The 144,179-nt window shown below is 28.5% G+C and overlaps 2 protein-coding genes across 2 annotated transcripts; one reads left to right on the top strand and one right to left on the bottom strand.

The window, feature by feature from the left end:
* Nucleotides 1–67,656: 67,656 nt before the first annotated feature.
* On the bottom strand, nt 67,657–109,446 carry LOC127282304 (putative uncharacterized protein DDB_G0282133). Its single transcript, XM_051306471.1, has 22 exons — nt 108,879–109,446; nt 108,415–108,610; nt 104,054–104,352; nt 101,781–102,018; nt 95,756–95,815; nt 93,990–94,187; nt 91,119–91,434; nt 90,077–90,182; nt 86,491–86,561; nt 84,788–84,862; nt 82,953–83,051; nt 82,370–82,462; nt 80,960–81,013; nt 80,566–80,613; nt 79,177–79,269; nt 77,039–77,086; nt 76,556–76,663; nt 75,705–75,758; nt 73,270–73,317; nt 73,055–73,108; nt 70,812–70,901; nt 67,657–69,182 (listed from the first exon to the last, which is right to left on the bottom strand). The coding sequence occupies exons 2-22, from the start codon at nt 108,481–108,483 to the stop codon at nt 67,657–67,659; spliced, it is 3,747 nt and encodes a 1,248-aa protein (XP_051162428.1). The 5' UTR covers nt 108,484–108,610; nt 108,879–109,446.
* A 4,885-nt stretch (nt 109,447–114,331) lies between these two features.
* On the top strand, nt 114,332–140,211 carry LOC127282303 (uncharacterized; the record flags this gene model as incomplete). Its single annotated transcript, XM_051306470.1, has 6 exons — nt 114,332–114,404; nt 116,493–116,888; nt 118,008–118,319; nt 137,420–137,564; nt 138,717–138,899; nt 140,030–140,211. Coding segments are annotated over exons 1-6 (1,291 nt in total), but the record flags the coding sequence as incomplete, so codon positions are not given.
* Nucleotides 140,212–144,179: the final 3,968 nt, after the last annotated feature.

Genomic DNA, 144,179 nt, shown 5'->3' with positions numbered 1-144,179 from the left:
GTTTTAGTCAAATTTGTAAAATTTAACATTTTTTAATTTGATGATTGTAAAAAATAACAGTTACCAATTTGACATTTGTTAGAAAAAACAATTTTTCTTTTTTCCTGCTATAGAATAAAAATAATCACTTTTGTACAATTTAACATATTGACAAAATAATTTGTGTGAAAATGATACCTTCTCTATTTTTTTGGAGAATCTAAAATTTTTTTAAAAATTTTTCCGCCATATTGGATCCGTGAATTTAAAATTTAAAATTATGATTTCGGATTCGTAATTGGCGACACCTAAAGACCTAGGATATTTCATCACACAAAAATCCAATATTTATTCGACGAATCTAATATTTTTATAAAAATTTGTCCGCCATATTGGATCCGTTAATTTAAATTTTGAAATTTTGACTTCGTATTTGTATTCTGCGACCCCAAAAACCCTAGGATACTTACTTACACAGAAATCCAATTTTTTTTGAAGAATTTAATATTTTTTAAAAATTTGTTCGCCATATTGGATTTCTGTATTTGAATTTTGACTTCGGAATCGTAATCAGCGACCCCAAAAAACCTAGGATACCTCATAACTCAAAAATACAATATTTTTTCGAAAAATCTAATGTGTTGGTAAAAATTCGTCCGCCATTTTGTATTTGTTAATTTTGACAACAAATTTTTAAATAGCAACTAAATAAGTTGTGATATACTAAGTTTTTTTTATATTTTGCAATGTTTTTAACTTATTTTTCTATTGACAAAAATTTAATATTCAGAATTCCAAATTTTTTATAACCATCTTTGGTTTCTATGCTGCATTTTTTATTTTTTTTATGTCTTAAAGTTTATTCGGTAAATATTTTTTAAATGGTAATTAATTTGTTAATGTATACGGTAATGTTTTAGTTTGGATGTGTATACTCGGCTGTATGCGCAGAAGTGTTATATATACTGGTAGGTGAATATTTCAATTGTTTACGTTGTCATGATAAATGTTTTGTGTTCTTACACATTATTTTGACAGCAGTGTCTTTCATCAAGTGAAAATAATTAATTAATAAAAATAATAATAAAATAAAATTATATCAGAAACTAATTTAATAAATTTTGTTGAGAAGAAAAAAAAATAATCATAGATTTTGGCTTTTCAAATTGCAATTTTATTAACGTAGAAGCGAGAAGGTAAATTAAATTAAATATTTTAAATTAATTAAAATTAATTAAATATTTTCTAAATAAATTTTATTAATTTCATTTATGCTATAAATTAAATTTTTTTTTATTTTTATAATTATTGAATAAATATTTTTAATTTCTTTTTTATATTTTATACACCCAGAGAAAAGATTTCTTTGAATCAAAGAAATGGTTTTTTTTAAATCACTTTTTGAATCAAAGATAAAATTTTTTTGAGTTCAAAAAAGTTTTCTTTACTTTTACGAAAAAAAAATTTCTTTGAAATAAATTAGAAGCCAAGAGCATTTAAAGTATTTCAATTATATTTAATTATATAATATTTTTTACTTTTGAATAAAAATATGAAACATAAAATTTTAAAACAAAAAAATAATTTTATTAAATTAAAATAATTTTTTTTAATTAAAAAAAATAATTTTTAGAACAAAGAAATATTTCTGTATAATTAAAGCTGTTTTACCTTAATTTAAATAATTTATTTATTAAAAATAAAATATAACTTCGATTCAAAGAAATTTCCACATTAAAACAAAAATACTTCCTCCATGAGGAAGCAATTTATTTCTTTGACTTAAAAAGTTTTTTAAATGGAAAGAAATAATTCTGTGATTTGAATAAAAAAGATTTCTTAATTTCAAAGAAATATTTTTTTAATTTAAATAAAAGATTTATTAAATCCAAAGAAAGATTTCTTTATGCCAACAAAAAATAGGCAAAGAAATAATTTCTTTAAATCAAAGAAACTTTTTTTTGACCCCATAACAATGCACATATTTCTTTGATTCAAAGAAATGTTCTTTGAAACAAAGAAACTCTTCTCTGGGTGTACCTACGTATTTTTTAATAAATGAAATATAATGTAAAACTTTATTTAAAAATATACTATAATAATAATTATAAATATAATAATAAATTTTAAAATTATATATTAAATATTTTATAATTGTATTATTTATTATTATTATTATTTATTATTATTAATAATATTAGGGGAATTTGAACTTATATTTGTCGGAAATAGCTTCAAACCCAACAATCTTTTGATTGTCTTTGAATTTTGAGGTTATGTTTGAACTAAGACCTTGAGTCCTGGAGACCTTGGATCTTGAATTTTGAGGTTTATTCACTTTAATCTATTTTTTAACATATTTTCTTGATTTTTGAGGTTATGTTCGTTTTAACGGATATGTTTTTGACATGGCCAGTACAATCCTGGTCAAAATTTCTGAAGCAGCGTTGGTGGCGGCAGCGAAACTTTTTTAAGGGGGTATTTAAGGTTATGTTTTTTTATAAACAATTTTTGTTTAATTATAATATTATTTTTATAAATAACTAGCGATGTATTCCTCGCTCGCTAACGCACGCTCGGTTAAAATTGTACTTATTGTTGTTTTCTTATTGTAGTTTATGTATATTATATATATAATTTATGTTTTAAATTAATATATAATAAATATTGTATAAAATTTATCTTAATTTTGATCAGTTTCATTGAAGGATGAAATGACAATTGTTAAATATTAGATTTTTTTTATTATAATTATGACAACAATATTAATTATATTATATTATAATATATTTTTTTTATCTTAAATTATATTATATTATATTATATTGATGTAAATTGTCCCACAAACACATGTAGATTTTGCAAATTTTTGAGAAAAATATTCGTAATAAATCGAAATACTTTTTAAAATATCGGTTTTTATTTTTATTATCTATAGTAAACCGTTATAAAGAGATTCTTGTTTGATTTTACATATATTACTAGTTCTCCGGAATAATGATGTATTTGAATTCAATAATAATATTGTTAAACGAATGACAGGTGAACCTAGAGAATATTTAAGTATAGATTCATCTGAAGAAGATGAAAAGTGTGACACAATAACTAACTTAATACCAATTGAAGTATTAAATAGTTTAACTCCAAATGGACTTCCTCCTCACAAATTAATATTAAAGATTGGTGCAATTGTGATACTTTTAAGGAATATTAATTTAGAAAGAGGTCTTTGTAATGGAACAAGACTAAAAGTTATTAAAATGGGAAGTTTTTCTATTCATGCACAAGTAATAACGGGAAATTATAAAAATGAGATTGTAATTTTGCCACGAATTACATTGTCACCGTCTAACGAAGAAATACCATTTCAAATGTCAAGAAAGCAATTTCCAATAAGGCTTGGATTTGCTTTAACAATCAACAAATCTCAAGGCCAATCTTTTCAAAAAGTAGGCATATACCTTCCTTCACATGTTTTTAGTCCGTGACAATTATATGTTGCTTTATCAAGAGTAACTTCAAAATATAATCTTAAAGTATTATTATATAAAAATTCAAGTATTACACATAGCGAAAAAGGAATAAAAAAAAAGATAGGCAATGAAATAGAAATTTATGTATGAAACATTGTTTACCAAGAAATATTACAATAATATTTAACACATGTTTTAAAAAAATTCGACTACGAAGAAATCTACTAACTCTACTTTATATATAAATTAATTCATTGAATTGGAAATGGCTGCGCTGAACTGTAACGGCAGCGCCATAAAAAAATATTATAATTATTATTATACTGATCATATCGCATAGAAAGGATTCAAAAACCATTTAAAAGAAAAAAATATATCAAATATGCTCCTTCATTAACAAAAATATATAAAATATAATCAAGTAATAACAAAAACAGTAAACTGGCTGCGCTGAGTAGTAACGGCTGCGTAACATCAAGAAAATAATATAATAAATTATAATAATTTATTAATAACATCACTCATATAAAACTAAATTATAAAAAATTAATTTAAAAATTAATAAGAAATAAAACAACTTACGAAAATTGCAGAATGGATGCGATGAATAAGTTAAAACATATTATAACTTTACATTATTGTAAATGAAAATTAAGTATTAAAAATAAAAAAATCAATATTTTTCTAAGTCTCTAATTTTTTTGGACTTATAAAAAAAAAATAGTTTGTAAGATTTTCTAACAGCATATATGAGAGATTATTTTTCAATCGCCCCAGCCCAAAAAGTCAATGTTCTGGGATTGGCTTCATGCTTTGGTAAATTGTTCTCCTATATGATAGTAATAAATCCCTAAAATATAAACTCATTAAAAAAATATTTGTAGAAAGTAGAGGGGGTTGAAGTTTTGACGTTAAGGGCAGGTCACAGTCGTATGGCAATAGGCAACCAGGTCTTACATTAAAAAAAATTTTCAAAATATAAGTGGAAAAGTGATTGGAACAGTAGGAAAGATTAAAAAAGTAAATAGGATGATATTTTTGATAAGGAAAATAACAAAAAAAATTTTTTTTTAATATTTCTATTTAGACTAAATCAACAGGTAACAGGACACATCAGGTTTTAGTCTATATTTTCGCTGAGCGCTGACAGATGGCGCCATGCGTACATAATTTGTGAAAGTAAAGAGTGAATACTTTCTCTTTCCATGCACACATGCAGACCCGCGCGGGGACTTGTGCTTTGGAAAGTGGGGATGTCAGTTTTTGAACTGTTGCCTGTAATTTTTACATTTATAAAATTACAGAACAAAATGTATCAATTTTGAAGATGAGAAATATTTTCTCATATAATAATATAATATGATTCAAATATAATTAAATAAATTATTTCATTTTAATTTACTTAATTTGTTAAATATTTTAATTATTTGTATTTACTTTTAGTGAAATTGACATAACCTCAACTGTCAACATTATTTTACAATAAATTTTTTATATTACAATTGATAATGGAAAATAAAAATAATTTTAATAAATTAGTTTGAAAACAAATTTTTATGAATAATAAATTATATATATATATATATATATATATTTGTACATTTTTTAATCTTAACTATTAGCAAACTTGCGCACGACTTTTATAATTCATACGCATGGAATTGTACGAATTGAATAAGTTTGTGCGACAAGAATTACAGCCATTTATTTATATTTTGCGACTTACAATAGAGTTATCAATTCGACGCGTACTCATGCAATTATATGCGTTGAATTTAATTCTCTATTCGCGAAATGACATTTTTTTAGCAAACTTGCACACGACTAACAAACTTACAATTCATACGCATGCAATTGTATGAATTTAATAAGTTTGCGCGACAAGAATTACAGCCATTTATTTATATTTTGCGACTTACAATAGAGTTATCAATTCGACGCGTACTCATGCAATTATATGCGTTGAATTTAATTCTCTATTCGCGAAATGACATTTTTTAGCAAACTTGCACACGACTAACAAACTTACAATTCATACGCATGCAATTGTATGAATTTAATAAGTTTGCGCGACAAGAATTACAGCCATTTATTTATATTTTGCGACTTACAATAGAGTTATCAATTCGACGCGTACTCATGCAATTATATGCGTTGAATTTAATTCTCTATTCGCGAAATGACATTTTTTAGCAAACTTGCACACGACTAACAAACTTACAATTCATACGCATGCAATTGTATGAATTTAATAAGTTTGCGCGACAAGAATTACAGCCATTTATTTATATTTTGCGACTTACAATAGAGTTATCAATTCGACGCGTACTCATGCAATTATATGCGTTGAATTTAATTCTCTATTCGCGAAATGACATTTTTTAGCAAACTTGCACACGACTAACAAACTTACAATTCATACGCATGCAATTGTATGAATTTAATAAGTTTGCGCGACAAGAATTACAGCCATTTATTTATATTTTGCGACTTACAATAGAGTTATCAATTCGACGCATACTCATGCAATTATATGCGTTCAATTTAATTCTCTATTCGCGAAATGACATTTTTTAGCAAACTTGCACACGACTAACAAACTTACAATTCATACGCATGCAATTGTATGAATTTAATAAGTTTGCGCGACAAGAATGAAATTTAATGATAGTATTTTATTGATGTGAATTTCTTACCTCAATTTGTTGTACGATGTTGTGATTCATTGCAAGATTTCATCAAACACAAAATTCAACCGAACCGGGAAAAATGTGGGACTCGTCACTTCTTGTTATATATGTGTGATACGCACTGTCAAATGAAAACTTTATTATATTGCAAGAAAATTTCTTGTAAGCTGGAATGATCTTTTGGAACCATAATGCATTAACATTTGGAGGTTATGTTCAAGAAAACAACAACAAAGTAGGGTAGAGTCGTGAACATAAATAGGAATTGAAGGAAATCATTTTACTTTTGTATTATAACAGTGGCTGACAAAATTTAGGCTTTAGAACCAAGAACCAGGTCTCTAAATATAAATCTGCTGCTTAATTTTGAAAAAACTTGATGATATTTAATTTACTGTTTTAATATATAACATAAAAAATTTCTACTTTATTTGTCACTGTCACACACCAAAAAACTTTATTTTACATGTTTACTTTAAAAAGAAAATGAAAAATAATTATTTCAAGTCTTTAAATAAAATGAAAGTGTATTGAAATTCTCTCTCTAACTTTGATTGCTACTTCCGCAAACAGCCGAAGTATGTGCAAGTGCCTATACCAAAAGGGAGTGCAGGATCGTTTCAAAAAAGTCACTTTTTAAACAAAGAAAATCAGTGACATTTTAACATTATTCTCAAGTTTTTAAAAGTTCCAAAAAAATTATCAAGCTACGAAAGTTTGCGATATTTCTCTATTTGATTATTTTTAAGGGGTTACACCACCCTGACAGCATAAAAATTCGAAGGTTTTAAATGTTTTTTTTTAACGAAACCTTTCAAGATATAATTTTTTTCTATTTACTAATATTTAGTGCATATATTAAAGTTTATAAATTATAAAAATTGTTTTAAAATATTGACAAATAAGGGAGATATACGCATCGACGTGAAACTATCTTTTTTCGATGGTGTACATGATAGACTCTTCATTTTTGATCGAAAACAAGTAAACCAAGGTTTTTTTTACAGAATTATAAATTATTAACAGCATGACGTAGCCGTTTTAAGAAAAAATTTTTTTTGTGTAAATGGGAGCACTTTAAACTTTTTTTTGAAAAAATTTTTTTTTTCGAAAATATTTAAAGTGCTCCCATTTACACAAAAAAATGTTTTTCTTAAAACGGCTACGTCATGCTGTTAATAATTTATAATTCTTTAAAAAAAACCTTGGTTTACTTGTTTTCGATCAAAAATGAAGTGTCTATCATGTACACCATCGAAAAAAAGACAGTTTCACGTCGATGCGTATATCTCCCTTATTTGTCAATATTTTAAAACAATTTTTATAATTTATAAACTTTAATATATGCACTAAATATTAGTAAATAGAAAAAAATTATATCTTGAAAAGTTTCGTTAAAAAAAAAACATTTAAAACCTTCGAATTTTTATGCTGTCGGGGTGGTGTAACCCCTTAAACACTATAATATTTTAGTAATATGTTTATTAATTCGTTATGTCATTAATTGTTTGTTAAATACATACAATATATATATATATTGTCAGGCATTTTTAATAAAAGAGAAATTCAAAAAGTATAGTTTTACGAAAAGAAGAACAAACATTTGACGACACTTGTAACTAACATGTTACATACCTATTGTAGATTTGACATAATATTATAATAATAATCCAAGCCTTCTCACAAGATTACTAATATTGTCTTTTTTTCAATAAAAAGATGTTATTTTTCGTTTCATCTAATATTTTCTTATTTTATTTTGTAAAATAATTTTAACTATTTTAAAATAAAAATTGTACATTTTTAATAAAATTATACTATTGTCAAAACATGTTTTTTTATTCACGAAATATCTTAATATATAAGATTATTATTATTATTATTATTAGTATTAAATTAAATATTAAAAAAATATTAAATATATATATATATATATTTATAAATAAGGATTATTCTTAATTTATACCTAAACTTTACTTGTACTGTACATAATCGATACTATTCTTTTAGTAGGATAATTAAATAATTTAGTTTGTTATAACGAATTTATTAGAATTTAAGTATCATGGAGAATTTTCAAATTCGTTGTAAAAGATTAAAAGAAATTTGATTAAAATTTTTAACGTGCGAATTTAAAAAAAAATAATTAGTGCTGTAGTCTATTCACGTGCAAGAATTTTGGAGAATTAAAGATTGCTTCTGAACTTTACGAAATGAAAAGAATTAATGAGAATTTGTTCCAACTCGCGTTGTAGAATTAAAAAAATTATATCTCTTTAACCTGGTTTACAGAATTAATACGAATAGAACGTTCAATATTTCAATAAGCGTCAGACGAATTCAAGTTTTCAAAACAGGACCAGTTCGTATTTGTCGCAAAGCAGGATTAACTAAGGCCTTTCTCTTATTCAATACAATTGTTTTGAATTTTTCTCGTTTGCTGGGATATTAACTAATTTTTATTTTAAACTTTTCAAAGAAAATAATTTTATAAAAAGAATTAAATGGAAAAAGAGAAGGAAGATTTAAAAAATATTTTTTATTATTATATTATAATTTTTAACATATATAAGTTTTTCTTATAAAAATCCTTTGGGTTTTTCTTTGTTTCGTAGAAAATGAGTAAATCCTGAAAACAATAAAATTGAATTATTTTTGTTATATAATTATTATTTACAAAAAAATTTCAACTAAAATTCTTAGAAAATTTTACCAGTTTTATAAGTTTTATTTAACTTAGATAATTTATTAGTTTAAACAATTTAAAAATTAAAAATATTGTTTTTAACACATTATTTTAAATACGCAGAAAATTTATTTACTTTAAAAAAAATAATAATATGAAATTTTCGGAAATTCAATTATCCTGAAAATGTTTAATTCTATTTCAATGCCAAGAATTTCCAAATTCCAACAAATCATGTTAATATAATTATGGAACAACGTTGTCTTTGCGATAAAATGGGTTACAAATTAGTTGTTCAAAAAACTTATTTTGTTATTGGAAATTGTATAAAAAATCATTTAAAAAGTCATATTTATAAATTTAAATCCATAAAGTACCTACTGTTATAATTATACAGATTTGAAAATAATAGTTTACTTAAATTTTTTGAATTTCAACTCTCACTACTTTTATAACTCGTAAACCATTTCATAAACAAATTAGAAAAAAATTATGAAGTTCTTTTTTGTAGAGTTTAAAAAGATAAAAAAAATATGAGACAAATCAAAAATGTCAAAGTCTATATTTTACCTTAATTTTTGTTTCTCTGGCCCCCTCTTCCGTCACGTCTCCAATTATTATTTCTGCCATCGTTCTTTCCCGTAAAAATGCCATGCTTTTCCAATGCCTTATTTACGGCTTTGTGGACGTCTTGATGTATAATCTATAAGTAATCATATACTTAATTATTACTTTTTTATGTTTATTATTATTAACAGTAAATATTTTCATAAATATTAAAGTTAAGATTGAGGATAGTGAAATTAAAAATTTTGTTTGTAAAAATCATATTTTCAAAACTTACTTTTACGTCAACAGCTTCTTTCTTTGAAGACGACTTTGAGTAGGGTTTATCTGCTTTTTCTCCAGTAGTTGACTTTTTCCTTGCATTTGAAGTTCCTGCTTGCAAATTGGAATTTACTGGTGAAGTTTCGACTCTGAAGTTGGAACTTGCAGTGACAGATGCAGTTCCAACTTGAGAGTTTGAATTTTCCAAATTTAAGTTGGAATTCTTCACATAATTTTGTTGCATTTGCAAAAGCATTTGTGATTGTTGCAAGGCAACCATGGATGTTAGTGGGTCCGAAGGAGGAACATTTCCTACATGCGGAAAGAAACCAGATATTCCTTGCTGAACAGGAAAATATGGATTAATATTTCCTAATCCGTACCCATAAGGAGGGTACCCCATATTCATCGGCTGAGATAGAAGAGGCCCCGAGGACGGCGGTAGTAAAGGCTGCATGGCTAGCTGCAGTTGTGGTTGCACAGCTGACGGCGGCAGTGGAGGCTGCATGGACGGCGGTAGTAAAGGCTGTGTGTCTAGCTGCAGTTGTGGTTGTTCAGCTGCCGACGGCAGTGGAGGCTGCGTATCTGCCGCCGGTAGTGGAGGCTGCGTATCTGCCGCAGGTAGTGGAGGCTGCATATCTTTCGCCGGTAGTGGAGGCTGCGTGGCTAGCTGCAGTTGTGCTTGCGCAGCTGACAGCGGTAATGGAGGCTGCGTATCTGCCGCAGGTAGTGGTGGCTGCGTGGCTAGCTGCAGTTGTAATTGCGCAGCTGATGGCGGTAGTGGAGGGTGCGTATCTGCCGGCGGCAGTGGTGGCTGTGTGACTACCGATGGCAGTGGTGGCTGCATAGTTAACGGCGGCAGTGGAGGCTGTGTATCTAATAGCGGATGTGGTTGCTGTATGTTTAACGGCGGCAGTTGTGGCTGCATAGTTAACGGCGACAGTTGTGGCGTTGGCACGCCTCCTTTTTTAGAAGCTGGAGAATTTCTTGTGATCATTCCTAAAATAAAAATATATAATTTTATTTTTATACGTGTGAATTGTCCCTTGAATTAATTTATTACAATTTAAATTTAGCCACATTTTCATTTCTTGGAGATCCAAGTTGCGAAATGTAAACGATTTGCAAAATGAAAACAATTTATGCAACTTTTTTTTAAAATAAATTTTTAATTTTTATATTTTTATAGTTTTATTATATGAGAAGGTATTACTATAAGATGAGGTTAATTTGCTCATGCAGATAAATTCGCGCACAAAGAAATAAGAATTTGAAAATTGTAGTTACCAAATGTTGGTGCCTTCGTGTATTTATTTTTCTTTCCTTTTGCCATTTTCAACTGAAAAATAAGTAAATGCTTCATTAGAAATAAATACAGAATTATCATTTTAATTATATAAATAAACATAAGTAAAATCATTAATTATACATTAAAAGCAATTACTTCTTTTATCCTTACCTCATTCCTTATAGCACGAGGCGTCCATATATACTGTTAATTTTCGCTGTCTCAAAATTGGGAACAACATACGTAAAGCACATCACACAGAGAAACCTCCGAAATGTAACACCTGAACTACACTCAAATCGCGTTAGGGCCAACGCACAATAAAATCGCGAATAGTGTTCTAAAATTCTCGGTAAAATAAAAATCGGAGAAGGTATGAAAGAAGATTGGGTAAATTTCCGGTAACAAGAGAATTTACGAGAATATTCATTTAAATGATTCCAAATTGGTTTTTTTAATTTAAAAATGTTTTTTTTATAATATAAAGGTTAACTCACAGAACGTTTATTATATGAAATTTTATAAATTATTACTCATTATGTAATTACAATAATGATATAATAGCCTGCAATTTTCTCTGTTTTCATTGACAAGATTATTTATCACCTTATATTTTTTCTTGCAATCTACATAATAATTCTATAAGTAGAATATTTTATAATCGTTTTTAAAAATCGTAGTGATTTAAAATAGTAACAGTATTAGTGTTTTAAAATATTAAATTAAAAAACAGAAATAAATGTAAAATGAGAAAAACCTTTTTAAAAGTTTGAATCTGAGTTTAGGTCTCTATCTTTGAATAAACCCTCATCATCTGCTGCTTGTAAAGGCCAATGCAGAATAGAAACGTAACCGGAATCATAAAGGCAACCGGAAGAATACGTTAGAGAAGGACAAACAATCTATCTATCCTTCTCTAACTCATTCAATTCAACTCATTCTACAATAGATGCAAAAGCCAACTGCAAGTCCAACTCCAAGTGCCAATCTCATGAGTGCGAAAGAGATAGGTAGTTTATCTACCTCTCTTGCACTTATGAGATTTGGACTTGTACTTGCACTTGCTTTTGGCACCTATTGTAAAACCTCCTTTATGTTCTTTGCATTGCTTTTACAATAACTATGGTCACTTCCTTAAGAAAACCAGTCATTTAAAATTTTTTTATAATTTCTCATAAATTCTCAGAAAAAAACGAGCCGATAATTTACCGCAATCTTCTTTCTCTTCTTGACGTGAGTTACTACTTATTTCTATATATAACTTGATGGGCGACGTTTACGAATGTTTTTATGTTCCCATTGCAAACGTACCATTACGACGACTTTCGATACTGAGTAAATTTAATCGAAAGTCGTGGTAATGGTACTCTGCAATAGGAACATAAAAACATTCGTAAACGTCGAGGTAAACATAGACATATAACGTCACCAATGCTAAACTACATGGGAACCAACGCGACGTGTACGCAACGCTTGTTCATAGGGTCCCATTGGAGACGCACCATAAGCCATTTGATGGTGCGTCTCCAATGGGACCCTAAGAACAAGCATTTTGTATACATCGCGTTGATTCCCATTAAGTTTAGCATTGGTGACGTCATACGTCTACGTTTACGAATGCTTTTCGGTTCCTATTGGAGACGCACCATGATTCTTAGCACTACCAGAGCCGTCTGAATGCAGTCGTTTACTCAGTACAAAGTTGTAAACAAAACAAGTTTTTATAAAATAACAGAACAAGCACACCTGTTTTGGCGAAAAACATGAAAACATGTAACCTGTTTTACGTGCACTTCTTAATTGTAATGTTTCAGCCAATGAAATTTAATGTTTAATGTTGAAATTAAATGTTAAATGGTAATTTTAATTTAATGTTTTAATCAATTAAACGAAAACTATATTTTTATAAACAGGTTGAGAACCTTTTCGTGCTAACTGAGCGCTCATAGCGAGAGTCTGGAAAACGCCAATAGTGTTATTAAGCAGGGTTGGGAACGTGAAGTACCTAAGGTAATCTACACTTTTGGCCGTATATGCTTACTCTTTTCCGTCCTTTTCTAACACACGTGTTGTCATGGCAACACGTGCGTTAGAAAAGGACAAAGAAGTGTATGCAGAGTGGAGAACCGACTTTAAGTACACGTTCGCGTTCACGTCCGACACGGTTATTGTAGAACAGCCTTAAGGCCACTTTCAGAATGGAGACGCAAACGTAGACGTAAACGCATCCCCATTTGATTAGCATTGGTATGTGTTTGGGTTGCGTCTCCATTCTGGAAGCAGCCTAATCGAATAGAGATACTTCGCGTCTGTGTTGCGTTTGCCTTTCGTCGAGCCCATTGGAAACGCCCTCAGGCTAGTTCCAGAATGGGGCCAAACGCAACGCTAACGCGACGCAGACCCATTTGCTTAGCATTGTGATGCGTCGCGTCTGCGTTGCGTTTGGCTCCATTCTGGAACCAGCCTAAGAACGAGCGTTGCGTACATGTCGCGTTAGTTCGTGTTTAGTTTAAGCAGCGTCTACAATAAACGCATCAGACGTGGACGCGAACGTGTACCTTATGAGAGAGAGGGGTATAGATGTATATCTCCGTACCCATCTCTCTCATTAGGTACACGTTCGCGTCCACGTCCGACGCGCTTATTGTAGAAGCTGCTTTATCATTGGTAACGTCTTGCGTCAGCGTTTACGAATGCCCTGGGGTCCCATAAGAGGCGCTCCTTTCCAACATTCATAAACGTGAACGTATAACGTCACCAATACTAAACTAAACGGTAATCAACGCGACGTGTACGCGACGCTTGTTCAGAGGGTTTTTCGCAATGGTCTCGACGCAAAACAAACATAGCGTTGAGGCGACGCATTCCAATGCTAATTAAATGGGGATGCGTTGCGTCAATGCTGCGTTTGCCTTGCGTCGAGTACATTGTGGAACTAACCAGCATATGAGACGCACCATCAATGTTAATCGAATGCGAATGCGTCGTGTCTACGCTGCATTAAGCCCCATTCTGGAACGAGCTACACGTAGACTGTAGGCTCCATCCAGAATCGGGCCAACGCAGCGCAGACGCAACATATTCCTATTCAATTAGCACTGCAGCGTGCGTACGTTTGCTTATCGTCAAGTCCATTATGAAGGCCTCTTCCACAATGGGCTTGACGAAAGGCAAACGCAATGCAGACGCGACTGATCACAATGCTAAGATTAGTTCCAGAATGGTGACGCAAACGCATTCCCATTCGATTAAAGCTTTTCAAAAATGGAGACACAGACGCATTTTGGAAGCGGCCTTTTTAAAAGGGGAGAGCGTCGCGTCTACGCTGCGTTAGTCTTTCTTCGAGTATTAAAATCTTTTTCTTGACTTTAAAGTTGGTTCTACAATAAGCGCGTCGGACGTGGAAGCGAACGCATACCTAATAAGAAAGAGGGGTACGGAGAAATACATGTATACCACTCTCTCTCATTAGGTACACGTTCACGTCCACGTCCGACGCGCTTATTGTAGAACCAACTAAATGCTGAGTGTACATTGGCTGCATAAACGTTTACGTGAAGACGTCATAATGTTATTCAAAATGGGTGACGTCACACGTGTACCTGAACGTGCTGACGTCACAATGTTATTCAAATGGGTGACATCACACGTTCATGTACACGTTTGCGCAGCCAATATAGACTGAGCATATGCTGAATCTGGGTACGTTAATACGCGACGTGAACATGTACGTACTGACGTCGCCCATATGAATTACATTGTGACGTCAGCACGTACACGTTCGCGTACTAACCTGCCCAATGTGGCCTCGGCTTTATGTATATGATGATGAGCGCTTATTGTAGACGCTGCTTTACATTGGGATGTGTCGCGTCTAAATTAGGCGTTTTCCCGATTCTCGCTATGAGCGCTCAGTTAGCACTGAAAGTTTCTTAACCTATTTTAAAAAATACAGTTTTAGTTTAATTGATTAAAACATTAAATTAAAATTAGCATTAAACATTTAATTTCAACATTTTAACATCACAACATTAAACATTAAATTTCATTGGCTAAAACATTGCAATTAAGAAGTGAACGCTTAATGTTTTAGCCAGTGAAATTTAATATTTAATGTTGAGATGTTAAAATGTTGACATTAAATGTTTAACGTTAATTTAAATTTAATGTTTCAATGAATTGAACTAAAACTATATTTTTTTAAACAGGTTGAGAACCTTTTCGTGCTAACTGAGCGCTCATAGCGAGAATCTGGAAAACGCCTATTGTGTTTGCCTTGCGTTAAGTCCATTCTAAAGAGGGTCTAAGACCGCTTCCAGAATGGGGTAGACGCAAATGCATCCCAATGGTAATCGAATGTGAATGCGTCGGTCACCGTCTTGATTTTGCATTTAACCAGGTTAAGTAACTTACGTACTAATGTTTTTGGGGAATTTTGCATGACTGTGTCGCGGACGCAAAACTGTGATTAGGCCTTAAGTCGGATGCGGGAAATGATAATTCCCGCAACCATTAAATAAAAACGCGTTGAAAAAACGATTGCGATTGTTTGACACAGTTTGCGGCAACCACTTTTTCAACTCGAATAAAGTCGGTTGCGAAAACATACATATTCCGTATTCGAATTACGCACCCGATTGAGTTGTGCTTAGGCCTTTAGCTGAGTGGGTCATTTGTATATTGGCGCATTAGACTCGTCAGCGAAGGCGCTCGTACTTCCCCACTTTGGCTAACATTCTGTCATTACAGACATCAAATTTATCTTCTGGGAAGTCCGTATTTACTGTTTTGCTAATAAATATTTTTATAATTAAAAAAGTAACAAATTTTTTTGCAATTTTACACTTTGGGATTTATAGTGGCGGTATAGACTATTGTGGGTTGTATTAAATATTCGACAATATACTGAATCTACACTTTTATTGTACAATACTATATATTGATTTCTACTGTATTGAGGTACTTTTTAAATTTTGATTTGCTTACATATTACATGTTTGACGCTTTTCGACACATAATCAGTCAGTAGATTTCGTCATTTATAGTTTGACCAATTTATAACTAATGAAGGCTTGTGATTGGCTGTAAATTTGCATCAAAGTCTTCTAGCCTATCGAAAAGTTTTACGTAAAGGTTAACGCCATATGAGTCATAGGAAAGTGTGTGTTTCGCATAAGTCTGTCTCTCTCCCACACAGTGATTGTGACTGACATGTTAGTTTCCTTACTCTATAATTAATGTCATTGATAATACAATTTATAAAAATACATACAGATTAATAACATGTTGTTTTATATTCTATGGTTCATACTATATATATTCATACTATAAAATAAAATATTTAAAATATAAAAAGAAGATAATATAAAAGTTATTATTATACCAGAGGATTATAATCGAAATATTATAAAAAGTAAATATTATCAAACGAATATATTTACATTAAAAAATGGGCACTTCCAAGCCTCGTCCTCCTATACGCAAAGGTGGTCTAAGACCACATTCAAGAAAAAGAAAATTTGTTGAAAAGTAAGTTTTTGAATATTTAAAATATGTAATGTTAAGTAATCTAGATTCATAACATTTAATAACAACATATTTATAAAAAGTGTAAGATTTAAGAAAATGTTTGGAAATTGTTAATTTTCGCATAATTTACATTGTCTACCCTCCAAGCCTTTTTTTTACATGTTTTTCTTATCTATTATTATTATTATTATTATTATTATTATTATTATTATTATTATTATTATTTAAAATTCCAAACTTCATATATTAATAAAAAATGTATAAAATAAAAATTTAATTTTTCAAAAAAACTGGAAATCCATTTTGTTTCGACTTGTAGTATTTTTACTGCATTTAATTTGTCAAAATAAACCCAAATTCAAAATATAATCGTTCGAAATAAAGAAATGTAAAACTTCTTCAAAACATTTCATTTTTCAAAAATCATGCTTGCTATATTTTTTATGTAATCTTTATATGAAAATACAACAATCTTTAGATTTTAGATATGCAGATTACATAAAGAAATAACATATTTCGGAAGTTACTGTAATTGAGCTTGATCTGAAAAACGAAAATTCTTGAACAAAACGAAATTTTTCTGGAATTTTAACAATTTTTTACCTTGTGTATTATTACGATAAAATTGAAATAAAATATTTACGATTCAGAACGAAATCGAGTTTCATTCCTTTTTTTATCGAAAAATAAAATTTTTTAAATAATCGACTTTTTCCGTTAATTTTCAAAATTTATTTATGTTTTTTAAAAATATTAATTGTTTTAGATTTTACATTTTTAGACTAATAATTGTAAAACTTATTGATTGCAATCGTTTTTATAAAAAATTTCATTTTTTGAAAAAAATATTAATAAAACTCAATTTTTTCCGGTTTTTAATATTTTTACTGTATTTAAATAAAAAAATACACCTAAATACTAAAAATTATCGTTTGAGATCAAAAATTGTAAAATTTCTTTCAAAATTTGCATTATCCGAAACAAATTCAATCAAAGTAACTTCCTATCATGTTGGATATATTTATATGTAATCTTTATATGAAAATATAACAATTTTTAGTACACAATTTATAGTATTTTCATACACAGATTAGATAAAGAAAATTAAATAATTCGGAAGTTAGTGTAATTGAGCTTGATCTGAGAAATGAAAATATTTGAATGTTACGAACTTTTCCCAAAATTTTAACAATTTTTTACCATTCAATGATGAAATTCATTTTCATGTGTATTTTTAGGATTAAAATAAAATGAAAATATTACGACTCGGAACTAAAACGAGTTACATCGATTTTTTATCGAAAAATGAAAGTATTCAAAAAATTGATTTAATTTCCAAAAACGTTTTTAGAACGTTTCATGGCTGCAAAAAAATGTTCTAGAACATTATTTGAATATCTATGATCTTAAAATGTTTTAGAACATTATTTGGTGAACTTTAAACGTTCTAAAACCGGTATTGTTTTTTGCCCACTGGAAATCTTTAGTATTTTCACATAAAGAGTACATAAAAAATACTAACACAATAGGTAGTTATTGTAATTGAACCTTAGATCACCCCCAATAAGGTTAGAGGCCGTATTTATTTTTAAAATTTTTTATTTAACTGAAATAACAACTGTTTTGATTTACCCCTTGTTTATATTTGCCCCAACTGACCCTACTTATGTTCTTGAATTTTCATCATTCGAAGACTTTGATTTGTTGGATTTTTTATATTATTTCTAAATTTTTTTATATTAAGTATGTTTATTTCTTTTATATTTACGAATTTGGATAATTTTACTTTCATTAATCGCTTTTTCTTTTCCCTTAATTACTTAACTTTCTTTGTTTTTTCTTCTTTTCAAACTTTGATCACTAAAATCTGACCTTTGAAATGTACCTCCGAAACTTTTAGACATATAAGGATAAAAATCAAAAAATCGTCAATATGAGCCTAACTTTTTTAATTAAAATAAAATCTTTGAAATGTTGAAAAACAAATTTTTTTCGTGACTTCCGTTCTAAAATATGTCAAAAATCATAAAACGCAAGATCAAGGAACACTTCTCTGCTCAATAAAAATTTTTCTAGTTATCACATATTTAAATAATTTTCATATAAAAAAACTATACAAAACAAAAAAAAGTTCTTTTTATTTTTAATAACTACTGACTTCACTCTTTAAAAAAAATGTCTGATGCGACACGATGACGAAAATAATAAACATGAATTTTTAGTTTTGATATTACTCAAAAACTTCAATTTAGTTTCTATTAAACAATTTTACACAAATAATATACATATGCTAGAAAATGTTTTTATGCATTACTTACATTTTAAAAATGTTCTTCTTTAAAATAAACTTGGGGACACGATGACAAAAAGATGTACGTTTTTTTAATATTATTAAAATATTATTTTATTGATTTCTTAATTGATTTTGACACTTCTCTATGCACATATATTGTCAAATTGATATCGTACTTCATTTATTTCATAGTTTAAAAACATTGAATTATGATCGCAGATGAAAAACCGGTAAATATGTATATGTGCGGGGCACGATGATATTTGACAAAATCAAATATGGGGACACGTGAAAAATTCTTTATATTTCGCATTTAGTGTTATAAAAATACGTACCAATTTCTTACATTATATTTTATACATTGGAGAACACGTACACGAAGAGCAATTTGAAATTAGATAATAAAAAATTGAATTAAAAATTTTTTTAAATCATAAAATGTAAATAGGGACAGGGGACACGATGACATTTTTAAGCATTTTTACGATTTTATACCTATTGTAGCAAGAAAAAATATCGGAGAAGTGCGAGTTACACTCGCACTGAAATCGAGGGTTCCGTACTCGAAGCGAACTTATTTAGTATAAAAACAAATGTTTAAAAAATATGTGTTGTATGTTAAATAATATATGTGATACAAAAAGGAACAATTTTTAAAAAAAAAATTAAGAAAATTGTTCCTCCTTTGGTATAAAAACAAAAAAAATTTTAAATATGAGTTGTATTTCAAATAATATAAGTGATACGAAGAGGAACAATTTTCTTAAATTAAATAATAAATAATAATATAATAATAATAATATAATTTTAAATAAGTTCGCTACGAGTACGGAACCCTCGATTTCAGTGCGAGTGTAACTCGCACTTGTCCGATTTTATTTTTATTTTTTAATAAGTACAAGAATTGAAATTGAAAAATGAGGGTAACAGAAAATAGAAGGTAAATTTTTTATTGGTTACTTTTAATTTTTAAATATTCTATTTAATTATTAAAAATATACTTTAACGTAGATAAAATTTTAGATAAAATTTTAGATAAAATTTTTTTCGTTATTCGGAAAAAATTCATGATTTTTTCTAAAATTATCAGTTTTTTCTTGACAGCCCCAGAAAAATCAACTCTAATCATCCTCGCTATATTTTCTTGTAATCGACACGTAAAAATACGTCAAAACAAATAAATTTGAATCACTTTAGATAAAATTTTTTCGTTTTTTGCGGAAAAATACATTTTTTTCTTAAAATTTATCATTTTTTTCACAAATTTGATAAAAATTGATCATCAACTCCAATCGCGCTTACATTTTTTCCCTGTATTTTTCACGCAAAAATACAGTTTTACAGCAAATATGAACAGTTTGGGTTGAATATTATGTGCGCTAGGGAGAAAAAATCAATTTTTTTCGAAATTTTTTATTTTTCCTTGACAACGCTATGTAAATTAATCTGAATCAAGTTCGCTATATTTTTCCTGTAATTTTCACGTTAAAATACGTAAGTTTGCTAAATTTGAGCTCTTTATGTCAAAATATGTAAATGCTAGAGGGGGGGGGGGGTACATAGTCATTTTTCGTAAAAATTCATGGTTTTTCCTTGACAACGCTGTGATAATCAATTCTTATCAGGTTCGCTATATTTTTCCTGTAATTTACACGCGAAAATACATATGTGTACCAAATTTCAGCCCTCCAGATAAATTCGTGTGACCGCTAGGGGGGGGGGAACGATTTCATAAAAACCGATATTAATAGGGTTCCGAACCGAGTACGGAACCCTGGTTCGGAACCCTAAAAATTAAAATTATATAATGGAGTAGCGTAGAAAAAACATACTCTGCAAGATGTTAGTATTTAAAATCATTAATTTTTAAAAATCAAAGTATCATTTATTCAGGACAAGATGTCAACAATTTTTTGATTTTAACCTATAAGCACATTAATTTTTTAATTTCTTGGACGTTATTTGTTTTACTTCTTCCAAATGGTTCTGAAAGTTTAGTTCTTCAGGTTCAAAATCCTGGTCGGACAATCTTCGTATCCTATGAAAGGATAAAGTTATGTAACTTTCAATAGAGCAATGCAAGTGACTTTTTTACAATAGGGGAGGCCGGAGCTGAAAGTGCCGGGGGTAAGTTGTGCCGATAGGAATATCTAAAAAACAAAAATTTTTTATTTAAAAGTGGAAGTGAGAGAAGTATTGTTTTACTTATGCGCATCTTTGGCAACTATTTTGATTTTGTTTGCTTCACGGAATAATTAGCTGTTAGTAATTTGGTGCTTTGGCGTCACTTACGTGCAAGTTTTCATGTTTACACTTTTTGGTCTATTTTTTGCATTTTTAAAGATATCGATTCGTATTTTTTTTAAATGATCCAAATTTATCGAGGGATTCAATGGTGTCTTGATCTTAACATTTTATTTATCTACTTTTTTAATATATGATAAAAAGTGAGCGTCGACGCAACGAGGTCAATTGTGCCTTTCGCTTGGGGCTGGTTGTGCCGCTGTCAATCGCTACAGAACGATAATCTACTATTGCCTCGTTTGTTCGAATAGTTATTCCAACCCGAAATCAAGAGAAAAGTGGATTCAATGCATCGTTTACAAAAACTGGGCACATTTAAAATGTGTTAAGGGTAAAAAAAGGGTCATTTATATGTGTGTCAATTTTAATTTCAATAAATCGCATTCCAAATAAGTATTCATATCTTACAAATTATTTATTAATCAAAAAGTAGAGTTTTTACAATTAATTAACTATACAAATAATTATTTCAAAAAATATTTTAAAAGACTGACTAATTATGTAATTCTAAAATTTAAGTCAGAAATGTTTATTTATTTACAAAAATCTATAAATGTTACGATTGTTGGAATCAGAAAATGTTTATATATACTTACTAAAATCTATAGAAATCTTAAGATTATTCCTAAAAACCTTTAAAAGTTTATAACAAATGATTAATAAATAATAGTTAATCATATATTGGCAATAATTATTTTATTTCTTACGCGTAAAATCATTTGCTTCAACTGAAACAACTAAAAAATCTAAGCGTTACGAATACCAGAAAACAAATGAATATTACATTGGATTTTGTATCCCACAGGTATGTGGCTTTTTTACTCTCCGGGACATTTTTACAAAAAGCAATAATAAATCTTAAAATTAAATCACTTTAAAAAAATCTACATTATACACGTGTTAAGAATATTTTTCTCTTTATGTACAAACGTTTACTTTAATTTTCATTCACTTGAACTAGTCGTAAAATGTTCGGAAAGTTAACCAAAATTTTGTATTTAAAAGATCACAAAACTAAATTTTACAATAAAAAATATAATATTATAAATACGATGGCCAAACTGGAATAAAAAGTTGCGTATTACCTAATTGAATTCACATTCTAAATGGCTGATAAAACTGTTCAATTTACTCTAAACCCTAAATGGTTTTTTCCCCTGGCTTTTTCACCCCACTCTACTCTATATAATATTGAAAAAATGAATTTTACAACGTTTTGTCAAAGTTTGTAATGAAATTTTGATGATTTTACTTTTTATGTATGTGTCTTATACTTTTTCTCTTACTTTTCCATATCAAATAAAATTCGCTGGCATTTCCAGGTTTCAAGGAAGCGTAGAAACCCTGTATAGAATTTATATCTATTTAATTTTGCATTTTTTAGAAATTTAGTTATATTTAATAGTAGTATTAAAAACTATTATTGTTAGTGAATTAATATCAGTAAAAAAATCTTTTTTTGTGAAGAATAAAATAAATCTTTAAAAAATAAGGTTGTCAGTGACTTTACTCGCTTTTGCAGTATTTTGTTCATCTTAACTGAATATGTGCAAAGTAAGATATTATTTAAAATAATTATAGATTAAAAATGTTACACATATCTACTAAACTATGTTGCTTTCGCATAATTTTAACTTACATTATTTGAAGAGTAGAATGACAAAAGGGGTCAAGCGCCAATTCACTGTTTTTACAGGAAGTAAAAAAAACATTTTTAAAAATTTTGCAGGTCATTTAAAAAAAACTGAGAAAACCGTTTCGATATATTAGTATGTTTTAAAAAATAAACAACAATTTGTTGAAATAAACCTACATATTAACGATAAAATTAAAAAAAACTGTGGTGCCTTGAGGTTATATCAACTGCGCACATTTTCTTTAAGCATTAATTATAAAAAAACTATACAGTTTAAAGAAAAACTGGAAAATTAGTTTCTTTCTATGGAATCGACGAAATGAATAGAAAAAAAAATTCCTTTAAAAAATTGTTTGTTTTCAAGAAAATTACGAATTAATTGCTTGCTTTGGAATTGAGCAATACTTTCATCTTTAAATTCAATTGTTCACTTAGTATAACCATAAAAATATTTAAAAATTAATAAGAAAATGATTTTAAAATTGTTTAAAATTGCAAATATATTATTATTATTATTAATTTTATTAATTAAAATATTATTAAAATAAAATTAAAATAAAATATTAAAATAAAACCTAAAAAATTAATATTTTTGATCAAAGTTGAACAGATGGATAAAAATGTGAAGAATGAAATTCATAAAAACACATTACTTTTAAAAAACATTTCACCTTCATATCGTTTCTTTTTAACAATATCTTTTTTATTAATAGATTTTTTTCCGCATCTGCGAGGCATTTTCAATTTGTAAAAAGCAATGTTTTTTAAATTTGTTAAGTTATGCATAATATTATTGACTCACCACTTTCTTTTGTTTTTCAATCAGGTTGCAATAAAGTAAATTTGAGGCTATTTTATTAATTTAATTTTTATTAAAAACCGATTTAAATACGCAATAAAAAAGGAAATCCTTCTACAGAAATGTGTAAATGAATTTTCTTGATTTTTTTATGCAAAAACCTCATTTTCGATAAATTGGCGCTTGACCCCTTTTGTCATTCTACCCTTCATTTGTAAAAAATTGTTTCGTTTCATGCGAGTAGTGAGAAAAATAAAACTTAAAAAACAATTTTTTAACAAAAATTGTAAGGACCTTTGTCCTCACTTTTGTCAGATCACATAAGAAAGAAAACGAAAATGTGCTAATGCAAAGAGGTGCCCGGCTGAAAAAACTTGAACAAGAAAATGTACGAGTTCTTGTACATGTTCATTAATGAACTTGTACATTTTCTTGCACATGTTCAAGTAATGTTCTTGAACAAGTTCAGCATCAGGAATTGAGACATGTTCTTGTACCAGAACTTGTACAAGATCCTGGACAAGAAAATATATTTGTACAAAAAAATGTACATGTTCTTGTAAATATTTTTTGTGCAGGTTTCATGTACAAGAACATGTACATTTTCTTGTACAAGTATATTTTCTTGTCCAGGATCTTGTACAAGTTCTGGTACAAGAACATGTCTCAATTCCGGATGCTGAACTTGTTCAAGAACATTACCTGAACATGTACAAGAAAATGTACAAGTTCATTGATGAACATGTACAAGAACTTGTACAAGTTTTTTCAGCCGGGTGTTGCATTTTGCGCGGAATATGATATATATATATAAAGTATGTAACTACTGGACAACCTTTGAAGGTTATATATATGAAAATGCGCGTAAACATGAAAGAAAGAAAATTTTTTTATAAATTTAAATAAACATACATGTTCTTATATATTCTTTTACGCATTATCTTGGATTTATAGACAAGTAGAAATAGAAGAATTAGTTAAAAAGTAGTCAAATTTATCCGGTTATTTTTCTAATTTCGGGATTCATATGTTTTATTAATCCTGAAAAACACTTAAAAATTTTGTTATATAAATTTTCAGAAATGAAGAACTTTTTTTACTATACAAATTGCTTCTCACTATTCACTTGAAATTTAATAATTTTTTATCTTATTTAACCACAAATTCTTAGTGTTAGTCTTTATTCATTATTAATGCTTAACCCTACAGGCGTAAAGCGAAGGAAAGAAAGGAAGAAAAAGAAATATTGGCAAAACAATATTCTTCTGACATACAAAACAAAGCATTGGTTAGTGACCACAAAATGATTATTACTTCTATTAAAACTGAACAATGCTTGGATTCTAATAGCGATGCATTAATATTTGACTTTCCCGAGTACATTTTTGCTGATGCAGACGCACAGATTCCAGAGGAACATATGGAAATTGATGCGGAATGCAAAGAGGAAAATAAAATTAAATCATCCGCATGTTCAGAAATGGACTATTCTGACGTTGACATCATTGAAGAGACAATTGAATATGTTGTAATAGATTCCGAAAATGCTTCTTCCGTCGATGCTGACGATTCAAATAGTAAATTTTTTGAAGAAGTCATTGAGTTACCTTCAAAAAATGGAATTAATGAAATCGTCATAGTAGGTGATGAGAACTCCGAATGCAAATCAAATATTATGATTGCACATTCGGAAGAAGTGATTAAAGAAGATCTTGATTTATCTCAAAGCCATAACGAAGAACCACAGACCAAGAAGCTTCAGAATCAAGTTCCTAATGAAAAAAAGTGGGATATAATGAATGGATGCCGCATTGTTCACTATGAGCATGTCATCCAAGATTTGCTTAGCAAAGCTACCGATGTCAGTTTACATAAACCATCATGCACCTATAATAAATGGCAATTGTCAAAAATAAGACAAAGAGGTTTTATAGTAGACGTTTTTTTGCAGTGCGTAACCTGCAAAGTAACCATAAAGCACATGTCTCAACCAGAAGATACGAATCAGATGAACATTAATGAGGCTATTGTCCTTGGATGCCTAACTGCTGGTTCTGGCTTTTCAAATATGCAAGAATTATTGGCACCTGCAGGCATTCCAACCATGTCATCAACAACGTACATGTCAATTCAACGTAAAATTGTTATGTCAATAATTGAAACAAGTGAAGAGGCTTTACGTGAAAATATTGAAAATGAAAAACGCCTGTGCAAAGAATTGGGCAACGTAATATATTACGTAACTGTAGACGGAACAACGACTGAAGTAATTTTTACTACAGTCATTTGTGACGGTGCATGGATGCAAAGAACGTATGCTAAAGGTGCTTTTGATTCACTTGCAGGAAGTGTGGTGGTAATAGGAAAGTATACAAAGAAACCTTTATGTGTCAAAGTGAAATGCAAAACTTGTGCAAAATGTAATTCAAGAAAAGAATACATCGATGATCATGTTTGCTATAAAAACTTTCCTTTAAATAAAAGCTCATCGTTAATGGAGACGGAGGGCATTGTTGAAGCTTTCCACGAATCCTGGGAAAAACACAAATTGGTTTATAAGTATCTCATTGGTGATGGAGATAGCAGCGTTTATAATGGTGTCCTCACAGATAATCCGTATGACCAATTTGGAATTGTGGTAGAAAAGTTTGAGGATATTAATCATAAGTGTAAGAACCATTATTACGCGATCAAGTCTTTAGAAAAAAAACAAGGACTTACTAAAATTGAGAAAAAATGGTACAATTTTGTCAGTACTTTTGGCTTGAAAATACATTTTGTGATTATGGAGGTCATAGATAGAATTAGAAGTCAAGGCGAAAATTTGTGTCTAGACGAGGATTTAGAATTACTGAGAGACGAGATTCTAAATGTACCATCTCACGTGTTTGGTGATCATAAAAATTGTGCAAAACTTGGTGGATGGCCGTGTGCTGCTATTGAAGACAAAGATGAAATTAATTATGTACCGTATTTAGAAAAATATGGAGTTATGAGTGAACTTCTGGACTTCCATAGAAATCTCACTTTAAATGCAAAAAGCTTGTACCTGAAAACTAGTACAAATTTAGCAGAAAACTTTAATTCTCTCATTTGTAAATACATTGCAGGAAAAAGGATTCTGTGCTGCTTTTCTGGTTCATTTACTGCACGAGTTCATGCTGCAGCATTAAAATGTCTTACTAAACGTGTTCAATCAAACGTGATTCAGCATATGGAGAAGACAGTACCTGCAACGGTCACCAAAGTTGAAAATGAGAGAATAGCAAAAGTAGAAAGAAATAAATCATACAATTCCAAAAAACGAAGATTTACGAGGCACAACATAGCTACTGACAAGAACTATGGCTTAAAAGCAAAGAAACCTGATATGAAGGATTCTGAGTTAAGTATTCATAAGAAAGTAGTACTAAACATGTTGAAAGAAAATCAAGAGAACAGACTGAAAATTGTTGAAAATACTGTTGATCAATATAAATGTAACAATTGGCTTATTACTCGTCTGAAAATGATTACAAGCAGTATATATGGAGAGATTTGTCGAATGCTAGACAGAACTAGCCGCAGTCGTGTTGTTTGTGACATGCTGTATAACAGTGGAAAGAAGCCTAATGCTAATATGAATTATGGTCTTCAACACGAAGATGAAGCTAGAATGACGTTACAGAAATTAGTCGGTTTTGAAGTGAAACGTACGGGTCTTTGGATTGATCCTGTTCACGAGTTTTTAGGAGCATCTCCAGATGGATTGATTGACGCAAATTTGGAGGATTTGAAAATGAGTTCAACACTAGGACTTGCTAAAATGAAAAGGCCTCCTTTAATATATAGAGTTGAAAAAGGCTGTTGTGTTGAAATCAAATGTCCAGTACGAGGAAAAGGCTTGTTGATTGATGACTTGCTGACTCAGTGCAAAGACTTAAAAAAAATTTATGATCCACAGCACCCGAATTTGCTAAATAAAAATCATCATTACTACTATCAAATACAGGGCCAAATGCATCATACCGAAAGAGGAGGCGCTATCCTTATGCTTTGGACGGATAAAGACATTAAAATTACTCCAATTTTTAGAGATGATTATTTCTGGAAAACGAAAATAGAACCGAAATTAATTAGCTTCTATAATGAATGCTTGCTTCCTGAAATTGTAGACAGTCGAGTTAAACGAAGTAGGAAGATTAGAGAACCTAAATGCTTTCTTGACTATCACAAAATATCATCAGAAGAGGAAACAGTTGAAAAGGAAATAGAAATAGATCCTGAGACCAATATTCCAACTAAAACTGTCGCTAAAAAAAGAGAAGCGGCAAAAAGAAAAATAATAAAAGAAATGGAGATTGACTGTAATATTGAAAATAATGTTGAGACGAAAAAAATAAAGACAATTGCCAAAAGAAAGACGTTTGTTCCTGAGGACGATGAAATTATCATTATCCCCAACAATGATACTGATCCACAAACGCAGCAAATAGGTCTTAACATGTTATTAGCAAACCCTTCCGGAAACATTGAAAACATCAAGAAAAATGTTTTAAACGTTAGAGTTAAGTTAGACGATCAAGATCTGGATACTTTTCTGTCTTTGTTAGGAGAAGAGTTCCAAAATTTTGAATTTTTAAGTGTCTTGAACATGTCTATTCTAAATTCAGTAAGAGAATGTCAAAATGATGAAGACGTTCAAATAATTGGTGGTAACTGTATTGATCACTGGAGAACATGTCATTACAGTAAAAGAAAAAATAAATTATTCATTTACGATAGTTTATCTGGTATAAAATTGTCAAAAGAAGAGCTAACGTATTTCTCAAAACGTTATCCAAATATTAAGCAAAGTGATATTACTCAAATTTTGACATGCATGCAGCCAGATGGTACTAGTTGTGGTGTCTACGCTGCAGCTGCGGCAGTTAGCGTATTATTAGGCCTAGACTTGACAAAAGAAAATTTTTCAGAAAATGCTTAAGTTATGAGAGAGCACTATACTAAAATTTTGAATTCAAGGCAAGTACAACGGTTTCCACAAAAAAATTAACTTCCCTTTCCTATATAATTTAACCAAATTTAGGAAACGTAAATATACGTATATAACAATCATTCGCATATTTGCAAATAAAAATAACGAATGTCAGTATTGAAACGTATTTGCATGGATGTTCAATACATACTACCATGACAATTGCTGAAAATGAACATTGCTAAAAGTTCTTTTTCATTTTTAACTTTTATAAAGTTAAAGAAATTCATACTTGCATGTGTATGAGTAAGATCCACAAATTTGTGAATCGCAATTATCAATAAAATTACATTCAATTCTCTTTTTATTTTAAGTAAATCGCCACATTTATACTTGCACATGTATAACAATCATTCTCATATTTGCAAATGAAAATAATGAATGATAGTATTGAAACGCATTTGCATGGATTTTCAATACTTACTACCATGATAATTGCAGAAAATGAACATTGCTAAAAGTTCTTTTTCATTTTTAACTTTTGTAAAGTTAAAGAAATTCATACTTGCATGTGTATGAGAATTATCCACAAATTTTGTGAATCGCAATAATCAATAAGTGTACATTTAAATATATTTTAATTTTAAGAAAATCGCAACATTTATACTTGCACGTGTATAACAATGATTTGCATATTTGCAAATGAAAATAACGAATGACAGTATTGAAACGTATTTGCATGATTGTTCAATACCTACTACCATGATAATTGCAGAAAATGAACATTGCTAAAAGTTCTTTTACATTTTTAACTTTTATAAAGTTAAAGAAATTCATACTTGCATGTGTATGAGTAAGATCCACAAATTTGTGCATCGCAATTATCAATATAATTACGATCCACCTTTTTTGTATATATATTTCATTTCATAATATATTTTGTTGCATTATCAAAACAGATTAATATTTTAAAATGAAAAAGATGTAAAGTACATGGTGCAAAGTACCTTTTCATTTGAGTAAGGATTCATTGTATTTGATATGTGAACCAAGTTTAAATGAGTGGTACATTGCATTCAAAATCATCATGAAGACCTACCAGGAGAGCATTGTTCAATACCGAATACGGATTTCATCCAACTTACAGAAATAATATGCCAAAGTATATGAATTACACTTTTTCCAATGGTTTTGCGACGGATGTCATTTGCATTGTGCAAAATTTAAGTTATAAAACGTAAGTAATCTGTTTATACAACTAATTAAAGAATTTTTCATATTAAATGACACTCGAAAGAAAAATATTTTTAAAAAATTGTAGCATGATAAACAGATTTTAATCTTCCTATAACATTTTTGATGTAAAGTAAGACTAACCATTCTAAATTTTTTTTTATGAATTAAAAAGATATATTTTAAACCGTAACATTTTCTTAACAATTATATAAATTTGAAAATTTTCTATTGTAGATGGGCCTATTTAAAAGAGAAACACAAAACAGGAATGTACAATCGATGTAATAGTCACTGCAATCACAGAAGTTGATAAAGGCCGTCAAATTTGTATGTCAACAAAATTATTTATTATACAGAAAAGTACAATCAGATGAAAATTAATAAAAAGAGTTCCACCTCAACACTGAAAAAAGTTATTTTACGAAAGAGCAAGAAATATTGTTGACAGACTATTTTATAAAATTAAGCAATACTTTTAATGGTTTGTCGCCCATACAGTTTTGACAAGCTGCATCGATTTGTCTGCAAAATTAAAAATTAAGAACAATTTTAATAAAGCAAAAAAAAGTTGTTGGGAAAGATTAGGTAAACGGATTTTTAAATGAGAGAAGTACAACTCCTCTGCTGACAAGATGGTAGATATAAACGAAATTGCCATCATTACCATCCAAGTAATTTTTATATAAAATGAATATTTAATAATAAATTTAATTCTTATAAAAAATAATAGGGGAGAGAATTTCAAGATGGATATATGGTATAAAATTTTCGTAGAAGTTTTCATCACCTCGTGCTATTTTAACTGATGTAGTTTGTTAAGATGAAGCATTTTATACAAATAAGAAGCAAAAAAATTACTTTTTCTTCCTGTAACACATCCCACGTGAATTTTTAGTTGCAAAAATGTTAGTAACAGTTTCTATTTCAGTCAGTAAAATTATATAACTTTTTTATTTCGAATAGCTTCATATTGTAATAACCTCATTTATTTATCGTTCAATAATATTCTAAAATAATTCGGTAGATATGGTGTTTATAAATAATTTTTATTGGTTTCCAAAAAATGGTATTATTGGTCCTAAGATGGACAGTCAAGTAGCCCCAAGATGGACATCACACCACAATTTTTTTATTGAATTTATTTTCAATTCTACAGCTTTTTAATAATGCTCTGAGCCTTATATTTAAGATTTTTTATTTTCCTACCTCAATATTGTGTAGTTATCAATAGATAACTGATATCTGTCAACATAGTTACACTAACAGTTCTTATCGTTACTTGTCATTTCTTATATAGACGTTAAAATTAATTTTTTAAAAATATTATTTAATTCTTAACAATTAAACATTGTTTGAACTTTCAAAAAAAAAATTTTTTTTCAAACAATTTAAAAAAATTCTTTAAAAAATGTTTGTTTGCAATTTAAAATTTTTTATTCACTAACGATACCTTATTTGTTGTACTTTCATACGGTATCACCATTTTTAAATATCCTAAAATATTTGGGTTTTAGAGCACAAAATCAAAACTATTCCCATCATAGGGTCCTCTCCCCTATATTATTATAGTAATAATTCATAATTGAATATCTATTAAATTTATTTATTTACACTACATTATATTTATATTAAATTTACAGTAAATAATCGACATATTGTACTTGTATAGCAACCGGAAAATATTCTTGCTCACGGAGAGAAAAATCACGGATTTATACTATGGAAAACCTTACTTAATAATATGATGAATTTATTCATTTACCGCGTGAGAATATGCATGAGAATAAACCACGATATTTATTCGATTTTCCTATAAACATCATGCTTTAAGGAGAGGCACCACCTTTATTTTAAGTCCTTTAAATTTTAATGATGGGTGGAAGTTATATTTTTTTCTTGCATCTTTTAGGACCCAAATGATAAAATAAAAAAATATAATTTCCTACGAGCATTAAAATTTAAAGGACTCAAAATAAAGTTGGTGCCACCCTTTAAACTATGATTGCTTGTTTATCTCGGTTAATTCCCATGGAGAATTTCACGTGGAAAACATGAATTCATTCTTCATTCCTATGAAAAGTTCAGTTTCTTCTTGGGAAGGCAGTAAAACTACTGTCCTACGAATTCTACAAAAAAATTACATACACTTGGTACATCGCCTATCAACACGTTTCACAGGTTACAACTATTGGACGTAACATTTTTTGATCCATTCCCTATTAAAAATCCCTTTACAAGATCTTGTATGAGAAAATGTACATGTTTATCAGTTGAACTTGTACCAGTTCTGTTGAAGAAAATGTACAATTTCGGAACCAGAAATTGGAACAAGTTCATATATCAGATCTTGAACAAGAAAGTATATTTAATATTTGCATAAAAGAAAATGTACATGCTCACGATGTAAATTTTCTTGAAACAGATTTGATACATCTTTTTGTACATGTTCATTTATGTCTTTGTTTAGTAAAAAATTTAAAAATTTGAAGGGTGCGCAATAGTTTTCTTAGGATATTACAGCTGCGAAATAATTTTTGGAATGCATAAGTGAAAAGTTTTATGATTATAAGTTATTAAAATCTCAAATTTTTTTCAAATGTAATTGTACAAGAAAATTTTTATTTGTAAGTACTTGTACATAAACCTGTATAAGAATATGTACAAGTACATTTTTTGTACAAGATCTGATAAAGGGATTTTCAATAGAGTTAAAACGAGCATATTGCAGGGAGTGTGACCTCTATCTAAAATCGAACAAATTCACTGAGATGGCTCCTTTTGGCATAGCAGGTACTTATAAAATAATCTTTTCATAACGCGGTGCAAAAAAGAGTCACTTTTTTAGCACGCCGTGCTAAAAAGTGCGTTTTTTTGCACCTTGTCATGAAAAGTATCGTTCGTAACTTGTGTTAATAATTGCAGATTTTTGAAAACGTGTTTTTCAAAAATCTGCAAATATTCACACTCGTTACGAAATATACTATTTTAAAACTGAAAAACAACTTATTATTGCATTACGATAGGTGTCTATTAATTTATTGTTCGATTTTTCAGGGATTTTCAACTCAGCGTATACAAAAATTTGTAACATGGAAAAAGCGGTAAATGGATTTCCAGCTACAGGCATTTTGCCTTTGAACCCAAATATATTTCAAGATAAAGGTTTTTTGGAGGAGTCAGTCATACAAAAGTCAGTCACGCCAGGAATTTCAAATCGTTGACTAGGTGACAATTTACTCGTTTTAGAAACTGATTTGAACGTTGTTGATGACATTGTGAATGCTGATAATGCCTCTCAAAATATCATCCCAGAACTCCAAGCAGAGTCTCTGAGTATAATAATGAAAATGACATAAATTTAATTAATAAAAATGAAGAGAGTGACCTATCCTTGGAAATATTAAACATGATTCTCATAGCAAAGATTTCAATAATTTCAAGCGACAATCAAAGAGGTTTGCAAAAACAACATTCACGCATAGAAGAAAATCGAAATAAAGGAAGAAATTCGTGAAAAATAAAAAATAAAAAAAGAAGATAAAGCGTTTAAAGCGCAATAAAATAGACATTAACCTTCGGAGCACATGTGAGGTTTGTGAGACCCCAACTAAACACATTTTTCGGATATTTGTTCAAGAACCATTTTTTGGGATATTTTTTTGACACTTAAATAATTTTAATGAGACTCTCAAAGTATGGGGACTTTTTCAAAAATTATTTTAGAGTATTAGAAAATATTATTCAAGTTAAAGGGATGAATACTTTAGAAAAGATAGAACTTTAAATACTGCTTGGAGTCTCACAGACCCCAGTTGTGCTTCTTGTTTGAAAAAATTGGTTTGTTCTCCGAGGGTTAAAAATAAAAAGTTAGCTGAAAATTTGAAAAAGAAGAAAGAAGCTTTGAAAGAGAAATTGAATATGAATTTTGTAGAATTGAATATTACTTTGCTTGAATATTAATTTTTAAAAAATTAAAATAGTCGAAAATCAATTTACCAGAAATAATTTGTCGGGAACTTAAAATTAAACAAATCAGAAATTATCAATTTTGTTTGGTCAATTTTGAAGTACACGACGAATTTTTTCTGAGAAATTGATTTTCGACTATTTTAATTTTTTGGAAATTAATATTCCAGAAAAAAATATTCTGCATAATTAAGTTTTTTTATTTTTCAGTTAAATAGTATATTGTAGAAAATTTTAAAACAAAAATAATTTTTAAATTAACCTTCTATGTTCAATTACTTATTTACACCATAAATTTTCACATCGGTGGCACTATAATAATTATTTTCTTATAATTATAATTCACTTCTGTCAAGTTTACTCGATTCGACATTTTCTTAATACTTTAAGTTGACGGGAGTTGAATTTTAAAAATACAAATTAAATGTATTTTTAATTAGTTTTTTTATATCAAATTATTATTATAGCATTGTAGAAGTACTGTATTAATTTTTTAACAAATATATTTGTTTTTATGTTTTTAAAAACAAATCATCGGTATCTGGTTCCATATTTCATCTGAGCTCAATTTTTTGAGGTACTGACTCGAAAATTGATGCTGTCAGTGTTTTAGCTTATTACCATTTATCGGTGCTTCCAACGAAAAAAAAATACAAAATGAAATTGGTTAAGTTTTTGTTTATTAAACGTCAGTGATGCAAAACTTTTATAGGTTAATTATTTTCAGTATAACTGTAAAAAAAAATTTTAAATCATTATTATAAACTATAAATTTACAGTTAAATAAGTATAAAAGATTTTGATCTGAAAAAATAAATATTTATTCAATTTTGTAAGAGATATGTAAAATCGGACAAAATTTTGAGTTCATTTTATATAAAACAAAAATATTTTGTGTTTAAAACCTAAAATATGTCTCATATTTTTTTAAAATAACTACTACATATTCCCATGTGGGATCCTATGTGAGATCTGATATAAAATTCTATATGGACACTCATGAGATTTTTCTCATGAGTTTCCATATAGGATTCTCGTAAGATCTCATGGAGTATCTTATATGAGAAACCATAAGTGATCTTATACGGGATCTCATACAGGAATTTACAATAAGGTGGTAAATGTTAACTCATTAATTGTCAGCTTATATGTTATATATCAATAATTGGAACTGGATCTGGAGAAATTGGTGCACGACCATCGACAAATGGTGATTTTGCTCAATTGACATTTAAAATCAATTTTTTTTATCACAACATTTATAAACAAAGTTTAATACATTATGTATTTTAAAATAATATTTTAAATTTCGAATTATCAATAAAAAGATTATAGAAAAATTGTCATCGTATTATTTATAAAAATTCAAAACTTATTTAAATATCAGAAATAATAAATTTAAAAATCAATTTAACATTTTATATAATTTGTAAATTATATTCAACGTATAGTTATGAATTAAAAAACATTCTTCTATTAATATTTAATTTTTTAAACGTTGTAACTATATTTTAATTTCTCAGCAAGCAGATAGTTGAAATGTTCAACTAATAATTTTCACATTTTTCAAGCATAATAAATATATTCATATAAAAATTCAAATTAATTTTTTTTTAAATAAACATGAATTTATATTTTAAATAAAATTCAAAAAGTTTTATTTAAAAATTCAAGATTAGGTTAGAAACATGTGTTTACATTTGAACATTTGTACATGGCCTAAAGGCCAACGCACAACAGATTCCCGAACGTGGTTTATGAGATAGAAAAGAAATCAAATATATCTCTGTCCTTTTCTAACACATGTACCGACTTTCGCGAAACTATTGTGCATTAGCCCATTAATAATAATAATTTAAATGCTTTAAATTTAATAACCTGTTAAAATTTAATTATATTAAAATTTTTATTGTTTTTAATAGTTCATTTGAAGAATAATAATTAATTTGCAAATTTTGTGTTTATAACTGAACTCTATATATCTGGAATGATGTCTGACATTGATGATCGCGAACCGAGAGAGAGGTCTGATTCTTGTATCCCTCTCCTTCTCTTGCTAAACTGCGCAGGCGTAGTACAATACGTTCCAAAAGTTTACTGTTAACTGTGTTATGTCATGTTCACGTATACATACTGTTAAATATTTTCTAATGTACCTGTACCGACAAAGAGGGGAATACAAAAATCAGCCCTCTCTCTCAGTTCGCGACTTTCAATGGCAGACAGCATTCCAGATATATATAGTTCAGTGGTGTTTATTCATTACGACTATAGTGAATCGATCTTTGCTATCGATATATGTACATATATATCGTTTGCGTTGCCATGGCAATGCTCATCAGCTGTCACGTTCAGCAAAGTGGACTACTATTGATGTATTTTGCTAAAATAAAGTTATTTTTTATTTCTCTGTCCTTAATGAGACCATAAGCTTTATTTTTTATAAATATTTACTTTTCCAAATGGAAAAAGCATTCTTTTATGTAATTTCTGTAAAAAAGTGGTTACAGTTTCTGGACACTGTCATAGTAACGCTCAGCTGTCTCATTAGGCTCAGTCAGTATCTATGTGTAATTTACCGACACTAAATTTACTGAAATAATTTTAATTAGAATAGACTTATTATATGAATTTTTGTCTGATGTAATAAATTTTACAAAAAGATATAATATTATTTTTTTAGTTTTTACAGAAAGAATATTTGGAAAATTAGAATAATGAATTTTTATTATTTATGTTCCGTCATTATTAAAACATAGGCAACGCCATCTCTACGCACTATCGCAAAACATCCAGTCACGTAAAACACATAGCAAAACTGTCATATTTAGTCACTTTCTGCTACAAAACATTGATAATGTGATAGTATAAAAATAAAGTTTTTGTTGTGTTTTATGTGTCTAATGAGATCGTAAGCTTTATTTTGTAATTATATTTCGATTCCCAAATGGAAACACCATTCTTTATTTTTGTTTCCAAGAAAATATGGTTACAGGTAGGATGCATTGAGTGAGCAGTTACAGAAAAACTGCTCATATTTAATTTTTCAATACTAAATTTTTTTAATAATTATAACCTAAAAAAGTTTGGTCTTGTGTTTTTTTGATAAATAATAAAATCCCCAAAAAGAAAATAGCATTTTACTCATTAAATTTTACGCAATCATGGTTACAGGTTTTACAATAATTTAGTTCTGATTGCGATGTCTCTGCCGAATATTGACCTGCCCTTAAGGGTAACATTGTCATATTTAAATCCGTATAACTATGACAAAAGTTTATGGATTTTAATTTATCTATAATGAATTTTAATGCATTTTTCACGTACTTTTCAAAAATGTATACGAAATTTAAAAAAAAAAATTTTTACCCCTTTTTTTTCAAAATCAACCCTTATTTTTCGATTTTCACCCCTTCGGGTATTTTTTATTTTTTTTTTATTTTCATTGGAAAGCTGAGGTTTTTTCCCATGAGCTATGTAAATATGAAAATAGGACAACAATAATTTTGTGAGAAACAGAATATTAAAGTAGGCGGTGTCGATAAGGAGTATACCTGGAGACCATATTTGAGGATTTAGGTAGGCACCGCCTAATTTAATATTATGTTTCTCGCAAAATTATTGTTGTCCCACTTTCGTATTTACATAGCTCATGGGAAAAAACCTCAGCTTTCCAATGAAACTAAAAAAAATTTTAAAAAAATTCCCGAAGGGGTGAAAATCGAAAAATAAGGGTTGATTTTGAAAAAAAAGGGGTCAAAAAATTTTTTTTTAAATTTTGTATACATTTTTGAAAAGTGCGTGAAAAATGCATTGAAATTCATTATAGATAAAATAAAATCCATTAACTTTTGTCATAGTTATACAGATTTGAAAATGACAATGTTATCCTTAACGGCACCCTTATCGGCACCGCCTACTTTAATATTCTGTTTCTCACAAAATTATTGTTGTCCCATTTTCATATTTACATAGCTCATCGAAAAAAACCTCAGCTTTCCACTGAAAATAAAAAAAAAAAATACCCGAAGGGGTGAAAATCGAAAAATAAGGGTTGATTTTGGAAAAAAGGGGTCAAAAAATTTTTTTTTTTAAATTTCATATACATTTTTGAAAAGTACGTGAAAAATGCATTAAAATTCATTATAGATAAATTAAAATCCATTAACTTTTGTCATAGTTATACGGATTTGAAAATGACAATGTTACCCTTAACGTCAAAACTTCAACCCCCTCTACTTTCTACAAATATTTTTTTAATGAGTTTATATTTTAGGGATTTATTACTATCATATAGGAGAACAATTTACCAAAGTATGAAGCCAATCCCAGAACATTGACTTTTTGGGCTGGGGCGATTGAAAAAGAATCTCTCATATGCAAAGTATTTTGATTTATTTGAAAATAATTGAAAATAGATTTTTCAAGGACGGTGTCGAGGTCACGGGGTCGGTGTCGTTTTTCGAAATTTGTTAACTTAATATAATAGAAGATGTTTCGTTTTAAATTAAGAAATGTTAAAATTATTAAGTTAAAAACATTTGATTTTAATGACACTTAAAATTAGACACAATATTATAGGTTACTAACTAAAAATTGAAAAAACAACAATAAATAATAAAAAATAATAATAAAAAATTGAAAAAATCAAAAAATTCTTAAAAAATTGCAAAATGACCCTTTTTTGGGTTAAAATTGAAAAAAATGTTACATAAAAATAGTTTGTAAGATTTTCTAACAGCATATATGCAAAGTATTTTGATTTATTTGAAAATAATTGAAAATAGATTTTTCAAGGACGGTGTCGAGGTCACGGGGTCGGTGTCGTTTTTCGAAATTTGTTAACATAATATAATAGAAGACGTTTCGTTTTAAATTAAGAAATTTTAAAATTATTAAGTTAAAAACATTTGATTTTAATGACACTTAAAATTAGACACAATATTATAGGTTACTAACTAAAAATTGAAAAAACAACAATAAATAATAAAAAATAATAATAAAAAATTGTAAAAATCAAAAAATTCTTCAAAAATTGCAAAATAACTCTTTTTCGGGTTAAAATTGAAAAATAACCCTTTTTCGGGTTAAATTGAAAAAAGATGTTACATAAAAATAGTTTGTAAGATTTTCTAACAGCATATATGCAAAGTATTTTGATTTATTTGAAAATAATTGAAATAAGATTTTTCAAGGACGGTGTCGAGGTCACGGGGTCGGTGTCGTTTTTCGAAATTTGTTAACATAATATAATAGAAGACGTTTCGTTTTAAATTAAGAAATGTTAAAATTATTAAGTTAAAAACATTTGAAATTAATGACACTTAAAATTAGACACAATATTATAGGTTACTAACTAAAAATTGAAAAAACAACAATAAATAATAAAAAATATAATAAAAAATTGTAAAAATCAAAAAATTCTTCAAAAATTGCAAAATAACTCTTTTTCGGGTTAAAATTGAAAAATAACCCTTTTTCGGGTTAAATTGAAAAAAGATGTAACATAAAAATAGTTTGTAAGATTTTCTAACAGCATATATGCAAAGTATTTTGATTTATTTGAAAATAATTGAAAATAGATTTTTCAAGGACGGTGTCGAGGTCACGGGGTCGGTGTCGTTTTTCGAAATTTGTTAACATAATATAATAGAAGACGTTTCGTTTTAAATTAAGAAATGTTAAAATTATTAAGTTAAAAACATTTGATTTTAATGACACTTAAAATTAGACACAATATTAAAGGTTACTAACTAAAAATTGAAAAAACAACAATAAATAATAAAAAATAATAATAAAAAATTGAAAAAATCAAAAAATTCTTAAAAAATTGCAAAATGACCCTTTTTTGGGTTAAAATTGAAAAAAATGTTACATAAAAATAGTTTGTAAGATTTTCTAACAGCATATATGCAAAGTATTTTGATTTATTTGAAAATAATTGAAAATAGATTTTTCAAGGACGGTGTCGAGGTCACGGGGTCGGTGTCGTTTTTCGAAATTTGTTAACATAATATAATAGAAGACGTTTCGTTTTAAATTAAGAAATGTTAAAATTATTAAGTTAAAAACATTTGATTTTAATGACACTTAAAATTAGACACAATATTATAGGTTACTAACTAAAAATTGAAAAAACAACAATAAATAATAAAAAATAATAATAAAAAATTGAAAAAATTAAAAAATTCTTAAAAAATTGCAAAATGACCCTTTTTTGGGTTAAAATTGAAAAAAATGTTACATAAAAATAGTTTGTAAGATTTTCTAACAGCATATATGCAAAGTATTTTGATTTATTTGAAAATAATTGAAAATAGATTTTTCAAGGACGGTGTCGAGGTCACGGGGTCGGTATCGTTTTTCGAAATTTGTTAACATAATATAATAGAAGACGTTTCGTTTTAAATTAAGAAATGTTAAAATTATTAAGTTAAAAACATTTGATTTTAATGACACTTTAAATTAGACACAATATTAAAGGTTACTAACTAAAAATTGAAAAAACAACAATAAATAATAAAAAATAATAATAAAAAATTGAAAAAATCAAAAAATTCTTAAAAAATTGCAAAATGACCCTTTTTTGGGTTAAAATGGAAAAAAATGTTACATAAAAATAGTTTGTAAGATTTTCTAACAGCATATATGCAAAGTATTTTGATTTATTTGAAAATAATTGAAAATAGATTTTTCAAGGACGGTGTCGAGGTCACGGGGTCGGTGTCGTTTTTCGAAATTTGTTAACATAATATAATAGAAGACGTTTCGTTTTAAATTAAGAAATGTTAAAATTATTAAGTTAAAAACATTTGATTTTAATGACACTTAAAATTAGACACAATATTATAGGTTACTAACTAAAAATTGAAAAAACAACAATAAATAATAAAAAATAATAATAAAAAATTGAAAAAATCAAAAAATTCTTAAAAAATTGCAAAATGACCCTTTTTTGGGTTAAAATTGAAAAAAATGTTACATAAAAATAGTTTGTAAGATTTTCTAACAGCATATATGCAAAGTATTTTGATTTATTAGAAAATAATTGAAAATAGATTTTTCAAGGACGGTGTCGAGGTCACGGGGTCGGTGTCGTTTTTCGAAATTTGTTAACTTAATATAATAGAAGATGTTTCGTTTTAAATTAAGAAATGTTAAAATTATTAAGTTAAAAACATTTGATTTTAATGACACTTAAAATTAGACACAATATTATAGGTTACTAACTAAAAATTGAAAAAACAACAATAAATAATAAAAAATAATAATAAAAAATTGAAAAAATCAAAAAATTCTTAAAAAATTGCAAAATGACCCTTTTTTGGGTTAAAATTGAAAAAAATGTTACATAAAAATAGTTTGTAAGATTTTCTAACAGCATATATGCAAAGTATTTTGATTTATTTGAAAATAATGGAAAATAGATTTTTCAAGGACGGTGTCGAGGTCACGGGGTCGGTGTCGTTTTTCGAAATTTGTTAACTTAATATAATAGAAGATGTTTCGTTTTAAATTAAGAAATGTTAAAATTATTAAGTTAAAAACATTTGATTTTAATGACACTTAAAATTAGACACAATATTATAGGTTACTAACTAAAAATTGAAAAAACAACAATAAATAATAAAAAATAATAATAAAAAATTGAAAAAATCAAAAAATTCTTAAAAAATTGCAAAATGACCCTTTTTTGGGTTAAAATTGAAAAAAATGTTACATAAAAATAGTTTGTAAGATTTTCTAACAGCATATATGCAAAGTATTTTGATTTATTTGAAAATAATTGAAAATAAATTTTTCAAGGACGGTGTCGAGGTCACGGGGTCGGTGTCGTTTTTCGAAATTTGTTAACTTAATATAATAGAAGATGTTTCGTTTTAAATTAAGAAATGTTAAAATTATTAAGTTAAAAACATTTGATTTTAATGACACTTAAAATTAGACACAATATTATAGGTTACTAACTAAAAATTGAAAAAACAACAATTAATAATAAAAAATAATAATAAAAAATTGAAAAAATCAAAAAATTCTTAAAAAATTGCAAAATGACCCTTTTTTGGGTTAAAATTGAAAAAAATGTTACATAAAAATAGTTTGTAAGATTTTCTAACAGCATATATGCAAAGTATTTTGATTTATTTGAAAATAATGGAAAATAGATTTTTCAAGGACGGTGTCGAGGTCACGGGGTCGGTGTCGTTTTTCGAAATTTGTTAACTTAATATAATAGAAGATGTTTCGTTTTAAATTAAGAAATGTTAAAATTATTAAGTTAAAAACATTTGATTTTAATGACACTTAAAATTAGACACAATATTATAGGTTACTAACTAAAAATTGAAAAAACAACAATAAATAATAAAAAATAATAATAAAAAATTGAAAAAATCAAAAAATTCTTAAAAAATTGCAAAATGACCCTTTTTTGGGTTAAAATTGAAAAAAATGTTACATAAAAATAGTTTGTAAGATTTTCTAACAGCATATATGCAAAGTATTTTGATTTATTTGAAAATAATTGAAAATAGATTTTTCAAGGACGGTGTCGAGGTCACGGGGTCGGTGTCGTTTTTCGAAATTTGTTAACTTAATATAATAGAAGATGTTTCGTTTTAAATTAAGAAATGTTAAAATTATTAAGTTAAAAACATTTGATTTTAATGACACTTAAAATTAGACACAATATTATAGGTTACTAACTAAAAATTGAAAAAACAACAATAAATAATAAAAAATAATAATAAAAAATTAAAAAAATCAAAAAATTCTTAAAAAATTGCAAAACGACCCTTTTTTGGGTTAAAATTGAAAAAAATGTTACATAAAAATAGTTTGTAAGATTTTCTAACAGCATATATGCAAAGTATTTTGATTTATTTGAAAATAATTGAAAATAGATTTTTCAAGGACGGTGTCGAGGTCACGGGGTCGGTGTCGTTTTTCGAAATTTGTTTACTTAATATAATAGAAGATGTTTCGTTTTAAATTAAGAAATGTTAAAATTATTAAGTTAAGAACATTTGATTTTAATGACACTTAAAATTAGACACAATATTATAGGTTACTAACTAAAAATTGAAAAAACAACAATAAATAATAAAAAATAATAATAAAAAATTGTAAAAATCAAAAAATTCTTCAAAAATTGCAAAATAACTCTTTTTCGGGTTAAAATTGAAAAATAACCCTTTTTCGGGTTAAATTGAAAAAAGATGTTACATAAAAATAGTTTGTAAGATTTTCTAACAGCATATATGCAAAGTATTTTGATTTATTTGAAAATAATTGAAAATAGATTTTTCAAGGACGGTGTCGAGGTCACGGGGTCGGTGTCGTTTTTCGAAATTTGTTAACTTAATATAATAGAAGATGTTTCGTTTTAAATTAAGAAATGTTAAAATTATTAAGTTAAAAACATTTGATTTTAATGACACTTAAAATTAGACACAATATTATAGGTTACTAACTAAAAATTGAAAAAACAACAATAAATAATAAAAAATAATAATAAAAAATTGAAAAAATCAAAAAATTCTTAAAAAATTGCAAATTGACCCTTTTTTGGGTTAAAATTGAAAAAAATGTTACATAAAAATAGTTTGTAAGATTTTCTAACAGCATATATGCAAAGTATTTTGATTTATTTGAAAATAATTGAAAATAGATTTTTCAAGGACGGTGTCGAGGTCACGGGGTCGGTGTCGTTTTTCGAAATTTGTTAACTTAATATAATAGAAGATGTTTCGTTTTAAATTAAGAAATGTTAAAATTATTAAGTTAAAAACATTTGATTTTAATGACACTTAAAATTAGACACAATATTATAGGTTACTAACTAAAAATTGAAAAAACAACAATAAATAATAAAAAATAATAATAAAAAATTGTAAAAATCAAAAAATTCTTTAAAAATTGCAAAATAACTCTTTTTCGGGTTAAAATTGAAAAATAACCCTTTTTCGGGTTAAATTGAAAAAAGATGTTACATAAAAATAGTTTGTAAGATTTTCTAACAGCATATATGCAAAGTATTTTGATTTATTTGAAAATAATTGAAAATAGATTTTTCAAGGACGGTGTCGAGGTCACGGGGTCGGTGTCGTTTTTCGAAATTTGTTAACTTAATATAATAGAAAAAGAAGATGTTTCGTTTTAAATTAAGAAATGTTAAAATTATTAAGTTAAAAACATTTGATTTTAATGACACTTAAAATTAGACACAATATTATAGGTTACTAACTAAAAATTGAAAAAACAACAATAAATAATAAAAAATAATAATAAAAAATTGTAAAAATCAAAAAATTCTTCAAAAATTGCAAAATAACTCTTTTTCGGGTTAAAATTGAAAAATAACCCTTTTTCGGGTTAAATTGAAAAAAGATGTTACATAAAAATAGTTTGTAAGATTTTCTAACAGCATATGTGACAGTCCCCCAGAGAAGGGACCTTAGCTCACCAAAACGAATTTCACAGGGCAAGCGTTTGAAGAAGTAGCAGAAACGCGGAACTCGAAGAGTGGGCGGAACTTCTGAAAAGTTCCCCCACCACACTAACAAAACGTTGTGTTTCTGTATACGTGAGCTTCGTCTACTTCGTGTATCTTCGGGTCTCAGTCAGCACGAACCGAGCGAAGCTCACGTACGCGAGAGTATAGTTGTGTAAGTAAAGTAGTTGGGCTGTTTTCTTGAGTGCCACAATCCGCCTCGAAATGCGCTTGACATACCCATCTTCAAAATGTTATTGTGTCAAAAGCAATTATCCTAATCAGTTTTTGACTTTTGCATGTGAAAAAGCAATTCAAAATCTATCATTTACCATATAAAACTCAATATTGACCTCTGGTGAGCTAAGGTCCCTTCTCTCGGGGACTGTCACATATATGCAAAGTATTTTGATTTATTTGAAAATAATGGAAAATAGATTTTTCAAGGACGGTGTCGAGGTCACGGGGTCGGTGTCGTTTTTCGAAATTTGTTAACTTAATATAATAGAAGATGTTTCGTTTTAAATTAAGAAATGTTAAAATTATTAAGTTAAAAACATTTGATTTTAATGACACTTAAAATTAGACACAATATTATAGGTTACTAACTAAAAATTGAAAAAACAACAATAAATAATAAAAAATAATAATAAAAAATTGAAAAAATCAAAAAATTCTTAAAAAATTGCAAAATGACCCTTTTTTGGGTTAAAATTGAAAAAAATGTTACATAAAAATAGTTTGTAAGATTTTCTAACAGCATATATGCAAAGTATTTTGATTTATTTGAAAATAATTGAAAATAGATTTTTCAAGGACGGTGTCGAGGTCACGGGGTCGGTGTCGTTTTTCGAAATTTGTTAACTTAATATAATAGAAGATGTTTCGTTTTAAATTAAGAAATGTTAAAATTATTAAGTTAAAAACATTTGATTTTAATGACACTTAAAATTAGACACAATATTATAGGTTACTAACTAAAAATTGAAAAAACAACAATTAATAATAAAAAATAATAATAAAAAATTGAAAAAATCAAAAAATTCTTAAAAAATTGCAAAATGACCCTTTTTTGGGTTAAAATTGAAAAAAATGTTACATAAAAATAGTTTGTAAGATTTTCTAACAGCATATATGCAAAGTATTTTGATTTATTTGAAAATAATGGAAAATAGATTTTTCAAGGACGGTGTCGAGGTCACGGGGTCGGTGTCGTTTTTCGAAATTTGTTAACTTAATATAATAGAAGATGTTTCGTTTTAAATTAAGAAATGTTAAAATTATTAAGTTAAAAACATTTGATTTTAATGACACTTAAAATTAGACACAATATTATAGGTTACTAACTAAAAATTGAAAAAACAACAATAAATAATAAAAAATAATAATAAAAAATTGAAAAAATCAAAAAATTCTTAAAAAATTGCAAAATGACCCTTTTTTGGGTTAAAATTGAAAAAAATGTTACATAAAAATAGTTTGTAAGATTTTCTAACAGCATATATGCAAAGTATTTTGATTTATTTGAAAATAATTGAAAATAGATTTTTCAAGGACGGTGTCGAGGTCACGGGGTCGGTGTCGTTTGAATCAGTCTCATTTATACACAAAATTTTTTTTATATTGTGTGTTTTAAACAGATCTTGAAGAAAGTATTTTTTTCTCATTAAAGATATTTTTCATATGTCTTTAATACATATCATAAAAATATTTTTTGGTGTATATTACAGAAGTAAAAATTTTTGTCAGGTAAGTTGTTTTTTATTACATATTAAAATTTTGTACTGGTGTATTTTACAAACATAAAATTTTTAATTGTTGGAACATTTTGTACTGGTGTATTTTACAAACTTTAAACTATTTCAATTCTTGGAACATTTTGTACTGGTGTATTTCACAAACATAAAATTTTTAATTGTTGGAACATTTTGTACTGGTGTATTTTACAAACAAAAAGTTTTTAATTGTTGGAACATTTTGTACTGGTGTATTTTACAAACTTTAAACTATTTCAATTCTTGGAACATTTTGTACTGGTGTATTTCACAAACATAAAATTTTTAATTGTTGGAACATTTTGTACTGGTGTATTTTACAAACTTTAAAATATTTTAATTCTTGGAGCATTTAGTACTGGTGTATTTTACAAACAAAAAGTTTTTAATTGTTGGAACATTTTGTACTGGTGTATTTTACAAACTTTAAAATATTTTAATTTTTGGAGCATTTAGTACTGGTGTATTTTACAAACAAAAAGTTTTTAATTGTTGGAAAATTTTTTACTGGTGCACACATAAAAGTTTTAACTGTTTGAATATTTACTACTAGTGTATTTTACAAACATGAAAAATTTTCAATTGTTTAAAATTTTTGCACTTGTTCATTTGACAGACATGGGTCATTTTTTTATACAAATAGTCATATCTTTTTCAAAAATCATCGTAGAAAAATTTTCAAAAAAGCGTTTGAAAGGTGATGAAATAAGCTTTTAAATGCCGTATCTAGAATTAAATTTTGATCATTTCTTCATAACCAGGATCAATTTGAAATTTACAAAAAAAAATGAAAATTTTTTTTTTAATTTTCTTTTTTGTATCGTTAAAGTTAAAGATATAAGCTGTAGGGGGGGTCATAAGATTTTCGGACCCCCTCCCCCTTCTTACATTATATCTTATAAACCCCTCCTCCCCTAAGGAGCCTTACGTAATTAATGAATGGCCCCCTTAAGCATAAAAAATCTTTTTTAATTTTAAGTAAATTTCGGAGCTTAAAATATGTAGCGGCACGTGACTTTTCAATGACACTCAGACGAGCACTCAGATTATTTACTTCCAAATTGTTAATTAATAATTAATTAAAGGTTAATTAATAATCAGGTTATTCTTATTTTCTCCTTCTCTTTTTTAAAAATAAACAAATCATTCTTATCTAAACGTTAACACCATAAAAAATTCGGTTACTTAATTAAAAATCTCATTTTAGAGAAAAGGGTCAACTTTCTCGAATTCTCTGTATTTTTAAAATCGTTTATGAAAAAATTAAAAACCTATTCATTTGTCATCACAGACGTGTCTTTGAATTAAAAAAATTATGATCTGAATAACTATCCCAGAAATATTATAAATATTTGTACTTCAATCTTTGATTTCGTTTTTCTTTTTCACCAAAAGAGGCGTAAGATAACTTAAAACTTTTCAAATTTTGTTAGGAATATGATTATATATATGGGCCATTTTTATGGTAACGTCCACATATGTTTTGTTGAGTGTTAAATTTTTAAATTAAAACATGTAGGTTTGAAGAATCGTTGTGGATCGTTAAATGGTAGCGGTATCACACTCGATATGCTTTTCCAGTTTTTCAATCCATTTTAATACTTATATATTAGATATATGTGACGCTCTACGGTGAAAGGGACCTTAGCTGCTCTCGACTTCAGGTCCCTTTCACCGTGGGGCGTCACATATATTTCACGCATAAAATTTTTAATTATCATTGATATGCCTTGTATTAATTACTTTTTCAAATACTCCCACTGTATACAAAAGTATTGGAAATAAATGTGATTCATAACAATATAATCTTTTTAGGGTTCCGTACCCGAAGAGGGAACCCTATTAATGAGACTAGTGAAGCAAGGCATGTACCCCTCCCCCACTAGCGGCCACACGAATTTATGTAGAGGGCTGAAATTTGGTACACATATGTGACAGTCCCCGAGAGAAGGGACCTTAGCTCACCAGAGGTCAATATTGAGTTTTATATGGTAAATGATAGATTTTGAATTGCTTTTTCACATGCAAAAGTCAAAAACTGATTAGGATAATTGCTTTTGACACAATAACATTTTGAAGATGGGTATGTCAAGCGCATTTCGAGGCGGATTGTGGCACTCAAGAAATCAGCCCCACTACTTTACTTACACAACTATACTCTCGCGTACGTGAGCTTCGCTCGGTTCGTGCTGACTGAGACCCGAAGATACACGAAGTAGACGAAGCTCACGTATACAGAAACACAACGTTGTGTTAGTGTGGTGGGGGAACTTTTCAGAAGTTCCGCCCCACTCTTCGAGTTCCGCGTTTCTGCTTCTTCTTCAAACGCTTGCCCTGTGAAATTCGTTTTGGTGAGCTAAGGTCCCTTCTCTCGGGGACTGTCACATATGTATTTTGATGTGTAGATTACAGAAAAAATATAGCGAATTTCATAGGAATTGATTATTATAGCGTTGTCAAGGAAAAATCAAAAATTTTGAAAAAAAGCGTTTAATCCTCCTAGCACACACACTATTTGACCAAGACAGTTAATATTTGGTATACATGCGTATTTTTGCGTATAAATTACAGAAAAAATATATCGAGCACGATTGGATTTGATGATCATATTGTTTTTAAGGAGAACTCATATTTTTAGAAAAAATCATGGATTTTTCCAAAAAAAAAGAAAATTTTATCTCAAGGGATTCAAATTTATACATTTTTACGTATTTTTATGTGTAGATAGCAAAAAAATATAGCGAGAACGATTCGATAAAAATCATGAATTTTCTTCAAAAAACGAAGAAAATTTTATCTAAAGGGCTTTAAATTTATATATTTTTACGTGTAGCTTACAAGAAACATATAGTGAGCATGATTAGAGTAGATAATCTTAGCGTTTTCAAGGAAAAACTGATAATTTTCGATATATGTGACTATGTGTCTATCTATGTGTTTTCATGCTCACATTACAGGAAAAATTAAGCAAAATTTGAATTTTTCCAGCTGCCTTCACACTTTTACTCCCTTAAATTTTAGGTTTAAGGGTACAGAACCCTCGGTTTTAATGCGAGTGTAACTCGCACTTGTCCGATTTTTTTAATTGTTAATTCTTATTTTTTAATTTTGAGAAAAAAATATTTTTCATAAAGTAATAGAGCAACATGCAGATAAATGTAGAAATTTCTATTAAAAATTATGAAAAATTACATTAAATAATTATTACTAATTTTTATAGTAAATTTTTATAATTTTTTTTATAAAATATGTAATTTAGTTACTATAGTTAAATAATAATATTCAGAAGAAATTGTCAGTTTTTAACTTTTTTTTTTTGCTTAGGAACTGTTGGGAAATCTGCATACAGATACCTCAGTTCCGCGTACCGAGGTTATGTGAGATTGGTAAAAATACAGCTGGCGACCTTCTACCAGCCCCGACGCACTAAAACCCGTAACCCTTGATTTGGAGCCCTATATCCACCCTCGGAACCGTCGGAAGACTTTTGCCTTCGAGAGCGGCACTCCATCTCTGCCGGATGAAACTGGCTTCGTCCATTCCTGCGTTAATTTTTAAAAAACGGAATTGACAAAACAACACATTAAAAAAAATAAATAAATAAAATAAAAAATCACTAATTAAAAATGTAAAAAGACAAAAAGCAACCATAAAAATTGGTATAAATTAGTAAAATAAAATGATTAAAATTGTAAAAAAGACAAGTCAAAAGAGGTAAAAATACAAAAGAAACATAAAGTGTAAAAGGGACAAAACAAATAATAGTGTAAAAAGAAATAAATAAAAAATAATAAATAAATAATTATGTGCAATTCACTATTTTTTGCGGCCATCGAGATCTTTCACCTTCATTACAAATGTTATGAAGGTCTCGATGTGCCGCCAGTTTTCCTGGGAGCAGGTCATCAGCGATACCATGTTCTCCGGCGCCATCTGTCTATGAGCCTGCGTCTCGCGTTAACGCGTATACAGTCCTTGCTGAGCTTAATTACGTCGTCGGAGGACAGTCGTTCCTTAAACAGGGCGTCGACTTCCTCCCTTTCCCTTGCCAAAGATCTGCTGGCGGGACACTCGCAAGGAATTGCGCAGCACTCGTGGATACCATCCTATATGCAGAGATGATACGCGTGGTAATGCATCTCTGCGCGGACAGTATCTCCTGACAGATAGTCAGACTCCTGTTTGTTCGGAGTGAGGGAGCCCACGCTGGTGCTGCATAAAACAGCTTAGCGTGGGCAACACTCGCTACCAGTCTTCTTTTATTTTCGTTTGGCCCGCCAATGTTAGGCATCAGGCGGGTCAAGTTTGCCGCACATTCAATCGCCTTATTTGACGCCGTAGCTATGTGGTGATGGAAGTTTAACCTTCCATCCAACTCCACACCCAGATATGTTATATACTTCCTCCATTTGACCTCGAAATCGTCTATCACGATTCGCGGAGCATGGTAACCACGTCTGTCTGTGATGAGCAAAGCTTCGGTCTTTTCCAGGGACATTTGAAGGCCTCTGGCCTCCATCCAGCTTTTAGCTCGTCTCAGACATTCGTTCACCAAATCCACAAGATTTGCGTCGTCCGCAAAGCCGATGATTACCGAGCCTTCGGGTAGCCCCATTCGCAAGAATTCATCATAAGATACACTCCATACGAATGGTCCGAGCCTTGAGGGGCCCCACACTGCATCTCTTTTTTGAGAGTACAGGTGTCTCCCTCGTATATGACCCACCTATCGCTAAGATAATTGTCCATTATCCGCAACAGGTATTCCTTTCTTACGCATCGACTCGATGAGATCTTCTCATCTCGCGGAATTAAACTCATTCCGTATGTCGATTGCCACTAATGAGCAGAAGCTCTTCTTTTTCCCCGGTCCCAATTTGTTTTTTCCTTTATTGGCTAGGTCCACTACTTCCTGAATGGCATCAACTGTGGACAGGCCTTTACGGAAACTAAATTGGTAATCGGACAGACGATTTTCTACGGTCAAATGTGCTTGCATTCTCTGCAGAACTATGTCCTCTAGAAGTTTTCCCATCTTATCTAACAGGCATAAAGGCGTGAACGAAGAGACCTAATCCAGAGGTTTATCACATTTCCTTAGGAGGACTAGCCTCTGTCTTTTCCAGTCCTGGAAGAACTCTCCTCTCTCCAGGCAGAGATTAAAGCATTTCAGCAGAATCTGGGGTGAAGCTTCGATTACCATTTTAAGGGTCTCGTTACTTATCCCATCGATTCCAGGTGTCTTGCGTGTTTTTAATCTCTTACCTGCTTTTCGCAGTTCCGTAAGAGTGAAGAGTTCCTCCTCTCTGACCTGACAGGAACTCCAGTCCGTCATAAGCCACGGCTCTGCAGGAGGAAACAGAGCTTTTATTATCTGGCGGACCCAATCGGGATTGTCCAGGCCGGAGGTCTTTTGCCTCGTCACTAATTTCTTAGTAACGATTTTAAAAGCCAGACCCCATGGGTCCTTATCGACTTCTTCGATTAGGTCCTTCCAGCTACGGCTTTGCGACGCGCGGATCTCTTTCTTGAGGTTTCTTTTGGCCTCCTTATATGCGCTTTTAAGCGAAGGATCTCCCTTAGATCGGGTGTATGTCCTTTTAACATGTGTACATTCCTTCCACAAGGAGACCAATTCCTCTGACCACCAGTGCAAGGAGCGTTTCTTTGAAGAGGTACCTTTACGACACAGCATTGACGCGTCGCAAGCGGTGTAAATCATTTTGTTCACCGTTCGTACCTCTGCTTCCAGACTGTTCGGTCTCTTCACCCAGCACAAATCCTCAATGAGGCTTGCCTCTTGAAGAGACCGGACGAACTTCTCCTTGTTGAGTCTCCTAGTATTCCACGAGGGGTATTTTCGACTACGTACTTCCTGTCTGCTACCTCTTCGTGTGTCTCCCACTGAGACTGAGAACTCAATATACTGGTGGTCATTTGCGGTATATTCCTCAGAGACCCGCCAGTCGCTTATGCGGCAGAATAATCTTGTCGATGCGATCGTTAGATCGATAATCGATCCGATCGCATCTCTTCTAAACGTCCATGTCGTTCCCCGGTTTACAACAAGAAAGTTGTTCCTGGAGACCATTTCGCCGATCATTTTTCCTCTTTTATCGAGCCTTGTCTCACCCCACTCTGGCGACTTTGCATTAAAGTCGCCCGTGACGAGGACATCCAGCGTGGATTCTCTAAGGCTCGATTCGAGGTCATCAATCTCGGATTCGAAGTCTGCCAGCGGATCGTTTGGAGAGAAGTAAGATCTATACATACGCAAGCCTGCCACCTCCACCCACACGAACTCGCTGGACGACTCCAGGAATCTGTCAACCCGCAGATGTGGAGTGGGATTACGAATAGCAACAGTGCTATGAAGATTTCGCTACGTAGCGATTTAAAGCTACATTCACTTAAAAGAATTTTTTGTTACTAGGTAACTCAAAAAAATTGTATCAGTTTCACAGATTTAGGTTAGCACAATTGTTTCGCTGGTAAAATTCAAAGATAGAAATTATATTATGAGTACTTTTTAAAGCAGAAAGTATGAAATTAAAAATTATGGATTCAGGTTAAATTTATTCGAATTATCAAAATATTTAATCAAATAATTTTTTGTAAATTATTTTATTGTAAAGTAACAGTTGGCAAACATGAAGTTAGAGAATTGTTTCCAGCTTCGTGTCGTATTGGTTTGCTACGTAGATAAAATCTTTTAGGAAATTGACATGAATTCTATGTCAAAAGTCTTATCCAGTAGGGTTATGTTTATATTCTCTTTGGAATTACGATATTGTAGTTTAAGTTTTGAAGAAACTGTTAACGCTATTTCATTTTAGACATAATTTAGAACAAATTGCACTAAAAAATGTGTAAGTGTTTAACCCCAAATAGCAAAAAGCACTACATAGCGACTAGCACTATTTGTAATCCCACTACTGGGTTGCACACCTGCACAGCCGCTCTTCCTGTCTTATCCTGGTACTAAGGGGCAAGGTCGTTCTTTCTATGCTTCTCACTGCAGAACAAAACGTCCACCCCTTTTTCCATGACAGTTTGCCTCACAAGAGCTTGTGCCTCCCTGCAGGTGTGCAGGTTGACCTGCAGAAACTTTAAGGGTTTGCTCTCCTAAGCCTCTGCAATTCCCGTTCGTAAACCGGACATTAGGTTTTTCCACCGACATGGTCCGTTGCTGTCTTCCCCAAATCTGTGCATGTTAAAAACTTTGGATTCTTGACAGTGCAGGTCTTCACTAGGTGACCTTCCTTGCCGCATCTCCGACAGTTTTTGGTTCTGTCGTGGCCCTTGCAAGCTCGGGTAGCGTGACCGTAACCCAAGCATTTAAGGCACCTTGCTACTTTTAAGTGCTCCGTCAGTTTTTAACTTTAAATTTACCATAAAAATGAAGTTTAAATAGAATTAATTTTTATTAAAAATGTATTTTAAATAATAAAAAAAAAATTTATTACATTTTTATATTTGATTTCATAAATAATCAGCCTAAATATGTACCTGTTTTGCAATTTAGCAAAAAAGTATATACACGGATACTATTCAATGAAAGATCAATGAAATTGGGAATGTATACAAAATACTTAATACATAATGGACAGTTTTTAAATAAACAACTAATAATGATAATTTTTTATTAGCAATGTTTATGAATTGAACTGCTTATTTTGATACAAAATCTTCAATAAATGAAACATAGGTACCCGGCTGCCTCGTCCGGCCATAAAAGGTGTTTTTTTCCTCAGTCCCATAAAGATTAAAAAGTTTTCTTTTAACCCTTTCGTGCCTGAGCTGGGTCTCTCGCATCTAGACAATTTGCTTTTTCATCAACTTCTATTATTTAAGAAATTTTTTTTTCAAAATCGTTATCAAATTGGATAAGCTGAAGCGAAAACGTATACTTAAAAAAAGAAAGAGAATTTTTTTATGTAAAATTATTTCTAATACATTATTTTACAGCTCTCATGTACGTACTTGCCTGAGCTGGGTCCCTCTGATCCAGACAACTTATTTTTTAATGTACTTTAACATATTCGCTTGAAAATCGTTACTCGGAGGTTTTTGGGGTCATTGATTACAAATCTGATGTTACTTTTTCAAAAAGATATATTTTGGATATATTTTTTTAAATTTGACGGTTGTGCTAAAAACTCGTTATTCAGGGGTTTTCAAGGTCACTGATTACGAATTTGATAATAGTAAATTGTATTGATTTTTAATTTTCCTGTCCGCTATATTGGATCCGACATTTTAATTTTGAAAAACTTACATCAGATTTGAAATCAGCGACTCCGAAAATCCCCGATTAACGATTTTCAAGCAAATATAAAGCTTATAACTTTTAAACAAATTATCGGATAGACATAGTTCAAAAATATTTTTAGTCAGCACTGTTCACCCTTCTTCTTCATAGTGTTTCCGGGACTGATAGGAAAGGTTAGAAATGATTCAGGTGTGAAACGCAGAAAAAACGTCAAATGAAAATTTTCGTTCAAATTTTCAAACTCTAGATTTTTTTAATTTTATTGTTTTACAAAATATGCCTTTCGTTATTTTGTAGCCTTATTATCTGTCTTTAAGTTCTGTTAATAGATTTTTAATAAATGTTTAACACTTTTGTGTAGTTTTAATTTTTCTTTGACATACAAGAAAAAAGTTACCGAGGAGGATAGTAACATGTTGCTACTTTTCTCCTCGTAACGATGTAGTACACGTTTTAACTAATGATGGATGCAAATCGTATTTAATTTTAGGAATAAAACTTTTCTATTATGGTGTGTAAAGTAGTCACTGTTTTTACAGATTAATATAACCTAACAATCACAATTGTTTATTTTAAAATTAATAATTAATAAATTAGAATTTAATTAAATGTAAGTATTTATTAAATCTAAACAAAAATGAATGGATACAATGTTTAGTGTGCAAATTATGGGCACATGAAGCTTCTAGTGCCTGTGAAAGAAACTATGTTTGTCATAATTGTTAATTCGTTTTTTAAACTTTATTACTTTAAACCGAGTTGTTTAATGATTTAATGCTTTATTTTTCCAATTTGTTTAAAACAATTAAACAGAGATTTACTTAAGAAACATCTATGATCTAGGTAAGCATAAAATATCTTTAAAAGAATTAGCTAAATTCATAAAATGTTTTAAATATGTGCCAAATAAGTATAAAGTGTGCTTGAACTTTTATGTGTTCATAATATAAAAATTTCTAATTAATAACAGTCTGTAGTCTAAAGAATTTTACATAATTTAATACTGTTACTTTCCTGCTCGGGGCTGAGGAGGAAAGTAACAGATAAAGAGATTGCAAAAAAGTTATACTGTGAGCTGTCAATTTATTCTAATGTTTAATTCGAATGTCTTTAAAAGGTGAATGTCTAAGCTTATTTAATATATTGGACAAATTTATCCGACAAATATTTCTAACGCTAGCACAAAAAACTGACTTTTTTACTTTCCTTCTCGGTCTCCCATATTTAACTATAATTAAAGAATATAAAAAATAAAATGAACTTGCAAAGAATTCAAGAAAAAAATTCTATTTTTTAAAAGTGTCACACTGTTATAACCCCTTAATATGAGTATATGTGTTATATCGTTTTGAATACAAATTATGTTTTTACCTGAATGTACTGTACTTTACAATTTTATACATAAAAAGTTTTCGGTCTGAGGATTTGAACCTTTGATTTTTAATGCAGAAGTTTAGTTCCGTGTTACAGAATTTAAAACAATTGAAAACTTAAAAAGGAATAGATTAGAATTTTCTAACTCAGTACAAGCGAGAATACAAAAAAATGGATGAAAATATAATTCAAAATGATTAATCATCTTTTTCTACAGAAAAGTAAAAATTTAGAATTTTTTGAATCCAATCTGTGTGTGCACTTTATAAGCTACGAAATTACTTGAAGTTGCCAAAAAATGCAATATCTCTGAAAATATTCAAGTTTCTATTATTTTTTTTATTCAATATATATGTTGAAACTATCTAACCCTCGATCTTAACTAAGCTTATTAATTTCAACAGTTTTTAAAAAAATCGGAAGGCCAATTGCAAATCGCTTTTTTCTGACAGTCTCACCCATACTCGTAGAGTGATGTTTAAGTGAATAAAAAAGAAGAAAATCTGATTTACAAATACGATACGAATAAAATAAAATATATTTCTACCAATTAACTTATCGAAACTTAATGAGTACAATAATAATAATAATTATACAATAAAACTAATTCTTCAATAAAGGATTTTTATTTAAAAATATTATCAACCTCTTAATATTTAAAAGTAAAAGACTTACAAATAGTTCTATACATGTTTATACAAATTATAATTTGAAGAAACAAAGTTGTTGTTGCCAACAGTTTTGATATTTTTCTAAATCTAAATAAGTAGTGCTCCTTTTTTGGCTACAGTTAAAAATTCTTCTTTGAACATAAGCATTTGTTGTTGCCAGCATGTGAGTTATTATTATTGTAAGTAGTGCTGCTTTGGTGAAAAAATTAAAAACTCTTTTTAGATAATGCAAAATTGTTGTTGCTAACAAGTATGAAATTGTTTTTCTTGTAAGTAATACTGGTTTACTAGCAAAAGTACGAAAATCTTCCTAGAATAAAAAAATCTGTTTTTGTTAAGGTAGTATACTTCCAGCAGTCAGTCTCAAAAGTAAACTCTAATAGTATGGTATAGTCTACTACAGTTACTATAGCATGCTGCTTAAAATTTTTTTGCCTCACTGTACTGAATACATCGTTAGCCCTATATACAGACACGTACATACACAAGTATACTAAGCAGGTTACGAAGCGTGGCAACGTCGCAATTTTGTAATTTTGTGTATTGTATCTGGTGAACAAGAAACGATTGATATGAAGAAACATTTTTCTTATAAACAACTTCGAGAAAAGGGAAAGTTTGCAAAAGCAAATGTTATCAATCACCGATTAAAAAGTTTGGCTGCAATGAATCTCGCGGAAAGAAAGAAACATGAAGCCGAGGAAGAACATAACCTGGTGTGACCGTCATTTATATTGTTTTAACTTATAATATGAATTATCAATGTAAAGAAAAGATATATCAATTTGTTATATACTACAATAATATTAATTTTACTAAATAAACAACATTTGCAACATTATTGTCCCTTATTTTCCATTTTTTAAATTTTTCGCGCACTTTTCTATTTTTAAAGAGCTTGCATTGAGAGCTATATAAAGCGACGTTGCCACATATATGACTTGCCATTTCACTAACGTTAAAATTATTATTTTTTAAACTTATATATCTCTTAAATGAAACGGTTAATATTGTTAAATCCTTTTCGTTTAAATTCTTTAAATATTTATTTATAATATCTTAGTTTTTCAAATAAATCTATAGAACATTTTAGAAGTTACTGAAAGAAATGTGCCGTTTTTGTGCACTCTTTATAGGTTAACCATGTTAAAGTATCAAACTTTTAACATGTATATCTCGTTTCAGAAACGGTCAATTTTTTTAAAACTTTGAGAATATGTAGATCTCGCTATTAACTGTTAAAATTTTCAATTTCATCGAATTCTATACAAAAGTGCTATCGCGCGTGTACCACCTTAAGAAGTAGGTCTTTCATATTGCAAGTAAAGTAGATTTTATAGCAAAACTATGAAATCCTTCTTAGAGAATGAACGTTTGTTGTGACCAAGAGGTACGATACTTTTATTACGATAAGCAGTGCTACTTTAATCACAAAATACGAAAATTCTTCTTCCAGGATGAATATCTGTTGTAGCTAATAGGTCGAATACTTTTCTGTTCGTACAAAGTTCTGCATTTGTGATAAAATTTAGAAAATTCTTCTTCGCTGATGATCATCTGTTGTTTTTACAGGTATAAAATTTTTCATCTTATTAGTAGTAATAGTTTATTAGCGACAGAAGGAAAATCTTCTTAAAATAAAATAATCTGTTGTTTCCAACAGGTATGAAACATTCCATCTCGTTAATACATCTCCTCTGCTAGCAGAGGAGCAAATCTGCTAGCGACAAAAGAAAAAACTTCTTAAAATAAAATCATCTGTTGTTTCCAACAGGTATGAAACGTTCCATCTCGTTAAAACTGCTACTCTGATAACAGAAAAGCAATTCTGCTGACGACAGAAGAGTATCTTCTTAAAATAAAATCATCTGTTGTTTCCAACAGGTATAAAACATTCCATCTCGTTAACACTGCTACTCTGCTAACAGAGAAGCAATTCTGTTAGTGACAGAAGAAGAACTTCTTAAAATGAAATCATCTGTTGTTTCCAACAGGTATGGAATCTTTTATCAAGGTAATAGTGCTACACTGCTGGCGACAAAACAAAAATCTACTGAAAATAAAATCGCCTGTTGTTTCCAACAGGTATGAAACATTCCATTTCGTTAACACTGCTACTCTGCTAACAGAGAAGCAATTCTGTTAGCGACAGAAGAAAATCTTCGTAAAATAAAATCGTCTGTTATTTCCAACAGGTATGAAACTTTCCATCTTGTTAATAGTGCTAATCTTCTAGCAGAGAAGCAATTCAGCTGGCGACCGACGAAAATCTTCTTAAAATTAAATCATCTGTTGTTTCCAACAGGTATAAAACATTCCATCTCGTTAACACTGCTACTCTGCTAACAGAGAAGCCATTTTGCTAGCGACAAAACAAAAATCTACTGCAAATAAAATCGTCTATTATTTCCAACAGGTATGAAACTTTCCATCTTGTTAATAGTGCTAATCTGCTAGCAGAGAAGCAATTCAGCTGGCGACAGAAGAAGAACTTCTTAAAATGAAATCATCTGTTGTTTCCAACAGGTATGGACTCTTTTATCAAGGTAATAGTGCTACACTGCTAGCGACAAAACAAAAATCTACTGAAAATAAAATCGTCTATTATTTCCAACAGGTATAAAACTTTCTATCTTGTTAATAGTGCTAATCTGCTAGCAGAGAAGCAATTCAGCTGGCGACGGAAGAGTATCTTCTTAAAATAAAATCATCTGTTGTTTCCAACAAGTATGAAACTTTCTATCTCGTTAATAATTACACCCTACTAGCAGAGAAGCAATTCTGCTAGCGACAGAAAAAAATATTTTAAATTAAAATGATATTGTTTCCAACAGATATAGAATTTTTTATCTTGTTAATAGTGCTTTACTGCTAGCGACATAAGAAAAATCTACTGATAATAAAATCGTCTGTTATTTCCAACAGGTATAAAACTTTCCATCTTGTAAATAGTGCAAATTTGCTAGCAGAGAAGCAATTCTGCTGGGGACAGACGAAAATCTTCTTAGAATTAAATCATGTGTTGTTGCCAACAGGTATGAAACATTCCATCTCGTTAACACTGCTACTCTGCAGACAGAGAAGCAATTCTGTTAGCGATAAAAGAATATCTTCTTAAAATAAAATCATCTGTTTTTTCCAACAGGTATAAAACATTCCATCTTGTAAATAGTGCTAATCTGCTATCAGAGAAGCAATTCTACTGATGACAGAAGAATATCTTCTTAAAATAAAATCGTCTGTTGTTTCCAACAGGTATAGAAATTTTTATCTTGTTAATAGTGCTACACTGCTAGCGACAAAAGTAAAATTTACTGAAAATAAAATCGTCTGTTGTTTCCAACAGGTATGAAACATTCCATTTCGTTAACACTGCTTCTCTGCTAAAAGAGAAGCAATTCAGCTGGCGACAGACGAAAATTTTCTTAAAATTAAATCATCTGTTGTTTCCAACAGGTATAAAACGTTCCATCTCGTTAACACTGCTACTCTGATAACAGAGAAGCAATTCTGTTAGCGACAGAAGAAAAACTTCTTAAAATAAAATCATCTGTTGTTTCCAACAGGTATAAAACGTTCCATCTCGTTAACACTGCTACTCTGCTAACAGAGAAGCAATTTTGTTAGCGACAAAACAAAAATCTACTGCAAATAAAATCGTCTATTATTTCCAACAGGTATAAAACTTTCCATCTTGTAAATAGTGCTAATCTGCTAGCAGAGAAGCAATTCAGCTGGCGACAGAAGAATATCTTCTTAAAATAAAATCGTCTGTTGTTTCCAACAGGTATAGAAATTTTTATCTTGTTAATAGTGCTACACTGCTAGCGACAAAAGTAAAATTTACTGAAAATAAAATCGTCTGTTGTTTCCAACAGGTATGAAACATTCCATTTCGTTAACACTGCTTCTCTGCTAAAAGAGAAGCAATTCAGCTGGCGACAGACGAAAATTTTCTTAAAATTAAATCATCTGTTGTTTCCAACAGGTATAAAACGTTCCATCTCGTTAACACTGCTACTCTGATAACAGAGAAGCAATTCTGTTAGCGACAGAAGAAAAACTTCTTAAAATAAAATCATCTGTTGTTTCCAACAGGTATAAAACATTCCATCTCGTTAACACTGCTACTCTGCTAACAGAGAAGCAATTCTGTTAGCGACAAAAAAAAAATCTACTGAAAATAAGATCGTCTATTATTTCCAACAGGTATAAAACTTTCCATCTTGTAAATAGTGCTAATCTGCTAGCAGAGAAGCAATTCAGCTGGCGACAGAAGAATATCTTCTTAAAATAAAATCGTCTGTTGCTTCCAACAGGTATAGAAATTTTTATCTTGTTAATAGTGCTACACTGCTAGCGACAAAAGTAAAATTTACTGAAAATAAAATCGTCTGTTGTTTCCAACAGGTATGAAACATTCCATTTCGTTAACACTGCTTCTCTGCTAAAAGAGAAGCAATTCAGCTGGCGACAGACGAAAATTTTCTTAAAATTAAATCATCTGTTGTTTCCAACAGGTATAAAACGTTCCATCTCGTTAACACTGCTACTCTGATAACAGAGAAGCAATTCTGTTAGCGACAGAAGAAAAACTTCTTAAAATAAAATCATCTGTTGTTTCCAACAGGTATAAAACGTTCCATCTCGTTAACACTGCTACTCTGCTAACAGAGAAGCAATTTTGTTAGCGACAAAACAAAAATCTACTGCAAATAAAATCGTCTATTATTTCCAACAGGTATAAAACTTTCCATCTTGTAAATAGTGCTAATCTGCTAGCAGAGAAGCAATTCAGCTGGCGACAGAAGAGTATCTTCTTAAAATAAAATCATCTGTTGTTTCCAACAGGTATAAAACATTTCATCTCGTTAACACTGCTACTCTGCTAACAGAGAAGTAATTCTGCTAGCGACAAAACAAAAATCTACTGAAAATAAGATCGTCTATTATTTCCAACAGGTATAAAACTTTCTATCTTGTTAATAGTGCTAATCTGCTAGCAGAGAAGCAATTCAGCTGGCGACAGAAGAGTATCTTCTTAAAATAAAATCATCTGTTGTTTCCAACAAGTATGAAACTTTCTATCTCGTTAATAATTACACCCTACTAGCAGAGAAGCAATTCTGCTAGCGACAGAAAAAAATATTTTAAATTAAAATGATATTGTTTCCAACAGATATAGAATTTTTTATCTTGTTAATAGTGCTTTACTGCTAGCGACATAAGAAAAATCTACTGATAATAAAATCGTCTGTTATTTCCAACAGGTATGAAACTTTCCATCTTGTAAATAGTGCTAATCTGCTAGCAGAGAAGCAATTCAGCTGGCGACAGAAGAGTATCTTCTTAAAATAAAATCATCTGTTGTTTCCAACAGGTATAAAACATTCCATCTCGTTAACACTGCTACTCTGCTAACAGAGAAGCAATTTTGTTAGCGACAAAACAAAAATCTACTGCAAATTAAATCATCTGTTGTTTCCAACAGGTATAAAACTTTCCATCTTGTTAATAGTGCTAATCTGATAGCAGAGAAGCAATTCAGCTGGCGACAGAAGAGTATCTTCTTAAAATAAAATCATCTGTTGTTTCCAACAGGTATAAAACATTCCATCTCGTTAACACTGCTACTCTGCTAACAGAGAAGCAATTCTGTTAGCGACAAAAAAAAATCTACTGAAAATAAGATCGTCTATTATTTCCAACAGGTATAAAACTTTCCATCTTGTAAATAGTGCTAATCTGATAGCAGAGAAGCAATTCAGCTGGCGACAGAAGAGTATCTTCTTAAAATAAAATCATCTGTTGTTTCCAACAGGTATGGACTCTTTTATCAAGGTAATAGTGCTACACTGCTAGCGACAAAAAAAAATCTACTGAAAATAAGATCGTCTATTATTTCCAACAGGTATAAAACTTTCCATCTTGTAAATAGTGCTAATCTGCTAGCAGAGAAGCAAGTCAGCTGGCGACAGAAGAGTATCTTCTTAAAATAAAATCATCTGTTGTTTCCAACAGGTATAAAACATTCCATCTCGTTAACACTGCTACTCTGCTAACAGAGAAGCAATTCTGTTAGCGACAAAAAAAAATCTACTGAAAATAAGATCGTCTATTATTTCCAACAGGTATAAAACTTTCCATCTTGTAAATAGTGCTAATCTGCTAGCAGAGAAGCAATTCAGCTGGCGACAGAAGAGTATCTTCTTAAAATAAAATCATCTGTTGTTTCCAACAGGTATAAAACATTCCATCTCGTTAACACTGCTACTCTGCTAACAGAGAAGCAATTCTGTTAGCGACAAAAAAAAAATCTACTGAAAATAAGATCGTCTATTATTTCCAACAGGTATAAAACTTTCCATCTTGTAAATAGTGCTAATCTGCTAGCAGAGAAGCAATTCAGCTGGCGACAGAAGAGTATCTTCTTAAAATAAAATCATCTGTTGTTTCCAACAGGTATGGACTCTTTTATCAAGGTAATAGTGCTACACTGCTAGCGACAAAAAAAAATCTACTGAAAATAAGATCGTCTATTATTTCCAACAGGTATAAAACTTTCCATCTTGTAAATAGTGCTAATCTGCTAGCAGAGAAGCAATTCAGCTGGCGACAGAAGAGTATCTTCTTAAAATAAAATCATCTGTTGTTTCCAACAGGTATAAAACATTCCATCTCGTTAACACTGCTACTCTGCTAACAGAGAAGCAATTTTGTTAGCGACAAAACAAAAATCTACTGCAAATAAAATCATCTGTTGTTTCCAACAGGTATAAAACTTTCCATCTTGTTAATAGTGCTAATCTGATAGCAGAGAAGCAATTCAGCTGGCGACAGAAGAGTATCTTCTTAAAATAAAATCATCTGTTGTTTCCAACAGGTATAAAACATTCCATCTCGTTAACACTGCTACTCTGCTAACAGAGAAGCAATTCTGTTAGCGACAAAAAAAAATCTACTGAAAATAAGATCGTCTATTATTTCCAACAGGTATAAAACTTTCCATCTTGTAAATAGTGCTAATCTGCTAGCAGAGAAGCAATTCAGCTGGCGACAGAAGAGTATCTTCTTAAAATAAAATCATCTGTTGTTTCCAACAGGTATAAAACATTCCATCTCGTTAACACTGCTACTCTGCTAACAGAGAAGCAATTTTGTTAGCGACAAAACAAAAATCTACTGCAAATAAAATCATCTGTTGTTTCCAACAGGTATAAAACTTTCCATCTTGTTAATAGTGCTAATCTGATAGCAGAGAAGCAATTCAGCTGGCGACAGAAGAGTATCTTCTTAAAATAAAATCATCTGTTGTTTCCAACAGGTATAAAACATTCCATCTCGTTAACACTGCTACTCTGCTAACAGAGAAGCAATTCTGTTAGCGACAAAAAAAAATCTACTGAAAATAAGATCGTCTATTATTTCCAACAGGTATAAAACTTTCCATCTTGTAAATAGTGCTAATCTGCTAGCAGAGAAGCAATTCAGCTGGCGACAGAAGAGTATCTTCTTAAAATAAAATCATCTGTTGTTTCCAACAGGTATAAAACATTCCATCTCGTTAACACTGCTACTCTGCTAACAGAGAAGCAATTTTGTTAGCGACAAAACAAAAATCTACTGCAAATAAAATCATCTGTTGTTTCCAACAGGTATAAAACTTTCCATCTTGTTAATAGTGCTAATCTGATAGCAGAGAAGCAATTCAGCTGGCGACAGAAGAGTATCTTCTTAAAATAAAATCATCTGTTGTTTCCAACAGGTATAAAACATTCCATCTCGTTAACACTGCTACTCTGCTAACAGAGAAGCAATTCTGTTAGCGACAAAAAAAAATCTACTGAAAATAAGATCGTCTATTATTTCCAACAGGTATAAAACTTTCCATCTTGTAAATAGTGCTAATCTGCTAGCAGAGAAGCAATTCAGCTGGCGACAGAAGAGTATCTTCTTAAAATAAAATCATCTGTTGTTTCCAACAGGTATAAAACATTCCATCTCGTTAACACTGCTACTCTGCTAACAGAGAAGCAATTTTGTTAGCGACAAAACAAAAATCTACTGCAAATAAAATCATCTGTTGTTTCCAACAGATATAAAACTTTCCATCTTGTTAATAGTGCTAATCTGATAGCAGAGAAGCAATTCAGCTGGCGACAGAAGAGTATCTTCTTAAAATAAAATCATCTGTTGTTTCCAACAGGTATAAAACATTCCATCTCGTTAACACTGCTACTCTGCTAACAGAGAAGCAATTCTGTTAGCGACAGAAGAAAATCTTCGTAAAATAAAATCGTCTATTATTTCCAACAGGTATGAAACTTTCCATCTTGTTAATAGTGCTAATCTGCTAGCAGAGAAGCAATTCAGCTGGCGACAGAAGAAAATCTTCTTAAAATTAAATCATCTGTTGTTTCCAACAGGTATAAAACATTCCATCTCGTTAACACTGCTAACTGCTAAAAGAGAAGTAATTCTGTTAGCGACAGAAGAAAATCTTCATAAAATAAATCGTCTGTTGTTTTCAACAGGTATAAAACATTCCATCTCGTTAACACTGCTACTCTGCCAAAAGAGAAGCAATTCTGTTAGCGACAGAAGAAAAACTTCTTAAAATAAAATCATCTGTTGTTTCCAACAGGTATGGACTCTTTTATCAAGGTAATAGTGCTACACTGCTGGTGACACAAGAAAAATCTACTGAAAATAAAATCGTCTATTATTTCCAACAGGTATGAAACTTTCCATCTTGTTAATAGTGCTAATCTTCTAGCAGAGAAGCAATTCAGCTGGCGACAGACGAAAATCTTCTTAAAATAAAATCATCTGTTGTTTCCAACAAGTATGGAATTTTTTATCTTGTTAATACTGCTACTCTGCTAACAGAGGAGCAATTCTGCTAGCGACAATAGAAAAATCGTCTTAATATAAAATCACCTGTTGTTTCCAACAGGTATAGATTTTTTTATCTTGTTAATAGTTCTACTCTGCTAGTAACGTGATTTTCAAGAGACACCCCGAGGCGAAATTCGAATCCTCTTTAGCTTCCCTTAGAACCTAAATAGGTCCTCTTTTGGATCTTGTAGACTCCCCTAGACCCTCCTTTGAATCCAAACGTGGAATAAACAGAAATTTGCGATTGGTTGAGGAAGCTAAAGAGGGTCTAGTTCGATTTAAGAAGTATAAAAAATACAAAAAAAATAGTCTTTTAACCCTTCAGCAGTCGCGCTATTTTTTGTTTCTCACTCGCACTGCAACAGCGCCCTATATGTTGAGTAGTGTTGCGTGAGACTTTTTCTCACGGCGCGATCGTTGACGGGTTAATTAATTTGATTAAAGCAAAATTAATTTCTTTTTCACACAATTTTTTTAATTACCATTTAAAACTGAAATCAACATTTTTAGACCCTACTTTGAATCGAAACGTGAAAGAAAGGGAAATTTGCTACTAGTTGAGGAAGCTAAATAGGGTTTGTTTAACCCTACTTTACTCCTTGTAAAGCGGGCCTTAAATTTCGCCTCGGGACATGAAGAGCATATGATTTACATGTATAGCATAGCCTTTAATTAATATGTTTTAAGCCTCACATCTTCTTCGTCTCTAAATTGAGTCCGACGACACGATGCTATACTCATATTCTGATTGGTGCAGTCCGGACAAATTTTTAAGTATACTACTGCTAAAAGGTGGGATTCCTCGGTAGTATCATTAAATGCTCATTAAGTGTCAATAAATAGGGTCTCTTGTATATCTAATATTCGACTAATTTATAAAGACTTAGGGTGCTTTATACCCCCAGTATTTTGGTTAAGCAATCAACTGGATTGAATTGTCAAGGTTGTATAACTAAATTTGCATGGCTCTGACAAATATTACATTTCCACCGTGAAAATTGAATTTTGTTATAACCAATTAAATTCAGTGATTTTCCGTGAAAATTCAATCCAGCCGATTGCTTGACCAGAATACTATAGTTATAAAAGCACCTTTAAAGTGACTTTCTAGTTTAGAATTCCAAAAAAGTCGATTTTTTTGCTTGAAAATGTTACTTAGTTTCAGAAAATTACTGTCCCAAAACGTTTTTTAAAAAATATGTAAAGAAAAGTTGTTATCATAGATTGTTTGATAGCCTTAGTTTAAAGTATTATGTTTTGGAAACTTTAAACACGTTTTTCTCGAAAACACATTTCTCAAACTGGTGCATAGCTTTTCTCCATATTTACCGAACCGATTTTAAAAAGTTCAAAATCATTCGATTCTTTATTTAAAAAACCAGAGACACTGGTGAATCAGTTAAATACACTGATTTATCAGTAAAAATTCACTATGTAACCAGTTATAAGTATACCACTTATTCAAATAAGTGAAAATACACTGGCGAATCAGTGAAAATTCTATTAATTCAGATGAAGATAGATACCCCTCCCCTACCTCCCCCATAGCGGGCACACGAATTTATATGGAAGGCTGAAAATTGGTATTTTTTTACGAAAAATTACTATGTACCCCCCCCCTAGTAGTACACTTATGTATTTTAAAGTGAAAATTATAGGAAAAATATAGCGAACTTGATTCGGATCGATTTACATAGCGTTGTCAAGGAAAAATAAAAATTTCGAAAAAAGTGTTTAATCCCCCTAACGTTCACAATATTCAACCCAGACAGTTTATATTTATTTTACAAATGTATTTTTATGTGAAAATTACAGGAAGAAAAAGGGAATCACGATTGGAGTTGATGATTCATTTTATCAAATTTTTAAAGAGAAATGATAATTTTAGAAAAAAATGTGTATTCGAGAAAAACGAGTTTAAAGTTTCCAAAACATAAAATAGTACAGAACCCTCTATTTCAGTGCGAGTTACACTCGCACTTTTCCGAGTTTTTAGGTTTATTGTCTAGAATAAACCTTTATGAAGAGATTCCCGTTTGAATTTGAATTTATATATTAATGGTTGTCCGGATTTAAGTGCATCAAAAAAGTACCTTTTAGAATACGCCACCTACAGCTACAGTTAATAGTTGATCCCTGCATGATCCCTATGATGAAATCGCGACGATTCTCGTCGATAGGACGGACGGACCGTTCAATGAATGATTATAATTCTTGGATTGATCGTTGTGCAAAGTCCTTATTTTTTTATTACTTTATAATGAATAATACGTTTCGAATGCAAAATTTTAATTTTAAATCCAAATAATATTTCTGCATAACTACATCTGAGTAAAAAATTAAGTTAACACTGTAAACAAATTTCAGTATTTTAAAACATTTTTTCGATTGTAACTTATTAACTCAATTTTTTAACTTTATTATTAAACTAATTAAAGAACATAAGAATGTCTTAAAACAATTAAATTCTTTTAAAAAATTGAATATTAATCAATTCACCTTTATTTTTTCTAGGTGAGTGGCGTCGAACTCCCGACACTTTTAAAGAATCTTTTTTGTGAGTTTGAAGAATTTTTATTTAAAAGATTAATTGAATTTGTTGTCTTCAAATGATTTTGCACATAAGGTGATCGAGAACGATATGATGTGGTTTTATGAAAATGTTTTGAGTCTCTTCGTGAATGGTGTGATGACCGGGACAAATGTTGTGGGCTGGCTGAATGATTTGGATGAATATGAGAATTTGTTCTAGTCTTGAAATGGGGTGATCGAGGACGATGAGATGTTGTTTTATGAAAATGTTTGGAGTCTCTTCGTGAATGGCAAGGTGACCGTGATAAATCTTGTGTGTTAGATGAATGATTTGGATAGTTATGCGAATTTGTTTTAGTCTTCAAATTAGGTGATCGAGAATGATGAGATGTTGTTTTATTAAAATTTGAATGTTGTTTGGAATTTCTTGGTGAGTGGTGAGATGACCGAGACTTTTGTGGGTTTGAAACATTATTTGAAAGAGTAGTTGAATTTGTTGTCTTAAAATAATTTTGAAAATAGGGAGATCGAGAACGATGAGCTGTTGTTTCATGAAAATGTTTTGAGTTTCTTCTTGAGTGGTGTCGTGACCGGGAAAAATCTTGTGGGATAGATGAATGATTTGGATGATTATACGAATTTGTTCTTATCTTGAAATGAGGTGATCGAGAACGATGAGATGTTGTTTCATGAAAATGTTTTGAATCTTTTCGTGATTGGCGAGGTGACCGTGACAAATTTTGTGTATTTGATGCATGGTTTGGATAATTATGCAAATTTGTTCTAGTCTTGAAATGATTTGGTAAATGAGCTGATCGTGAATGATGAGAAGTAGATTCATGAAAATTTAAATGTCGTTTTGAATCTTTTGGCGAGCCGTGAGATGACCGGAATGAACTTTTAGATTTAGATGAAGTTCTTGAAGGATTACGTAACTGTTTTTTTGAATTTAGAAGCGAATTTTCATTTGAATGAAGGCAGTCAGAAATGCATGTAGAGCAAAACAAACACTTTGAATAGTTACGCTCATCATTAAAATTCTTTAAAAGTTTGAAAAGTTGTGAACGCATAGTTCTTCTGTCTTTTGAATTTTCAGTTTTGAAATTAATCTCTAAATCCTTAGATGAATTTGGGGGTGAAGAGGACAGTTCTGTTGTTTTTTTTGTTGCTGCTGATGTTGCATTTGGATTGTTTGTGTCTAAATCCTTAGATGAATTTGGGGGTGAAGAGGACAGTTCTGTTGTTTTTTTTGTTGCTGCTGATGTTGCATTTGGATTGTTTGTGTCTAAATCCTTAGATGAATTTGGGGGTGATGAGGACAGTTCTGTTGTTTTTCTTGATGCCGTTGATGGTGCATTTGGATTGTTTGCAGATTGGAATAAAAGTGATAAAGGTAGAGATGATGATTGATTTAACGTAGGCGTTGGAATTTCAATGACAATTGGTTCCTTAATTTTTGACTTAATTAATTCTTCGATTTTTTGAATTTCTGAGGCACGAGTCTCTACAATAATTTAAATTAAATCATTTTTAACAAAAAACAGTATAAATGGTTTATGGTCAATTTGCAATATGCCAATTTGTTTAACTATAAAAGAGTATATTAACTGATTGACAAATTACACAGCAAAACAAATTTGGGTCAACTTTTGGACCCGGGAAAGTAAGAACATTTCTTAACGAACTTTTTTTACGTTGAATTCGAATCTGTCGTTAGATTTTCTCTAACACGTCAAATTTCAAAATGTCCAATAAAATATGTCGGGAAAAATTAAAACTTAATAGCATTTGCTTGAAACTCGGAAGTTCTTGAGGTCGCTGATTACGAATATGAAGTCAGATTTTTAATATTAAAAATGGCGGACGAAAGAAGGATTCACACACACATACATACATTCGGACAATTGATCAGGATCTCATATAACATGTTTCCATATGGAAAAAAAACTTATTGTTTTCACCATTTATAAAAGTTGTTATTGTTACTAGGGGGTCTTTGGGGTCTCTGATTTCAAATACGAAGTCAGATATTAGAAATTCAAATGGCGGCTCCAATATGTCATTCTGTTTGATTTATATTTTTTGTCCGCCATATTGAATCTGTCATGTTGAATTTTTAAAATTTAACTTGAAACCCGCCATTTAAAATTTTAAAAATCTGATTTCAACTTTGTAATCATAAAAAATATGTTAACCGACATGTTATTATGATATACATAGTTGATTGAGAAAAAAATATTTGTTCTTTTGGTTAAAAAATGTAAACAAATGTCAACATATTTAAACTGCGACAAAAATTTTGACAAAAGAATTTATGAATATAAATAAATCAAAACTATTTACTGCCTTTGTTTATATACTTATGTATTTGACGCGTTGTGAAGAAAAGGATCCCTATTGTAAATTCCCGTATGAGATCCCGTATAAGATCATATGAGTTTTCTCATATGAGATACTACATGAGATCTTACGAGAATCCTATATGGAAAGTCATGAGAAAAATTTCATGAGTGTCCATATAGAATTCTATATGAGATCTCACATAGGAACCCACATGGGAATATGTAGTAGTTATTTAAAAACTATTTTAGGTATATTTAGGACATATTTTAGGTTTTAAACATAAAATAATTTTGCTTTATATAAAATGAACTCAAAATTTTGTCCGATTTTGCGTACCTCTTACCGTTTTTGAGATATTCACAAATTTTATTATTCAAATTCCTATCTCATATGGGATCCTATATGGACACTGATGATTTTCTCCTTACGAGATGTCCTTATAGGATTTCGTATAGAATCTCATATAAGAAACCATAAGCGATCTTATATAGGATCTCATATGGGAATTAACAGTAAGGATTTAAGAGTCAATAAATTTCATATTATGTTTACAATTTTACTATTACGCAATTAAGAAAAAGAGTTATATTAATGTAAAACTGACTCAAACATAACCTTAAAGTGATTTGTCTCTTAGGCCCCTTTCTTCGCGATGCGTCAAATGTATATTATTTTGTGATATTGTAAACTTTATGGAAGATCATAATTTATGCTCAACAAACTTTAAATAATATTTGGCAATGATATAATTTTATATAATTAAAAGTATTTGTAATATAAATTTAATTACCATTTCTTAGATCAACGTTTATTTCTTTGTTAGATTTATTACTGCTAGGCATATTTATATTATTTTCAACATAATCTTGGTCTTGAGAGGCTGTAATAAATGAAATTATTTATGATTAAAATAGAGCTTCAATATTTTTGATTTAATTCTGATTTTATTTTTTTACTCTTGGAAAAGTAGATTCATAATTTTTATTAATATTTTTTAAGCCGTTCACAAGTTGTGAATCGTTAATATTTTTAAATATTTGATGTTTTGAATGATCTTAACTTCTTTTAAAATGTTGGTGTCAATTTTAATTTTTTCTATGAAAATTATATGTTTCTAATTGAATTTCTTAATACTGTTATGACAACCATAATTTCCAAAGTTTGTCCAACTTTAAAATTAATAGTTGGCCCAACTTAATCTGCCGATGGTTGAGCAAACTATACAAATGATAACGGTTCACCGTCCATTGATGAGGATGGTTGGTCCGACAACTCATCATAAAGTCCGACAAACTTTAAATAGGTAGTAGTATCAACATTAAGAAAATTAAAAAATCTAATTATTTATACAATTATCACATTATTTATTATCGGAGACTTCACATATACTTCTACCTATTATAATTAACTGCTATTGTCTACATACATTTTCGAAAATATCTAATGCTCGCTAGGATAAGACCCCCTAACCTAACGCTCTACAGCCAAACACGCTGCCCATTACGCTACGTTGACATGGGAATATAAATACAAAATCGAGTTGATAAGTTGTGACTGAAAAAAATAATAATTTTGAAGCAGAACAAAATAAAAATAATAATTTACCCACATAATATTAATAAGTATTATCAAAAACAATAATTTGTGAACTTTTAAACTTTTTTTTATCTTTAGTTTTGTCAACCGTCGAGGCAATCATGGCAAAAGAATTTGACCAGCCAATAATTTTAAGTCGTTTAAATTTAGTTTTTGTGAGTTTTTCCAACCAAAAATTATATATATATATACCCAGATAACACATGTACTAGTACGGTAGTAGCCCGAGGCGAAATTTAAATCCTCTTTAGCTTCCCTTAGAACCTAAACAGGCCCTCTTTTAGATCTTGTAGACTCCCCTAGACCCTCCTTTGAATCCAAACGTGGAAGAAAGGGAAATTTGCGACTGGTTGAGGAAGCTAAAGAGGGTCTGTTTAACCCTACTTTACTCCTTGTAAAGTAGACCTTAAATTTCGCCTCGGGAGTATAATACTAGTACAGCGTACTAGGCGTACTGGTACTGTACCAGCCATGTACCTTCGCACGGTACCAGGTACTGTACTAGTACGGCGTACCGGTATGCAATATCGGTAGAATACGAGTACGACGTACTGAAAACTTTTGTGACTTAGTATAACGTACTGTTATTGTACTGGTACAATACTAGTATGATGTACAATATAAAATATTATATTATTATATTAATAAAGATTTTAAAAAAATAAAAATTAGGTGCTTTAATTATTATTATAATAAAATTATTGATTTTCATAATTGTTTTAAGTAAAAAGCAGTAAAAATCAAAACCTTTTTACAGAAATGTGTAAATAAATTTACTTGATTTTTTAATAAAAAAAATTTTTATTTTGAAAAAATTGGCACTTGACCCCTTTTGTCATTCAAGGCTTCAATAATAATTATTACATTATGTAGTTCATGTGACTTAATGTTTCGTAATGTATAACTTAATGTCGCCTACTGTATAATTTGAAATCCATTATTTTTTATCACAGTTATAAGGATTTAAGAATAACAGTTTGTTAATATCATATTCTAATGTTAAATACATTTTTTTAATATGCGCATCAACCAATCAAAAGGGTATAAAAAAACTATACAAACTAATACCAACAAAATTTTTTTATTTAATTAGTCACAGAAAAAAAATTGTTAAAATATACGCTACTCTTTGGTACTAGTGATTTACCTAGGTGATCTTCAAGAAAAAAAAGTTTGACTGAAATGTTTTTCTAGATATAGATAATGTTATAGGTCAGTATAGAATAGAAACAACAGTATAAACTAATTTTTTCTGCACTGTATCAGTACTTTTCATTTTGTTAATTTGCACTAAAGAAATAAATTTTTAGTATTCAAGTGATACACAAAAGTAATCTATAACTCGATATTGCATTCATATCTTCTTATGTTTATTCATTACATAAAACTATTTGGTATAACACTCAAATCTTTAAAATATAATAAAAATTTTATTACCATCTAATACGAGCTTAAAACTTCCGTCATTATCTGATTGTGAGTTTTGAGAATCTATAATATTACAAAAATCATTTGAATAAAGAGAAAACACACATTAGTTATATAACTTATTTAATCTCATTGTGAGGTTAAATTAGTTATATAACTAGAGTTTTATCAAAACCTTATTTTATTTATCTTTTCTGTCATATATATAATAAAAAATTAATTACCACTTAAGTCTTGATTTATATTTTTCGAAATTTCTGAGTCTCCAGGTGCTGTAAAGAAGTAATGTAAATTATTTTCAACTATGAAAAGTAGTATTTTCATTATTTAATAGGTAGTAGTAGTTCGTCGCATATGTACCCAACAACAAGGGTGGAATTGAATGGAATTTAAAATTTTATTTCCTTTTAATTCGGAAAATTTCCTCTTTTCATCAATTCTATTTAGGGGAGACCGGGGCTATTTGGCGCAGGGGTTGCTTGGCGCACTTGAGTTTATTCAAAAGTGTTAAGTTAAATTAATTTTTCTCTTCATTCAACCCTGTTGAAAATTCCTATGTGAGAACACATATGGGATCCCATCCAGGATTTCTTGTGAGTTCTTATGTGGGTTCCCATACAGGTTCACACATAAGATCCTGTATGAAAAGGTTCCTGGGATGAACTTGCGTGAGATCAAGCGCACGATCTTATGTCTCTGTAAAAGCAATAACACAGGATCCCATGAGGTTTCCTGTGTAGGTTCCTATATGAACAACACGATAAATAGGAACACACATGGGATCTTATCCGAGATCTTGTATGAGTTCTTACATAGGTTCTCACATATAAGAAGATTAATAGCAGCTTAATAAGATTTTATAGAATGCTTTTATATATATGCTATTAATCTTCTTATATGTGAGAACCTATGTAAGAACTCATACAAGATCTCGGATAAGATCCCATGTGTGTTCCTATTTATCGTGTTGTTCATATAGGAACCTACACAGGAAACCTCATGGGATCCTGTGTTATTGCTTTTACAGAGACATAAGATCGTGCGCTTGATCTCACGCAAGTTCATCCCAGGAACCTTTTCATACAGGATCTTATGTGTGAACCTGTACGGGAACCCACATAAGAACTCACAAGAGATCCTGGATGGGATCCCATATGTGTTCTCACATAGGAATTTTCAACAGGGAAGTTAAAGTATTTAATGCACTTGATATTTGGCACTCCAAAGTAATTTTTTAACCTCTTAATTTTTTTGTGATATCTCTTTAAAAAATGAATTGTAGAAGAGCACAAATATTAAGTTTTGAGCTCTATACATTTGTTATTAAGAAACAAAAAAAATTTCGATTTATATTAACAGTTTTTTTTTTAAATTAATAAATATCTCAAAAGTACATTTGGGGTTAGGTGGCGCGGTTATTTGAAAATTTTGTTAAATATTAATAAAATGATTAAATGAAGTTGATTATATGAAATTTATACATTAATAGGCACCAATTACAATCCTTCTCAAAAAATTTAATCAAATAATGGGTTTTTAAATATTCACAACGTAATTATCAAAAAACATATAGGTATATTTTTTGATCACTTTACGACTTCATAGAAAATGCTTTTAATTTAAATGAACCCGTGTGAAAAATGCCACGATCTTGCCCCCAAGACTTCGGGGCCCCCGGCGGGGGCGCATGAGGGCTGATCCATATGGCGAATCCATGAGGGCCAACGTAGGGGCCCCGCATGGATTACCCACATGATCGTTTAGCAAAATTTTCTAAGTCCAAAAGTTAAATATTTTTTTATCAACAAAAAATTAATGTTTACAATGATTTAGAACAACAAAAAACGCGTTTTTAATAAAAATATATTTAAACTTTAAAAAAAAAACACTCTCACATATGGCAAGAGACATGAGGGCCAACGTAGGGCCCGTATAGATCGCCCACATGATCGAATAGCAAAATTTTCTAAATTCAAAAGTCAAATATTTTTTTATCACCAAAAAATTAATGTTTACAATGATTCAGAACAACGAAAAAAACGTTTTTAATAAAAATATATTTTCACTTTTTTTGAAAATTTACCTGGGATGATTCATGATAATAATCATAAAGCATATAATTAATTATATTTTATAAATTGCATTTGATTGGAAAATATAATTTAATATCTTAACTTTAACTAAATGAGTTGGTAAAGCGTTAGACTCATAATCCGTAGGTCGTAGGTTCGATTCCCCCCATGCGTTAGATTTATTTATTTCTGAGGTTTGCGTTTAATTATTAATTCTATGTATGAATTAGTTGAAAAATGAAAATATCCGACCATAACATATTTTTTAATTTTTTAATTAATTAATTTATTATTACTTTTAATTATATCCGACAGTTAATTAAAAAAATTAATTAATTCAATTTGAGTAAGAATTTAATTTAAAATGGAAGAATTAGTAAATAAATAGGTTATTATTCATAATTTAAGATTATTTATTTTTAATTAACTATTATTAATAATATTGTTGATTAATAAACATTAAGGCAAACGTGAGGGCCCATGAGCATGTCATCTCATGACATGAGGGCGATCCATAAGGCCTCCACTGGGGGCCCACATCACTTTTCCACACGGGAAATATAATGAAAATATAAAAATTGTATTACCATCTAAAACGAGTTTAAAACTTCCGCCATTGTCTGATTGTGAGTTTTGAACATCTGTAATGTTATAAAAATCATTTGAATAAAGAGAAAACACACATTATTTATATAACAAGAATTTTATCAAAATCTTACTTTCAGTATTATTTATCTTTTCTGTCATATATAGGGGAGGATGGGGCAAGGATAGTTAAGGGGCAAGGATAGTTAGTGGCTCTAATTCAGAAACGGCTCGTCAAAAAAACGGGTCATTTATCATGTACACTCGTCTTAACACCAAAAGATGACAGTAAAAATTTGAGCTTGCGGGGACACTATTTGTAGAAGCTACGTGCCCATTTGTGTTACATCTCAGTTTTGCTAAAATATTTTCACCTTATTTTTATTATTCAATCTTATTTTTGCGGATATAATTTATTAAATATATTTGGTTGCGTAAATGTTTTCTGGTGTAAAATTTTGTGCTGAAAACGAATATCATATTCGTTTTTTAAAAAAAAATTTTTTTTGTACTAAAAATTTGTGATAATTCGAAAAAAGCCTTGAAACAATGGAAAATCAAATTTCATGATTTTTTGTATCATTCTTAGTAAAAACAAATTTTCAACTATCTTTGCCCCACTAGTGGGGCAAGGATAGTTAAAATTTTTTTTTTACTTTTCCAATATTATCTCGAAGGCATTGCAATCTACAAGAAAACAATGTATAGCAAAATTGTAGCTAAATAAACAGGCTTTCCAACGATACTATTCTTTTTCCGATGCCAGTTTAAATTTCACGGCTAGATCCAAAAATATCTTACCTAACTATCCTTGCCCCATCCTCCCCTATATATATAATATAAATTTAATTACCACTTATTTGATTATTGTTTTCCTCATCGTATGAGTTTTCACTAATTCTAGATATATTTATAAAATTTTCATCATATTCTGAATTTTCATATTCTTGGTCTTGAGAGTCTGTAATAAATGAGAACATATTTAATTAAAAAAAATTTTTTAAATTTTTTATTTGTCTCGAATTTCTTATTTTTTTTAACTGTTAGAAAAAAAGCTTCATAAATTTTCCACATTTTTTATATAGTCGTTTAACAGTTATGAATTGTTAAATTTTTAAATATTTTTATGTTTTGAATGTTTATAATTTCTCTTCAAATGCAACTATCAAATTTAATCTTTCATATTAACATTTTGTTTTTAAAATTATTTTGAATAAAGAGAAAGAAAACATTTAAGTATAAAATTGAGATTTGACAACTAGAGTTTTTACAAAATCCCATTTTTGGTTATTTTAATTTTCCCTGTTATATATATGTATAATGCGATATAAATTACCATTTAAGTGTTCATTTAGAACTTTTGGTGTTTCTGTGTCTTGAGGTGCTGTAAAGAAATAATGAAAATTATTTTCAACTACAACAATGCATATTAGGTACTTATTATTCGTGAATTTGGTCATCTTATTTTCATTATTCAGGTAGAAGCCGTGTTTCACACAGGTACCAGACAAGAAAGGTGGAATTGAATGGAATTCAAAATTTTATTTCCTTCTAATTCGGAAAATTTCCTCTATATCAATTCCACTTAAAAAACAGAAAGCCATAAAATTCAATTCCATTTAATTCTATGGAAAAAAAATTTTAAAAAGAAGTCAAAAGATTTTTTATCCCTACAAGCCTGAAGGTGACAAATTATTCTCGTGAACTTTTATAGTATATGTGACCGGGTCTGAGAAAACGGTGCTATCGACCAAAATCAACTTTTCGAAAAAAACGCGTTTAAAGTTTTACTACTAATTAAAACAGATTTCTTCAAACATTTTATATTTCAAAGAACCTAGATAAATGTTCTTTATATATTTTTAGGGTTCCGTTCACGCAGTGAACCGAAACGGAACACTTATGATTTCACTCATGTCTGTCTACAATATTTTGTCCCCCCCTCTAAAATCTGGCCATTTTAACCGATTGGGCTCAAACTTAGTATACATACGTATTTTCGAGAGTAGATTAAAGGAAAATTATAGCGAACCCGATTAGAATTACATTTAACATAGTTTTTTTTAATGGTTTTGGCATTCATATTTGAGGTTTGAGAAAATATCCTTAACACTTGGACAACCAGGTCGCCGATGACGGGTATACCTGGAGATCATCTTCGAGGATTTAGGTAGAATTTTTCGTTAAATTTGAAAAATTAATAAGTTTTTAATTTTTTATTTCAAGGAAAAATACAAAGAGTGATTTTTGTCTTAGAATTACTTATATTTTTATATCTCAGACCCGGTCACATATATACTTTAGAAATTTTGAAATTTAACTGAAAAAGAATTAAATAAGATAGAAAAAAGTTGAAATGAATTCCGAAACAGAATAAAAATTCGATTATCATATCTTGATATTGCAGAATAGCATATTTTATTACCCATTTATATTGAAAGAAATTAAAAAGATAATAAATAATCTAATTTCACTTTTGGAATATATATTTATCAAATTCACCAATTTCTATAAATAACATATAATTTTCATTTGGAATAAAAACGTTAGAAAAAATATGTTAACTGATATATTTTTAAGATAAACATTGTTTATTGAGACTTTTGATGTAATAGTGCTTTTGTTTATAGTTTTATATATATATATATATATATATATCGCTGGGTTAGTGGAAAAAAAGGACACGTCGGATTTTCGTTGAAAAAGAGGACACGTCGCGTTTGAGTTGAAGAAAAGGACACGTCAAATTTTATATTTTTTTAAGAAAATTTAAGTTGGTAACACTTTTAAATTCGTCAAATTTATAACTTCACATCATTGATTTCCGATTATCAATAAAATATAAAAAATAATAATAAAAATTGTTATTTCATTTTATGATGTTTGTCTTTTATATTTAAGTTTTATTTCCTACAATCAAAATTTTTTTTATCAATTTACACATAAACGACCCGAAAAATTTTTGAAGTTATAAATTTTTTGCTGCATATACATCTTTCATCTTTTAATAAGGATAAATATAATTTTAATTTTTGTAACTTAGCGAAAACTGAAAATTGTATTAAACAAAAATATTAATTAAGATAGCATTATAAGGTTAAATTTTCAATATTATAATTTAATTTTTAACCATTCTAACCAATATAATTTATTTCAGTTAAGTGATAAATAAATAAATATTTAAATGTCAACCTCAAAAAAAGTGTTACCAACTTAAATTTTCTTAAAAAAATATATAATTCGACGTGTCCTTTTCTTCAATTCAAACGCGACGTGTCCTCTTTTTCAACGAAAATCCGACGTGTCCTTTTTTTCCACTAACCCAGCGATATATATATATATATATATTATTTTTGTGGTATTGTAAACTTTATGGAAGATCATAATTTATGATTAACCAAATTTAAATAGTGTTAATCTATTATGTAATTTTATATATCTGATAAGATGTAAATATAGAAGGAATTTAATTACCACTTGTTTTATCAATGTTACTTTCTGCGTTAGATTTCTCACTTAATCTAATTAAATTTATATTATTTTCTGCATATTCTGTGTCTGGAGAGTCTGTAATAAATGAAATTATTTTCAATTAAACAAAATTTTTGATATTTCAGACTTGACTCAAATTTTGTATTTTTTTGAACTGTTAGAAAAAGAGTTTCATAATTCTTTACGAATTTTGTTTTAAAATAATTTTTAATAAAAAATAATCACAGTGTACCCAGCAAACCATAATATAGAATAGTTCACGGAGAGAAATAGATGGTAAGAATTTATGATCTTAAGATGGTAAAAAGTAGATGTTATCCGGTACTATCATTATGCTACTCGGTACTATCAAAGATGTTACAAAAAGTATGGTTATGCTACCCACTACAATCAAGACGTTACTCCGTACAATCTGGATTGTTACTAATAGAATCTAGATTGCTGTCCGTATATGTAAGATCAAATATGGTACCTGGTACTATCTAGATAGTACCCCGTACCATCTATTTCTCTCCGTGTTACATTAAAAGATCAATTTGTAAATTTTTATATAACTTGTTAAAAACTATTTAGTAACTAGTTTAGTTCAATATCGTTCCATCCCGAATATAACAAAGATATAACAAATATAGAACATCGATACATCTCATGTACAAATAAAAATATTTATAGAAAATTGTCTAAAAATTTTAAAACGTTTCATTAATAATTTAACCTAAACTTATTTATAAAACAAATTAAGTAAGGATAAGTATATTTGTTTTATCATACATATTAGAGAAATTTTTCAATTCATTTAAACGGAAAATAGAAAATGTGAAATTAAAACTATATTTAACAAATTTTACCGAAATTTCTGCTTGGTTAGTGTATATAATCTACTGCGATATCTACTTCATGAAATAATTATGTAGCACTATTATAACATTATTCTATCGTTTGGTTACATTTCAGTTATAGAACAGTTCGACAACTATTTTATATCAGTGTTCCAGAATTTTGTTACATTTTGGTTATAGAACAGTTCCATAACTATTATGTAACAGTACTCCAGAATTCAGTTACATTTACAATATGAAACAGATAGATAAGTATTGGTGCAATAATATTCCAGATTTTAGTTACAAAATATTTACATAATTATTCTATAAATAACTTGTTTCATCTGATCTAACAAACAGTTATTTTCAAGTTATATAACATTTTATATCTGGTTTGCTGGGTATAAATAAATTGATTAATTCTTATAGATAGCAAAAAACGTTAAAGTTTAAAGTTATCATTTGACAAGTAGAGTTTTTTCAAAATCCTATTTTCAGTTATTTTAATTTTTCCTGTCATACATAATATAAAATACATAATATAAATTACCACTTAAGTTTTGATTTATATTTTCCGGAGTTTCTGAGTTTCGAGGAGCTATAAAAAATTAATACAAATTATTTTCAAATACACCCAGAGAAATGATTTATTTGAACCAAATAAATCATAAATAAATCACGTTGAATAAACGTATATTTGTCTCATCACCAAGTAGCCTATTTATTTGTTTTAAATAAAAATGTTATTCAACATAAATAAAATATATATTTGAGACAAATAAAATTTTATTTAAACCAAAATGAAATTTATTCCAAATAAATAAAAAGTTTCTAAGACAAATATATCTTTTCTCTGTGTACAACAAAGCATATTACTTATTATTCGTCACTTAAAACTACTTGGTATAATACTCAAATCTTTAAAACATAAAAAATTGTATTACCATCTAAAACGAAGTTCAAACTTCTGTCATTGTCTGATTGTGAGTTTTGAGCATCTATAATATAGCATATTACTTATTATTTGTGAATTTTATATTTTTTAAACTAAAACAAAAATTTTAGCTCTATATTTTATTAATATAAACAAAATGGAACATAGTTGGACCCTATGGATGAGTGCTTTAACCACAAGATATTGTTAGCTTTTATCAAAAACTATAAAGGAGCCATTAAAAAAATACGTAACGTTTTTATCGTGAGGGGGGCAAGGTACTTGTTACAGTCAGGAAAAATGGCGCCAATGTATGTAACGGTTTTTTCTGTTCTTTCGCACAATAAAAACCTGGGCTCATTTTTGCTTAAGATCAAAATGATCCTGTTGGCTGGATAATTTTGAGCCCGGCTTTTTTCTTTATGAATGTTGTAAAAAAATTTTTTTTAAATTTAAAAAACACCTTTTTTAAAAAATAAATATATTTTTGACTTTTTGTCAAAATTGACATTTCTCTTTAATATTTTAATTTTTTTGTAAAGTTTAGAATGCATATTTTCAGTACTAAAAATATTAGAATGTCTATTTTTTGTTTTTGAGATATTAACTAATTTATTAATTAATAATTATAAAAATAAAATAAATATTTTACAAACAAATAAAATTACCGAAAATATGAACTTTCAAAATGAAAAGTCATAAAATTCCGCATCTAACGAACCTGAGATGAAGTTTGAATTAATGGATTTTTTTATAAACAATTTAAGTTTTTTTAAAAAATGTTATACCATTCGAAAGATCTGAAAGAAATCATACAAAAACATATCGTTCAAAATTTTTTAACGCCACTGTATAATAGACTTCTTAAAGAGTCAAGTGTTCATATTTTTGACATATGTTTACACATACTTTGGGAATATTTTGGACTTTATATACATATAAGATATTTTACGTGGAATGTCATGAGTTGAAAAATTGATTTCTCAAAAACTACTGAAACCTGTGGAAATTGTTGTCCTACTTGATGGTTAAATATTTCAAAAAAATTTTTTTGACTTTTTTGAAAACTTGGGATGAGGTAGGGGGGTCAATTTTCTCAGTTTTGATTGACACCGTCCTCTATTTTAATTTTATCTTTTATGAAAATTTTTTTCATCCCAAGTTTTCAAAAAAGTAAAAAAAAAATTTTTTGAAATATTTAACCATCAAGTAGGACAACAATTTCCACAGGTTTCAGTATTTTTTGAGAAATCAATTTTTCAACTCATGACATTACACGTAAAATGACTTATATATATTATTTTTGTGGTACTGCCTACTTTATGGAAGATCGTAATTAATATTTAACCAAATTTAAATAATGTACGAATATTATGCAGTTTTTTATAATAAGAAGTTAATATGGTATGAACTTAATTACCACTTATTTCATCAATGTTTATTTCAGCGTTAGATTTTTCACTGACTTCAGATATTTTAATATTTTTTTTTGCTGATTTTGGGCCTTGAGATTCTGTAATAAATTAAATTATTTTTAATTAAAAAAAAGATTTGATATTTTTAATTTAACTAAATTTTTTTTATCTTTCTGTTTTCTCAGAAAATAGCTGCATAATTGTTAACTAAGTTACTTGAAATAAAACGCCTCTCTTGTGTGACTCTTTGTGATGATAAGTATTTTGGCTCCACAAATTTGTAGGTTGAGTTTGTTAGTTTTGAAATGAAAATACATACAAAAGGATTAACTCTCAAGGCATATACTAATGATAAATTTTAATATTCATTACATAATTTTTTATGTATATAATAAATAATATAAATAATATAATATAATAAATAATATAATAAACATAACTTTTGATAAGAATTGATGCAATAGGCTTGTTCCCGTTCACTATTAATATGGTAAAATGATCGTAACCATAACCGTTAATATTTTAGGACTAAAATATTTCTTGTTACAAAGAGTCACATGTATTTTTTATGTTAGACAATATTCTTACTTGATCTTATTGCTGCCTTAACATTTGATTTTTTGCCTCCTGTAGGGTTTTTATTTCCTTTTTTCTTCGTAAGATTAATATTTTTACATTGTTCTTCTCCTATAATAATAATACTTCATTTACTAAAATTTTAATTTTTATGTGTAACAGTAATTCGATTTCGGTGTACTTTACGTCTACTGAAAGAACTTTTTTCGAATTACTGTCATAATTCTGGTTAATTCTATCACATGGTATTTTTGCATTAGCATGAAACTGTTCTAACTTAACCAGGGATGGCAACCGAAATTTTTTCGGTATGGGTATTGCGGTTTCTGTTTTTTCTTAAAAGATTAAGGTTCCGGTTTGGGTTTTTAATGTCAAAAATTTCGGTTTTTTTAGGTTTCGGTTTTTTAATTGTTTCCCTCTAGTAATAATATGAATAAAAATATTTATGGATTTGAATTATTTAGAACAAAATAAATGTATTATAATTACTCATAATTTATTTATAAATTTATATTATAAGTATGAACATTAAAACTCTTAATAGTTAAACAAAATGTAGAATTTTCAAAACAGAAATAATTATTTTTTGAAATTTTATATTAATTTTTTGCAGCAAATAATTTATTTTGACAAATGAGTAACACATTTTCCTACACTGAGAGACCTTTTGCACCGTAGCCGACTTTCGACAGGCGGCTGCGGAGCATTCTGTTGGTAAGCTACGAGACTACGTTTGGGCTGCTGTAGTAGATTTTTGGGCGCGTGTCTGCCAAAAAGTTGTACAGCTACAAACCAAAGGTGGCGTCCCCACAACTTCGGTGAGCTACTCACTAACATTTTGGACAGTCACGCTCCCAAAATTTTACCGCCGCACACCAAAACCATAGTGGCGCTGCTGTCACTTACCTTGTTCCGCTGCAGTCCAAAAGGTCTCTCAGTGTATATATGTGAAGAAAGATTGCTACGTAGATGAGATAATACAAACTTAAGACTTGAAAATAAGCGTTCTACGCTTACTTGGGTTGCTGAAACTGATATTACTTGATCAGCTAGAGCTCGCAATTAAGGAAAATCATTTTCCATGGACTTCCAGAAATTTAAGATTTCAATCGATTTCACATTTTTAGAAATTCTTTTTTGTGCAGAATTGTAAGAAATCAAAACATTTTTTATTAAATTTTCTTCGATTTGTTCTACCCGATTATTAAAACCGAAAAAAACAGAAAAAATAAAATTTAGGTTTCGAAATAACGGTTTTTAAATTTTTATAATAAGGGTATCGATTTTTTGTTTTCGGTTTCTTAAAAATTTCTGTTTTTTCGGTTATCGGTTTCGGTTGCCATCTCTGAACTTAACTCACATACTAATTTGACAAAAAATCACGCAAAGTTATACACAATACCAGAATTATTTGGATATATCTATATCTCTAAGATATTTTTATAATATAATGAATAACCGGGTACTACACGAAGAAAAAAATCAACCAAATATAGTAGATATATACTATACTACTTTCGTGCGTGCGCTTTCAACGATATTTGGCAGGGATCTGTTACTCTTTTGGTATAGGACCTTGTAAATTGGGTATATTCTTCTACGAATATCGTAGAAAGCGCACGCCCGAAAGTAGTAGAGTTAAGGCGTTTGTATACCTCACCGATCCAGAGTATACTTGCGTCGTGTACCATTGGAGTAAAAGAGACAGAAATATCATTTGTTTCTTTTACTCCAATGGTACACGACAGAAGTATACTTGGGATCGGTGAGGTATACAAGCGCCTTCACTGTTTCTACTACTATATTCGCTTGATTTTTTTCTCTGTGTAAATAAGTATAAATTATACCTTCTTTCCGTTTCGGGTTTGAAATCTTCCCCTCTAATTCCTTAAGGCAATAATTTTCTTTGATATTCAAAATCTCTATTAGCAAAAATAAATTCTTATAAGCATTTTAAAAATTAGGTACTTTTAAATATAGTAATTACAGATAGTTCATTGTATATTATTTTCAAAAAGATACATTTCATATATGAGACTTTTTATGTGTAATGTCCCAACTTGAAAAATCAATTTTTTTCAAAACAATATGTAACCCAACAAATTTTTTGACTTTTATTAATATTTGGCGGTGATGAAGGGGGGTTAATTTTATAAACATTCATAATTAAAATAAAAAAATAATACATGGATCTATTTCAAAACAATTTGACAATGAAACACAATCACCCAAGTATCACATAATATTAATGTAATGTTAAAATGTCCTCCTTATGGTAATATTATAGGGAAATGTTACTGTAATATTCCAATAACATTACGGGAGGATGGGACATGAATAGTTAGGTAAGACGTATTTTCGGCAACTAACTATCTTTGCCTCATCCTCCCCTACAGTAATATTACGTCGTAATGTTATTGTAATATTTCGGTAACATTAATTTAATATAACACGAATATAAGCAAAGTGTTCAATTCATGGCCATTTAGCTTTCTCATCATGATACACTTATATTCAAGATTAAAAGAAGGATTACAGCTAAAATAGCGATCAATTTTACAAATATTGGTAAAATGTAAACTTTATACACATCAATCGATTCGTTTTCATGCCAGGAATACGGTTTTGACAAAATTTATTAATAATTTTCATAAAAAAAACAGTTTTTTAAAAAAATACGAACAAAGTTTTTTTTCAAAAATTAAAAAATGATATAATTTATAGATTTTAAGTAAAATATAGACATTATATAGGTTAATCAATTTATTTTAATGCGAGAAATAAGTTTTTTGGACAAAAAATTATATTTACAGTGTAAAAAAAGTTTTGGTTAAAAAACGTATTTTTGAATTTTTGAAAAAGTGACATAAAAAAATGTGGATAATTTTGGAAACCCTTGTGTCTGATTTTAGGCATTGATGACTGTAATAAGCCTATAAAATTTCAGGACAATCCATCGAAGTGTATATTATATATTACGGTAACATTTCCTTGTAATATTACTATCAGGCGGATATTTTAACATTACACGGGTGCTATTCTGCAACTTCACTTCACTTTCACTTCACTTTCGTAACACTTTCATTTCACTTCACATTCACTTCATTTTCGGCTCGTCTCGGCTCGACATTCGAGCTTCTTGCACACCTCTAATATAATCTAATAATATTTGCTCTAAACACGAGCAACGTATCCATAGAGCACAGAAGCTGATTCGGCATTACAATTGAAAATAATAATAATAATAATAATAATAATAATAATAGACCATTAAAAAATATTATTACTAATCGATTAAATATGTTTATCACAATTATATTTAAGAATATTTACTTTTTGTAAAAAACGCATTAGGAAATTTAATTTCAAAATAATACAAAGTGAAGTACAATCACATTTAAACCAGAATGAAGTGGAGGTGAAGTAAAGTGAAAGTGAAGTGAAGTTACAAAATAGCACTCCAGTAATATGACGTGTTACTTGGGTATAAATGTTCAAAAATAAAAATTATATATTTACTACAATAAATAATGTTTTAATAAAGTCTCACCTGCTTTTGGCAAACTTATAAAATTTCTTGTAAATTTTTCAATTTGTAATATAGCACCTTTTACGTCTAGTCTAAAAAAAATTAAATATACATATTTCAAATACGTATAAGTATAGAGTAGAGTGGGGTGAGATCACCATTTGGCTTTTATTTTCGTATTCTCTGACTTAGAAATTTGTCGCTTCACGTAAATGTCTCTTATAGCAGTGTGCATACAGGGTGTTCCAAAAGTATGGAAACTTATAAATATCTCGAAAAATACGCATTTTCGTGAAAAATAATCAAAGCACAAGTTGTTCCCAAAAAAAGATCTACATTTTTGAAGCCAAAAAATTGGTCCCCGGGCCCAACAGTGAAAAAAGAAGCATCACGAAAATGCGTACTTTTCGAGATATTTGCAAGTTTTCATACTTTTGGAACACCCTGTATATGCCCTAAGTTTCGATCCGATTAAAGAAGAAGCAACCGAATGACAGAGTGATTACTGAAATCGAAACTTATTTCACAACTTATTTTTTTAATTTTTGTGATTTTATTTTGAGAAAAAATTTCATCAAAAAAAATTTAACGTAATTATGTTTTATTAATTTCAGTCTTCTGAATGTCATGGTGTGGTTTACTTTGCGATTTTTTAAGTGTTTTAAAAGTTATTGTGTTTTTCTCTGAATATATACACTTGTGGCGAGATCACCACCATGATATTATTATTAGCTTTATTCAATTTTTAATTATTATTTATAAAAAATTTTATTTTATATAACTTTGTGGCGAGAAAACCCCAAAGCAATTGCGATTCAATCAAATTGTCTAATTAAAGCGACAATCTCTGAAATTTGCAAAAAAATTTAATTGTTAATTACAAAAGATTTTATTTTCTAAAAATTCTAATTTTAGTGTTATAAAATAGTGATAATTTGTATGTATTTTTATTGATGTTTTTCAATGATTTTTAATTAATTTCTTAATTTTTACTTCAAAAAAAAGAGAAGTGGTGATCTCGGTTAAAAACTCACAATTTTGACATATATTTTAATCTAATTCAATCTTTTCTAATTTTCTAATTACAAAGTGAGTCAAATCCGAGAAAAATGGTTATTCTTTTGACTAGTTCAGTCAAGCGATACAATCTCCTTGAATTATGTATATTTTTATCATAAATATTTCATGGGAGAGCATGACCGCACAAATGCAACATTTATAGCACAGGAAGACAAATTCATGTTAACAGTTGGACGCGAAAAAGTAAGAACGTTTCTTAATGTATTTTTTACGCTGAATTCAAATCTCAGGGGTTTTTGGGGTTGCTGATTACGAATATGAAGTCAGATTTTAAATATTAAAAATGACAGATTCAATATGGCGGACGAAAAAAATAAAAAAACATTTTGATCAGCTTGGAACTTGTCACTAGGGGGTTTTTGTGGTCTCTGATTTCGAATACGAAGTCAGATATTACAAATTCAAAATGGCGTCTCCAATATATAATTCAGTTAGATTTTTATTTTTTTTATCCGCCATATTGGACCCGCCATTTTGAATTTATAAAATCTGACTCCTAATTTGTAATCAGCGACTCCAAAAACCCTCGAGTAAAAAGTTTCAAGCAAAATCTGTTTAATTTGTAATATTTTCGTCTGTAATATTAGATCCACCATTTTGAATTTCAAAAATCTGACTGTAAATTCGTAATAAGCACCCCAAAAGTCTTTAAATAATTTACGACTTTTTTTCTAAGTTGCAATTATCTCAAAAAACTAAAAAATATTCTTGAAACGTTTTTAGAACCTTAAATTGGCAGGCATAAAACGTTCTTAAAGCGCTTTAAGAAGGCTTTTGGTCTTTTTGCTCTGAAATACTTTTATTAAAAATAAAAATACAGGTATTACAAATATAATTTTGATAAATTATATTTTGTAGTAACAATATTTTTTATTTCGTCCGCAACTTTTGCTGTTGGACAACTCCAGTCCAATTTTAAGCCCTACTTTGAACTTGAATTTTCAGAGTCTGTTAGGTTGTAGCAGTCTTAAACAAGGCTATAACTTGAATAGATTCAGATCCTACTTTGAATCCAAAAAGAAAATTAAATTTCCCATTTTTTCATGAAAAAGCGTAAAGTAAGCTCTACAGTAATTCATAATCATTGATAGTTATACACGTTGTCTACCCTATTTTCATACTCCTAAACGCTATAATTTGAAGAAAAGAAATTACATACTATTAAACACAACATTTTTTTGATATTTGCAGTGTTTTACCAGTTTGTAGTGGTATTGATGGTCTCAAAAGATTATTTCAATTGTTTTTGCAAATTTTAAGATTTTAGGAGTATAAAAGTAGGGTATACAACGAACGTACATAACTATAAAATATTAATTGCTGTAGATGTACACCCTACTTCACGTACAAGTGAGTAGCATACACTACTCATTTTATGATTACAGAAAAACGATATTCTAGATTTTAGAATACCTACTTAAATAGGAGCCTAGAAATATTAATTCTTTCAATAAGAATATTGTTATTATTGTAAGAATATTTTCCACTTAATTTAAGTAGATATTCTAAAATCAGTGTTCAGTTTTTTTCTGTGTTGGCTTATAAGAAATACAAATAAAACTAAGTGGATCTTACACTGTAAAAAGAAAGTTAAATTTTAACTTCAAAGGGGACTATATTTATATAAGTTGCTCACATTTGGAGTTTAAGAGAGAAGGAATTAATGCTTTACGAGTTAATTTTATACCTAGTGACTGTGAGTTTGTGATAGGAAATTAATTTAAGGGGGGAAACTCGTGTAAATGTACATTTTTTAAGGATTTTTTTTAAAACTATGGTAAAGTTTATTGAATTAAACTAAAGCATACCTTGAAGTACGTAATATAAGCTTCATGAAAAAATTTTGTTTATTAAAATACGCAAATACGTTTTGCATGAAGAAGAGAAAACTAAAAAAAATTTTTTTTTGAAAATTTGGGACTATTTTGAAAAAAAATTACTTTTTTTTCTTATAAATAATGTTCAAGAATAATTATTAAAAAAATTTTTTAAAAAAAGGAGCTTGTCATGCAATAGCCAGTAAAATAAAGAAGATTTGTGGTAAGTTTGATTAAAATCGGTTAAAAATTGGCCTTGAAGACGTTATGTATTCGAAAAAAAATATTGCACTAAAACAAAGATTTACTATTACTTGCTTATGGTGCTTTCTAATGACAATTAATAAAATTATATTGACAAGAAACCGAAAGAATAGAGGGATCTCGTGCTCATAGTTATCTGCATTTGGTAGCATCTGAAGTGCTAAACTTATGCTTAGGTACTAAAGGACATTCATACATCTAATTATAGATTAGTAATAAAGGATCATATTCTACAGATAGTAAATTAATTTTTAAATCAAAAAAAATTTTTTTTAAATGTTGTTTTACACGAGTTTTCCCCCTTAATGATTAACTCACTTTTGAAGTAAATTTCATTTTTACTCTCCACTCCGGTTGCCATTAACTTCTTAAACATTTTCTTTACAGTGTAAGTAGGTTCTAAATGTAAACTAGAAAAAATACAAAAAATGAAATCATTTATTTACGCATTCTTGTTGAGACGTTGAATGGTGTCTATCATACAATTTTGAATCATAGATTTTACTTCCTTTTCTCGACTCGATTGATTATTTGCTAAAGCATTTATTTTATCTAAAAAAGAAAAAAATATTTTTTTTTTATAAAATTCAAATCTCGAAAACGGCTTGCTAAAAAAATTTGAAAAAATCATGAAAGCTAGTCACAATTAGTACTAAAAGAAAAAAAAGTTTTAAAAAAATCGGAGATGCAATTGCAGATGGTCTTCGAATTTGGCGTGGAACACCTCATAGTCACCCATCCCAGTAAACCCGGTCAACGCGGAAAGGGGCAATGTTGGGTTGAAACTCTACGCCTAAAGCGTCTCAGCCATCTGAGACAGATAAAAGTCTTCAAAAAGATTACGAACTTATTTTTCAATAAAATGAATTGAACTTAAAAAATTTATATAACATTCATCTTAAACAGTTTCGGTGTATACGTTGAACTTAGAAAATAAAATTTAAAAGTTATTTTTATGAAAAATTTTCTATTTTCAAAATCTGAAAGAACGTCTTTTAGACATGCTAAAAACATCTTTTTGAGCAGACATAAAACCTTTTTTTGGACATACCTCAGAGATATTATTCACGTTGTTAAGATATACCATACGGGGCCAAATTAAAAACGTCTCTAACACTCTCTAACGTCAAAAAGACGTCTTTAATAGAAGTCCAAAAGACGTTCGCAAAAAGACATCCTCAGGACGTCTTATGAACAAGTGTGCCCATTGGGTATATATATATATATAAATAGGTATACACTGTGACTTGGGTTCATCGGATGTTTTGGTTGCTTGTTTGTTAAACTTAGTAATAAAATTTCCTATTTTCTTATAAAACCTCAAGTCGGAGTTCCTTACCTTACCTGTTATTTGCAACAAGAAGAGACTCGTTTTTTTCTGTGATATCGTTTAATTACCATCTCATTATTGTCAATTCAGAGAATCTGTTAAACCCGAGTCACAATGCATACAAATCCTTTAAAATCAATGAAATGAAAGAATGTTACCAATAAACTCTTCTGTAAATTTGGAGTTCAATAATTTCGTTCGCAGTCTAATGTTATTTAATTCAATTAAATCATTTGATTTTTCGTGAATACTATCAAAAAGAGGAACAAAATTTGTTCCCCAAATAATTGTATCACAAATATCCTTAACAAATTGTTCAGTTTGGTCTGTTAGGGATTGATGAACCATATCTTGAATTGTCCTTACTGCATTAAAGTAATCTCGAGGTGGTATTAAGGGAATGCATGCAAAATAGGACAATATGTGCTGTGACACATGTCCGATTTCAAGTTCAACCCATTTTTCGACAAGAATCTGTAATATGTATGTCAAAACATTTCTGAAGGTATTATTTGAATCAATAACTTAATGTTTTTAAATCAGACTGTGATCGATAATCAATAATTATAAAAATGAATAGGGTCAGTTGGGGTAAATGTGAACAAAATCCAAATTTTTCACAAATTACGTAAGTTTCTTCCTTTAAAAGATAATATTTGCGGGTTTATTTTTTTAAGTTATTATTTACATTCCCAGGATTAATTTTATGCAGCAGAAAAAAATTAAGCTAAGCTTTAAATGCATGAAACTGACTGTTCCCACCACAGAAAAAACTTAGTCTCATTTTGAAATGCAGCAAAAATGAGTCAATGCTAAACGACATAGACAGTGGCGCCACCAACCTGACTCATTTTTGCTGCTTATCAAAATGAGTAGCATACGCTATCATTTTGAGTTAAGGTTTTATCTGTGATGTACCCCAAGATTTAGAAAATTTTATAAAATTTGTGGTAAATGGGGACAGCATAGCATAGCATAATCTCGCTGTTCTCCGAAAAATACATAATTTTGAGTTAAATTTTTAAAAAATGAATTATTAAATTAAATTATATTAAAATAAATTATTAAAAAATTAAAAATGTTTAAAACGTGACATTTTAAAACGAAAAGGAAAAGAAACATGGCGGCCCATACAGAGACGTTGCTTGAGTGTCAGTGGTCCAGTAAACAGCGCCAATTCGAGCGAGTGGCCGCTGAATGAACGATGATAAAACACATTATTTTACTATTTATTGCTTTATTTTTATTATTTTTGCGTGAAGTTATATTAAATGAGTAGAACAACAAGATTCCTTGTACAAAACGAAATCATTTTTCCAAAATTTTAACCCGAAATCATTATTTATTTCAGAGAAAGTTTCAAACCACAAAAAAACTTCCTTTGCCCACATACCCTAAAGAGATGAAAAAACTTAAAAAAATTGTAGTAGATATTTAATAGTTGAATCAATTGAAATTTTTTTTTATTTCAGTATTTCGTGTCGCATTTGTAAAAAACAGACTTAAACTTATGACTCCCATAACAAAAATTCACTTTAATTTTTCATTTTTGTCAATTTGGATAATAATAACCAGTTGTGCTCATTTACCCTGAGTTTTCAAATTCTTGGGGTAAATGGGGACAGATTTTTATTATTAATCAAATTGACAAAAATGAAAAATTAAAGTGAATTTCTGTTATGGGAGTCATAAGGGAAAAGAAAAATTTTTGTATGATTTTTAAGTCTGCTTTCTTTAAAATGCGAGACAAAATACTGAAACAGTTTCATTTTGATTTTCAAGTTTTTATGCATTAAGCGATAACTTGAATTATCTTTCTGCCGATTGTCAAGATAAAAGCTTGGCAATACTGAGAACCTCTTGTAGGTGATCTAATTTTAAAATATTGACGTTGAACTTAATATTAAAACTGTAAATTAAGCTCCAACACCTCTTGTCCCAATTTACCCCATCTGAACCTACTTTTTGAACAATATTAAAACTGCTATATGATAAAATATTATTTGTACGAAAAAACTTTTTTAATAAATAGAAATAATAATAATAATAATAATAATAATAAAATTTTAAAAGTATAGCGAGTGTCTTTTTATTATGAATTATAAAAAAAATATTTTGAATAATTGTTAGTGAAAATTAATAAAAATTGTGGAAATTTAAATTTAAGAATAATCACGAGTAAAATTAAAACTAATTAAAATTTGATTTCCTCACAAATGTCAATTTCATTATGACAATTTTTTAAAATTATTTAACTTTAATTTAAGCATTTTTTTTCAAATTTCTACAATTAATTATTCAAAATCATAAAAAACTGAAAATAAAAATTTTCAATAAACAAAAATCGTACTATCTACAATTTAGCATATAAATAATTAAAATTGGTAATTTTTTTCTACAAATCGATTGAGCATGTCTACTATTAGATGTGTGCAAAAAGCTCGAATTTCGAGCCGAGTCGAGCCGACATTTTTTCGAGCTCGAGCTTGACTCGAGGTATCGAGCACTCGAGTAAATTCGAGAACTCGAAATTTTTGAGTACTCTAGTGAATTCGAGGACTCGAAGTTTTCGAGTTCTCGAATGAATTTGAGCATATTAAACGTTTAATTTTTATTGTTTTGCAAAAATTACTAAATTAATCAACAGATAAATGAATGACTACATATTTGAAATTACAAACTCATGAAAAAATAGTAAATAGCTTACAAACAATCGAATATTCAAATTTAATTTACACAAGTACTCGAATTTACTCGAGTGATCGAAGTTACTCGAGTACTCGAAATATTCGGGTACTCGAAAGCGTTCGAGTACTCGAAAATTTTCGAGTTTTTTATACAGCTTGGCTCGACTCGAACTCGACTCGAGCTCGAATTAATAGCGCTCGACTCGAAAAACGTAAAGCTCGAAAAATCTCCATTGAGTTTCGAGCTTTTTGCACACCACTAAATATCTCCGTTCGACTTCAAAATAATGTAGATAGACTTTCTTTATCCGTACAGTATAATAATACAGCTATTAAAAATACCTCAATAAAATGAACCCATGAACTTGTGAATTCCACGTCCTCGAAAGCACGTCGTACGTCCTCAAGCATTTCACAACAGTATGGTCCAATAATTAATTTTAAATTCTTGAAAGAATTAATTTTTTTAATTTCTTCGAAAATTTTCAGCCGTAATGATGAAGTTAACTTCGTATATATTGCATAAAATGCTATGCATGCCTATAATGATCATTAATGAAGAAGCATAAATGTCAGATTATTACCTTAGACTTAGAAAACCTTTTACATACAGTATATTTTTTAACATTTAGAATACTCCCCCCCCTCTCTCTCCAAATGAAATAGTGATAAATGTACTACTAATCCAATTGTGAATTAATCAGAAAATAATTTGCTACCATGACATAGATAACTGGTTACTACAACCAGGACTGTACTTGAAAACTAAATTCAGAAATGCATCATTGATTAATTATTGACTGTAAATAGTCAAAAAAGTTATAAAAACGAAATCAAATTAATTCTATATGATTGAAATAGTTAATGCAGAAACAAAACAAATCTATAAAACAAAATTGTTCAGGAATCAATAAAAACGGTTTTTCTTTTAAGTATTAGATTATTATTATTTAATAATGAATGTCATCTAGACAGTCAAAATAAACTTTTAATAAAGTTAAGCAGCTTTGCTTGAAACTTGTTACTCAGGAGTTTTTGGAGTCATTGGTAACGAATAACATCAGATTTAGAAAATTCAAAATGGACGATTCAATTTAGCGAAAATATTTTTAAAAATTGATTAATTTCGTTTTAAACTCTCAACTGGGGTATTTTTGAAGGCAGTGACAACGAATTTAATGTCAAATTCTTAATCATCGACCCGGAAAACCCTGAATAACAAGTTTCACGCAAATCCATATTGAATTTCTAAAATCTGATGTCAGATTCGTAATTAGTGACTTGGAATTCCCGTGAGTAATGTGTTTCAAGCGAATTTGATCAATTTTTATTCTCTTTTATACTAAGAATTTGTTGTTTCCGCACGGAACGAAAATTTGAATGTGCTATTTAATGGAATAACAATTTAGAAACCTATGTAATATTTTACCAGATTGTTGGACTTCATTTAAATTCAACATTTCAATAAAGAAGTATTTTTAGAAAAAGAAATGGATTTAGGCTTCTTCTGTTCCAATTAATTCAATTATAATTAGTCACATGAAATTGAAAACAATAAATATTTGAACAAACCAAATGTAAATTATCATAAAGACAAAACAAAAATTTTATTTACTGAAACCTGGACCTCCAAGGTATCGTTATCCATGTCATTTCACGTTGCTGAAAATAGGCATTTGTAGTTGAAAACAAAACTACATTTCTGGTTTATTTAATCAGTAATTATATGCTCTGTAAATATATTTCATGCAACTACTTTTTTCTGGCTGTATTAACCTAGTCTCATTTCTCACAGTGTATTTTGTTTCACAATATTAATGTTTGACAAATATTAAATGAAATTAAAGTATGAAAATTTTTAGACAATAGCGTTATAGTTTTACCTGATCAGTTACACGAGATATGTACTGTAACTTAATATCGTTAATAACTATAAAGATTTTAGACAGTATCGGTAGTTTTACGTGACCAGATATACGAGATATTTACTGCACAGTTATTACAATTAATAATAAGTTACCGCGGATGCGATACAACTATGACGAATTACTGTTTTTTTACTAAGTGCTAATTTTTTAAAAATTATTGTAAATAAATTCTGTTCTTACTTTTTTGTCAACTTCAACTCCAAAAGTCATGATTTTAATGTCAAAATTTTGAAAGGTCATCTGTAAAAAAATTTAATTTGTAATCTTAATTTTTAAAACTATTGTAAAATCATTTAATGAATAAATTTTTCAGTTGAAGCAGAGAGAAACTAATAGTAGACACGTAATGAAAATAATTGATCTTGTCATAGCGACCAAAATTGGTACTGAAAAGTACTGTTTAAATTTTATTGTTCCAGGATAGTCTGTGTATCTAAATTAGTGATTCACACACAAACCTGTGAAACTGAATAGCCGAATATATTTTGAGAATTCACCAATACTAACTATAATATGATGGTATTTCTCATAAGACCAATTCATATTATCAATGGGTTGATGTTATATACTTAATTTTAAAGTAAGATATTTTTTTAAAAATTTTTGTTTTCATTTATTCGAATCCCACCATGAGAGTGGAGGAGATTCACTTTTTTCAGAAATTCTATATCAGAATAAATGAAAATAAAAATTTTCAAAGAAAAAATCTTAATTTCAAATTGAGAATTGAACATCACCCCAACGGTAAATAGGTCTTATAAGAAATACCATCTTATGTAAATAAACCGATTTCAAAACAAATCCTTGATTACCAATAAGAAATCAAGAATTAAAACTAATTATAATAGTTAATGAATTTATTGCCATTACGGGTCTATCATAATTTTCTCTTTAATTGAAATTTGTCTGTTCTTAATCTTTAGAGGTTGATATTTCAAAAAATATAATCTCTTAATCTGAATTAGCCTTCAAATCTTTAACATTTCTGCTGCTAAAAATAGTATAGCGACAGTCTGTAAATTTTGCTTTTTTTGGTCGGTAAGGCATAATTTTTGTTTATCCTGCAAATAGTGCTCGAAAAGTAAACAATGTCGGAACACACAAGAATTGAAAAATTAAATAGTGTAAATTTCGCTGCTTGGCCATACCAAATGAAAATGATGTTTATGGAAGTTGATTTATGGTCAGTTATCAAATCAGGTGAAGATGAATTTGCGTAAGGCGCGACCCAGAATGTCAGAAAGACGTAAGATCTCTCACGTCAAGGAAATACACATGCAGAGATCGCTCTTACAATTATACGCACCAAAAGATAGTAAATTTCGTACTGTGAATTTATGCTAATTCTCCACTTACCGAGTTCCTCCGCTTTTCAGTTACGTTTTTAGATATATAGATATATTAGATATTAGATATATATAGTAAAGGAACCGTTAGTGTAAAAATGAATTCAGTTAATTCCATATCTGTGATCAATTTCGAAGCGAAAAATACTTTCTTAGTGCTAAAAATTAATTAGGGTATTTTGTTAGTGAAACAAACCACACAGTATAATATCTTGCTGTAAGCTTTCCTTGAGTTTAAACCTAAGATTAGTTAGCTTACAGAGTAAACTTCAGGTGAGGTTAAGGTGAGCTGTAATTGTCCTATCTACCGTAAGCTGCAGTGTAAAATTGTAGTCAGCTTACAGTTAAGCTTACTATAACCTTACTGTATACAGAAGGTTTAGGGGAAGCTTACAGTAAAGTTATAGCAAGCTTAAATGTAAGCTGACTACAATCTTACACTGCAGCTTACGGTAGATAGGACATTTACAGCTCACCTTAACCTGAAGATTATTCCGTAAGCTAAAGAATCTTAGGTTTAAACTCAAGGGAGTTAAGTGGGAACTTATTAATAATAACAAAGAGGGTTTGTTTAACGAAAGTTGTTGCTTTATATACACTGAAAAAAATTCCTAACACCCGTATACCAGGAATTGACTGATTTGCCTAGTTACGAGAGAAAGCCACTAGGCAATCTTGGTCAAAGTTTATTTCGACAATTAGTCAGAGTGACTAGGAAACATTATCAAAATAACCAGGTATCTTAGTTATATTGGCTAGAATTACTAAATAAACTTTAGCAAAATTGGCTATACATACATGTCATTTTAACCAAAAATCTTAGTTATTATAACTCGGAAACAAGGGGTCAATTCTACTAAATCGACTTTGACAATATTAATTAAGCTACATAACTGAATCGACTAGGATTCTTGATTACTCTGACTAGATTTAAAGTTGCTATGGTTAATAGTTATAATTGCGAAGCAAATTTTTTTCAATGTAAAGGGTGTGCATATTTAACGGTTAAAATCTTTGGTAAAAAACAAGCAAAAAGTTTCGGTACACTTTTTGAAAATATGAAAATTTGTTCTGGTTATTAAAAAAGTAAAAAACAGTTTTTGCATTGTTTTAGCAAGTGGTGGGGGAGCCATATTCGTGGAATGAAAGTTGCACATTTTGAAAAAGTACATAGGAGCTTTTTGCTTGATTTTGGCATAGATTTCAACCTTTATATGAGAGAGAGTGAAAAAATTATGAGAGGGTGATATTAAAAAATTGTTGAGTGAGAGTAGGATTGAAAAATTTTTAAGTGAGGGTGAGAGTGAAAATTTTTTGAGGAAGAGTAATTTTTTTCTAATCTCACTCTCACTCAAAATTTTAAATCTCACCCTCACTCAAAAATTTTTTACACTCACTCTCACTCAATTTTTCCCATTCATTCTCAATTATAATTTTTTTACTCTCATTCAAATTTTTCTCTCTCATTCTCATTCATAATTTTTTCACTGTTACTCTCACATTCACACAATAAACATTTTATGAGTGAGTGTGAGATTGAAAAATTTTTGAGTGAGGGTGATAAATTTTTAAGTGAGAGTGAGAGTTACGTGAACGCACCCCTTAATAACAAAGATGGAAATATTTTAATAATAACAAAAGAAAAAATCGTATTTCAGGGTGTCTAACAAGGATTAAGAAAAAAATTCCCTGTCTTTCCCTGACCGTTAGACACCCTGTATTTGTAATTAACACTGAGCAGGCAAAAGTAAGTATTAAGTAGTGCAAAAAGAAACGAAATCACAATCGCTTGACTTATAGCATTAAAAGATGATGCACGTGAGTAAACACAAAATCTTATAAATGAAAAATACTGATTCAGTCATATGATTAAATTTGGAGGAAAGTTTACTAACGACAAGTGATTCCTGTCTTGATGGAAATAAGAATAATTACTATTTTAGAACTCGTTCATTCAGATCTTATGGGTTTTGTAGACATTCAAAGCTGAGGAAAGAAGAGGTACATGCTCTGCATAATTGATAAGGCAAACAGATACGTTTTCGTGAGATTTTTTAAGTACAAGGGTGCTGCATTGAGGGAATTCAAAAAATGGAAAATAGAAATCGAAAACCAATCTGGGAAAAATCTAAAAAGTCCGTACTGATAACGGCCTTGAATTTTGTGTGAAGAATTTAAAAAGGGTTTTGTAAATCATCAGGAATCCAACACGAAAAAACAATTATATATACGCCTCTGCCAAATGGCATTACTGAACTATGTAACAGAACATTGTTATATTTAGTGAGTTCACAAATACAGAAAAGTAATCTCCCTAAAAACGCGTGGGCAGAGCTGACGTACGTACATGGTCGAGACTATCGAGTTTGCATGCTAGAAATTCAAATAGTTTAAGAATCACGTAATTATATCTTTAAAGAACATTCCAAACCAAGCCAGTGCAAGAACATGAAGATATAGCTGTTCCTGTGTAAAAACCTCGCGGAAGAAAAAAAAGGATTTGTCAGAACCTCAACCGGAACCTGTTGACACTTTGATCTTTAGATGCAGAAAATCACAACGCGAATATTCAATCATTTACAGTTCGAAGAGAGGATAATGATTAACCTTTAACATATCACGACACAGTAAGTTCCAGTGAAGCAAAAGAATGGATTTGCAGCAATGAATGACGAAAAAGAATCTTTAGATGCTCACAAATCGTGGAATCTCACAAAGATCTTCATGAATTTCATCGTAATCGACTGCTATGCAGAATCGTTTAATCACGATGATTGATTGTTCGAAATGATCACCGTAAAAGATGTTTCCGAAGGGAAGATTGTTGTCTTTTTACCGTTCACATTTTGGCATCATTGCTCTAGTGGTGCATTAGAGGAAATATCTTTATGTTTATAGTTTTTCCTTTAATATAAATGAAAAATCCCTGTTCTAAATTTCAAAATCACTATAAAGTCTTCAGTAACCAGATTTATGTTTCTTAAATTATCAGCCCTCTTTTAAGCTTTTAAACATACAGATTTAAAAATGTCTAGAATATTCAATATTTGCTACATTTCACAGTGGGCCAGGAGACCCCGTTTTGTGGCCAAAAGTCAATTTTAGAAATTGGTAAAACAAATTATACCGTTTTTAACCAGTAATAGCTACAGTAGTTGCTCTGAAAATTTTATAGTCTTAGGACAATTCATTCTCAATCTACACTTGCCTTAAGTTACAAAATCAATTCAGATTTTTATTCCTCCCATTCGAAATTTATGTTATTTATTTTATCATTATTATGAAGAATCTAATCTATCTTTTTTTTGCACATTTATTTATGTTTAAGAATAAAAATAATAATAGAAGTTATTTTATTGTCAATTTGTGAAGTACTACAAAGTTTTTTTCATAAAATCATGAATTTTTCAATTTCGTAGTAATACTGAAAGTAAACTTCCCGTAACTCCGTTATTTTTTTAATCGCCTTTGGTTAAAACTTTTTTATTGATCCTAAACTAAAAGAAAAATCCGCCCACTTTTGCGCGAATTCAAATTATGCTCTCATATATGTATCGGGTAAAATTCCTGTAGCATACTAAGTGAAAAAAATTGATCGAATCGAGCTGTAACTTGCACATAGTTTAGTCCTATGGGTGAGTACTTTAACCACGAAGAATTATTAAATTTTTTCAAAAACAGTAAGAGAGCGAGAGGGTGGAATTTTTTTTGAAAAATTTAAACAGTGAATTTATGAAGTATTATAACTTTTAAACAGAAAGATCAAACAAAAAATTGACCTACATGTTTAATTGCAACTTTTAAACTGTCACTTTCTCGTGGTAAACCATGGAAACTACTATTAATGTAGGCTAACTGCAGATAAAACAAACATAAATAAAAAGTTTCTTATTATAATCATTATCACTAATACCGGATTTGTAATCAGTAACCGCGAAAATGGTTGATGATGGTTTTCAAGTAGATCCGATGAATTTTTGAAAAATCCGTTTGCCATATTGGACCCCAAATGACAAGTTTTAAGTGGATCCGATAAATTTTTAATAAACTCGTCCGCCATATTGGGTTTTTAAAAATTAATAACGGATTCGTAAGCAGCGACCTCAAAAACCCCCGAGTAATAAGTTTAAGGCCATTTGAAATATAAATTGACTTTTGGCCACGAAACCGGGTCTCCTGGCCCACTGTGCATTTAAGGATAAAACGAGGTGTAAAAAAGGAGTCAAGAGGCTTAAAAGATGTTTTAAAATCAGTTTTTTTACAATTTCTCGAAAAATAAAATTGGATTATTTTTCATATAGTTATTTTTCAATTACCCTGTAGAAGCTGCAAATATTGATTTTTAAAGCATTGCAATTAAATATAAAATGAAAATTTTTAATTTTGTCAATTGTCAGCTCTTTTCAGTCTCAAACCATGCAGATATTTTCAAATCTGAATGGTTTGAAGGCTTAAAATAGGATCTAAATTTCGACTCGGGAATTGTTGAACAAAATAATTTTGTAATTTACAAATATGCAAAACGTTTTACAAATTATAGAACACAAATTATTCATATACGTAGGGAAGATTAGGGTAAAACTGAAATGCTTCATTATTATAAAAATAGCAATGTTATTCTTGTTGAACAATATCCGAATATTTAAGATAATCTACAGACATCCTAAGGATAACCGGAATGTAGGATATCCACAGGATGTCCTAGGGATATCCTGATGACATCCTAGAGATATCAAAATTTCCGGATACGAATAGGACGTCCATAGGATATCCTAAAATATCCATTACTGTTACAAAATAAACTTAATATTTTAGAAAGCGAGCACGTTAAGGAGCTGACATGCTACAGATCTACAAACCTTATGATGATCGTCAATGTATAGTACCGTGGAATTTTCACAACATTGGACTATATAGGGCGTTTGAATTATAGTGCAAAATTCGCCATTCTCTACAATTTGTTCTCCAATGCAAACGTCTAAATTCACTAAAGCCTGCATAAAATCCTTTACATTGGAGTGTTCAACATAACGTGACGTTCTAGATTTTTTCATTCTTTCCCTAAATCCATCGAAAGTTAATTTGCAATTTGGTAAACTGAAATGTTTTTTAAATAAAAAATTACTACATTTTTTATAAATTATAATAATGAATAAATTATTAAAAAATTAATAAATCTTTTTAATAATAATTAAAAAATAAATAATAATCAAAAGAAGAGAGAGCGGATTTACTTAAGGTGACAAAATGAAATGAAATGAAAAAATGAAATATGAAATTTCAAAAATTGCGGGACATAGGAAAGGGGAGTGCCGAAAATCTAGAAAATTTGCGTGACGTGATATGTGAACGTCCTCTTTGGAGAATAGAATTATAGGTTGTGTTTTGAAATTTTTAAGTGAAAATACACAACAGAGGATCAACTCTTAATATAAACGAATGATATTAAATTTTTATCACATCAAAAATATTTAATGAAAACTGATTTTAATTTCACAAAAAAACAAAAATTAACTTTTAATTAAGGTAAAAATTTAATACACCTAACTTGTGATTCAATTGCTTCTAAGGTCCCATTCTTCATATCGTGTCACACATTTTAATTAACATAAAAAATTTTACATTTTTACGGAACATATTTCTTCTAAAATTTTTAAATAGAAAAAAAGAAAAATACACCTAAAAAATATTCTTATATTAATAGGAAAATTTTTCTTTAAAAAGTCCTCTTAAATCAAGAATATTACTCTTGATCGTCGAGTATTTTCCTCTTATTTTAAGAGGAATATTCTTAAACTAAGAATAATCCTCTTAAAATAAAAGGAATCCTTTTGTGACATATACTGTAGGAAAATATGCATTGAAATAAGAGGAATCCTCTTAAAACGAGAATATTTTTTTTTGTATTTTTGAGTATATTTTGTAAAACTAGTAACATATAATTTCTTTATAAAGTTTTATGTATAGTTATATAGTAACTAGTTACTAAATTTATTATTCACAAGGGGAGACTGGATACAGTTAAAAAAATTTTAGCAAATCTTTTACATTGATTACACAAAAAAATTACTAAGACATATTAGAATAGGTTAAATAACAAAAACGATAATATTGAGACAAATGGATTTTAATAAAATTTCCAGTTACTACTGTAATCATTAATAAAAATTTTAACTCTGACTCCACATACTATTGATTCTATTACTTCAGAGAATGACTGACGGCCAATTTTGTTTTATCGTATTATTTTGTAAATTGTTCTTTATTTTTTATTATTTACGTAGCAATCAGACAGCAATCGCACTTTTCTATAGAATTTAATGAAATTTAAAAACTTAACAGTTAATAACAAGATCTACATATTTTTAAAATTTCTTTAAATTTAACGTTTCTGGAACGAGATATACCTACATGTTAAAAATTTGATAATTTATCATGGTTAATTAGTCTATACAGATTGCATAAACAAGTAACATTTATTTCAGTAGATTCTAAATTTTTCTATATATTTTTTAAAAAAACTTGTCCATTATAAATAAACATTTGAAGAATTTAATGAAAAAAGAATTAACAATATTTATTGTTTCTTTTAAAAGACATAAGATTTAAAAAATTTTTAATTTTAAAGTAAATGCATCGTAAGATTAGGAAAAATACTACTAATACATGGACATGTACCTGTCTTTCAAGAGGCTAACGATGTATTCAATACATTAATTCATCAAAAATTGTGTTAATCATAGTGAACGACAAATGGAATAAAGCACATATCAATTGAACATTTTAATGCAATTTTAACATTTTAATACCTTGTTAAAAAACTTTAAACTATATGTGAATAATCAAAGCATTTTTTAAAAATAAATGCCCGTAGAATTTATATTTTAAATGATAATTTTTTTAAATAAAAAAGTTTGTTAATAATTTAAAAAAAAAAAAAGTGAGATTATTTGTTGTTCTGGCCACAAAAACAATGTGTTGATTCCATTTGGATAATTAACCATGTTAGAAAAATATTATTTGTCTCAAATGTACCATATGAATAAACTGTACCCAGTCTCCTTTAATGATTTATTTGAAACTAAGTTAACAACTAATCATCTATAATTAATAATATAATTTAGAAGAATACCGTTGACTAACTAATTGTAGTATCTTAGGGAAACTTAAATCTGTTTCTTTGCACAAACGAGAAATAGCGTTCTCCGCTTTGTTCAGCGCAAGATGATCTATAGCGCGTTTATCATTTTTATTGCAAATATGCTTATCTATTTCTGTATATTTATCTTCGGACCTATATACTTTGGCATAGCATGGATCTTTTCGATATGCGCAATAAAATGTATCTTCACAATCCGTTGGTTGATAATATAAATAGCTATTGAAGACACATTTTACGGAATTAGGTTTCTTTCCTTGAAGAAAATACATCTGTTTTAAAAATGTACGAAAATTTATTAAATTATTCTTTATTTATTCTCTCTGCCCACAACAGGGTTTCAGACTTTTAAAACATACATCACAATCTTTAAGGGAGGAAACTCGTGTAAATGTAAATTTTTTAAGATTTTTTTACAAAAAAGTGGTAAAGTTTATTGAATTAGCTATGTATAATAATTATAGTTATAGACGTTTAAATTTTTACATGAGTTTACCCCCTTAAACTACAATAGAAACCACTTTTTAACTCAACTTTTTGAACTTCCATGAAGTCGGCGTCGACGCTCAGCGTCTAAAATTATTTTTCACGGGACCAAGAATATGAAATTATTTTTAAAAAGGTTTTGGGTCCATATAATACCTTGAAAAGTATTTCTTAAGTCATTATTTAGTTACCCAGTCGAAAATCCTACGCTATGTTAAGCTGAACAAAAAGTTGTTTTGAAGTATTGAGATAACCATTAGAGAATTGTGAGACAGTAGATAACTAGCTATAGAAAACTTTCAGGAAGCCTGTTATGGCCGATTTTTCGCTTTTACGGAAAGCTTGAAAATAACAAATTTTGTACGTTTTAAACAAAGCATTCAAGTAGCTTTGACAGAGTTATCAAAGAGTTGCAGGATTTTGCATATATAAAAAGAAAGCGTTCGGGTGGCGAAAATTAAATGAAGCGTCATGGATGTTTCAGGAAACAGCGGAAAAATGACAATGATCAAAAATTAAATTTAACCTTTCTTTCCATCTTTATTTATCTCGTAAAAATATTGTTGTCAACCAAAATTTGTAAATAAAAATACGCTGTTAAATTCATTTTCATAAATTATGAAATTCTAAAAGAATAAAGAATATATTATTTATAAAAAATATTAATAAATATCAAGTATAAAAATAATAATGTTTTTTTTAAATATTAAATATTTTGTCTTTTTTTTAAGAAATTGTATTCATTATTCAATATAAAAAGTTTTCACCGTGTTCGTATTCCTAACCCCAAATTTTGCTCAAGTTATATATAATTTTTTTCGTATATAATTTAAGTGTTTAAAAATAAACGTTTTCTTTGAAAAATAATTTTTATATAATATATAAAGAATAATTATTAATTGTATAAAACGGATTTACAAATTACTATATAGAATTTTTATGATTTTTCGATATAGTTTAATTTAATGAAATTATTCTAGTTTTCAGAAAGTGTAAAAAAGGTAATTAAATTACATATTAATTTGCAACTTGTGAAAAGCAAATAGAATTGCTTTCTTACACATTAAACCAGGCATTAGGAAAGCATTCACCAAGCAAACTGGTAGACCTTTTGCTAGAAGCTGTCCACAGATATTCAACAAGCTGTAGAAAAAGCTTCCCGTTAAGAAGTCAGAAAGCAAATATCACAGAATTTTAGGTCTAATGTATAAATAGTTGCCATGAAGCTTTTGAAACCTTCATAACAGTTACCTGAAGGCCATGTGAACCCTTCAGGGAAACTTACGATTTTCGACTGGGTAGACCAAAAATCTTTTTTAAAAAAATAATTTAACATTTTTGGTCCTGTGAAAAAAAATTTCGGCGCTGAGCATCGACGCCAACTTCATGAAGATCTTTTTGAACATTTTTTTTCATTTAATTATAATAAATAAGAAATAAAGCTTAAAAATTAATAAAAAGTTCAAAATTCTAAAAATAAAAAGATTTGTTATAGGTATTCCAAAAAATTTTAAATTGAATTTTTCTTTGAAAAAACCTAATATTGGCTATATTTGAGTGAGTTAAAAAAAATAATTACATTTTATTCATTTTTTTTAAATTGTTGCACATTTATAAAAAATAATTTATAAAAAAATGTTTTAATTCAAATATTATTTTATTATTATTGATTAATTTTTTGAAATTAGAAATGTTTTCTTTAAATTCAATAAAATTAAGAATAAGCTATTTGTGACGCGCTCAGGGGAAAGGTACCTAAGAAGCAAAAAATTGTAAGTTATGTTTGTGATTTTTAAAGTAAAAATACACAAAGGGAATCAACTCTCAATATAAATTATTGGTGTTTAAATCTTCATAACATTAAAAATATTTAATAAAAACTGATTTTACTTTACATAATAAAAAAAATAATCTTTTAATTAAGGTAAAATTACGACAAACAGAACCTTAAAATGATTTGCTTCTTAGGTACCTTTCCTCGGAGCGCGTCACATTTACAATTTAAAAAGTAATAATTTAAGGTGAGTCACAACCTTTATTTTGAGCAACTTAAATTTAAATTATTAAACGAGGTTATATTTTTTTCTTGCATCATTTGGGTCCAGAAAACATATTAAGGTGATCAAAAAAAGAAAATTTTAATTTTTGACCATTTTAGAATTTTTATTTTTTGAAAAAAATATTTTTGAAAATCCATGCGATAAATTTTGAAGAATCAGTAAAAAAAGTGTGGAAAAAATTTGACGTTGAAAAATACTTAAAATTCTGAAAAAAGATACATATTTAATAAGAGAGTGCAATGATATTTTAACTCATATTTTTCTTTCTTTTTTAGAAAAAAATAAAATTTTTGAAAAGCCATGAAAGAGATTCTTAAGAATCATTAAAAAAAGCTTGGAAAAAAATTGGCGATGAAAAATAGTCAAAATTGAGAAAGAAGATAGATATTTAAAATATTAATTTTTTTTTTAAATTAATTTCTAAAATGGTCAAAATATAAAATTTTATTGTTTTGACCATCCTGTATGGATTTAGGACCCAAATGATGGAAGGAAAAAAATATATCTTCCTACGATCATTAAAATGTAAATTAAAATGATTCAAAATGAAGGTTGAAACTCTTTTTAAAGTATTTACAATGAAAAAAATTAGAAATTTGACTAATTTCAAATATTAGAAAAAAAAAAAAATAAAAAGTTTTGACAATTTAAATAAATTTTTAATTTACGACAATTAAAATTTAATTTAATGTCGATAAATTAGTCATTTAAAACCTACAGTATTTAAAAAAAATAAAAATATTTGTTATATTCCAAAAACTTTTAAATTAATTTTTTTAAGATAACAAAACAATGGTTAGGTATATTTGATTGAGGTTAAAAAAATAATTGCATTATTGATTTTTTTTGCACACTTATTTAATTACATTTATAATTCAAATATTACTTTATTATTAATTATGTTTTTAAAATAAGAAATGTTTTTTAAAATTCCATAATACTAAGAATTGTTTACAATTACACAAAGTAAAAACTTAAAGTATCTAAAATAAAAAGAAATTTAATTTTACGAGTTTTAAAAATTAGAAAAAATGATATCAAATTTTGACAATATAAAAAATTTTAAATTTAAGAAAAGTATAAATTAAATTAATTTTAATAAATTATAAATTTAAAGCCTACGAAATGTAAGAAATTTAAACATTAATTTAAATTTAATAAATTAAAGAAATTTAAAAATTAATTTAAATTTAATAAATTAAAGAAATTTAAAAATTAATTTAAATTTAATAAATTAAAGAAATTTAAAAATTAATTTAAATTTAATAAATTAAAGAAATTTAAAAATTAATTTAAATTTAATAAATTAAAGAAATTAAAAAAAATTCAAAACTCGAAAAAAAAGATTTTTTATATTCCAAAAACTTTTGAATTAAATTATTTTTTGAAAAAACATAACATTGATTATAATCGATTGAGGTTAAAATATTATTGAATTATTAATTTTTTTATATTTTTGCACATTTATATATTACTTTTTTGATTTAACTGCTATTATTGTATTATATTTTTTAATTTCAATTTTTTGTTTTTGTTGCATAGCTTTTGTATAAATATTATTTACTAAAATAAATAAATAAAAGCAAAGAAATAATTTACATTATATATACATATTAATATTATTTAAGCAAATATAATTTATTACTAATAAAAAAGTATGTATTATAATAAAATAACTGTACATTTATATTTTGAAAAATTACTGAAGTGTAAAAAATGTAAAATGAAAAAAATAAAAATGTTGCCTGCTTATGAATTTTTAAATATAAGTATAATCATAATTTTTACCTTATCTTTTATGGCAGGATCTTGACTGCATTCATTGTCCAAAATATCTTTAATTAAATCATTCATCATAATTGAAAAAACCACGTTTCGTTGTCATTAATTAAAAATGTATATCACAATACAAAATTGTCTTGAAAAGCTGACATTTATACTTCGTTTACTGTGAAACTGCTTCATTGAATTTTGTTTTCGCATTCTCTTGTTATAGTTGATAAAAGAAACAATCAAATTTAAGGTGCAATTTCATGAACAATTAAAAATATAAATAACTGATGTAATTAATTTTCATTAAAAATAATAAAAATAAAGACACCTTAATAATTAAAAAAAAATTTATATTTATTTTCTTTACACTTACAAATATAACATTATAACAAGTTTAATTATTATTGACCTTCAACACATTTATTTAATAAATTTATTAGTTAATTAATTAAAATATTAAATTATATATTTTAAAATACCTTAAATATCGTTTTCATATTATTAATTTATTAGGGTTGTTATGATTGTTTACAAACAAAATTCTAGGACTTAAATTTCTGTTAAACACTATCATCATCGAAAGATGACATTTGTAAACAAACAGGGTTGGGAAGCAAAAGCCCAAAATTATGTTCATCCGAAGCAGAGTCGGGAAGGATTAAAATTAAGGCGCTTCTACAACTTGTATCTGTACTTGCTTTACATTTGCTACTGCATGTGCGCATGCGCATGAATTGTTTAGTTACCGAAAATTAAATTAATTAATAAATTACAAATTAATTAAATATAATTAATTAGTGAGTCTATTATACATTGAATTAATTAATTGATTACGTATTAATGATATTTAATGAATTAGTAATTCATTATTTAATTTAATATTCGATATCTGGAAATTGATGTGCGCGCTCACATGTAAGACAGTGATTAAATGCAAAGCAAATGCAGATACAAGTACCGATGCAAGTTGTTGTAAAGGCGGTTCTAGAATAGGTGCAAAAGCCAAGTACAAGTCCAAGTGACAATCTCATGAGTGAGAAAGAGATAGGTAGTCTTTCTTTCTCTTTTGCACTCATGAGATTGGCACTTAAACATTATTATACGTATTATACGTATAATACTGTAGAAAACCAGGTTGTCGACATTGTAGCCGCATCAATGGCAGCATAACCTCTTTTTCTTATTTACTTTCTTGTCTAGTTTTGGTAAATAAGTATTAATTAATAAATAAAATATTTAAATATTGGTCAATTGACAACTTTCAGTTGAGTTAAATAATATTATCTTATTTACAATAATTCCGTAAAAAATTTTAACATTTTAAATGTGCTTCCGTTCTCAATTTAGAAGAGATATACTAATGTAATTTAAATTTTATCAAAGCATCGATAATTAATTTTTGCCAATATCAGAACTTTTGGAATTTCGAAACAAGCATAATTTAGCATTAGTATGTCATACGTCCACATTTACGTTATTTAAGATGCAAATTCATAGGACATCAGTTGCTGAAACAACGCATGAGATAGAAAAGGACAAAAAAAATGTATGTCCTTTTCTATCTCATGTGTTGCTTCCATCAACTGATGTCCTATGAAAATGAACCCTTATGGAGCGGTCACACCTCGCCTGCAGGAGCAGTTGCCAATGGCAACCGTGTAAGAGTAAGAGAGATGGAAAATCTTCTATCTCTCTTACTGTTACACGGTTGCCTCCTGCAGCCGAGGTGTGACCGCTCCATTAGGGTGAAGTCCCATGTGAGCATAAGAGTAAAACTGAAAGCAGGAAAACATGATTACAAGATATTCTTCTCACTCTCATGTTTCTCTGCTTTTCGCTTACGTTTACGCACCTATGGGAGTGCACCCTAATGGTTCTATTGGAGACACATTATAAAAGCAATGAAATATGTTCTTCTCTTTCGTTCTCATGCTTTCCGCTTTTACGTCAGCATGGGACGGCGCCTTAAGGCGCTTGTACACCTCACAAATTCTAAGTATACTCGGAATTTGTCAAAAGTTATACTAATTTTGATTGGCCTTGCTCATGGAGAATTTTCAAAAGAAAGGAAAATTTCGAAATTTTCTATGAGCAAATCCAATCAAAGTTAGTGAAACTTCTGACAAATTCCGAGGAAGAATTTGTGAGGTGTACAAGCGCCTTTAAAAACAAATTTTACGTAGATAAAGGCCAATGTACAACTTACAAATCCGTGAGCTTGTACGTACAAGCTCTTTCATGCTGACTCTACATTGACTGCGCAAACGTGTACGTGAACGTGCTGAAGTCACAATGTGAAGTCGGTTCTACAATGGGCACGTTTGTACGTGAACGTGTACATTCCGTGCTGACGTCACTTATTTGCAGAACATTGTGACGTCAGCACGGAACGTACACGTTCGCGTACAAACGTGCCCATTGTAGAACCGACTTTATTCAAATGGGTGACGTCAGCACGTTCACGTTCACGTACACGTTTACGCAGCCAATGTAGAGTCAGCATTAAGTCGGTTCTACAATAAGCGCGTCGGACGTGGACGTGCTGACGTCACAATGTTATTCAAATGGGTGACGTCAGCACGATCGCGTCCACGTCCGATGCGCTTATTGTAGAACCAACTTTATTTTACCTGTGTGCATCGACTTCTATGGACCAAAGCATAATGAAAATCGTAAGACGTTAGACGTAAACTTTACATGAGAGAGAACACATATCACTGACTTTTTCACTCTCACTATTTTTGGTTTTTTGTAAAAAAAATTTTTAATTAATTTTTAGCTAATTAAAAAAAATTCTTGATTAATTTATATTTTAATTATTAAGGTACCAAAAAAAAATTTGTTTAATCTGGAGAACAGGGGTACATGAAAAAATGTAAAAAAAATTATCAATTAATTTAAGTATTAAAAAAGGGAGAAAATAGCAAATTAAATAAAAAAAAATTTAAGATTATTTTTTTTTACTTTTCAAGGTACCAAAAAAATTCGTTTAACCTTAAAAAAAGGGATACATGAATAAATTTAAAAAAACTCTCAATCAATTTCTAGAACTAAAAATAGGTTAAAAATAGTTAATTTAAAAAAAAAAAATTCTAGATTAATTTCTTTTTAACTTTTAAGGTACCAAAAAATTCGTATAACATTGTAAAAAGGGGTACATGAATAAATGTAAAAAAAAATTCTAGATTATTTTCTTTTTAATTTCTGGGTACCAAAAAAATTCGTTTAAACTGAGGAAAAGGGGTAGATGAATAAATGTAAAAAAACTCTCAATTAATTTCTAAAATTAAATATAGGTTAAATAAAAATAGCTAATCTAATAAAAAAAATTTTAGATTAATTTATTTTTAATTTTTAGGATACCGATAAAAATTCTTTTAATCTGAGTAAAAGGGGGACATGAATAAATGTAAAAAAAATTATTAATTTATTTCTAGAGTTACATATAGGTTAAAAGTAGCTCGTCGATTGAGGGCAGAAACACACCAATTCAGGCGAATGTTGAGAAACATGACAATCTAAAAAATATTAGGGAAACCTGCCATTCCAGTGAAGATTTCAAAAACATGCCATTTCAGATGTCAAATTTTTGTTGATTGTTTTAAGTTGGTAATACTTTCTTGAGAATGTTATATTATAGTTAACAAAATTTTATTCTTGAAATCAATATTAAAAATTAAGAAAAGTACAATTATTAATAATAAAATTATTAAAGGTTCTACCGACTTAACCATCAATATTCAGCAAAATATTAATTATTTTGACTCATCAATTTTTCGTTTACAGTGTTACCAACCTAAAACAATCAACAAAAATTTGACATCTGAGATGGCATGTTTTTGAAATCTTCACTGGAATGGCAGGTTTCCCTAATATTTTTTAGATTGTCATGTTTCTCAACATTCACCTGAATTGGCGTGTTTCTGCCCTCAATCGACGAGCTAATCTAATAAAAAAAATATAGATTAATTTCTTTTTAATTTTTACTGCACCAAAAAAATTCATTCAACCCTGTATAAAGGGGTACATGAATAAATGTGAAATAAATTCTCAATTAATTTTAAATTTAATTAATTTAATTAATAATTGCATAAAATTTGGGGTAAATGGAGACAGCATAATTTCTAAGAAAGTTTTAAGAAAAAAGATTCCTAAGTATATTACTGTATTAAGGGATGAAAAAAATTAAAATATTTATAGTACATATATAATAGTTAAACCAATTAAAATTTTTTTATTTTTTTTTTATTTCAGTATTTTGTCTCGCATTTGAAAAGAAACAGACTTAAAAATCATACCAAATTTTTTTCTTATTCCTTATGACTCCCATAACAAAAATCAAAAATTGAAGTGAATTTCTGTTATAGGAGTCATAAAGAATAAGAAAAAAATTTGGTATGATTTTTAAGTCTGTTTTTTTTCAAATGCGAGACAAAATACTGAAATAAAAAAAAAAAAATTCGATTGGTTCAACTATTATATATCTACTACAAATTTTTTTCAACTTTTTTCATCCCTTAACCCAAGCAGCACGGTAAATTCCCTGAATATCCCTTGAGTACCACAGTGGAATATTCTCATGATCTTCTAGGAAAATCAAAATGTCCGCATCATGGGAATATTCCACAGTGACATTTAGGGTATATTCCAGTGACATTAAAGGGATATTCAGGTGATATTGAGGGAATATTCCAGTGATATTGAGAGAATATTCCACGGTTATATTGAATTTTTTTTTAAATGTGTTTTTAATCTTCCTGCTTATTTAAATAACAATGTATAACACTTTTTTATTATTTCAACACTTTAAAAAAAATTCAATATAACCGTGGAATATTCCCTCAATATCACTGGAATATTCCTTTAATATTACCTTCAATGTCACTGGAATATTCCCTGAATGTCACCGTGGAATATTTCCATGAGGCGGACATTTTGATTTTCCTGGAAGATCATGGGAATATTCCACGGTGGTATTCAAGGGATATTCAGGGGATATACCGTGCTGCTTGGGAATACAGTAATATACTTAAGGAAACGAATAAAGTACTGACTAATACACCGAATCAGTACTATGTCGGAGGTAAAAAAATATTAAAACCAGTACTGGCAGTACACTGTCATTCACACCGAATCAGTACTATGTCAATGGTAAAAAAACATTAAATGAAAAAGTCTTTAAATTATTCCAATAGGTAGAAAACGATGATTTTTTTAATAAAAAATGTTTATTAATTTATTTCCAATACTTTCTCCCAAAATTTTTGATATAATTGTAATGTAGTATTATATATACCTATATAAAATATATTTATGTTTTTATTAGTTATTTTAATACTCATTGAAATATGTGCATTAAGTTATTTATCTTGCATATAATAACAATAAATTGAGAATTTTTTTCTAATAGTTTTAAAAATAAAGCAAATGTAATTTTTTACTGTAATTTTTAAATATTCAATTTGAAATAATTAAATATTAAATTTAAAATTTTTTTTACCATTCATATTTTACAGTCGTCTTTTATTAAATTATTTTTAATTATGTAATTCATCAATCATTTTTTTCTGTTTTAATATTATTATTCACGATATGAATAATTTATTAAAAATATTTAACTGAAATTGATATCCAGTTTTATTTCATAAAATCTTTGTAAAAATTAAAAAATTTTGTGAGATAAAAAAATTCAAGAATAGATAAATAATATATAATAAATAATAAATAGTAAATAATAAATTCTGCATAAATATGTAAAATTAAAATCAAAAAATAAAAAAGTAAGAATTATTTATTCGTAAGTTTTGAAACACCGCTAACTGTGAAATCTACCTAATACTAATGTTTTCTTTTGTTTTTAATTAACCATATGTTAAATTTTTCCTTTTTGCTTTTTCATGTCAAATTTTATTCTTTTAATAATAATTAAAAAATGGCAAGCAATATTCGGAAACCTATTCGTCACAAGCAAAAGGCAATATTGTCGGGTTTGGAGACATATCGTGGTATGTAATTTAAATATATATCACATTATCTATATTAATAAGTGATTAAATATAATAAAATCTTTTATGGGCATATCTCTAGAACCTTTAACTTTAATGTCCCTCGCATATATTTTGGTAATTTTAATAAATTTTTCGTTGGTTTTTGTTGGAAATATTAATGCTTGATATAATCAATCATTTCCAAAAGATTCCACTTTAATTTATTAAATACATAAATAATTATTTCAATTTTAAAACGCGATTTTTAACAATGTCTACTTGTCCTTAACCATACTTTCTGATGCTTTAAACGATATAGTTTTAGATTTAATAAAAATTACTAATTCTGAAATATGGTTTTTCAATGTTAATTAATCGGTGAACACAGTTTCGCAGGGAAATTAATATTTTATTACTTGTGAAAAAATTTATAAGCTTTTAAAAGTTGTCCCTCACTTTTAACCTTTTCGACCGTAATCATCGTATTTATGATTTTTCTTTTATAAGACAAGCGGCACGTTAAAATAACTTATGGGAAATCAAAGATCAAGTTACTATAATTATTTTGAGACATAATAAATTGATGTGCTTCATGTCTTCAAAAAACTATTATAAGTTAAGTAAACGAAAACACGTGTGGACAAAATTTGAAAACAACCGTAATACGAGTGATACTTCATGAAAATCATATAAAAGCATTCGAAAAGTACTTGTATATATTTTCACATGTGCCATTTAACATCCCGTGAATGTGCTTCGAGAAAAAATACTTCATTGCAAAGATAATGTAAAAATATTCATCAATTACGGTCGACCGTAATCGACCGAAATTTTTTAGAAACAAATTGTTATGTACGAAGTTGCCGATTATAATTTTTTTTATAGAAACTGTCATTAATTATTAAAACCTGAAGGTTAAGTTTTAATGTTTATTTCGAGACACAAAAATGGATCCAAAAAAAATTCATTCTGAAAAAAGATAAGATGCGAGAGAAAAGAAAAATAAAAAAGGAAAAAAGAGAAAAGAAATTGGAAAGTTTACGAATATTAAATTTAAATAGAAAAAAGTCTATGAAAATCGTATGGTAAATTTTAAAAATTACAATTTTACATTTTTAAAACAATTCACTATAATAAAAATCTATTTTAAAATGTAATGTAAATATTCAAATAAAAAATTTATATATTTAGTTAATTTTTGACACATGCTTTTATACCCAGTGCATTATTTCAGTATTTTATTATTCATATAAATATTGAAAATATTAAACGAATTTTATTGCTTTTTAAAATTATAACCCCTTAGAAAATTCCCTTCAACTGTTTTTTATCCTAAAAAGCAAACACCTGTTGAATATTTTTTTGTTACAGGTTAAAAATAATTCTCAATTTTAAATATTTATAACTTTTTGAAGACAACTTGTTTTATATGTCCACTTGTATAATTGGAAAGCTTAGTTCTTGAAATTTATGTAGACAAAGTTTCAATACTGTGCTCAAAAAAAAAAAAAAAATTTTTTTCTTATTGAAAAGTTAAAGGTTTCAAAGATATGCCCTTATATTTTTTCAGGAAATTTATTAGATGACATGTTGGAAAATTTTAATTACAAGGAAATGTTAATTATTTTAAATTCAAAAAATCCTTTGAGGAATGAATATTGTAAGTTTAAATATTGTAAATATAAAGATAAATTTTTAGCAATTAAAATTTTAAAAAAATACATACAAAAATACCTTATCTACTATCTACACCCAATGGAATCGAAATTAATATTCTCAAGGGGTGTTTTTTTTATTTTATTATTTAGGATCTAAAATTATTGTAAATTGTCAAAATTAAAAAAAAATTTTGAGAACTTGAAATCATATTTCACTATGAAAAATGAAAAAAGTAATTTTTAATGAATTATTAATGAATTAATTGTTTTTCAATATCCTATAGTATATTACAGATTTAAATATTTAATATTAACAGAAAAGAATGACAACCTTAAATAGTCTTAAATTCGAAAGGTTATCAGCGGTCCCTCTACTTTAATAGCTGATTCAAAAATTTTACATTTTTGGCATGTGTGATTAAGAAATTTTTGGTCCATATTTTTCTAGATCCTTGGACGGGAACTATCGTGAGGATGTTTTCAATTGCTGGCCTCGGTACTTTAATGGGAATTACTATTTTATTGATTGGAATCTTTGCTTTTGGATATTTTGAAAATAATGATATTGGTACATATTTGACTAACTTAAATGCAGGAGTAATAATGGGAATTGTACTAAGTTTCACGATGATATATAGTGAAAAAATAGTTTACACAGACTTCACGATAAAGAAATTAATCTTCGTATCCCCTGTGATTAGTATTGTTTTCATTATGGGACTTATTCTTGCTCCATTAGCAATGTCAACATTATTGTCACGATTTGAAATTCAAGCTAATCTTTTAGCTATAATGTCAACGTTGTATCCAACTCTCATCATTATTGGATTTTTAAAAGCATCTGGTAATTTTCCTTATAATGAACAAAATAATTTATAATTACAATAATTAGTTTCTAGCTACTAAATTTTTATTTTACAATCATTTTCATTACATGATTTTTTTATATAAAAAAATGTTAATTTAGCAGAATTCTTATTTAATCGAATTTTATATGATTCAAATTTTTAAATGACAAATTCCAATTGACTGAATTTTAATTTATCAGAATTTTTTTTACCAATTTGTAATTAATAGAATTTTTAAGACGCCGAATCTTCATTTGTCCAAAATTAAAAATTACCTAATAATCAATTGACAGAAAGATTTGGCGCAATTTTTAAAATTAACCAATCACGATTTTCTTGATAATTTCTAATTGATTAATTTTAAAAATCTTCATATTTCCACCGGTTTTTTATTCTGACATTTGTAACTTCAGTAACGTCACTGTATATAATAAAATAAATAAAACTTTTAAATGTTTTTAATGATAAAACAGAAAAATTTAATAATTATAATCAGACAAATATCCCACGTATTACAGTAATATATTACTGTAATATTATACGCTTATTATATATATATATATATATTATGTATATATTATTATTATATACATACCAATTTCAAAGTTTTTTTTTATAATAAAACAGAAAAACATATTAATTTATCGGTCAAATATTTTTTTAAATGATTTTAGAATTTTTTTAATATTACCATTTAATATTACCGTAATATTACCGGTTGATATAACTGTAATGTTACCATAAGGCAGAAATTTTAATATTACAGTAATATTACTGTAATATTACGTGCTGCTTGGGTCAGAGATTATGAAAAAATGTTTATACAAAATTAATTCAAATTAAAATTACTGAGGAAAAAATCTTCACGTGGAACAGCAATATGTTTCATTAGAATAGAGAATGTTTTAACTGAATCAGCTAAAACTGTCACTATTCTAATAAAAACTCCGTCTGTTACAAGTAAAACTTCTTTTCCGTAAACTCAAAACACCTGAATTAATTAATCACACATCATTCTCTTCAACAAAAGGAATATTAAATTTATTTTTGTAATATTCTACATAACTATGCAAACCTCTTTCATCTTCAATAAATGTTAAATTTTTTTATCACAGGTGACTCTAAAAAAGCACATCGTCTCTTTCAAATGTGGATGAATTTCCAATTCGTGAGATTCCGCTATCAAATTTTATACGCTGCAATTGTGTTGTACCATAAAATGATAGCTTTCACAATTAAAAAATTTCGGCCACCTTCTAATAATGAACTTTATGAGTTAATAAGGACAACAGAACAAATAAAGCATCATAAAGAAGAAATAAACCAATTAATTTCAGAAATAGATTGTCATTATGATTTTACTACAAATTGTAATATAGACTTCCTGATTCACATGGAATTAATGCTCCTAACAGAACCTGTTCAAGGTTAATACATTTAAACCCAAAATAATAAAATATTATTATTTATTATTAAGCTTCAGCCTTTCGGCCTAAAAGTAGACTTGGCTAATAATAAAATATTAAAGTTATTAGAATTTACAATTTAATTTAAATTGAATTACATAATTAAAAAAAAATTCTATTTTAGATGAAGCGAGGGACACGGAGTAAAAAACGCAAGATCAATAATAAACATTATTAATAAGAATTTTTATTTATAATATATTTTTTAAATAAAAAAAATTTGAAAAATATACATTAAGGTAGAAAATTAAGGAATTAAATTTTTCAAATTTTTTTTTATTTTTCAAAAAAATTAAATATTTCATATACCTATCTCAATGTTGACACGTTTCATGTGCGTTAAATTTTTTTTCTGATTAACCCTGTTTTATAATTATTGTGAGATCTAATATTTGAAAAGAATTAAATGTGCATGTGTTTGTTGGAATGATGAAAATTTCTATTCAATTTTTTTTAATGCACTAAAATTATAAAAAAATTAATTTAGAATTTTATTTATAATTATTAAATTAATTAAAAAATATTTCTTTTATAAATAAAGCGAATTTTTTATGGTACCCTAAAAATTAAAAAGAAAATAATCTATAAATTTTTTATTAAATTAGCTATTTTTAACCTATCTTTAATTCTATAAATTGAGAAATTTTTTTACATTTAATCATGTACCCCTGTTCCTCGGATTAAACGAATTTTTTTTGGTACCCTAATAATTAAAATGTAAATTAATCAAGAACTTTTTTTAATGAGCTATTTTTAACCTATATTCAATTCTAGAAATTTATTGAGATTTTTTTACATTTATTCATATACCCCTTTTCCCCAGATTAAACGAATTATTTTTGGCACCCTAAGAATTTAAAAAAAATTAATCTATAATTTTTTTGATTTAATTAGATATTTTTAACCTGTTTTTAATTTATTGTTTTTTTAATTACTTAGGGCCAGTTTCACCAACTCCGGTTAAAAGTTAATCATCGATTAAAGCTAATTTAAGCACTCATGATTGGTCAATTAGGGATTTAATTGATGATTAACTTTTAACCGGATTTTGTGAAATTGGACCTTAATATGATAATTTATTTATTGGTTATTTTGTTTAATTAATTAATTTATTTATCCAATTTACATATATAATATATATATATATGTCATAGATACATAATAATATTATTACGAACCTTTAATTCAATTTCTTTATAATTTTCTAATATTTACACTAATCGCTCTATCTGTAGATCAACTTCTTATATCCTACCTAATTTTGAATATTTTTTCTTTAAGAAATTTAAATCTGATATATATATATATATATAAATATATATATATATATATATATATATCAATTGAAATTAAAAAAACAAATGTGTAATGTTTAAACTTTGTCAGATACGTTTGTCAATATTTGTTTCTGTTTTGATAGAATGTTGTTAAATATTTTGAACAAAGCTAACAAACGCTAAAACGAGGTAAATTTAATTTCTTTTTAAACTATTGATTTTTAAAAAATTTTACAACTTGTCACCTATCTTAAGTTTTTTTAAATGTGAAAATAGGGTTAAGAATAATCATAATTTAAATAAATTTTTTTTTATTTTATTAAAAAGAATTATTTTACTATTGCATAAATGTTTGTATTACTATATATTTTTTAACGTTTTAATTTTATATAATTAATAAATAAAAATCGATGAATAGTAATATAAATTCAATATTTAATGAATTATCAAATTCTTTACGTTTAAAAATAATGATCTAAAAATATTTTCAAATTTTAAGCAACATGCAGATAAAAGTTCTATTTTATTAATGAATCAGAGTTTATTACAGATTAAAAAATTTGAAAATTTTGAATTTTTATTATATTTAAAATGCCTATTTTCATTGATGGATACAGCTATAATCCAGATCCCAGAAACGAAAACATCCTTAGGTGAATATTAAAATTTTTAAAAATATAGTTTTACAATTTAATTAAATATTTCTCAAAATCCTGGTTGACACCTAAAATTTCATCTCATTTTATTTATACCTCAGTTACCATAAATATAACACAATACAGGCCTTAGATTAAATGACTTTTATAGACTTTTTTCAATGAATGAAACTGTTTTCGACATTTTTACAATTTTTTTTAACAAGATATTTTTATTATAAAATATACGTTTTGAAATTGAATTATGTAAAAAAATGAACTATGATTTCACTTAAAAGTAAATATTTAAAATGACATTATTCAAGTCCTTCTAAAATTCAATTATTTAAAACATTTTTCAATTGAATATTCTCTAGAATTCAATTATTATCTAAAACTTATAAATAATCATCAGTAATTCATATTTATGAAAATTTTAGTTAAAAATCTCCTGAAATTTTTTTATTTCTAAAAGTATTAAATCGAACTCTACTTAAAATTTAATTGTTTTTATTAAAATTTTTATCTAAAATTCTTTGCTAAATTAATTATTATTTCTTATAATTTTAATCAACATCTTTAAAAATTTAATATTTAAAACATTTTTTGAATCAAAAATTCTCTAAAATTAAATTATTATTTCAAATATTTATAAACTCTTCGGCAAATAAACTGTACGAAAATTAAAATTATAATTTCATGAAATTTATTTATTTTCAAAAATGATAACTCCAGCTCTTGCAAAAATCAATCATTTCTCAAATTTCAAACTAAAGTTTATTGTTCAATTAATTATTTATATAAATTTAATTACATTTTTCTAAAACATAATTATTTAAAACATTTATCAATTAAAAATTCTTTTATGAAATAATTAATTTATCGATAAATACTGAATATTACAATAAACCTAATACTAATAAAAACCACCTTAAAAAGTATTTTTATTTGTTTATTTAATTTCACTTATTTCAAGTTTTAGTCATACAAAAGAGCAGTTTCGCATTATTATATAAAATATAAAATTAGGCATAAAATTTAAATTTTCGTTAATTCTTTTAAAGCGTGCTTTTCACGCAACAACCCCTATAGCATCCAAACTTTTTGATAATATTGCAAAATCATTTCCAACATTGATGAATGTTTGGCAATATTACTGGGTTAGTCCTTTATTGGTATAAGTAAACAAAAAAAATTTCATAATAAAAAAAATGTTTAAAGATAACGAATATATGATTCTAACCCTTTAATTATGATAATTAAAGCCGACCTACATTTTATCACTTACACTTAGAATTTACTAATTTAATTGCAACACTAAAAAAATTATATTCTAGATTTAAAAATTTCTTCTTAAATAGGCGCCAAGAATATATTATTTACTGTAAGAATATTTCCTCACTTACTTTAATTCGGCACTATTCTTGGCGCCTATTTAAGAAGAAATTCTTAAATCTAGAATATCATTTTTTCAGTGATATAGTATACTTTTTGATTATGGCAGGTGTTCAAAAAGAACAGGAAGGACTGCATGTAAATTTTTATTAATAAAAGAAAATGGGCATTTTATTAAAGGGAAAGAAGAAAATCATACATGCAGTATTTTTAAAACTTTTGGAGAAAATAATAGAAAGGCTAGAAAATTAATGGTTGAAAAGTGCAAAGACATAACTCTTGAACAAAAAACTATTTTCGATAATGTCGTTACTGAGTAAGAATTTAATTATTATATTACCACTAATTTTTAAGTTTCTCAATTATTTATTTTATTATTTATAACAAGATAAATAGTTTTAATTTAAACTGCAATTATTAATTTTAAATTGTATTGCTTCCTCATGGAAAGCATTTTAATATGAAAAGTTTTCAAGTTATATTTTATGATGTAACTTTGTATTTTTCGTCCTCAAGAATCAAAAAAAGTCGTTCCGTATGTGTGAGTGTAAGTGTATACAGAAAGAAGGATTCTGTACTAATCACTTTCATTATGATTCAACTAGCTGTCGAACCGCCTACGTCGGGTCTCGACATCTAGTGGTGCGTGTCCGATAGTATTTTCGTACAAAAAGTATTAGTATTTTCATCAGGATCGTCTGTAAATTGTTCAGAATTTATTTACATTGCTTAAAAATTATATAAATATTTGATTGTTATTTAACCAATGTCAATAAAAACTTATATCTTCCTTAAATTTAAATTATGATTTAAACTAAATTTTACCAAATTAAATTTTTTTATGAAATTTAAACATTTCAATGATATTGTTTCCAAGATGCACCACCAATTTGGTTGGGCCACCAAGAAAATTTTGTTGGTATTTTAGTAACCAAATTATTTGTTTGAGTCAACCAAAAAATTTGGTTGAGTGTTGTTTATTGGTATAACAAAAATGTTTGGTTAGCTCAAACAAATTTTTTTGTTAGGTCAACAAAAATATTTGGTTGATCGAACAAACAGTTATTTTGTAAAATTAAAAATGTTATTCTACCTTATTTCTTTTTTTGTATCCTTTTTATTTATTTTATTATTTATTTATTATCAATTTAACGTTTAATTTATATTTATCCAATTGAAATATTTGTGGACTTTGAAAAATCTCATCTCCGCCTGGGATCGAACCTCTGTTTTAAAACTGAAGGTCGGGAGCTCTGACCACCGGACTACCCATCCTTGTGAGTTCCATCCTTGCAAATCAAATTATTTGGTTGCCACAACCAAAATTTTGGTTAGGACAACAAACGATCATTTGGTTTTTTAGACCAAACTATTTTGTTGTGTTAACCAAATTATTTTGTTGTCGTAACCAAATTTTGGTTGGAATTTAAAAATGTTTAACCAAATAATTTTGTTGGCCTAACCAAATGTTTGGTTGAGATAACTCTACGATTTTGTTTCAGCCAACAAAAATTCGGTTACAAGAACCAAAATTGTCTAACCAAACAATTTTGTTGCAACCACTAAATTTTTCTTCTCAGTGTAGAGGTAACCAGTCATACATCTCACCCACACAGCACCAAAAATTTATCGAATAATCCATCACAAAAATACATGTACTCAAAAGAATACTATGATTAAAAAACGATAATATACTACATTTTCTATGGCTCTTCTATAATATATCCGTCGAATTTTTGCAGTTGTGTTGTTACAAATCTGTAATTTATAATTATATATATAATAGATATAGATAGATAGATAGATTTGTACAAACAAAATAATTAGAGACGTATAAATTCAATTATTACAATAATTTTTATTGTTCGATTTTTTGATTTTCAAATTTTTGAACCAAATACTTTCAATTTGCAATTTGGAATTTTCTTATTTTGACGTAAAAATCTTAATCAGAGATCCCCTAAATTAAGTTTGAAAGCAATTGGTTACAATAATAGTTGTTTCGATTTTTTAACCCCAAAAACTGTTTTATAGCCATATTTCAGTTTTACCTTGTAATTTTTATAAAATTATGCTAAAATGTGACTAAATAACATTTAATACCGAATTATAGAAAGTTTAGAAACAATGTATTAAGAAATAAATAATCTGAAAATTTTTGATTTTTCGAATTTTTAAAAAAGTAGCATATTTTCCATACAAATTAATATTTTTTATTCGGATATGACAAAGATTTTAAGTTAGGCTTATACCTAAGAGACCACCAAGTTTCACTTTAATCTGTCAAACCGTTCTTACGTAATGCTGGAACAAAATATTGCGGACATAGATACCTACAGACACAAATTTTTTTATGGCCATTTTTGACTCCTTGTTATTCATAACGACAAACTATGTCAAAAATTTTGGATTCTGAGGAATGTACTGACAAAATTCTGATTTTATTAATACAGATTATGATTGATTATATGATATTTATATAAAATGTACTATGACCCCCACATTAATTAAGATTAACTAATTTTTTTGCATTTAAAAATTTTTTTAAAATCGTTCTTGTCCATAACTTTAAAAAAAGGGGTAAAACACCTACAAATGTTTTTCATTAATTCAGTGTGTCCAGCGGTCAGGGAAGTCAGGGAAATATTTTAGTCAGTAAAAAGTCAGGGAACTTTTTAATAATTTGCCAAAAATAAACATTTTTTTGTACTTCTCGCTAGACACCCTTTTAATTTTATAGTCTATTAAGTCTTATCATCTTCTGAACTATTGGCAAACATTCCACTGTAATTCAATCCAAAGTTACTGACGTTTTTAAAATTTGCAAAAATCTTTTTTCCCCATAACTTTTAAAAATGTTTAAATATCTAATAGTATATTTTTATATATGCGGAAAAAAGAAATTCATGACTTGATATCCAATGGTGGTAAAATATAACAGCTCTTACTTTGTTAATCGTTTATTTTAATGTCACTTATTATCTCATTATTTTATTTTTATAACATTGGACAGTGATCATGGAATGAACACAAAAAATACTTCTCCCATTAGGAAGCAAATCATACTTCAACTTGTCAGCGGTTTTTCTTTATTATTTTAAATAGTAGAATATATGAGAGGTTAGGCCACTGGGAACTTTAAAAACAAATCGATTTCTTCTATAAAAAGATTCCGGGTCTCAGAAATAAGAAATAATTATTATGAAAGTAAAACATTTTTAAAAGCTAAAATTTTAAATCTGTGCAACGCTCTATTGTGCACTCTTAATACATACGCTGAAAAAACGATATTCCAGATTTTAGAATACCTACTTAAATAGGTGCCAAGAATAAGAATATTATTTTTATTGTAAGAATATTTCCCACTTAATTTAAGTAGGCAATACGTACTTCTCTAGCTTTTGAGTTGTAAATAACGTTTTTTTAATTCTACCCCCACAGCACCGAAACTTTCCTAAAGATTTCCCAAAGATTTATTTGAAATGTTTGGAATATTTAATTGCAATGTTTAGTGAAAATTCTATAAAAATTTAAATTATTAAATTCCTGAACATTTAAATGAAATTTTCGCCTATAATTATAATTAGGCAAAAATTTCATTTTAATGTTCAGGAAAGTTTCGCGCGTTATACAATAAAAATACCTTATATTAAAGAATGATGGAAAATGAAAAAGGAGAAGGTAATTATGTACATTGAGAACATTGCTTATTTGCCTGCCCAGAACGATTTTCGTCATCCGGTCGCCACGTAGGTAAATGTCTAGACCGCGCTGAAAGAAAATGTTTGAGAAAACTTCACATTACGAAAAACGTAATTTACACTTATAAAATTTAGAATTCTGAAATAAGGAATATTCTGAGTACAACCTAATTAGAAAAGTGTATTACATTATGTGTTATTATAAATGTGTATGTTTGTGTGAATGAAATATATTTATAATATAAATATTAATTTAATTTTAAGAAAACTTGATAATGATAAAATATATTATAGAAAAAATTTTTATAGATTGTGGCTAGGGCTGTAACTCTATCTCTACAGGTTTCTTAATAATTTCATTCTACTTCTACAAAAACTTTTAAATTTGAGTCTTTTTTTGTGTTTCACAGTCACCTAACCACTTAATACATTCGCTCTTAAATATAAAAAGATAACAACTAGTATATTTAAAATGAAATCAAGAGTCTCCTTAAGTATACAATCGGCGAAACCGATTGAAAATTGCTAATAACTTCTTTAAAGAAACATTTTTAATTATGCATTATGAGGAAGCCTTAGCATCATGAAGAAGTTTTTTGGCCGTCTTTTAATGAATATAATGTTTAAAAATTACAATAAATTTTTTTTAAATAATTCACATTACAACTTTGATTTTAATTAAATTTCCATAAATTACCTATAACTTTCCAAAATTAGTTTTAAAACTTTTATTTTATGTATCATAAATTACCTTAAAGTTTCATAAATTACCATAAATTACCCTATAAATTTCCAAATAAATTTACAAAATTATATTTTTCTTTTTAAAATTTTGTTTTTTATATTAAAATTTTTTTTATATTTTTATTATGTACAAAAATAGATCATTATATTACATGGGTGCAGTTGCATTTAATTTGTTTAAAATATACCAAAATTATAGACAATTTGTCTGGTCCATTACAGATATTTCATTCTTGACTATCATACTTGAAAGTTATATTATGATTTTCATTTTAATTAAAAAAAATTCTATAATAACAGAAACCAAATTGTACGCTACGCGAAGATTCACCCATATATATATATTTGCCCTATATGTTTTCGAAAGGTTTTTTCCTGCTCTTTCGAATGGTGTAAAAAAAATTTTTAAAAATTCAAATTTTGACCCTTTTTTTGGAAATTAAATCTTTTTTCAAATTTTTTTTTAAGTTTTATTTTTATTTCCTTTTTATTTTTTTTTATTTATTTATTTTGAAAGCTAAAAATGTATATTTTCATCAAAAAAAATATTGAGATGTCCTTTTTTGTTATTTATGAGATATTAGTTAATTAATTAATTAAGGTTAATAAAAAAATGATATATTTTATAAACAAATAAAGTTATCGTAATTCTGACGTTACTAAATGAAAGTTAACAAAATTCCGCATCCAACGAGCCTTATATGAAGTACTTTGGGTTACTGGATTGTTAATAAACAATTGGCTAACACGGCAATTGCTTTTAAAAAATCCTCTAATCCAAAATAGTCCGTATAGGGCTCGTTGGATGCGGAATTACGTCAGCTTTCAATGGGTACCTTCAGGATTGCAATAACTTTATTTATTTGTAAAATATTTCATTTTTTATTAAAAATAATTAATTAATTAATTAATATCTCGAAAATAACAAAAAAAAACATCTCAATATTTTTTGTGGTGAAAATGCACATTTTTAGCTTTCAAAAAAAAAATAAATAAAAAAAATAAAAAGGACCGAACTTAAAAAAAAATTTGAAAAAGGTTTAATTTCCAAAAAAGGGTCAAAATTTGAATTTTTAAAAATTTTTTTTACACCATTCGAAAGAGCAGGAAAAAACCTTTCGAAAACATACAGGGCAAATTTTATTTCTTCTTTCTGTTTAAAAGTTACAAGTCTTCAAAAATTTACTATTTAAATTTTTCAAAAAAATTTAACTTCCTCCTTCTCCGACAGTTTTTGAAAAAACCTAACAATAATTCGTGGTTAAATTACTTACCCCTATGGGTAAGCTATGTGAAAGTTAAAGCCCGATTCGATCAACTTTTTTTTCACTTAGTTCCCTACAGGAATTTTACCTTATATATATATATATATAGTTGATTTTTTAAAATTCAACAACAAATTTAATGAATTTTCATTTGAATAAGATTTTCTGAGAACGGGTTGCCAAACAATCTAAATTACAAAAAGGAGAAGCAGGCAATGCTTAGAGTGAGACATAAAATGGGTTACAGACAGCCAAAATCATTATTAAATTTAGCGGAATTAATGTTCGTCGGGAAAATGTCTTCTTTACAACTATTACAATCAGTTGTAATAAGTGGAGAAGAATCAGCTCTCATTTTCTCAAGTCAAATTCTGTTACAGCAATTGAACACAGTGAAAGAAATTTTTTTAGATGGAACATTTAAAGTAATAATTTAATTATATTTCACAATTTTATTTACTTATTTAACTTTAAACTTTCATTGCCAGTTCAATTGGGCGTTTGGATCATAGAACTTAAGTTATTTCGCATGGAGTGAGGAGGCCCCGGAACGTAACTGCACCCGCTACTTCCAGGGGACTCTGCTTTTCTTTGAAATTTTCTAAACAAAATTATGTTAAATTTTCATTCACAATTATAAATAAATTTACGTGCCATTCTACGATCTAGGCGCTCAATTTTTTTCAAAAAAGGTTTGGCATTCATTGCATAAAAACATATTTTTTAAAAATAAAACTTTTTATAAACAAAAAGAAACCAGTCAATAAACTAATTCTTTAATATGCAAAGTTGTATAAATTTTCCTCCTATGTTTTTATCTGTATTGTTCAGAACTCTTATACCCTCAATTAACATACACTGGAACTTCTGACAATTGCATCTCTGACGATTGCAGCAGCTCACGTAAACGTAAAGACGGCGTCAAGGTTATACCTCTATCTATTCCACATAAGACTCGAGTACTGCAATAGTTAAAGGTTCCAGTGTAGTTTCCACACAGATTGGACAAAAATTACGTTTACCACAATCACCTATTTTACATCCTTGATATAAAAATAACTCTTTTATAAATTTCACTGTTCAAATTATAGGTTACACCTAGAATACCAAAAATGTGCCAATTGTACACAATCATGATGAGGATAATGGACAAGGTAAAAATTTTTATTCAAGAAAAAGAAAATAAAAATTTTATGGGAACATATATCCAATGTGAAAATGATTCGTACGATTTTTAAACAAGTTATAGCGGATTTCATGCAGATTTCGCAAGAATTTTCAATTAGAATTTATATGACGTTTTGAAATGTTTTTTCGTAGAAATTATGAATTATGAATTTAATTTCGTACAATGTTTCATTTGAATATACTAAATTTTTAAGTTTTTCTACATATTGAATCCGCCATTTTGAATTTTTAAAAACTGACCTAAAATTCGTAATCAGCGACCCCAAAAACCCCCGAATAAGGAATACTAAGTAAATTTATCGATTCAATTTTGGGGAAATAGTTTTATCTATTTAGATTCGGATTACAGATCACTGTATGTTAGAGAGAAAAGTTATCCTTCTTGGGGTATCACGTTACCATCTTGGAGGAATATGTGGAGGGATAAATATGTGACAACCTACCCCAAAATTAAAAACATTAATTGTGCACAACAAAAAGTGGACTTCTAGTTGTGCGTGCTGTAGGAAAGCATTTTTTATTACTCTGGGATATGTAAACAAATGATCTAAGGAGGTTTTATTTAATAAAAGAAAAATAATTTTAAAAGAACTGCTGAACTACACAGAAAAAACCTGAACTCAAAATGATAGCGTATGCTACTCATTTTGATAAGCAGCAAAAATGAGTCAGGTTGGTGGCGCCACTGCCTATGTCGTTTAGCATTGACTCATTGTTTCTGCATATCAAAATGAGACTAAGTTTTTTCTGTGTATCACGATAGTAAAGTGAAATATTCATTTTCTATCCTCAAAAATTTAAGCCTCCATTTTTCTCCGTGATCCCATATGAAATCCAATATAGGTTGGATATTGGGAAAGAAAATTCCCTACTGAAAATCCCTGCACAAGATCTTGTACAATTTCCTGTACAGGATCAGCAACTGAACTTGTACAAGTTCTGACCAGTTCCTGTACAGGAAAAAGCATACGAATTTGGAACAAGTTCATGTGTGAGATCTTGTATAAGATCTGGTGCAAGATCTTGTACAAGAAAGATACTTGTACAAGAAAATGCCAAATAAGCAGGCTTTCCAAAAATACTACTCGTTTGCAGATACAAATTCAGGTTTGGTCGCTAGATTCGAAAACGTCTTACCTAACTATCCTTGCCCCATCCTCCCCTAATAAATAAATGTTATCAGGATAGATATATATCTTTTTAATATTTGATATTAAATTTTAATATTTATTTATTTCTATTTAATATTTTGAGATGAGAAACAATTGCCTTAATATCTAAAATCAGACACAAGGATTTTCTAAAATATCAATTCCATTTTTGTAGGTCATTTTTTCAAAATTTAAAAAAAGGTTTTGCGAAAAAAAATTTTACTGTGTAAATTTGATTTTGTTTACAGAAAAAATGTATTCCCTCGATTAAAACTAAATTTTAATTTAAGTTTTAAGTTAATTTAAAAAAAAAATTTTATTTATGGTGACAAAATGACTAGCCAGTAGTAAAATTAAACATTTTTGGTCAAAAAACTACATTTATGATGGAACAATCTCTGAAAATTTCAGCCCAACCAGTTAAATAATTTTTTCCAATCATGTTAATCAAGTTTTTGTCATTTTCATTTGACATTTTGACGCTATAAATAAAAAAAATTTTTATTTTCATTTACTTCAATGTATATGAAATAATGTATAATTATTTGAAAACATTTCAGTAAATTTTACTATGAAAAAAAATTTAAAAATTTTTTTGTAGTAAACTCAGACTGTCCTCCCCACGTGAAAAGATTACCGGTAAACTCCGCGAAGTAGCTCCGCGGAATTTCCGCAGAGGAGCTCCGCGGATTTTCCGCGAAATTTCCGCAAATTTTTTTTTGAATAATAATATATTTATGTTAATATTTAAAATAATATAAAATTAAATTGTGTATATTCTACTTAAAATTACTTTTTAATTTTTAGTTAACAAGTGAGAGAAGACTTTGACACTAATTTTGTTAACAAAAAATTGAAAACTATAAAAATAGGTTCACGGTTATAGCCGGTAAAGATGTATGTATTTTTCTTTTCTACTTAAAAAAGTAATCCCAAAATTGATATCAGATTATTGCATTAAAGAGAGTTAAATATATAATAGATTAAATAGTTTTTTACTTGTATTTATCCTTTTTATAAGACAATAATAAAATTCATTTCATATAAAAATTTTATTAATAAAAAAATAAAAATGCATTTGCCATATGATACTGATTTCTATTTATTTAATAAAATTTATTTCACTCATTATATATTTTAATTTTTAGTAGGGTTAAATTAGGTTACAATTAAAACTTTCAGAAAATAACTTTATAATCTAAATACAGGTTATAAGCTTTTAAAAGGTTTGGAAAAAGAAATGATTTCCCGGTCGTTACCGTTACTTATTGATGGCTTCGTAATATGAAAATTTTATACGACATGTTTAATTTCCCCAAAAAATTGTATTCTTGCTGCTGCCTAGTTCTTGAGTGACATCGATTTGTTATTCTTCTAATGCTTCGTATTTTCATCATGTCTTGAAATGTTAAAATCCTTAAAAAATCCTTACTGATTGTAACCACGAAACTATCCTAAAGGTTATCAATATTTTTTTTCAAAAAATTGACGTGTCTAACAGTAAATCTTATCTCAGTTGTTAACTAAAGTATAAAACGTAATTTAAATAGAATGTATTAAATTAAATATTATATTACTTTAAATAATAACATAAATATATTAATATGCAAAAAAAAAAAATTTGCGGAAATTTCGCGGAAAATCCGCAGACCTGCTCTGCGGAAATTCCGCGGAGCTACTTCGCGGAGTTTACCGGTAATCTTTTCACGTGATCTTAATTAATTGATTTAAACAATTTTAAAGGCTGTGGGTGCTGTGTTTATATTAATGACAAACAGATCAAGCAACTTATATAATGAAATTTTTGGAAAAATCAATTTACTTTGTCCAAATTTTAAAGTCGCATTAAAAGATGTAACAGGAGACGCGGAAGCAGCAGTAATGAAAAGTATAAAAGATACTTATTCAGAGTGTGATTACCATATCTGCTGGTTCCATTCAAAAAAGGTAAATCATTTTTCTCTCTAAATGAATTTTTGGAAATTTTCAGGCAATTGTCGGTTCTATAAGATATTTTCTTTTTCTATTTCCCATACAAACAAATGTATAATTCTTGTTTTCAATATACAAATGTTATTCACTATTTGAAAGATGGCAAGTGAAAAAGGAGTCATACGCCAGTTTTCTGTTTTTACAGAAATCGAAAAAATATATTTAAAAAAATTGTATTGGTCATTTAAAAAAATAAGAAAAACACCCTATTAAAAGTTTCTATAGGCACTCAATTGAAAATCTATACGGGAAACCATCGAATTTTCCATATGGAATTCCATAAGTTTTTACATAGAATCTTATATGGTATTAAGTAATGTATGGGAAACCGCATGTGATTCCCACAGGTTCCCATATGTATATATTTTTATGATTTTGTGGCCTTTGGTCTGAATCCCTTATAGCCATCTTTGTGGTATTTTCATTTTAGAGAAAGGAATATTTTAAACCTTATAAAGTTATTCATAAAAATATTAAATTAAATTTTCTTCTGTTTTCAAGTCCAGTTATAGGGTAAATGAGAGTAAATTCAGCCACACACCAGCAGCCGACAACTTCTTTTTATTATTCTTAAGGGTGCAATCGCAGTTGTAACATTCAAAAAATCGATTTTTTTGCATTTTCTTAAAGCATAATATGTTTTCAGACATATGTCTACAAATTTTTATAATGATTCGGTGAAAATTGTATGAAATATACAAGCTGAAAGGTAGGCGTGTCAGGTCGGTCGAGAACAAGCTAACAGCCATGTGGGTCTTTAAACCTTTATATTTGAATTGGGATTTTAAAAACAGCATCATCTGCCAAAGAATTACTTATATGGTCCAATAATTGATGATTTTATCAGATTTCAAAAAAAATCCATCTTTATAAAAAAGTTAGTTAAAACTTGAAACACGTTTTTCTCAAAACTACATTTTGAAATAGGTGACCACTCTCACTTGAAAACCCCAAGTAGCACGATATATCAACCAGATGTCACGGTGATATCACCGGGGAATGTCACCGTGACATCAGGAAAATGTCAAAATGTCCGCCTTACGGTGATATCACACGGTGACATCAAGGTGATATCACAGTCATATCACGGTGATATCATGGTGATATCACCGTGATATCATGTTGATATTTTACAGGGATTTAAAATTTTTAATAATATTTAACAATAAATATACTTTTTAGTTAAAAAAACAAGAAACTAGCAAAATGGTTAGTAAATATATACTTTTAAATTAGTTTTATTTTATTATTAAAATACCATGTTATAAAATACCAATAAGAAGCGTCGATGGAAAATTTGATAAATTTAGACCTTAGAATGATAGATATATATTTTCAAAAATGCTTCGTTATGAAAATTGGAGAACAAAATAAAAAGAATTAAGTTAAAATTTCATTATTTTTCTAATAATATGATATCACCGTGATATGACTGTGATATCACGGTGATATCACCATGATATCACCGTGATATGTTTGTGATATCACCTTGATGTCACCATGATATCACCGTAAGGCAGACATTTTGACATTTTCCTGATGTCACGGTGACATCTGGTTGATATATCGTGCTACTTGGGACTACTAAACCGACTGTCATGAAATTTAACATGCTTTTTCAATACATAATAATCTAGTCCTTGATCGAAGGATTAATTTTTTTATGCAAAATTTTTTTTTTTACAGCTGAAAAAGGACCAATTTTTTTTTAGTGAAAATTGAAAGGTAAACTTTGACAGGTCGCCATTTCGTCAAATTTTTTTTTTTTTTTAAATCGCTCCGTCAAGGATTAGATACCGTAAAATGGGGTAAAGTCGGCCTGCGCTTTAAATCATTTTAAAGTTTAACTATTACTTTTTTCCAGAAGAAATCCGAGTTTTATTAAAAATGTAGTTATAGAATTAATGTAAATTAATAAATGAAATACAATATTTAAGTGTTTAAAGCGCCGGCCGACTTTACCCGCAAACGCCGACTTTACCCCATTTTACGGTAATCTTTCAATAAATGTAAATCCGTTTGAATTTTTGATTTCAAATGAGCCAGATTACCATAGTCGTGGTTACCACAAATCATATTTTTTAAAAGGACATCACTTTGACAGGATATAACTTTAAAAATATTTAATATTTTTAACTTTTTTTTTTAAATTCATGTTCAATATATGTATTTTTAAATAATAAATCAATATTTTGAAAAAATTTAATGGTGTACGAGAAAAAAATTCATAAAAAAGATCAATTTTTTGGCGCTACAACTGCGATTGTCCCCTTAATATTAAAATAAATCATTCTTAAAACAATTTTTATATCAAATAACATATAAATTTTCGGAAATTAGGTAATGTTTGTATTGAGCTACTACAATAACTTTGTCAAACTATTAAAATAGGTGACCGACTACTATAGTTCTATGTTTTTCATAATTATTATAATTAATTTTACAATGAGATTTTATTAAAAAAATTAACAAATTTTTCTCTTAAAAACCATTGTGTACAAATTTCGTCAAGAATTAAATAGTATAAAAATTTATGCATAATTATAAATTATTAGCAAAACGTAAATGTTAAAAAATTACATTAGTTTGCATTTAAATTTGAACAATATTTAGAATCATTTTAATTTTTTCAATCGACCTCTTCTTACTAGATATTAAAGTTATTTTTTACGTAGTAAAAATAAAAAATATTAATGATAAATAGGTATATAGCAATAATTATAAACATTTTCTTAAAGTCTTTTAGGGAATACTATGAAAGCAAGTGTCATTTAAAAAACGCAGATGATACAGTATTGAAAATGGCTTACAATTTACCACTACTTCCAGAAGAAAGATATTTTGAAGGTCTTAATATCATATATGAAAAAATCAAAGAATACCCTTTTAGAATTCACACTAAATTAATGAAATTTTTTAATTACCTGCAAAATTACTGGGGAAGAAGAACTAAAAGTTTGTGTATAGGTCATTTAGTCCATAGGACCAATAATCTAAATGAGTCTGCTAACCACAGATTTTTCACAAGACTGGGTGGTTTACACCCAGGTATTTGGAAATTCATAGGTAATATCAATAATTATAATTTAAAATAATACTTATAAAATAACTTTTTCTTATAATAAAAATTTTAATTAATTCTTGTCAAAATTGTATTCCTGGCATGAAAACGAATCGATTGATGTATATTTCTATTGTATAAAGTCAATTGAAGACTTATTAAACTAAAAGCTTATGTTATTTATATATTTGAAAAAAATTTTAACTTTATAAAAATTGATTATTTAAACAAATATGAAAAATTAAAACTAATACCGTAATTTTCTATTACGGCGCGTTTGTATCAATTTCGGTGACTAAAATTACGTGTATTTTGAAGATACCTTGCCCGCCGTAATTAAAGCCAATGGAAATCTTAAAAATGTTTTAATTACGGCAAGGGAAAAAATTTGATCTCAAATAATTAAATTAATAATTATTTAAATGTGCATCTTTATCAGTAATTGTATCAAAAAAAGATTAAACAATTTTTTTTAATCATTTTGCAAGAGTTATATTAAATATAATAGTAATAATAGTTATTTTTTATGAACACACCGTAATTGCTACTTTTACTGCTACACACTTAGAATATATAGTAGTGGTCGAAGTAAATTCTTTAACTGTATCGAGGAATCAATACATTCGTCGTCTCTCAACTAACCTCGGAAGTCACACTTAATGAGGAGATGTTAAAAAAATTATTAATTTAGAAAAAGATTTCCCTTTTTTGAAAATTTTTTTATTTTCCGAATTGCAAAGTAAAATTAATAACATTACATCGTTTTCACTATGTTTTTAATGCAGAGATTAGAATTGATAAGAATAATTGTTGTTTTAAATGTACATTTCTTGAATAAATAATCATTCATTTTTGTTTCTAATTTAATTTTCCATCTTTTCTGCATCCATTTAATTGCTTTTCCTTCATTAAAAGCCCTATAAAAATCATCCGTTTCAGTGCGTTTACAAGCTTATGATCATTTCGGATACCAAAAAGTACTCATATTCAACCCAGATAGCACGTAAGCTTGCAGCAACATTGCGGCAAGCTTGACGCGCAATATTGACAACCTTGCATATCAAACTTGCCGCAGGATTACTGCAAGCTTCAAATGTCCCACCTGACCCAAGCTTGCACATGTTGCGCCTGAAATAGATTTAAATGAAAATTGCTTGCACCCTAAAATTTCTTGCAGATTTTGAGTCTCTGAGGTTCCCAGAGTATTTTCAAAGGAAAAAGAAAATAATCGCCGGAGCCATTTTCGCGAAAAATAAATTTCAAAATTTTTTCATTGATAACACAGCCCTACAAAAAAAGTATTATGTAAGCTTGTAGCAAGGTTGCTAAATAACCTTTATTTATACGTCTAACAAAATTTTTTGTTATGTTTCGTCTAATTTATATAATTTATATAAATTAAACGAAATGTTAAAATAAATTTTTTTTTTAGGTTTAAAGCACGGTTATTTGACAACCTTGCATCAACATTGCTACAAGCTTACCGTGCAAGCTTACTGAGAAATCTTACTATAATCTTATTATGCAATCTTGCGATAATCTTATTGTGCAATCTTGAGATAATCTTATTGTTCAATCTTGCAGTAAACTTACAATGAAATCTTTCGGTAAGCTTACCATGAAAGCTTGGGTCAGGTGGGACATTTGAAACTCTGAGTAAGCTTGTGTCAAATTTGCCGTGCAAGGTTGATAATATTGAGTGGCAAGATTGCTGCAAGCTTATGTGTTATTTGGGGAGATTCTCACTATAATTCGTTTACCAGCTATCGAGTTCGTAACTGAAATCCATTGTTCTGGTATCTTTTATTTTTTACTGGGTAGCGCAAGGTCTACAGTTTCCACAATTATTAATATTTTTTAATAAAAATACATATACAAGTACATTGAAATATGTACTATTTGATAAAATAAACGTCGCTTTAAAAACATTTTAAATAACGGCTGACAAATTTTTTGAAAATTTCAATATTTTTGACTCATATAAAGGTATATAACCCCTTACCCAAGAAGCACGTAATATAACCTCAATATCAAGGTAATATTACATGTAAGATTCGTAATATAACGTTGTAATATTACAGTAATCTTACAGTGATCTTAAAATGTCCGCCTCAAGGTAATATTACCGGTAATGTTACTGTAATATTAAGGTAATATTACAGTAATATTGCAGTAATATTATACCGTAATATTAAGGTAATATTACAAGAGAATATTACAGTAATATTATGGGAACATTTCTTTACGAAAAAATCTACCCATCCAGGGAATCGAACCCCGAACTCAAAGCACACGAGTCCAGAGTTTTACCAACAAGCCAAATTGACTTATAATATATTCACGTTTTTTATGCTTTATGAATAACTCAAATCAGTCTGTAATATTACTGTAATATTACCGTTAATATTACTGTAATATTACCGTTAATATTACTGTAATATTACCGTTAATATTACAGTAAATATTACTGTAATATTACCGTTAATATTACTGTAATATTACCGTTAATATTACTGTAATATTACCGTTAATATTACAGTAATATTCCCGGTAATATTACCTTGATATTGAGGATATATTACGTGCTTCTTGGGTAATTGTTCTTAAAAAAGTTAAATCTGAAACTAATAAAAAAATTTAATTAATATGTAGATTCATTGGAAAATGTGATAAAGAACGAACAAATTCGCATGAATAACCTTCTGCAAGGTTACATACAAGGAGAATTTATGCGGAAAATGGATATCGAAAGAGACCTAAAGATTCGTGAAGCTATTAGAAAATTGGAAAATGGATGGTAAAATTTCAATATAAAATCAATTTTTACAAATTACTTTTGTAATTCCGACAAATGTCTAATTTCTTACTTCATACATTTAGTATCTCCCCTATTGAAAATTCCTATATAGGATAAGAATAAGAAAAATTTATATCGTTGAAGTTTTTTCGCACTTTGGTAATCAACTTACTAAAAATACATAGTGAGTTTACGAAAAAATAGTATAAAAAGTTTATCCGTGTGGTAAAATGTTGTCTTATTTAAGGAGAGATTGTGGTGATTTTTTTTGAAAAAATTGAATTGTTTTTTTTTCATTTTTGGTCAGTATAACTATTTAAGAACACGGTGAAATTAGTCTAAAGTATTTCCAAGGTTTAAAAAGGATATAATTTGAGTAGCTACATGCAAAAACTCGCCAAACGCGTAAACACATACGTTCTTACTAGTCAATTAGTAGTAAATGACTCAGAGGCACTTACTGCAACTTGACTGTCATTAGATAACTTTAAAATAATCTTTTAGTAGCCAAAGAAGAAACTATGTATTGAACCGCTATCGCCGATTGTGTAAAAATCACTTTTTTGTTTAATTTATACTTAAAACACTTCAAATGCGTTTTTCTCAAAAATGCGTATTTTAAACTTTGTGAAGCTATTATTTTAAATCTATTCAATCAATTAACTTTAAAATTGGACAGAATGTTTCTTGAATATATAGGTTTCTTGTGAAGTAGGATTTTTAAAATCCTACTTCCCTTTAAAAACTTTTTTTAAATTTTAATATTTTAAAAAATTATAAACAATTTAAGTTGCAAAACTTTTGTTCTACTTTACACAATAGTTAAAATAGTGGGTACACATTAAGAAACATTTTGTTCTTTTCATTTCAGATTAACTGTTGCACTTTCGGCAGCCATTTATCGTTAGTTTATTAAAAAAATTGTTTTTGACTCTTTCAGACATGTATTATTTTATAAAAAAAATTGTAAGAAAAAAAAAATTTTTTTTACTATAAAATAAATCTTTAAAAAAACCTCAAAATCACCTTAATCTCCCCTTAAGAATAACAAATCTCTAAAATCTTATTGCATTTTAATGAAAATTTTAAAAAGTGGGGGGATTGAATTTTGACGTTTATGCGAAACTGTTTCTCTCAAATCCTTATAACCAGCACAAAAGTTCTGCTCATGAATATAGTTCTGGTCGTAATCCTAGAAGAACCAACTGGGCATCATGTTGTGAAGACCTCAGAGACTCCATGGAATGCTTTCCTACTTGTTATGGTACAGAAGAGAATAAGGCTACCTAACGGACATTTCGCCTGTGACAGAGCTGAATGTGTGAGGCATCTTGTGTAAGTTAACTTCCCAGACTTTAGAGAATCAAAGCAAAACAATGGTGATTGGAATCCAGGTAAATCTCGATTTGGACGATAAAACTGGAAACTAGCGTTTAACATCGTGACTCTGTAAAATATTGATTGGGCCTTATACTCGTTTAAGCTATTTAAGGCGCGAGGAGGACGGCATATATCCAATTCTCTTGCAGAAAATATTGCAATATGTTCGTCTACCTTTGGTCAAAATCATAAAAGCACGTATAGTTATTGGTTACACTCCTGAGGCATCGAAAGTGACTAGAGTGGTGTTTATTCCGATTTCATACCGATTGGTTTAACCTCCTTCATGCTCAAGACATTGAAGAAACTAATTGATACATTTATCAGACAGGAATGTCTGATAAATCAACCTCTACATTCAGGACAGAATGCCTATAGAGCAGGCTGTTCTGCAGAAACAGCCCTTTATTCAGCAATAAGCAGAATAGAGAAAGAATTAGACGCAGGAGTTTATAAGGTGGGCACTTTCCTAGACATAAATGGTGCTTTTTTCTAACACCTATTGTCAAGCAAAACGCAATGTGGCTATAAGATGCATACCAGATCCATTGATTAGGTGGATAAGAGGTATGCTCCATAATAGAGCCCTGCAAGCAGAGTATGGAGAGGCCAAAATAAATGGCCTAATTTCCTATGGTTGCCCACAAGGCGGAGTTTTGTCACCTCTATTGTGGAGCTTAGTAAGAAATGAGTTATTAGTAGACCTCAATAGCGAGGAATTTTATACGCAAAGCTATGTGGATGACTTCCTGATTGTTTTAAGAGGTCTGTCGTTAGATACACTCTTAGTGTTTCTTAGAAAAATGGAGAGCTAGGAGAAAACAAACAAAACTCACATCCTCTATCTGAAGATCCCATAAATTAATATGGGATAAAACAGAATGATTAAAAGAGTAAAATTCAAAGCTCGCTTTAAAACCATTATTCCTTTGAGAAAAAATTGTGAAAAAGACAGTTCAGTTGGAGGTGTAGTATGAAATACTAATGGATCAAAGCAGGAAAGAGACACAGGATCGGGTGTATACTGTAAGTCTAATACCACTAAAGTGACATTATCTTTAAGTAATTACACCACGGTTTGGCAGACGGGGGTCTGCTGTAATCACTTACGCAATGATTTATCTTGAAAAAGGAAAATCAGACAAAAGAATTAATGTTTATGTCGATAGTCAAGCGGCTATAAACGCCTTGAGTAATCCGACTACAGAATCAAAACAAGTTCCCACACACCACAAAAGCTTACTACAAGTTTACATCAGACTTTCATGTAAGTTTTGTAATATTACAATGTAAACTTATAGTAAGTGTAAGGTAAACTTAAAATATCCGCCATACAGTTACCTTACACAATAAGGCTACAGTAGCCTTACAAGGTAAGCCCACTGCAAGCTTACATGGTAAGATTACTGTAAACATACATAGTAAATTCTTTGTAAGTTTACAAGGTAAACTTACAGTAAGGTTACAGTAAGCTTACATGGTAAGGATAAAATATTAATAAATTAGTTTTAACAATATTTATGCGCAGTAGCTTCCTAGGGCACTTAAGGATGAGCAGTAAATTTTATTAAGCCGAACCCTAATAGGGTCTCTCACATATATAAAGAATACATGATTTATTGTAAATAATATTTATCATATAAAGTATAATTTATTATATGTATGTTTATAATATCGTAAGCTTACTGTAACCAAACTGTAAACTTTTAACGAATTTACTATGTATGTTTACAGTGACCTTACCATGTAAGCTTGCAGTGGGCTTACCTTGTACACGGAAAGAAGGTTGCACCTTTAATCTCGGTGTACGAAGTGACAGGTTAAAACAAACTGTAGATCATCGAGAAAGAAAGTGCTAGGCACGGGATTTTGCGCATGGCACGGAAATACTTTGCACCAGTATTTCTTGTGCGTGCACTTCTAATATTCTGCTCTCACCATGGTTTCAAGTGAATACACAGGGATTATAGGTGCAACCTCCTTTCCGTGTAAAGTTACTGTAGCCTTACTGTGTAAGGTCACTGCATGGCGGACATTTTAAGTTTACATTTTAATCTAACAAAGCTTACATGCAAGTCTGCTGTAAACTTGTAGTAAGTTATTGTGCTGTGTAAACTGGCAAATGCCTGAAGGTAATGGACCAGCTAGGTTTGAAAAAAGCTCTCATTGATCTGGGTACTAGGACACTCAGGAATCAGAGGAAATAAAGAAATGAGTATCCCGTAGAAGGTCTGAGATGACTATGGTAGACCCGGAATCTGCGGTAGTAATTATGCAAGACGCGGTGAAAGGAGTTATAGGAAGATGGTGCAGAGGATGTCATGATAAAGAGTAGGTGGAAACTATTATATGTAGATAGGTCAAGGTTCTGTTAGGATTAAAACGCAACAGAAGCTTTGCTGAGTCCCTTCTGAAACTCAACAAGATCACTGGTTAAAGCAGTGGTTATGTGGCTGACAGGACATGACCTCCTAAACTATCACCAGCACAAAATAGGTAGAAACGTCTCACCTAGGTGCAGATTGTGTGATGCAAAAGAGGAATCTTCTACACATATTTTATGTCAGTGTCCAGCTTATGCTGCAATGAGACATCAATGCTAGGGTCATGCCTTTGTAGACCCAGATTGAATTCGCAACCTCTCTGTAGAACAGTTACTGAACTTTTGGAATAGGACAAAACTCTAGGGAAGGAGACTGGGGCTGAACTTGCTGGAATTAGGTGCAATGGGTCTTGTAACTTAAGTGCCAATAAGTACTCGTACTAGGAGAATTCGGTATAACCTCGTTTTAGATTAGATGACAAAAATTAATCCCATGTAGGATCCAAAACGGAGATTTTGAGTAAGGTATTGTGGTTAATTTTTATATACTTTTATTTGGGTTTTTACATATGAAATTTACATGGATATTATTATAGGGAAATGACAAAGGGAAATATATAGGAAATTGATATAAAATAATGTAAAAGAAAATTTATAGAAATTAACATGTAATTGTAAATGATAAACCCTATGTAATTTCCTACTCCAAATCGTGTTTCACTGTTTTAAATAATCTTTGATATGGTTCTATGTGGATTCCTATAATAATGTGGGATTTTATATGGGTTTCTAAGGAGGAAATAATATGATATCCTATATAGGATCCTGTATGAGAATTTTCAATAGGAAATCTACTGCTAAAAACTAGTCTCGTCAGAGCTAGCACACGAAACAAATCGAAACCACGGCCATCTAAAAAATTCATTCATCTCACGAGTAACATATTTTTAAATATATACAAAAATGAATTTTTTATAAAATGTACTGAAAATGTTGATTAAGGAGAAGCACTAATCTTATTTTTAGACTTTTAAATTTTACCTAATTACAACAGAGAGTCTATTTAGAGGTGCTTGATTTAATGCCATTTTTCAGATATCCCACTTTAATTTAGTAGCGTACATACAAATTTTAGATCATTACAATGATTTCACATGTAAGCGAAATCAACAATCCTTACGATTGATTAAGCATCCTTTAATTATATTTAACACTTATCAACTCTCTTAAACTTCTAAAAATGCTTATGTCTTCAAATCTACATAGTTTAATAACTCAAAATGGGTGAGATATTAGTGACTTAAAAAATAGTTTAAATTTTGGATCAGTTGATGTCATTTTCAAATTTTTGACCAAGAATCAAACTTAAATAGAATCTTTGATGTAATACTACTCATAAATCGAATATATAACAATATATTTTATTTCTAGGTCAATTAAAGAATTCTTAAATCTTTTCCATGAAGATTAATAAAAGAAAGATGGCAAAGAAGATCTTAAAAATAAAATATTAATCAATAATTTATATCTAAAAATGATTAGGTAGGGGAGAGGGCTCAAAGATGGACATTTGATATAAAATTTTCGTATAAGTATATATCGCCTCGTGATTTTTTTTTTACTGATTTAGTTTATTTAGATGAAGCTTTCTATATAAATACGGATCGGAAAGAATTATTTTTCTTCCTGTAACACATATCACGTGAAGTTTTCGTTGTAAAAAGTTTTGTAACAGTTTTTATTTCAGTAGGTAAAATTATCTATATTTCTGATTTCGAATAGGTGCATATCACACTTAAATTTATTAATTTTATTTATTTTCAATATTACAGTTTCTTAATAAAGCTCTAATCCTCATAATTTAAATTTTTTCCTTTTCTGCTTCGAAATTGTGTTGTTATCAATAGAGAATATGATTGCGTGCCATAACTGTCAGAGAGAAGTACTCTTAAAGTGCCCAAAAATCTGTCGACCCTGGTACGAATGTCCGAATTGTGGCTCAGACAATTCAGCTTAGAGCTGGATTTATTGTTAATTTCTTTTAATTCATTAGAAAATAACTTATCTCTTATTAAATAAATTATAAATTAAATAAATTAATTTAATTTAATTATTCTCGTTAAAATTAATTTTCTTGCAATATTATTTAATTTTTAACATTTAAAAAATGTCAGAATTTTTAAAAAATATACTAAAGAAACAGAAAAGTGGTTTAAAAATCCTTACTTGATATTTTATTTTTATTTTACTCGTTTTTTAATGCATTTTATGAAGGTGTTGATCTTGGGGCCACTTTTTTTCAAATTGAAATTTATAACAATTTGAAAAAATTCTTTAAAAAATATTTTGTTTGCAACCTAAAATTTTTTCTTTATGGCCAAAGGATACCTTATTTATTGTACTTTCATACAGTATGCACAATTTTTAAATACAGTAAAAACCCGTTTATCCGGACTAATAGATGCAGGCAGTTGTCCGGATATGCAAAAATCCGGGTAATCGAAATTACAAAACACACTAATTTTCTTTATATAATCTTTGATATGTATTTATTTACAAACATGAAAAAAGAAATTCTTAGATACTATACATATAAATAAATTCATAAATATTCATTAAAAATTATTTTAGAAAAGTTTGCATAAATATTTTTTTAAAATTTTTAAATAAAAACGCTCTAAATTGAGGAAAAAAATACAAAAAAGGAAATGAAAATTTGTCCGGAAAAGCGGGTTTCTACTGTATCCTAAAACGTTTGAATTCTAGAGCACAAAATCAAAACTATGTCCATCTTGGAGCCCTCTCTCCTACTTTTCTATTTATCATTTCGTTGCAATTAAACTGTTAATTAAATCTTAAATACAATTTATCATAAAATAAAATCTTTAAAAAAATGATGTGTATAATTAACA

Source organism: Leptopilina boulardi, unplaced genomic scaffold (assembly GCF_019393585.1).
Source record: "Leptopilina boulardi isolate dan_hultmark-lab unplaced genomic scaffold, ZJU_Lbou_2.1 LbouV2_295, whole genome shotgun sequence".
NCBI classification, from domain to species: Eukaryota; Metazoa; Arthropoda; class Insecta; order Hymenoptera; family Figitidae; genus Leptopilina; species Leptopilina boulardi.
Note: the sequence above shows the minus strand (reverse complement) of the source record. Positions and strands in the feature narration are given on the sequence as shown.

Coding starts and splice junctions, on each gene's coding strand:
- LOC127282304 (XM_051306471.1), bottom strand. CDS start 108,483: ATGATGAATGATTTAATTAAAGATATTTTGGACAATGAATGCAGTCAA. Junction 102,019..104,053: donor CTACAATTAGTTAGTCAACG/GTATTCTTCTAA, acceptor AAAACATTTCAG/TTTACCAAATTGCAAATTAA. Junction 84,863..86,490: donor TATAAGTTTGCCAAAAGCAG/GTGAGACTTTAT, acceptor TTTTGCTAATAG/AGATTTTGAATATCAAAGAA.